The following is a 144,179-nucleotide window of genomic DNA, read 5'->3' as shown; positions in this document are numbered from 1 at the left end:
GGCATGTAAGTGAAGTAAACTGAAAGGATTGAGCCACTCTTAATGAGTAAGTGTTGTAGCTGCATGCCTCAAAAACATCCTGGTGACAGGAGCATGCAAAGCTGGAATTAGGCCAATGGAGAGGAAGCCAAAGATCTGGAAATTTTCATTTTCCACTAGAAAAATCAAGGTCTCTGCAGGCTGGCACTGCAATCTATGTGACATATCAGCTTTCAAAACTAATGAGTAGAATTGACATCAGGTAATTCATCCCAGCACTCCATTTATATCCACACCAAGTGATAAAACATAACAATATGGGTTCATGATTGCTCATCAAGAAAGAAAGAATAGTAGCAATTCTTGACAGCTCCTTGTAATAATGAAAGATGCTTCCTACAAATAAGATCTCAATATCCTGGTTTTCTTTCACAGCTTATGCAACAATCTTCCTCAACTGGCATCTTCTAGAGCTGTGGCAATTGCAGTTCACAGAATTCCCAGTTAACATAACAGAAGTAACAAAAATAATAGAGCCTCTGCTTTGCAGCTGACTGCCCCTAGCAACCCCAGATGGCAAGGATTCCTGTCCAAAACTCTGAAAAGCTACTACAGGTCACGGCAAACAATATTGAGCTACATGAAACAGCTTCCTGTGAGTCACATTTCCAATATTTTTGAAGTGCAACAGAACTACTCTAAAAATTATTCCAAATTTGGTTTTCCAGCTATATGCCTAGTTTCTAATGAAGAAAACATGTGTTCTAAATACACATGCAACAATAGAGAAAGAAATTAAATAACAGAGCTGTGACTCAGTCAATGATTCATACAATTTTAAGGGATGTAGGACTGGAAGCATCTCCAAGCATCTACTGATGGATCATAGCAACACTTTGGAATTGTTGCTGTTGGGCTGTCTACAGTTGCTGCCCTGGTTAAGCTGGTTGAGACAAACTCAGGGGTGGTTCTGGGAAACCTCAAGATCAGGATTCAACATAAACCTCAGGGTCATTACTGGATCAATTCTGGACTTTATTGAGGTATTTGGAGAATAGGGTCCCAAGGAGAAAAGAGACGTTAGCCATCACTAATGAATAATGTGTGATCAGTGTGATCAGAAGAAATGCATATAGACTTTAAAAAGGTTTGTAATAAAAATGCAGGAAGTATCAACCTTCCTGAGGCTTATTGATTTAGCTGTCTGTTAGAGGGCTTAAGCTAGGCATTCCTCTGTCCTCAACTTGTACATTATAAAAATATGAGCAAAGTCTTTTCTATAACTTCTTACTGGGGAGAGAGAACTGGGAAAATTTAATAGAATATCACTTAGCAGAACCAGCCCTCCTATTATGCTGAGTGGGGAAATGGAAATGTGCTGGGGGATAACTGAATAATGCCACTATCCATGTGCTTCAGCAGTGGAAAATGCAGTCTCAACTTCAGCATGGAACAAAGTTTCAACAGCTAGCTCAGGCAGCCAGATATACATGGAAAGGGCAAGTCTTGATTTTTGCCATAGGAAGCAATTATCTTGGGTTTTTCATATTTCGTGGATGCACAAGGTGCAGGCCAGAAACCAGATCCATCTTTGCGACATCTTTTTTTACGATCCTTTAGAACTGGCCCCAAAAAGGTGGCCTGTTTTTTTTTTTTGCATTTTTAAGGTTTTAAGGGGCAAGCTGGGTCCCTTAAATCAGCATTCCCAAGCCTTTCCAGTTTTGTGGACCAGCAGGGGGAGGGGGAGGGGATGGTTCTGTGCGAGCAGCAGGCAAGTGTGTGCAGCTCCATTTGCGCAAACAGTGGGTGCACACACCCACTGCTCACACAAATGTACACGCATGTATGCTTGCCTGCCATTTCGGTGGCCCGGTTCCAAATGGGCCAAAGCCTGCTACTGGGCTGCAGCCTGAGGCTTGGGTACCCCTGCCTTAAACCATGCAGAGCATGTGGGCTTCAACTCTTACAATTCCATAGCAAGCATAAACCTACTGAGGTTCAGAACTATTAAATAATAATAAAAAAGCTATAGGCCACATTTAAAAAAACATATTCAGATTCCAAATAAAAAGTAATAGTAAGGGTAGCAATAGCAAAAGTTAAAAAATCAGGCAGTCATTACCTTCAGAAGGAGTTGCAACACTCCCACCAAGGCCCAACATGGCGATGGTATGATTGTATGGTTCAATCATCATTGCACCCTCCTCACCCCTTTCCCAGTGGGGTATTTTTACTGGCTCCAGGTGGACATTTTCTAAGCCATCTTTCCTCAAAGCTTTCTCCATGTACTGGATAGCCAGATCTAGATTTCTAGAACCACTCAGTCGTGGTCCAAAAGTGTCCACAAACAGTGCAAGCCTTTCAAAAGATCTGTTCTGAGCTTTTCCATAAACCGCAAGTTTGATAATCTTCTCAGCAACATCCGAATAATTGGCTATTTCTCTCTCAATATCCTCAAATGTTCTTTGGTGGCCGTAACTGGTGTTGCTTAACAAACAAGTCATGCTTTCCGAAAATAGGCAGATGGAGATCATTAAAAACAGAAGCTTCATTTTTCTCTATTATTTGTGAACCTGTAGGAGGGAAAAGACAATATTACATTACAAATCAGTTCAGCAAGTTTTAAGTTATGAAGCGTGACAGCCTGAAAACTAATCCAGTTAAGTAATGTCATATGAAAGAGCAGTGACAGAAATTAAGAAGCAAGGTTTTGTGAGGAGAGGAGATCTCTGCCATCATTGTCCAAAATCTCTGCCATCATTGTCCACTACTTAAAGAAGCACAGGCAGATGCCTTCTTTTCGAAACAGAACTAGAATCCCTAGAGAAAGCAGCACATGAATGCATTGCGTTTTATGTTTCCCCTTTTCTAAGAGCTTCAGAATTAGAAATAGTCTGGCAACATCAACCCTCCCGACCTGGTGCTCTTTAGTTTTGTACTATAATTTCCCATCTTCAATATATTTACAGCAGTATTTATCAACCTTGGCCCCTTTCAGATGTGTGGAATTCAGAATTCTGATAGTTAAAAGTCCCCACATTTGAAAGTGGCCAAGGCTGGGAAACATTGTTCTAAAGGTATACTGTAGAAACAGCTTAAATTTTATTTTCAGTCTCATAGTTAGCATTTAGCTTACGCTCTAGCTTAGTATTTTGCATTTTCTAAAGGTTTTAAATTTTAATGTGTCTAAACATTTTTAAAATAAAACTAAGGAGCAGGATTTTTTTTGTAATATAAATGTGTTTTTTTTAAAAAAAGAATGTTTTTCTAACAGAAACCACTTAAAAAATTAAGATGCAGAATGAAAATCAAATATTTATTGTTAAATCTACAAGAGGTCAGAACTGTCAGCCATGCATTTTAATATTAGTCAGACTTCAAATGGAATGTCAACAATTTGACAGGTAGTCCTTGAATCATGACCAGTTGCTTAAAGACTGTTTGAAGTTATGAGGGACCTTCCACAATGCACTTATTTTCCTGTTCAGAAGTTCTCACAGCTGGGCTGCTCCTCCCATGATCACGTGACCATATTTCAGGTATTTGGCAACTGGCTTGCATTTATGGCCAATTGCAGCAACCCGCAGTTATGTGACTGCAACATATGATGTTTTTGCTGAAAATCATTTACTTTTGGTTTTTGGCAAAAATGCCCCATAGTGAACAATGGGTTCACCTAATGATTGCAGCAGTTGCTTAATGGCCATGACAGTTTAAGCAGTTGCTTAATGACCGCGGAGGTTGCTTTACAACTGAAAAAAAAACATCAATCAGGCTGTTCATGTGGTGACCTGGTTTATGACCATCACAACTTACAACCTTACTGGGCAGGCTCCAGTCCTTATAAGTCGAGGACTACCTGTTCACTTATATATTAAATGGTAAGGGGAAATAAATCTATAGATATATCTAAATCTATATTTAAGAGGTGTTTCAATAATACGATCTCACATTGAAACTCATTTTTTAGCAAAAACTAAGCAGTCCTTAATTTCTTGGAGTCTCAAAAATTCTTATTAAAAGCTAATTATAATTGTCATAAGAATAAAGTAGGCTTATCTTTAAAGAACTAATCCCAGATGCAAAATTGAATTTTGTTCTCCAAAGAATGTTGTTCGAGTTATTCCATGAAGAGGTGGACTGCTAATTAGTTCATTTTTAAAAGTGCTTTGAAATGGCTGTTTCAATTTTTTCTTTTCTTTTCTTTTTTTAAACTCTCCTTTATGTTTTGAGATACGTTTCATGGACTACAGGGTACATTCTGTTGGGAATATCTCTAACTCCAAAGCAATTTCTGTTGACACAATAGCACAAGAAATTTTGTCATCACAATTTGATAAGCCTTGAATCTAGAACTGAAGCAAGGTAATTCAAATACCTAGGTAAATTTAGACACACCGTACAGCTTCAGATTGGAGATGTGTTAAATAGCGGATTCTTTGATGCAGGAATGAAGACGCAAACAGAGTACAGGTAACTCACAGTTTATTTCGTGCTGTGACTGTACTGAGGGAAATGGCTGCAACAAGCCGCAATATATAGTCTAGCCCCTAGGAGGCAGCCAATAGGTTTGAATTAACCATTGCCTGGGGATAGTTAATTGCAGCAGAGGAGACTGGTAGTCTGGGTTGCTGGAGAGCCGTTAGCTGCTCCAGCAACCCACGTGGTATTCCCTCAAAAAGCCCAGTACATAACAAGATGGATCTCTACAAATTTCTGATCACAATTTGTACATCTAGAGCAGGGGTCTTCAAACTCGGCCCTTTTATGATTCATGGACTTCAACTCCCAGAATTCCCCAGCCAGCATGCCTGGCTGAGGAATTCTGGGAGTTGAAGTCCATGAGTCATAAAAGGGCCGAGTTTGAAGACCCCTGATCTAGAGTCTGGAATACAGGTGATCATAGAAAAGCCACTTTCCTGATGTCAGGATAGAAGCAGGGGCGATGGAAATAATGCTTTCTGTCTCAGTAAACAGTCAAATGTGTCTTGCTCTATTACCTGAGAAAGTGGGTCTCACCCAATCTCAGCTTCACAGGAGTGAGAACTTTTTAATGTTATGAACCATTTTCCATGGCTGCATTCATTTTAGCATGTCACAAGTGATGCCTTCTGCCCTTGGATGGATTTTAATTTTAAAAAGTAACCCCCAAAAAGCTATTTTGTCTGGCTTCTTTTGCTTTTCTGCAGTTGGTAGCACTTGTAAATGCTTTAGAGGGTGTCATTAAAAAGACAAATACAGTTTGATATTTTTTTTGTTAAACACTATTTTTAATACCCTGGGTCATGAAGCATCTTCAAGCAAACAGCCAAGCTTAGAGACCACCAAGGATGCTATAGGACACCAAGGACCACAAAGATGGGTTTCAGGGAGCAAGCACAGCTGTAGAGCAGCAGATTGTTCATTATAATCCATAGCACAGCAGCTCAGATCAGGTGTTTCAACACTCAGATAGAGTGTTTCAACTTCTTTTCAGATGCTGATTTTCCAAAACTGATTCTCACCAAAGCCCACTTTTCATCTCCTCCTCCATCCCCCAATACAGGCAGAGAATTTCCTCTGTCCACATGCTGTGTTACTTATCTGATTCAATGGTTCCTGGCTTTAGAATATAAAATAGAGAATTGATTACACAGTGCATATTCAATTGAATATATAATTTGACTCACCCTTAGGTATTAGAATAATAAGATTCATGTAAAATGTGTGACCTTACAAGTCCCTAAGGCATCTAAAGCTGCTATTCTTGATGTCCTACACTTTAAAGAAATGATATTAATCTGGTTATTCGTAGAAAGCTGTGTCTTAAGTCTTAAATTGCCTATGTACTGTAGGACAATAATTCAATGTGCAACGATGATTGTTTATATTTAAAAGAGTAAAAATCAGTGTGTCAATTATCAATGTTAGAAGGCATAAATGATAGTAAAAAGACAACATAAATAAATGCATTAATAATAAATATAACATTCCCTAGTGAGGCACTACCTTAACATGGTTATGGGGCTTGTGTGCTCTGAAGAAGGTGAGAGTTATGCCAGAGGTTTTGGACAGAAGGAGGAGTCAAAGAGTGTCTCTCTCATAAAAAAATATATGATGAGACATAAATTGCAGAAACCCATATCAGCTTGGTTGTCATCTGAGTAAACAAGAATTATGCTAGGTATGATCTGTGTGTATAAATTCATTCAAGAATTTTTGTTTCGATGACTGATGAAAATTTGGTAAAAAAAATTAGAGATCAAGGTCAAGCACATATAAAAAGGATATATAATGCATTGATAGAAATTGATTCAGAAACGGAACTTGTTAAAGATTGTATGATAAAGTGGGCCCAGAATTTTCAAGAAGTTATAACAATGGATACTTGGGAAAAGATCTGGGTTAGAAATGTAAAATTTACACAGGCCCAAAACTTAAGAGAGAATTTTTATAAAATGTTTTATAGGTGGCATTTAGACCCTAAAAAATTAGCAAGAATGTATCCGAACTGCCAGCCCAAATGTTGGAGGTGTGGTTGTGAGGATGCAACATATTTTCATATATGGTGGACTTGTAAAAAGGTTAAAGCCTTTTGGATTAAAATTTGGTGGAATATGCAAAAGATATTTAAGAAAAGGATAAAGTTTTCTCCGCAATTGTTTTTATTGGGTATTATTACAGATACTACTGTTATAGACACTAAGTTGATGTTGCATCTAATTACGGCGGCAAGACTTTTAGTTGCACAATATTGGAAGAAGGAGGAATTGCCGACTATAGAAGAGTGGACTTTGAAAGTTTCCAACTTGGCGGAAATGGCAAAGATTTCAGCATATTTGAAAGACCAATCGCAACAGAGATATATTGTGGAATGGAGAAGATGGATTGAATATATTCAGAATAAATATGGGACTAAAAAGTTTCATTTAGCATTTGAATAAGTAGTGGATTTTTATGATGTATGATTAGTTATTTGTTACTTTATTAATATTATGACTATGAAGAGTTAAAGTCCGATAGAACTTAATGTTTTATTTTTGTTGTTAGCATATTTTAGTTTATGTTTGTATTATTATACCCTGTATTCAGCTCTGGGAAGTCGGGGAGGGGGGAGGGGAGGGTAGGGGAGGGTTGGGGAGAGGGGAGGGGGAGGTGGGAGTTCATTGTATTTAAAAATTGTAAAACTTTTCAATAAAAAAAAGAATTTTTGTTAGGAACGATAGGTCCCAATTATGACAAGGACAGTGGGTATCTAATATTACATATACTAACAGCAGCAAGAATTATCTATGCCCAATATTGGAAAAATGAGAACTTACCGACTGAAGAAGTATTAATTAAGAAAATATTAGATTGTGCAGAAATGGATAGATTAACTTTAGAGATTAAAGAAAAAGAGCATTTAGTTTACTATAGAACTTGGAACAAATTTTATCAATGGCTAGATAAATGAATTAGAGGGAAAGGAATGTGATATGTATTTTTGACTTTATTTTAGTAAGCAAAATATTATGGATTGAAAACTTAATATTGCTTATTATAATTTACTATACTTATTATTGTTATCAACTATTACTTTTACCATTTCTATTTAGATATATTTACCCAGAGAATATGCTGTTTGCCAAATATTGAATGTTATTGGGGGAAATCCCAACTCTCATCCCAACCCTCCCTGTACGCCAACCCTAAACCCTACCCTTTTATCCCTGTCCCCAACCCTATAAAAACCAATAAAATCTATCTTAATAAAAAGAAAAGAACGCAGCTTGGTTAAAGGAGGTGAAAATAATAGGTCATTACCAGGTGAAGATGAGCTGTGTAGTTTATATCCACTCCTTGCCAAGCAGTTTAACAACATACTGCAATGAGGTGACTAATATCTGGCAAAACCTACCTGAAAATGAAAGATCCAGCAAAAGGGGCATCACTAGGTAATTATAGGCTAATTATCTACTTACCAACAATTTTCAAATTATTAACTATTGTGGCTGATGCAGTCCAACAGCATCTAGTTGAAAATAAGCTCTTTCCATCTGAGTAAAAAGGAAACCACCCAAACAAATGCAAACAAAGCCAGAATTAAGACAGTAACAGATAGCAAATGCTCCTCTGCAAAGAAACTGAAGAAACAGTGGATCACCTGGTTAGCTGCTTCAAGAAGACCACACAGACTGATTACAAACAATGGCATGACAAAGTAGCAACAATCGTGCATTGGAAGATCTGCAAGAAGTATCATTTGCCTGCAGGCAATAACTGGTAGGACCACAAAACAGACAGAGTAATGAAATAGGAAGAAACCAATGTGCTTTGGGACTTTAGAATTCAACAGGCACCTGACTTAACAGTTGTCAATAAGAAAGAAAAAAAAGTCTGGATAGTGGACATGGCAGTACCTGGAGACAGCAGAGGAGAAGAGAAAGAACTGGAGAAGATAACAAAATACAAAGACCTGCAAATAGTAATGAAATGACTGTGACAAAAGAAAACAAAAGTAGCATCAATAGTAATAGGCGCCTTGGGTGCAATTTCAAAACAACTGAAGTGCCACTTGAATAACATTGGCATTGACAAAATCAGTCACTTGCAAAAGGAAGCTTTATTTGGAACATCTTAAAGGTAAAGGTAAAGGTTCCCCCGCACATGCGAGCTAGTCGTTTCCGACTCTAGGGGCCGGTGCTCATCTCCGTTTCAAAGCCGAAGAGCCAGCACTTGTCTGAGGACATCTCCGTGGTCATGTAGCCGGCATGACTAGATGCCAAAGGCACACGGAACGCTGTTACCTTCCCACCGTAGTGGTCCCTATTTTCCTACTTGCATTTTTTACGTGCTTTCGAACTGCCAGGTTGGCAGAAGCTGGGACGAGTAACAGGCGCTCACTCTGTTACGCGGCACTCGGGATTCGACCCGCCAAACTGCCAACCTTCTGATTGACAGGCTCAGCGTCCTAACCCACTGAGCCACCGCGTCCCTTTTTGGAACATCTTACATACTGCAATAATATCTGTAACAACATCAAACATCCATCCCAGGTCCTTGGGAAGGACTCAATAAGTGGATAAAAATGCCAACTCCAGTATGAACATCTGACTGACTATGAGACAAACCAAAATAACATAGCATTCAATAAAGGGCTAAATCAAAAGTCTCCAGAAGTGCGAAAGTACAAAAACAGCCCAAATTAATAAAATTTGATACTATTATTACTATTTATTTTAAAATATTCTAACAAACATAAAGATTTTAAAAGGGGCTAAGTTTGTTTGCAATGCAGAATGACAAATGTGAAAAAGAAATAATAAGCTAAGGTTAATGACTAAACTTAATGAGTAAAATTCTCATAATTTTATGAATAATTTGTTTGCTATGTTCTCCATTTTATTTTCCTCTAATGAATACATGAAATCACATGCTTAAAATACAAGAGGAGATCTGTTTTACACTGACTTATACTTTAAAACGTCCAGGCAAAGTAAAGTACTTCAAGTACTACACTGATCAGTCTGAATTCATTAGAAGATTCAGAAGTATGTTTGTTATGACAGCTGTGAAAAAGTTGGCTCAGAATTTAGCTGAATGTGTAGTAGAAGAGGAATTATGAGTTTTAAAGTTCTGGAGCTATTTCTTTTCAGGAAAAAAAAGAGCAGAAATGGCAGAAAATGGTAACTGAAAGAAATTGAAACTTTCTCTTAGAAAACATTATCTCTGTGCTTTGGGGACTCAGTGCTGTGCTCTGGTAGATTTTGCACAGGACCTCCATCCCAAGAAAGGTCATAATGAGGCTGTCGGCAGGCCCAGAGGAAGAGAGAGAGGCTTTTGGAGGAGTTGGTGGCGGCGGCAGCAGTGTGCTCCAGGGGCGAAAAGAAGCAAGGCCTCTTTAAGGAAAGGGTGGAAGAGTCAGTATCAGAAAAAGGAAAGAAGGCGAGGTTGTCAGAATACAAGCTAACTTGAGGGCTAATCCACATGGAGCCCCATTTCCATCTGTCCTGTTTGCCATCGTTCACTCCCTAGAGACTAAAATGAACAATGTGAAATCTGAGCAGGCCCCGAACAAGGAGTATATATCGGAGGTGGTGACCCTTTGAGAGCTGTATGCAAAGAAATTTCATTTTGATGTATGCCGATTGGTGTACATTCAAAGTGACAATAAAGTTATCATCATCCCAAGAAAGGTCATAATGAAAAACCTCCTGTAATGGAGAAAATGCTAATTAATAATCTGTCTCAGTAACATCTAAATTTATTAATATTTTAAACATATAAAATATTACATTTTATATAATGTTTTAATGAGAGGTCCTTCTACTACATCAGCCATCACAACTGAAGAAATACGGTTCAGGAACTGGTGCTTTACCAACCTAACTATATTTCTGACAATCTGGACAAATTTTCTGCCCCCAGACAAAACAGGGTGCAAAATTCTGGACAACCACAAGATAGCTGCAAAAAGTATTCCCCGTACAGTGTATTTATTTATTCATCGAATTTGTATCGCCACTAAAAGTCTCACTAAGGGGAACAGCATACAACAATCAAATAAAACGAGATATAAAAACAGATATAAAAATATTTAGAAAAACAAATATACAAATATTTTTCCTAATTGAAACTTCCACTCTTTCTTGCTTTAATGTGATGTAATGAGATAACCCTCTGCATACATTGTACAGCAGATTGAAACCCAAACAGTGAAGCAACAGGGCTGCTTATATAAGGAAAAGACATTGTATTTCTCATGGGTTCTTTCCATGCATGAAGAAGTTTATTTTCTGTGCACTACTGAAAGTAAACATCAGCCTATGGAAGAAGATGAGGAGAATTTTTTTTTTAAAAAAGTAGGCTAGCTCTAAAGGATTTGACAAGGATAATGATGTTAATTAGCACTACTTATAAATAATACAAAGCTACAGGAACCTTTTAGGATATAGGGCTGTTATTTTTATTAACTTTACTAACTTTTATCCTGATTTTGTTATTTTTATAAATAACTTCAGCTGGTAAACATATTTAATACTCCGTCCTCCCCCTATTTTTTCCCACAACAATAATCCTGTGAGGTGGGTTGGCTGACAGAAAGTGACTGGCCCAAAGTCACCGAGTCCGCTTTCATGTCGGTAGGAGATATAGGAATATAGCCAGCCGTACCAACAGGCTGAAAAATAGCTTTTATCTGTGGGCTGTTAGGCTTTTAAATGGGACATAATCTTATGCAGAATTGACTTGGGAGGCCGGTGTGTGGTGTAGTTGGTTCACATGGTGTGGTGGGATGGAGGGTTTGTTGTCACTGTGTGTTGGGGGGAGAGAGCACGGGGGGAGGCTCAGCTAATCTTAATGTACACATGTTGTACTTTGAAAATAAAGGTTTATTATTATTATTATTATTATTATTATTATTATTATTATTATTATTATTATTATTATTATTATTATTATTATTATTATTATTATTAAATCAGGACTAGAACTCATGGTCTCTTGGTTTTTATGTACCAATTTCTAGTCCCTTAGGTATGCATTCTCAGCCATACATGCAGCTTGAAAAGTTTGACAAGTATCACATTTAATTATCTTTTTTGTTGTTTATACAGGTAGTCCTTGACTTTCAACAGTTCATTTACTGACTTTCCAAGGTACAACAGCACTGAAAAAAGTGACTTATGACCTTTTTTTACACTTACGACCGTTGCAGCATCCCCTTGGTCATGTGATCAAAATTTGGATGCTAGGCAAGTGGTTCATATTTATGACAGACGCAGTGTCCCTGGATCAGCTTTTGTGACCTTCTGACAAGCAAAATCAATGAGAAAGCCAGATTCATTTAACAACAATGTTACTAACTTAACACCTGCAATGATTCACTGTGGCAAGAAAGGTCCTAAAATGGGGCAAAACTCACTTAACAAATGTTTCATTTAGCAACATAAATTTTGGGCTCAGTTGTGATTGTAAGTCGAGGACTCCCTGTATATTATTTCTGCCCTGTCTTCTCTTTAGCTGGGAAATAATATCTCCTTATCCATGTCAAGTCCACTATGGGTCTTGCCATTTTCATGTGACCATAGATGTTTCTAACCTGCAGGCTGCTAAGCCTGTCTTTCTTTGTGTCTTTCTCCTTCTTTGCCTTCAATCTCCTCAAATATTGCTCTAACTTCTGCTTCTATTACAAATACTGAGAACAGCTGAAAAAAAATAGGAATTCTTGTGATCACAAGTATCATCCAGTTGGGGAACCTCAACAGGCCATCCTGAAAAATAGCATTCATAACAATAAGACATGAAAAACAAAAACAAAAGTATTCAGGCAGAAGCAAAACATATAATCTTTGGGAATTTGGGGACTTCCATTTGATTTGCTCTGCTTCTTCCAATAGAACAGCAAAGAAAGCAGTTCTGGCAAAAGATTTAATACGCTACATTGTATTTGCCAAGTCAACACTGAAATGAAACAATGAAAAGGCCTCTGTCTGTCAAAAAGTTTATCAACCCTGAGGTAAGCTGGATAATGCAAGAAACTGTTACTTGCTGTGAAAGTTGTCATGTGTGATATCCTGCCTCTTTTTCTGCCAGCCTCCTGCATTGGAATTCAAAATAATCAAATTACACAGCAGTAATAAAGGCATTTCTTGGGCACTCTTAAGCATCTCTTAGCAAAATGTTCTTCTGAAGCTGAAAATAGATAACAAATTCTGAAAGTTGCTGGAAAACTTTTCTAGAAATGGTGGAATACATTGGAGTGCAGTTAAATAGTTGTGAGGTTTCTTCATCTGTATATTAGCCTAATTTTCAATGCCTTTTATAGACTAGAGATTTCCATTATTTTCAGAGAAAAACATATGATTTTTAAGCAATTGTTACTTGGGACATATCAAAGGTTACCCTGTGGTAAAATGGGTGGCCAATAATTTTTTTAAACATAAAATAAATTATATATTACGTTATTGAAACTGGATCAACACTGCGATGAACTTATTTGCATTTATTTATTTGTTGGTCTCAAAGAGGTTCTGATTATCTTTCATAGCTGTTGCAGCAATGCCATTATCAGTTATGATCTTCCCATGCTGTCAAACTGATATCTGACTTATAGTTTATTGTGTAATCTTCTTGCAAGGCCCCCATTAATAACATTAGCATGACACCTTATCACATAACAGATTGAGGAAGCAATCTTTTTTGCAGTTGGTATCTATACAACTTAAATGAATTTCTTCAATCTTCAAGGGCCTGAAGAAATGTGGCAGTAACACCACATTGTTTACATTATTTGGACACTGTACCACCACCATCCCGCCAAAGTACTTGACATTGGCAGCTATCATAAACTGGCAATCTTCTACATGCTTTGCTGTTGCAATCTTGGGGGATCCTGAAGGATGGAAAAAGGGACTGACAGGCCCACCAATTGCCCATCCATGCACTTGACAAAGAATTGCAACCACATTCCCTGAAGCATTAGCAGAAAATGCTACCTTATCCCAGAAGATAACATGTCCAGTTCACATTTAGCCTGGACATTAGATTAGCTGCTGCTGTTGTTTTTTGCATTTCCCAATTCGAGCTATTTCAGTATAGCTTTTCCACGGCATGACATGATTTATTTATATTATTTATTATATGGTCACATATTAAGGTATACAGTAGTTGCCAAAATTGTGGAAACCTTTTGGGAAAAGTGTACATTTGAGGTTTGATGGCTAATAACACCACTTTTTGGGAGTAGTACCATAAAAGTATATATCAATGGAAAGATAATTTAATCAAGAATGTAATGCAACAAAGTTTGTTCAATATTCTGTATTCTATGAAAGGTTATAGCCAAATAACCAGAAAAAGGAAGCACAACTTGCTTAGGTTGATATCAGGTAGTTTTCCTTCATCTGATTGTAGCCAATGAGCATGAGTGTTTAGAGAGCCAATCAGGTGTCATCTTGTTTTGGCAATGAGCCAATCAGATCACAATTCAGTTATTGATGTCATGTACTGAAGCTGAGAGGAGGACATTTGTCAGTGTGTTATGTGATCGCTATCAAGTTGGTTGGTTTTTTTTGTTCTTTCATTTAGTGAGCTTGAAAAACATAATAAAATTAAAGTAATGGTACAAAGAGTTGATTGGTTACCCAGAAAGCGATGTAAAATAGTATTATTAAGTGAACAAGGCTACAGTTATAAAGAAATTAGAAGAAAAATTGGTGGAAACTTAACCAAAGGTGGCATTTCTAAGTTTTTGAAGAGGTATAAGGAGACTCAGTCACTACAAAACCACACTTGTAAAGGCAGGAAAAGGTGCACAAAGCAAGTGATGATAGAAGAATTAAGAGACTGTGCCTACATGACAGAAGAAAATCATCTGGGTGTATACAAGATGAAATGGTGCAATCCAATGTGAAGTTGAGTGCAAGAACTGTTCGGTGCAGACTGCAGGAATTTGGCCTAAAATCTAGAATTCCCCCAAAAAAGCCACTTTTATCTCTCAAACAAAGGTTGAAAAGACTAAACTGGGCTAAAACCCATGTTACCTGGACAGAGGAACAATGGGACAGTGTTATTTGGAGTGATGAGACCAAGATCTCCCTGTTCGGTAGTGTTGGCATAAAATACATAAGGAGAAGAATCAGAGAAGATTTGCATCCTGATTGCATTACATGTAGCGTGAAACACCCAGTCAATGTTATGATCTGGGGTTGTATGACATCAAAAGGTGTGGGAAGAATTTGTGTGATTAATGGGAATATAAATGGCCAAAAATACATTAATGAAATACTTGAGCCCAAACTGAAGCCTTCCGCACATGATATTTTCTAAGACAATGAAGCATTTATATTTCAACAGGATTCAGCTCCATGTCATGTTGCTGCTGTGTGCAAAAAGTGGTTTCAAAATAATAATATTCCACTGCTGGAATGGCATGGGAATAGCCCAAACCTTAACCCAATTGAAAATCTATGGAGCCAACTAAAAAAACTTGTTAGTTAGAAGCAACCCAGTAATAAAACCCAGTTAATAGCAGCAATCATTCAATCTTGATTTCACATTATAACAGCTGCAGAACTAAAGGACTTGGTTCACTCCATGGGAAGATGTTCTAAGGCCATAATTCATGCTAAAGGTTACACAACTAAGTATTAACTGACATGGTGATAATTTTTGTATATTTCATTTTTTCTATGGTGATAATTTTTGTATATCTCATTTTTTCTACGTATTTCAGTTTTCTTCTTTATAACTGCTATTCTTACAGCAAATCCTTCATTAAAATTATTGCATTACATTCTTGATTAAATTATCTTTCCATTGATATATAATTTTATGGTACTACTCCAAAAAAGTGGTGTTATTAACCATCAAACCTCAAATGTACACTTTTCCCAAAAGGTTTCCACAATTTTGGCCACTATTGTAGTGTGGTCTTATATTTTAAATTGCCACTAGATTGGAATGTAACCCATTTAGAGCTGATTTATGATTGTCATAACCTTGGGAAATAAATGAATAATGAAGAAAGAAGAATGCAATTATAAGTCCCATCTGGGAGTAATCTGTGGGAAATTTCTCTGGGTTGCAAGGATATACAATTCACGTTGAATAATGAAAACCTTCAAATTTCGAATTCTTATATTTCTTTCTTTAGTCCATGTAATGCAAAGGGATACAAACACTGTCTTTTGTACTGGAAAGAGAGAGAGTGTCTACCTTCTTTTGTTTTAGCAACAAGCTGGTCCTCTGTCTGCCTCTGTTTGTTTATATCCAAAGACTATCACACATTATTCAATCCTAAAATGACTCTTGAACCCAAATTTACATAATATCTGCACACATTAATTGATATAGATGCACGCAGACTAGAAATTAGCTGTATTTATATTTTGCTGAAGATGTCAATTACTTGCCTATCGAATTCAACAAATAAATTAGCCAATTAATGTTCACTTATCCCTGTATTATTTGATTGCCACTCTTCCCTATATTAGTATTTTCTTTATCCATTATCCACTCCCACCCAGATGATACAAATAAAAAAGCAATTTTTTCACTTAATCAGCCCAAATATTTGAAATAAATAGAACATTGTGGTGTATAGATTTTCCCTTTCCACTTTGTAAATGTAAAAATTGAATTCTTTTCTTTTCAGAAAAGTTAGTCTAGTTAATGCGTTGCTTTGAGTTGCAATTGTTTTCTGGCTTCGCTACACTCCTTCTTTCAAAGTATCACTACTGGCAGGAAATCCTTCTCTAATCGTGGTAATCATGGATGCAGTAAAGCTGAGGCTTGGGAATGATGGCATGATCCATGCTGTCCTCCATTATGGTGCCTAGCACATGTGACAATGAATCCATAACAACTCCAATGAATAGCTGAATAGTTTGGGGGTTATACAGAGTTTTGAAATAATTCTAAAATCACACACAAAGCCTTTCTTGAAAGGCCAGAACATTTAAAGACCAAAAGTCTCCTGCTTTCAGAAGACTATTTTCAAAACCTAGTACTTCCCAGCTTCTTCTGTGAGACAAAGAAAAAATAGTGGAGACTCAGTTGAGAGGTTTTCCTCTGGATGTGGAAAGCATCTGATTTATACCTCTGGCCATAAGACGTGGCACAGCAGAGATGATAACAGAGGATGTTCATGCTGTGCAAGATGCAAGAATTGAGCATTGTATTCTTATTCTATTTCCAACAGAAAACTTGATGGAAACAAATTTAGAACTACCATCATAACCTAAAACCAGGCACATAGTGTACCAAATGCACCGAAGATTACCTTATTGATAATTAAAAGTTTATTTATGATCAAGAACTCAATATTTAAATATTAAATATAAACTCTTTGATGTTGAGATTTTATTTATTTACATGCCAGTCTTGCAACTAATAACATCTCCATCCAATATAAGTATTCATCACCAAAACCATGCCAAAACCCCAATCAATTTCATCAGAGTGCAGCTTGTCTTTATTTACATAGTATTCAGTACAGTTCACAGCAAAAGCCCATAAACAATAAATACAACAAAACTAAGCATAGTCAAGAAACAGTTCAAATTGATAGTCAACTGCACAATAATCATGTCAGGCAGTATTAGAAAAGGATTTGACAGCACCATAAATGTCTGAGAGTGCATGCTTTTGCTGGTATTTCAATGAAATACAAAGTCTAATAGAAAATATCAATCATTTCTTACTCAATCTGCCAAATCAACATTTGCTTGCTTTCTGTGGCCTTAACTCAGGATATTTGGATTGTATAACACACAGGTTGCCAGCACCACTTGAAAGCCATAATCTTTGAGGGTGATTTAGTTTTTAAGCAGTAATATCTGACTGCGTGTGTCATGTTGGCAGAGAAAGAATATTTATTTCAAGATTAATATTCAACTTTTGCTGCATATCAGTTAGCAATTGTGAGACAACAATGGAATTTGGAGAGACAAAATAACAGGCCACTTCTTAAAATATTGATCAGAAGCTGGCTGTTTTTTAATAATTAAAAACAAATTATATTAATTTATTAAACTTATATGCCACCTGACTCTTGGCAACTTTTGCAGTTTGCAATAAACACGCTGCTTCTTGTTTTGTTCCATTTTCATATCTATAATTTATTGTGACATTTTTCTATAACTTTCACTATATTATTTTCTTTTTTAGCTACTGGCTTCAGATAAGATACTGATTTCAAATAAGATTGGGAAGCAAACAACTTCAATTTCCTTTGTTTCTAATATAAATTTGCAAGGTTGTGTGCACCCATCTTTTGGTACAGGTAATTTAAAACTGAGAATGACAAAAAGAGAAAAGTAATCTCATTTATACATGTATCTTCTCTAAGAATTTCTAGATGAACTATCTGAAGTTGTTGCAATCTCTTTGTCAAGAAAAATAATATTTTTAGAAGCCACGGAATAAACATATTGTTTGAAATGCACTAATCATGATAGAAAAATTAAGATTATGTGACCTACAGAAATAAAAACCAACTGTTAAAAAGTGTGATTCCTTTGGAATATTTCAATATTCATGTGAAAATTGAAATATAAGAGTCTTGTAGAATTTGAGCAAGAGTATGTCCAGTCCAGTTCTCTTTTCAGTGGTGGATAGATGCATATTGCTTGAAAGTTCACATGAACATCTTGTGATTTTTTCTATTTGTTCCCAACAATTATTATCCAAACTATGGAAGCTATAAGTCATTCTTTGTAAAATTGTCTAAGTCTATTTAGGACTGTCCATGTCATGGCCACCACATCTTCTGGCAGCAAATTGTATAAAGTAAGGTTGTATGAATAACCAGACCATAGGATATACTACTGTATAGTACCACTAAACTGGCCTTGGCTGGTTTTGGAAATGAAACAGCCTTTCTGAAAATTGTAGATCTGTTCACTAAATTTGAGAGTAAAACATAATCCACTAGTAACTAATATTAAAGTCCAGAGCCATCACAATGACAACTAAGATTCATACTGTTAGAGCCATGGTCTTTCTAGGCTTAACATAAGGCTGTGAAACGTGTACTATCAGAAAAGTTCTATAAAGAAATATCAATATCTTTAAAATGTAGTGTTGGAGATTACTGAGTATACCTTGGGCTAGAGGACCAGACTATTCATTGACAGATGAAGCACAAACAAAATGTTCACTTAAAGCACATCTTAAGAAGTATATGGATATATGAGATGGCAAAAATCAAGATCATGAGCCTTGGGGAAAAAAAATCAATATCTACAATCTTTTTGTTGTTGTTAGTTGCGAAGTCGTGTCCAACCCATCGCGACCCTATGGACAACGTTCCTCCAGGCCTTCCTGTCCTCTACCATCTTCTGGAGTCCATTTAAGCTCACGCCTACTGCTTCAGTGACTCCATCCAGCCACCTCATTCTCCGTCGTCCCCTTCTTCTATTGCCCTCAATCTTTCCCAGCATTAGGCTCTTCTCCAGTGAGTCCTTCCTTCTCATTAGGTGGCCAAAGTATTTGAGTTTTAGCTTCAGGATCTGGCCTTCTAAAGAGCAGTCAGGGTTGATCTCCTCTAGGACTGACTGGTTTGATCGCCTTGCAGTCCAAGGGACTCGCAGGAGTCTTCTCCAGCACCATAGTTCAAAGGCCTCAATTCTTTGGCACTCAGCCTTTTTTATGGTCCAACTTTCACTGCCATACATTGCAACTGGGAAGACCATAGCCTTGACTATACGCACTTTTGTTGACAGGGTGATGTCTCTGCTTTTTAGTGTGCTGTCTAGATTTGCCACGGCTTTCCTCCGGAGGAGCAAGCGTCTTTTAATTTCTTGGCTACAGTCCCCATCTGCAGTGATCTTGGAGCCCAGGAAAATAAAATCTGTCAATCTTTTGTTTATATATAAAACAAAAGCATAAAATAATCTTTTTTTTGTTATGGACAGCAATGACTTTCACAATTCAGTCAAAGTTAGGTGGGGTCAATATTGTTCTGTCTAGCTCTTTCAATCTTCTTCAAACTCAGCCTTCTTAAGAACATAGATTATAAGTAGTGGATTGGATCCATCCATCTCCTAACTAGTCCAGCAGTCTCTTCTCACAACGGCCAACTAAGTGCAGAAAGAAGCCCCCTAGTCTCTCAGAAGATGGCTCCCAGCGACAGTCACATTTCCATTAAGACTAATAGCCATTGATTCCCAAGACTTCCACGAACTAGTGTCACTAGTACCCAGCACATTACATGATAGCAAATTTCAAATTTAATTACACATTGTGTAAAAATACAATCCTTTTATCGATCCTGATTATTCCAGGATTCACTTTCACACCACAACTGCTCTTAATAGGGAAACTGCTCCAGCTTCTTGATCATCTTAAGATGCCCTCCTCAAAATCTTCCATAATTCTCTTACATCCCTTTCGAGGTGCGGTGACCATAACTGTACACAATATTTCAAATGCAATCACGTAACTGGTTTACATAAGGGTATTTTAATATTGGAATCTCTATTTTCAATACTATTTTTATTATCCCTAATAATTATCCCTATTCTACGTAGGTGAAGAAGACTGAAGCAGAACATTTTCAGGCATCTGATGAAAGGAGTTTGGGACATGAAGGTTGGTTGCACAGTTTGTCTTTAAATTGCTACTGTAGTCTTTTCCTATTTATTTATTTATTTATTTATTTAATTTATATGCTGCTCATCTCACAGTTGAAGCAACTGTGGATGGTTTGTATAATCTCATTACAAAATCATTTCTTGTACTGAACTAGAACCAAACATTCATATAGGCAAATTATTGCTTGTTGTTAGCAAGTAGTCAATGTGTAAATTAGCCATGTTAATCTAATTTGAATGTAGTCTACATTATGTTTAACGAGCTTCTTTCATTCAGATTTCTCTATATTTGTTATGCAGATAAATATGTCCATTTCTTCTTATGCCATTATGGGATCAACAGATAAAGTTGGGCTAACATGCAAATTTTCTGCATGTCAAGTAAAGGCAGAAGACCATTGCCAGAAGGGCATCAGTAGCTGCATCGGTCCAGGATACACAGAAAGACCAAATATCCTTGATGATCCAGGGTAACCTCTAAAAGACACTTATTTTCAGATCAGCAGCCTTACCAAATGCTCACTTTCCCTTCCTAGTTTCTGTGCCAACACCTGACCCAAAACTTCTGCTTTCGAGACTAAATGCTTCCATTGCACGTCAGAATGAAGAATACAGCTTACTCTCATTGTAACTTCCGCATGGTTGTTTTTTCTCTTCCATTTCAGTCATTCTCTTTTAAGTAATACGTATGTGCAGCAATGCATTAACAAGTCAAACGGGCTGCGACAAGAGCGACCACCACACAGACACATAAGAAGACAAAAGAAAGAAAGCGTAAAAACGTAAAGCTAGATTCCTCCTTTCTCCTGTTTCTCGTCATTTTGGGGGGCTGCAGGTACGGGAAGAGGGTAGCGGTGGAAGGGAAGAGGTCGTAAATCCTGGCCTGCCATTTCGGCCGCCCTGAACAGCCGCAACTGCGCTCTGCGCCCGCGCGGTACCCAATCGGCGCCCGGAGACGAGCGCGCGGGCTGGAGGCAACTTTGACTTACCCGCTCGTAGTTCTTTCGCTGCGGCGCTTGGTTTGTCTTCAGCCTCTGACTCTTCTGAGAAAGAAGCGGAAGAAAGGAGCCTCTCCAGAGCCCTCCAGAGCATAAGGGCTGATGAGGGACTGGGGCGGCTCCACCGACGCTCAGGCCTTAAAGGAGGAGCCTTCAGGTGTGGGCTTGCCTAGAAGTATGTTGTAGCCAACACGGAGTCCATCTCCCCCTCTTATTCTCCGCGGGCAGGGGCTTTTGGGGTTGCATCGCCGTGGGCCTCCTGAGCCCACCAGGTGCTTAAAACAGAGGAGAGGCGCCATTCATATTTTCAGGTATCTTTAAAATGTCGGCTCCCCCTCCCCACACACACACCCCTTCACCTCACTTTTGGCAAGCCGCTCGTTTGTCGACAGGAACAAACTTCATGTTCCTGTAGTAAGAGTCCTCTTAGCTACAGCCCGGTGAGAAGGGCTGTGGTCTGCTGCAAAGAGAGGGCTCTCGAGGGAGAGAAGAAAGAAATGCAGTATAAACAATGTTCTGAGTTAAAAAAAGTTCTGAATTCGTGTAGTGGGGAAACCTGGCGTGTTTATCTTGGGGGCTGAATTGAAGTGCACTTCATCTATCTTGGAATCGGCAGAAAAGTAGAACAAGAAGTTTGGTACCTGTTTGCTGATCCCTATCCTGCCTTGGGTGCCTCGGCTCAGCAACTTGAGTGGCTTGATTTTCCTCTATGGCAGTGTTTCTCAACCTTGGCAACTTTAAGATCTATGGACTTCAGCTTTCATTAAGTCCCCATCCAGCATGGGAGTTGACGTCCACACATTTTAAAGTTGCCAAAGTTGACAGACACTGCTGTATGATAGTAAAAGGTAAAGGTTCCCCTGCACATGCATGCTAGTCGTTTCTGACTCTAGGGGCCGGTGCTCATCTCCGTTTCAAAGCCGAAGAGCCAGCGCTTGTCCGAGGACGTCTCCGTGGTCATGTGGCCAGCATGACTAGAGGCCAAAGGGGCACGGAACGCTGTTACCTTCCCACCGTAGCGGTCCCTATTTTTCTACTTGCATTTTTACGTGCTTTCGAACTGCTAGGTTGGCAGAAGCTGGGACGAGTAACAGGCGCTCACTCTGTTACGCGGCACTCGGGATTCGACCCGTCAAACTGCCGACCTTCTGATCGACAAGCTCAGCATCCTAACCCACTGAGCCACAGCATCCCTCTTGCTGTATGGTAATGAGTGCCTAAATCAACAGATTTTTGTACACTCAGGGCTGCCTTTCAGCAAGGTCAAGTTAAGTAAAAAATGCCTTCCTACTGAGATGCTTTGGGAAATGTGTTGAAGGCTTTGCACTTATGAACTGAGAGGTGGGAGGAAGGCGATATTATGGGGACATAGCAGAAAAGAACTTTGCCAGGGTGTGCCTTTGCCATTGTTAAGTGCAAGTCTGAACCTTCATCTGGATTCCTTTATACAATAAACATTGTTCTTGGAAGATGCTCCTGTTTTCTGGCAGGGCAAAAAACCTCTCTGCTTGGCATTTAAGTAGAGAAAAATGAAAAAAATGTTTTTCTCATAGTTTATTTCCCGTGGACTGTTAACAGTGCTTTCATTCATTAGTATCATTTTCCTCAGATTTTTTTTTCTCCTTCCTGACTTCTGAATTTATCAGGATGCATGTAGTCCTCAACTTTCAAGAGTAATTAAGCCTGAAGTTATGGTCATAAGTCATGGTAGTTGTTAAATGGGCCGCTAATGATTGCGCCCTATTTAACAACCTTTTTGCAGTGGTCATTAAATGGATTCCTTGTCCGCAAATGCCGAGAGCCCCAAATGCAGTCACATGACCATGGAGGGGACCTGGCCATTGCAACTTCAAATCAGGCCCTGAGGAGGGTCCATCTTAACTTTGAATAATTGCTAAATGACTGGCCCTAAGTCAAGGACTACCTGTAGATAAATTTCCAATTACTATATTAGAATTTCAAGTTCTTTTGAGTTACAGTAGAAAATTGTCAGGACTGTCATGTTCTTCTGTTTTAGCAATACACATTACCGTATTTTCTGGCATATAAGACGACTGGGCATATAAGACGACCCCCTACATTTCCTGTTAAATTATAGGGTTTGGGCTATACTCGCCGTATAAGACTACCCCTCTTCCAACGCACACCAAATAAAAATTAAAAAACATCAGATTTGATTTTAATATGGTAATTTTAATTCAAATGCTTATGACATGCAGGTGCTTAGTAGGAAAACTGTCACTTATAAACATAAGGCTGTTTGTCATCAAACATGTAAACATAAAACAGTGCAAGTGGATTAAACTATAATAATAATACTAATAATAATAATAATAATAATAATAATAATAATAATAATAATAATAATAAGTTGGAAGGGACCTTGGAGGTCATCTAGCCCAACCCCCTGCTAAGGCAGGAAACCCTATACCATTTCAGACAAATGGCTGTCCAGTCTTTGCTTAAAAACTTCCAGTTTTGGAGCATTCACAGCTTCTGGAGGCAGGTTGTTCCACTGGTTAATTGTTCTAACTGTCAGGAAGTTTCTCCTTAGTTCTAGGTTGCTTCTCTCCTTAACTAGTTTCCATCCATTGCTTCTTGTCCTGCTTTCAGGTGCTTTGGAGAATAGCTTGGCTCCCTCTTCTTTGTGGCAGCCCCTGAGATATTGGATCACTGCTATCATGTCACCCCTCACCCTTCTCTTCGTTAAACTACACATACCCAATTCCAGCAACCGTTCCCTATTTTCCTAATTCACTTTTTCACTTTTCCTAATTCACTCTAAAGCTTTCCCTGCGCAGAGCCTTAAGTAACACCAGCTGCCTGCAATTAGTGCAGGTTCGCATCCCACCAGGCTCAAGGTTGACTCAGCTTTCCATCCTTCCAAGGTAGGTAAAATGAGGACCCAGATTGTTGGGGCAATAAGCTGACTTTGTAATAATGCTGCTTGGTGTGTGTGAAAGCCCTAATAAACAGGCATATACACAGAATGAAGGCTATTGCTAAGCACATTGATTTGTGCTTTAAATTGTAAGCCACCCTGAGTCTTCGGAGAAGGGCAGGATATAAATGGGATTTTTTAAAAAAAAAAGACCAAATGGGAGATCCGCTCCAGGTTTTCCAGCCAGCCCGCCCAGTTCCTGAGTCAAATGTGTCCTTAGAGCTAAGCCGCTGCTCTGGCTGCTGCCTTCCCCACCTGCCTTTCAAGTTGGGATAGACTACAGCTGCTCTTCAACTTTAGAAGGAAAGACGCCCAGACCCCAGCCTGTAAAAAATCACAGACTGCAGCTTCTTCTCAAATTGGTCCCGCTTTCCCTGCGCAGACTAAATGGGAGATCCGCTCCAGGTTTTCCAGCCAGCCCTGTCCCTAAATTTTCAGCACCCGGCGTATAAGACAACCCCTGACTTTTGAGAAGATTTTCATGGGTTAAAAAGTAGTCTTATACACCGGAAAATACGGTAATTGTGCAATTTCATTGTACAACTGAGTACTTCTTTCTTTCTACAACAGAATCAGTATTACAGAAATAGTATATTGGTTGCTAGGACAAATGGGAAATTTAGATTTTCTACATCCTAGGAAATTACTTTTTGCAAGATCCATGGCACCTGGGACAGTGCCCTTAAGCATTCAAGGCATGTGGGATGCTTCTCTGTGGCTGCTGCTTCTCCTTATTATCAATAGGAAAACAAAGGTTGGAGGGCAAGGATTTACAGCAAAGTTTGAGGGACAACTGTACTTGACATTTGTAATTCAAAGATGGGTAAAAAACCCAACAATCTTGAGTTCCTTATTTTTGTTCTGAAAAATAATTTATTCTGTTGTTCTGCATTCCAAATAAAGATGTCCTACATTTGCTGTCAGGCCTTCAGGCATTGCCTAAACTAAAAGTAATTTTGGGAAAATAACTTTTGCCCTCAAGCATGAACTCGGCATTCTTTTTAACAAGAGTTATTAAAATGAAAGAGTAGTTTTTCAAAACTTTCAGTGGGTGAAATAATTTTCACTCAGCATATCCCAGGGTGCATTTAGGGTAGAAAGTTTGTGAATCTTTCTCTCACAGTATCATACTACACGAGAGGGGAAGCAGCTCTCTGCACTGTTAATTGAGAAGTCTGCAGTTGGTTGTTTATATAATGACCAATTAAATCTTAAAAAGTTTGAGAACCAACTCTTGCATTTCCTCTGCACTAATTTATCTGGTTAATTTAATACTGGGAAAAGTGAAATCAGCTTTTATCTCCAGACCACTTTGTTTCCCTCATATTTTATATTGAGAAGGAGGTGAGATAGGTGGGGAAATGCCACTTTCCCCCCTCAATTAATTGGAAGTGATGGTGTGCAAAAATTCACGTTGCTTTTTTATTTTTATTTTATTTTTTTTTCCCTGCAAAAAAAGGCCTTGATTTTTCTGATTTATTATTTGGGTTGTATTTCTGAAGTATTGTTGGAATGGTAGAAGCTCATGTCTCTATACCATGATACTTCCTAATATGAATAAAATATTGAACAGTGAAATGGCTGAAACTCACTGGAGAGACACTTGTACAAAGAAATACAGTGTATTAAGATGCACATTCCTAAGCCACATCTTGTTGACGTTTGTCACATTTTGCCCATGAGAATTCTTCTGAAATTATGTTCTATGACAAAAATATTCAGAATAAATTCTTACCATGTTGAAAAAGAATTGATAGGGAAAAGGCAGAAAATTGGGTGTTGTTTGTTTTGAGGGTTTTCTTTTGGAAGGCATTAATTAGAATACTCTAAAGCACAGGTGTCAAACTCGCTGCATCACATGACGTATTGCAACTTTTTTCGCATTGCAGGACCTGGGATGGGTGCGGCCTCCGCATGATGCAACCGTCCCATAGACTGGCAGTGTGACACCCCTATTCTAAAGCAAGACAGTTCTGAGCACTTTATGATGCTGAATTATTATGAGCTGAATCTCTCTTGGAGGCAGCTGAATTGTGGGAATACTATGGTACACATACTTTGCAGTGTTGAATTAAGCTTAAGGAATTTGGCACTTAACAGTAGAAATAATTAACCAAATTTTTATATCTCTAGCATAATGAATTGCTGGTCAATCATTCACCATCTTCAAATTAGAGAAGAAAGGAGAAGGGGAGGATAAGGATGTGGGAATCCGTATAAAACTCCCAGATTTGAGGTCTGCAATTATGCTTAAGCAAGAAAACAGCATATGACTGGGGAGGATATTTTTTGCCCAGCTATCAATAATATGTTTTTCCTTTTATAGGAAAATCTCTCCCTTTATTCCTCCTTCCTAACTTTACATCTTTATAATATCCTCTATTCATTCTTACAAACAGAGGAAATAAGATCTTTTCTTTCTGGTGGTGAAAAGTTCCTAAATTTATTTTTTCCTCATGAGCTTTCCAACAAAAACTTTTTAAGACTGAAATTTTGAATGCTGCTATTCCCAGAACCATTGCAGCCTCTTAGTACAATGTATTTCAGTGACATTTAATACAAACACTGATTTTCAGTGCTATTGGCAAGAGTACTTTTATACAGTGATCTCCCATGCAGGACTAAATCCTTCTGATTTGTTGATACAATTTTAGTTTCAGTTAACTAAATGGAAAGCAATAATAAGGTATCAAGAGCTGCTGACTTTGTGTATCTGTTTCTGGAGTTCTGTTTTTCCTAATAAATAAAAAAATAATACTATAAGTAGACGAAAGAGATGGTGTTAGACCTCCGGAGAAAAAAGGAGGAACCTGCCCCACTTTACATCGGGGAGAACTGTGTAGAGAGAGTTTCCTCCTTTAAATTTCTGGGAGTCTACCTCTGTGAAGATCTGACCTGGAAAGTTAACACAACTCAGGTGGCTAGAAAGGCCCAACAGAGGCTTCACTTTCTTAGGGTCTTGCGGAAGAACAGGGTAGAACAACAGCTAATGACCCTCTTTTACCGGTCTACTATAGAGAGCGTCCTCTCGTATGGTATTGTGGTTTGGTATGCTGGTCTGACAGCCGCGGATAGGAAAGCATTACAGAGGGTAGTGAGCACAGCACAAGACATTGTGGGCTGTTCCCTGACACCACTGGATGACATTGCCAGGGCTTGTTGCCTTGGAAGAGTGAGGAAGATTCTCAGGGATGACTCACACCCTGGACGTTATCTCTTTACTCTCCTACCATCCGGTAGGAGATATAGGAATATAGCCAGCTGTACCAACAGGCTGAAAAATAGCTTTTATCCGTGGGCTGTTAGGCTTTTAAATGGGACATAATCTTATGCAGAATTGACTTGGGAGGCCGGTGTGTGGTGTAGTTGGTTCACATGGTGTGGTGGGATGGAGGGTTTGTTGTCACTGAGTTTTGGGGGGAGAGAGCACGGGGGGGGGAGGCTCAGCTAATCTCAATGTACACATGTTGTACTTTGACAATAAAGGTTTATTTATTTATTTATATCTTTGCCAGGATTTGAAACAATTCAGGCATTCCACGTATCCCCAGTCTTTTCTCTCTCTTTTCCCAACACAGGGAAAGGTTGGGGAAGCAATTACATTTTTTTCTTTCAATAACCCCTGTTACAGATTGCTGGTTAACCATGGCCAATGGTAAGGGCAAAGTCAAAGTTTGTTTTGTGTTGATCAGCTGCAAGCTAGAAAAGTGGTTTGGCCTTTTGAGTTGGTTTTGCAAGCTGCAGACAAATACACGGGACTTAGGACAGTAGGTTAATTACTCCTGCATCAAACCTGTAATAACACTTGAGAGAAGAGGTTATGGTAATAATTCAATGAATATTTAATGTGTGTGCATCTGCAGCAAAAATGGCAGGTTCCATTTTGGGGATTAATTAACAGAAATTTAAATAAGACTATCACAAAGCCTTTATACATTAAATGATAAAGTAAAATATGATAATGATGATGGTGGTAATGATTTTGTTGAGTTCAGCTATGGACACTGGTATACTTTTGATGGCAGCTATATGGAAGCGGTTTGCCATTGCCTTCTTCCAGGATATAGAGCCCTGCTATTCTAGGAAGGTCTGCTATGTAAAAACCAACCAAGTTCTTACCTATTTTCTGATTCTAAGCAAGATCAGCCCAGTCTAGGCTCCAAAACGTCATAAATCAGCCACATTCAAAAACAAGACAAGGCAAGCAAATTATTAAGCTTGGCATAGTAGCTAGAGGCAATAGGTTAAAAATGGAAGGATTGTGGATTCTAATCCTGCCTTAGGCACAAAGCCAGCTGGTCAAAGCCAGAAAATCATAATTATTCTCAACTGGCACTCAAAAAATTGTCTGTCTCTCTCGTATCTTGTTTCTTCTATAATGTTGGTAGCAACTAACCATCTGGCATCACAGCTATTGATATCCTGGTATTCCATGAATTTTTATTTCTTTTTTGTTATTCTTTGATTTGATTTGAATGGTTGTCCATTTCATTTAAATTACACTGGGTGGCTTACAACAGGTAAAATAGTCCAATAAAAACAAGTTGAAAGCCAATATACAAACATCAAAACTGTCCATAATCATTTTTTAAAAATTACAATTAGCAGCAGAATTCTGGTATGGTAGAAAGGAGAATACCGGGTGCTGGGAGAGGGCATAGCTTCTTAAGTGCCACTTTCCTTTGGATTACATTATAAGATTCTATCCAATGTGTAGGCTTCAATGCATCTGATACCAATCCTGAAATACAGAAACTGAAACATGGGAGATCCAGGGAGATTCATTGCCACAAGATACCCAGGAGGTGAATGACTTTGAAGGACAATTTATGAAGGATATGATTGTCAATGGCTATTAGTCATGATAATTATTTATTTCTATTAATAAAGAAGGTAGACTTGGAATCCTAATGTCAGGAAGCATAAATTGGAGGGAGCAATTGTCCTCTTGTTCTGGTGTTCACTGAGGAAACAGAATATTAGATTTGACAGATTTTTGGATGAATTAGCACAGACCTGCTTATATTCTTATATTCTATTTTAAATAAAATGAAAGACTAGGGGTGACATGATAGCAGTGTTCCAATATCTAAAGGGATGCCACAAAAGAAGCAGAGGTCAAGCTATTCTCCAAAGCACCTGAAGGCAGGACAAGAAGCAATGGATGGAAACTAATCAAGGAGAGAAGCAACCTAGAACTAAGGAAAAAATTTCCTGACAATTGGAACAGTTGCCTCCAGAAGTTGTGAATGGTACAACACTGGAAGTTTTACAGAAGAGATTGGACAACTATTTGTCTGAAATGGTGTAGGGTTTCCTGCCTGAGCTGGGGGTTGGACTAGAAGAACTCCAAGTTCCCTTCCAACTCTGTTATTCTATTATGTTATTCTGTTATGGTCTTAAAAACTGCAATTTAAAAAAAAATATTCTTCAGAAAAAAATTGTATTTATGTAGCTGTTATTTGCAACCTATCCTAATCTTCTGAAAGTCCACGAGTTTTCTACTTTGCAAATGGAAGAACACAGACATCACTTAATGGTCCATTCCTTCTGCCCTGCCCAATGACATCAGCTCACAGTCATTGACCATTACTTAATTTTCCCCCAAGGTAATGAATGACCAAATCTAAAGTTTGTCTGTATTTCAAGGCTGCATTTGGATGGTAGGAAGGAAATAAGAAGGAAATATTGTTTTAATATTAATACAACTATGGATCCCTTTAAATGTGCCTCAGTCATGGCTGTAGACAAAATGAAGGCAGTAATGTTTGTGCTGTGATTAGCTAATTCAGAACTAAAGGTCATTTTTTACTAAGTAGCATTTAAACAACAATTGGTCATAAATAATGTTGCACCCATAAGACGTGATTCTACATTGTACTTGTATAATCCTGCCATGAATATGAACTTTGGAGATGGGGTTATTTCTTTCATTGTATTGTTGATTCCATTTACCATCAATTTCATATTAAAATCTCTTCAGAGACAGGAAGGAAGAGGAGCTTCAGAAGCATGAGCTAGCTTAAACCTCTGGGTTTTAGGGCAAGAGAGTGATGAGAAAGAATCACCAGATGTTCTGAGATCCTGCTGTTAGGGATTGGGAATAAGTTTCACAGCTGCAAGCCAGCTGCCAAAAAATGCTCATACCCAGTGCTTTTTTTGTAATAAAAAAGTTGTTGGAACTCACATCTTGTTAATCTTTTATTTAAAAAATTATATATTCAGTTCTTGGCAGGACTGGTGATTGAGAAGTAATTAGTAATTTTTTTCATTTTTAAATTTGGGGTCACACTTTTACCCTAAAAATTAAAAAAAGATTTTCAATTCGCCAACAATTTTTTAAAAGAAATTATTTACCTTTCGCATGTACTGTAGTCAATCACTATACACACACCCACACGTGAGTTGTGTAATGAAACATAATGGTCGCCACCCACAGTAAACAGCGGGTGACCACATGACCAATCACAAGCCGAGCAGCACCATCACAACCAGCACGGACGAAGTATGCATGCATTGGACTCGACACACAAGCAGCCCACATGCATCATTTTAATGATTTTGCCACCGGCCTGCTATGCTTGACAGGGCGATTCAAGTCCAGGTGGACCAAACATCAATTTTTCAAAAGTTACTTTTAAAACTTGGAAAATCCATCAAAAAAAGGTGCCGGAACTCTGTTCTGGTGCGTTCTATGACAAAAAAGCACTGCTTATACCATTCAGTAGTTTGGCTCCGTCTTGTGCTTGGCAGTTTCATGATTCTTTGGAGTATTGATTTAGTAGCAGGCCATGAAATACTTAAAAAGATATTTTTGCATGAAGTATTCTTAGCCTAGGTTCAGAATTCCCGTTGGGAAATAGACCATTTATTGCAATTAATGAAGCTTTATGCAACTCACAGCTGAAGATAAACAAGCTTTTGGCCAGTGACTGATGTTCTTCCAAGACAAAGAGGAGGGGCACATAGTTCCTTCTCATGGCCAAATTAAAGTGCTATTAACCATACATCAAGCTGGCAGAAAACTTATACCAGCATAACATTATTTACTTATTTATTTATCAGTATTATATATTGCTTTAGTCACAGAATGAACCCCCATGGTTAACAATATAAAGCTGATTGCATGAGAGAATTGAATGATCATTGCATATTAAATAAAACATTAAAGTCAATTAAAATAGCATAAAAACTCATCAGAACAGTAATATACTAACCCAGGCTGGTGAGGAATTCTGGGAGTTGAAGTCCATTAGTCTTAAAGTTGCCAAGGACACCCCTGATCTAACCCATCAAATTAAGAACAATTTGCCCTGATTTCTTGAAAATTCCTTAGAACAGTTCCATCTATGAAAGCTTTTGTAAAACCAGACATCTCATGTCAACATCTACGGGAAGTGTAATGGTGTGTGGGAAAGACTTAATATTCATAATCAATATCATATAATAAATCCTTGCATAAGTATTGAATTGGTGGATTCCATTTTGAAGTGGCAACCCAGAATGTTATGTAGGAACCAGGCATATAGGGCTTTACAGTTTAAAACCAGGGCTATATGTTGAATCTATAGATTTAACTGAAAACCAATTCAAAATTCACATCATAAGCAGTTCATACCCACCAGAAAGTGGACTATTACATTTTTCACTTATTTTCCAATTAGTTTTAAAGACATTCCTATGGCACTGGTTCAACAGGCTGAATCATCATCACTGATAATGGCAGTTGTTGCCCTACCTGGAACAAGGTCTCTCGTTTCAGGTAGCGTAACAACTGGCATATCAGCCAAAGTTGGACAAATGAGTCCCCTGACCACATCCTCTACCTGCCCTTCCAGCAAGCACATTGATTCTAGGAGAAGCCATGTGTCATAAATATGCTTGTTGAGTGTACAACTAATTCAGATTTAAAACCTGAACTGACAGAAAACCATGCTAAATAGCTCCATCCTGCTATGATTCACTTTAGCCTGTTTTGTCTTACTCAAACCACAATAGGTTAAGACTTTCAGACCACCTAGAAGCATAGCCACAATGCTGAAGGCTGACAATACTGATGATTCCTCATTCCAAGCCAATGATCTTACCTTCTCGTGCTTCCATATAGATGTTATGCCATCATAGGCCTAGTTCTATTAATTATACTATACAGGACGTGCTAAGGACAGAGATTACGGATTGGCTTGGTTTTATTTCCCTCCTTCCCTCCCACCAAATGTCATCAGATTGCCCTGCTCTAACCCATATTCTGCTAATGCAGAAACCTCCACCCTACTTAAAGTAGGTTAGAGATGGCAGGTGTTGTGATTCAGGGTCAGCCTGTGGGTTCGGCAGTTGGGTCGGATGACTCAGAGGAGGAGGTGGGGGGTGTTGAAGACCTTGCTGAGGGGGTTGAAGATCTTGCTGATGAGAGCCCTCAGCCAGGCCCCTCCCACTTGGTCACCACGGAGACCCAGCTGTGTGAGCCTGACAGCGTGGATGAAGATGACCCACAGCTGGCCCTGTTCAAGGACGCCCGACGCAGGAGGCAGTCAATTAGGAGTAAACAGAGGAAGGCAATGGGGCTTCTCGGAAGGAGGCAGAGAGAAGCCACACCCTGAACTCTATATAAGGGGAATGTGTGGGGAGGGATGGTTTGCTGAAGGCAACCGCTTGGATAGTTCGTGTTTCTTAAAGCTCCTGTTTCTTGGTTCGTGTCTTGTTTGTTTTTGTAGCTATAAATTTGGCAGGCGTAATTCCAGCCTCTTGCCGTTTGTAAAGGGGTTGTCCCTGCCTTTTCTGCAGGGCCGGTAGCAGGCTGGTACAGAACAGCAGGGGAGGTGGAAAGGGGGATAAATTTTATCATATGGCTTCAGTGGCAATTTTCTTTTGGCCCACTTTCTTCTGGCCCAGAACGCTTGTGCAGAAGTGTCAGAGTTCAACTATCAACCAATATCATCTGATCATCTGGCTCTTCCTGGACTCATGTTCAACACCATTTGAGAAGAGCAATCTGTATGTACTGACAGACAAACTGAGAGTTGCTCTATAAACTCTGTTTCCATTGTCACTGATTTTCATCTGAGACTGGTAAGTAAAAGGGAGGAACCCAAACAAAAGAGAACCAAATGGTCCTGATGCTGAAAACAAATTAGTTGGAAAAAATGAATAAGAGGGGGCATACTGTATCCCCTTAAAAGAGTCAATAGGTTCCTGAAGGATCATGTGACTGAATGGAAGTACATCATGTTGTATCTATGGCTAAACCTGTGGTGAGATAAGGGAGGAAACGAACACCTGGATACCTAGGGACAACTTAAGTCAGCCTCCAATCCAGAATAGGGATCTGATGAAGGTAACAGTGTGAGGACACCATTGAAAAAGGTTATTTGTGCTGTAGCTACAGTATATGCAAGTAAAGAAAGGCTCACAATGTGCTAAAATTACAAAGGATGAGTTCCAAAACTCAGTAAATAAATTTTGGTCCAATGTAGTAGCTCTTTTTCCCCCTAAAAGTGTCATAACACCCTATTTGTATTATTATACATAGTTATTATGCATTTATGTATAGAAGTACTCATAGAAGTAGCCAAATGCTACTTACTCTCTTCACAAGTAAAATAGATTGCTTGATCTGGGCTGGAAAAATAGTTGAATATGAAATGGGTGGCAAATAAATTATGAATGAACGAATGAATGAATAGCTAGAAGATAAGACTTCCATGTCTCTCGGCTACCATCTGGTGATCACCCAGGTTTTTGTAACCTGTATATGATACCACTAAAGCATAACACTCCCAGTGCCATTCCTCACTTGCATCTAATCAGGCCACAAATACACCCTTTCAACATCTTTTCTCTCTCTGGTATTTATGATATTGCCTTCATCTTACTCTCAGGACATACATGAAACAGGATTTAAGTTCTCCTTAATTGTTATAAGTATATTGTATAATTTTTGTATAATTGTATAATTTTTTTGTATTCTACTGAGACATTCAAGGAAAGATACAATATAATCTTAAGATATGTTATTTTCAACCTAAGAGAGGATAGGGAGTAACAGATGGGGATAGACAGCGCTTTAACAATTCATCTTTAAAAATGTTCATTTTTCTGGAATGTTGGTTTATTTACATTGCAGACTATCTTACCCTATCGTGCTAGCCATTTCTCTATCAGATCCTATATGCTGATCCTTGTACTTTGCTTGGACTTTATTTCTGGTAAATATTATGCTAGCTTTGTAGTAGTCCATTAGTCTTGTGACCCAACTTGCAGCCAATAAAGAGTAAAAGTCATGCAATTCTGCTCAAAAGTGGAATTCTTTGGGCAACAGTAGTGAAATTGTAAGCTTGACATTAGTAATAAAAAGACTGCATCACTGATGTTATAATTTGAAAACTGAATGCAGGTGATTTCCCATTCAAGGATGAATATCTGTAATAGCCAGCTGAACAAGTATTATCTGCATGTGTAAGATGTAACTGAATTTAATCTATGCATTTAATGTAGATTAGAAACGCAAATTAGTCGCACACAACAGATATGAGAAAAGCTGGAACGAAGCTCAGATACAGTATATGAGGACTAGGTAAGAGGCAGGACTATCTATTTTCTAAATAACAATAACATTGCTTATTTTCATTAACAGTGTATAAAGGAATATCTTCTTGCAATCATTGAGAGTGCTAATAGGTGTGTAGCCTTAATATTTTCTCATGTAATGCGTTTTCCTCTGATAGGGAAACTTACTGCAGCTGGGTTCCCAAGGACATGTTTTGGTGGAAATGATGTATAGAATGGATTTGTGTATCGGTTCAGGATTTGTGTACCTGATCCTGTTCCAACAGAACAGATGCTAATGTTTTGCTGTAGATTTTTTACTCTTCATAAAGTTAATTTTCTGGAATCGGATGTCATGGGAATCCTGTCAAGTGACAGTGGGAATAATCCGCATGAGCAGAAAGGATGTGCAGTACAATAACTTTATTTATTTGCCAGTTTCAAAATACAATTTTCAGATATTCTTCTTGAGATAAAATTATGTGAAAATATGCATAAGTGCATTAAAAAGTATAAAATAACCAATTTCTCAAGAGGCTGGAGTTATCTTGAAAAAGATGCCTCTTTAAAACAGAGTTGGTTTTGAATGATAAAAAAGTAGCTCCTCTAAATTTTGCTTCTTGCTCCAAAAAATGTTGGGATAATATGAAATTGACTAATTTGAGCAACTGTATGTACTGAAAGATAGTTTGATGTTATGCAGTGAAGCCTGGAGATCTTGAGTTCTAGTCTCATTTTATGCCTGATGTCAGCTGACTGTCTTTGGACCATTCGTTCTTGCTCAACCCTAGGAACCAGGCAATGGCAAACCACTCCTGAAATCTTGCCAAGAAAACTGCAGGCACCAGTCCAGGCAGTCACCAGGAGTCAACATTGACTGGAAAGCACATACACAAACAAAAAATACTGTGAATCCAGACGTCAGTTATCTTAGTAAATCAGTTATAGTTTGAATCAATATTGATTATAGATGTAGCATTCTGTGTGCTTTTGCAATGAAGTCTGTCAAAAACCCTTCTAAAGATGAGAGATCTGAAAAGGATGGACTCATTGCCAGAATAAGTGGGTGTTTCTCTGTCTCTGCAGATTTTCAAACTTGCTTGGGGCAGCATCAACTTGAAAAATGCCTCAAAAAATAGAGAAGAGAGTTGAAGTCCATACATCTTCAAGCTGCTGAGATTGAGAAACACTGTGTTAGAAATATATAAACACGGAAGCAAATGAATATTTTGCACCCTCTTAAGCATTTCTGGAGGATGATTATTTAGATGCTTTTGATCACACCAAGAATGTATCATTTGTTTCCATGTAATATATGGCCAACTTTAAGGAATTTATTGCAGTAGCTCTCAACTGTGATCTGTGGACCCCTGGGGGCTGCGATGTTATCACAGGGGGTCTGTGAAGGCTTGAAGAAATGTTATGATTTGAATCTGGAGTTAAGTCATGGTGTTCTGTGGTCACGATCCATAGCCACCAAACGTATATTTAAAGGGAGTCTGTGGTGAAGAAAAGGTTGAGGACACTGATCTGTAGTATCTATTGTATTATAAATTATCAGAAACTATGAGAAATAAGCACCAAGCCCTGCAAAGAAAACTTTGTTTGAGCACAATACTTTTCGTCTTAAAACTTTAAATTCATGGTATACTTCACAACAGTAGTGAAGAATTTTATTTTGCTTTGTCGAGGGAAACAATTGTTAGAATATTACATTCTGCTACTTTTATCTTACCAATTTCTGAACTCAGCTTTGCCACATATTGTGTAATGAAGGAACATTTGCTGAACACCATTTTAAAATTGCTCAACTTGTGACAATCCAAAGTGTAGCATTTCATTAATTTTCATTAATTTTCAAGGAATTAGGTGAACCAAATACTGAGATTTTTTAAAAATATAAATTATATAAATAAAGATTGCATTCAGACAGTCATAATTCATCTGGATTGCTGTAATCAGTGAGATTAAACATTAATTACAGTGGATCTACATGAGCATAACCAGGTTTGTTTCTATAATAGATATCCTAAAATGTTTGGTTAATTTTACAGCTTTCTGTGCCCTGAAAACATAGTATCAATTTAAATGTCACTCCACATTGGTTTCTGAATTAAGAAAAGGTGCAGTTGCCTAGAAAATAAAACCATTTATTTAATGTGCAGTTCTAAGGAAATGTGCCATTAAATCTCTCTTGCTCAGATTAGCTGGCTTCCATCCTTCTTTTTTCTATTTTTGATGACTACATTATTTTCTATTGGCACCACCGTGATCCCCTCCCCTTTCGTTCTTTTTGTATATCCCTGTATCAATCTAATGATGAACAAGTACTAGAAAAATACAGTTAAAATATCTATGGTACCCAAATGACAACATCCATGCTAATAGCCAGCAAATTAAAACTCAGTTAAAATGAATTAGCTAAAATAATAATTAAAGTCATCGCAGAAAAAAAATCAAAACACAGATAAATCCAATGAACCATCAGAAATTTTCAAGATCCATTTTTACCTGCCACCAGAAAACAATCACTGGGAGAACAAATCTAATTTCTTAGGGATAGCTGTTCCATAAGACTGAGCCATTACAGAAAAGCAACATCTGCTGGCTTCAGCCTCTTCATGAAAATGGTAAACTAACAATAGTTTCTCCCAGGATGAGCAAATTAAATAGATATTTAAGTGGGAAATGGTCCTCTAGGTACCATATAGGGCAGGGGTAGGCAACCTTGGCTCTTTTATGACTTGTGAACTTCAACTCCCAGAATTCCTGAGCCAGCATGGCGGGCTCAGGAATTCTGGAAGTTGAAGTCCACAAGTCATAAAAGAGCCAAGGTTGCCTACCCCTGATCTAGGGCTTTATAGGTTAAAACTATTGCTTTGAATTTCACCATAATCAATGTTCCTGGTAAATAGCAGACGCTAATAAGCAGCCTTTTGCAGTTCCTAAGTGATTTTCAAAGGCAGCCCTATGTAGAACTCCTTGCTATTGTCATAATAAGTCGGGATAAATTATCACTCAAGATCCATTCATTTTAGATAGAGCTGTTACCTGCATATCAGTTGAAGCTGGACAAAAATTCTCCTGGTCAGTGACTCTATCTACCTATCGAGCAGCAGTCATAAATCCACGAGGATGTGCTTCAGATAAAATATACTGCTCAAAAAATAAAGGGAACACAAGATAAGACATCCTACTATTAAATAAAGTACATTGTGTTGTTTAAGTGTTCCCTTTATTTTTTTGAGCTGTATATATTCATCTAAGGCAAGTCTGTAGAGAGTGCTTGTTGAAAACCCTACCCTTTATGAGCCTTGGTGGAGCAGTGGGCTAATGCCTCCTTAAGTAACACCAGCTGCCTGCAATTAGTGCAGGTTCGCATCCCACCAGGCTCAAGGTTGACTCAGCCTTTCATCCTTCCGAGGTAGGTAAACTGAGGACCCAGATTGTTGGGGGCAATTAAGCTGACTTTGTAATAATGCCGCTTGGGGGGTGTATGAAAGCCCTAATAAGCAGGCATATACATAGAATGAAGGCTACTGCTAAGCTTGTAAGCCGCCCTGAGTCTTCGGAGAAGGGCGGGATATAAATGGAATTAAAATTAAAAAAAATAAATGAGGTGTAACAAGAGGGGACTTGGGAGCAAGCATTGTCTGCAGCAGCTCTTCCAACCAGGCAGAATTACAAAATAACAGAGTTATTCTGGAAGGGACCTTGGAGGTCTTCTAGTCCAACCCCTTACTCGAGGAGGAGACCTTATTCCTTTCCAGACAAATGGCTGTCCAATCTCTTCTTAATAATTTACAGTGACTTCTGGAGGCAAGCCAATCCATTGATTGTTCTCACTGACAGGCAAGATTCCATCTTCACTTAGTATTAAAAAGCAAGTTTTTTTAAAAAAATGTTCTGTATATCCATCCATCCATCCCTCCCTCCCTCCATCCATCCAACTTATATCATCACCCAACTATCCAAGGAACTCTCTGGATAGCAAACAAAACAAAATCAGAAAATTATATTAAAATAGTAAAATTGCATTAAGGTTCAATAAAAAAGACCACTAGACAAATACACCCATGCCTGTTAAGTTTTCAATGGTTTTCATATGCACAATCAGGAAAAAGATTTAATATAGATTTAAAAACCTAAGTGGATTTGAACAATATAAGACAGCATTTGAAAATGAATTACGTACAAATGATGAACTTGGAATTGCAAACATTAGATTGTTAAGACTTTTTTAATTAGATTTGTTTACCTCACTTTATTACTTTTGTAAATAACTCAAGGAGGCAAAACATGCATAAGTTTTTGAAACTGGAGATGAACAAGTTATGGTCTGCATGATGAAATGGGCTATGAGTTTTGGTAATAATATACAAATGGATAAATGAAGAATGTAGATAAATAGACTGAAATTAACATTGTGTCTTAATTTAAGAGAGAACTTATATAAAAAGTTTAAATCCGGGTTATAAGTAGTCCTGGGAGGTCTGTTGTAACTTCAAATGGTCGCTAAGCGACCAGTTATAAATCAAGGATTACCTGGATGAAACATTGTGAGGGATATTTGACCTGGCTGTGGTTGAACTTTGAATCCACAAATTTCAACCACAGGAGCTTCTGGGTTTTTTGTGTGCAGAGAACTTTGCTTGTAATTTCTTCTGTTCTGTAACCTATAAGACACTGGAATGACTATATTTCAACAACCTCTTTTCTTCTTGTAACCGCAGCCTGGGAATATGATTTAATGCAAAATAACTATTTGCTTATATGAATTGATTAATTGCATTTCATTATCATATCCTTGTTAGGTTGGCAAGAATGAACATATAATTTCTCAGTCAGGCACTGGGTCTTCTGGCCATCGATCAGAGAAAACGTGTAAGAACTGGAAATGGAAGGGGAGATTTCAAAGAAGCATCAGTGGGCCAAAATTGGGTTTCTTAGTATATACTATTACTACAAATCAGTTTTCATTACATCTTAGCAACAATGGCAGGATTGCTTAATTTGCCACCTTCTCTGTTTCAGACTTCTCCCATGTGCATCCACCATGCTTAGTGTCTATCAGAACAATTGTTTTGGTCAAGCTACGACTATTTTAAATCCTCACTGCTTATTGTTATAGAATAACTGTGCCTCTTCTTCTTAAACTACTTAACATCAAGTTACTAGTTTCAAAAGCCAATTGAGGGGGGAAAACCATATAAATATAAGCTGCACAGAAATGGCACCTATTAATTACTACTTAAAATCTGTCCAGTGTTAAAAAGAGAATTACAAACTTTAAGTGCTGACAAGGCAATATTGATTTTCTACTGCAAAATGTTGCTAATGGTCTTCTGAGGTCCTTATTTTCACACAAATCTCTTTGTCACATAAAGGTGCTATTTGTAATATGCAGGATGATGAAAATAAAAACCCCAAATAATATATTTCAGTATTAGGCCACATGATTTATTCAGTAGTGTTTATGCTTCCAAATTACAATTTATGTCTATCCATTTAAGACTACAAAAGTTACCATTAGAATTGTCTGTGCTTATAAAATATCAACATTTCTTTGTTTTAATGTTATATATTCATTAACACCAGTCTGCAACAAGTTACATAGAATCATAGGCACTTCAAAGGCTTTAAAAGACATTTACTTTAAATGCTTAAAAAAAGGAACAAAGGATTCAGATTCATTTTGAATTTTATCTCGTACCTTCAAATTGCAATTAATAAAATAAAAAAACAAGTGGCCAAAGAAATTTTGCAACAACCCCTTGCAATACTGTTAAGAGTCTTTGGGTTTATGTAGGCTTGTCAGTAGCTTACTGAAAATATCTCCTATAAAGATTTGTTTTGTAAAGGGAAGTAACTGTATAGTTTGCAGTAGTAGTCCAATTTTACACTTTAAATTTCAATCAAGCTACACAAACCACTGGGAAAAAAACAGAGGTAAAATGTATTCTCTGACAGTAAAATTTATACAAAATGGAGGTTAAGGTTTACATAGCTGAAAAAATACATTTACACTAAGAGTTACCATTATTTGAATTATATGAACACAAATTGCACTAGGACAACTACAAAAAGGCATTTTATTTTTTAATTTTGGAGAACAGATAAATTAATGAAATAAAAACTAATTTGTGAGAATCATCAGACATGCTGACAAAATTAAACAACTTCCATTGAACCATCAGATAAAACAATCATTACCACTTATGCATAAATTTTGTAAATAATTCGGTGAACATCAATGGCTATATAAAATCATATGTTGCCACTGCTATTCACAGAATACTGCAAAATGTTAAGATCTTATTTTACATTTTTTTAAAGGAATACATGAAAGTTTTAAATACAATGGGATCTCTTTTTTATCATAAAGGTGCCATAAAGGCTCTTTAATGGAAAAAAAGTTCTTCATTATTCTAGGCAAAAAAGAGCTTTATTTAAAAAGTTCAGTGATCTCTGAAATAGAGACACTACGTTTAGAGTTTTATGCATAAAACTCTTTAGTGGGTGCCTTCTGGTAGGCAGCGCTGGAGGGTTTACGCTCCCCGAGGTCGTAACTCCCCTCGTCCTTCTTTCTCATGCGGTACACCAAGAGCAGGATAAGGAAGATTGCAAATAGAAAGCCAATGATTCCACCAGCAATAACAGCTGTAAACAAGAAGAAAAAAAAAGCTCCACTGATGAAGTTACTTTTAAACATGCAAAGTCTATTCGTGAGAGAAAACAGGAATTTGACTTTTTGCAAGTGCTTTGTTGTAACAAGAACATGAAGGACTGCAACAACTTAAAATTAATATGTCCTTGAATTCAGCAGCTCAGATCATAAATTAATGGGGACAGGGGGATGGGGAGGGAGATCACAGTATTTTCTGGGGAGAAGAGTATCCAATGTTTCCTGACAGCTCAGTGCTAATCATCATTACATTTAAGTCCTGCCAAGTTCAAAATGATTTATTTTTGGGTGGGTATGTTTAGCACAAGGGACACGGTGGCTCAGTGGGTTAGGACGCTGAGCTTGTCGATCAGAAGGTCGGCAGTTTGACGGGTCGAATCCCGAGTGCCGCGTAACAGAGTGAGCGCCTGTTACTCGTCCCAGCTTCTGCCCACCTAGCAGTTCGAAAGCACGTAAAAATGCAAGTAGAAAAATAGGGACCACTACGGTGGGAAGGTAACAGCGTTCCGTGCGCCTTTGGCGTCTAGTCATGCCGGCCACATGACCACGGAGATGTCCTCGGACAAACGCTGGCTCTTCGGCTTTGAAATGGAGATGAGCACCGGCCCCTAGAGTTGGAAACGACTAGCACGCATGTGCGGGGGAACCTTTACCTTTACCTTTACCTTATGTTTAGCACTGCAGCCTAAAAAGCAACATTAAAACATGTGTTTGAATCTCGTACTTGAGATTCTCTTTCTCTTGGCTACAGTCCTGCACAGGTAAAGAATATTTAGTTTTTCCTCAGGTTGTCATTCAAGAAGTCATCTTGGTGTTTTGCTACTATCAAATGTAAGTAAAGGTAGCTTCACTCTGAAAAGAGGAAATAAAGTAGCAGCCTTATGTCTATGGAGATTCTCTATCATCCAGATCAGACATGTCAAACTCGCGATGTCACGCAACATATCGGGACAGTTTTGCCATTGCCGGCAATAGGGTAGGCGTGGCTTCCGGATGACGCAGCCGGCCCGCGGGCCACAGTTTGACACCCCTGATCCAGATCATGGTTGTCCCAAAGGTGTGTGTGTGTGTGTGTGTGTGTGTGTGTGTGTTTAAGGCAACTGGACTTTCTTGTTGTTTTTTCCCTTCGAAAACATTTTGCTTCTCATCTAAGAAACTTCTTCAGTTCTAACTAACTGGTGGGGAATGGAGCTATTTATATTGTATGACTGCATGACTACAAAGAAAGTTCAGTTGCCTTTTGAAAAAAAAAAGCAGCTTTGGGTAAGCAGCCTTATCTTCTTAGGCGCAAAAGGAAAAAGGGGAAATTTGTTCAAGTAAGGAAGACACACTGCATAACCTGTAGCAATGGGTTGCAAGAACCCATCAGGAACTGAAGGCTTTTTATGCTCTTTCTAAAACTAAAAACATATTGATAGATGGCCCTTACCTGCCAGAACCTCTGTTCTCTGAAAAAGGTTCTCTGAATGTTTCCGAGTAAATACATCAGTATCTTCAATTGGCTCATTCTGAGCATTTCTGTTTTCTGCATCAGGCTTAAGTATTTTTTTATCAATCTCCTCAGGTGACTGTGAGAAAAACAAGAATACCAAATCAATACAGACAAATAAATATTCTGGACTTACATTTCTACAGTACTGTTTCAGGGCTTGCTACTTGGCACAGGAAAATACATTCTTTTCCTGGAAGCTTCAACTACTGTCTCAAAACTGCTCTTGCAATTCGTGTTTTTTTTTATAGACTATATAAAATATATATTATCATACAGTTCAAATATATTATCATACAGTTCGATAATATTTCATCTGGTAATCTGAATATGGGGATTTGTTCGATTTCTTTTAAAATGTTCAACATCAGATAGAGTTCTAAGGATTGTATTGAGTCATTTGGTTCCTCATGATACCTGCAATTCCAATTAACCTTGGTCAGATACTGTACTTCCACAGATTCAAAGGTTAACTGTATTTCTATTTTATCCATGAAGCTACAGCTTGTTTGCTCTCCTCCTATCAATCCCAATACTGTCTCCAGGCACCATTTAGCAAATTGTTGGAGGAAAGAAAAAGCAGATCTGCAGAGAATCTGCATGTTGATCATACTATGATTGAGTTCTTGGCTTCAAGCATGAAAAATAAGGCAAGACTCAATTTAATGGGCAACAACTATGAGGCAGAACAAGAGTTCACATCATTATCTGCTGAATAGTTTCCTTCAGCAAGGAATGAAGCTGCTGTAATAGTAAATTCCTCAAACTTACTGTCATGGCTGTTTCCTAGACAATATACATGCACCTGATTGGACATTTGCTGATAACCAGAGGATTTGGGGGGGGAGAGGGAACTTTTCTTTGTGTTGTTTGCATGGGAAAACGTCTGTAACCATTTAAGCTTCAGTAAGTATACTCTTGGCAAAACAAATGACCAGGAGTTGTTGGTTGTTTTTTTTTGCTAGATGACTGAGTGGGATGGCTGCCAAATAATCTAGGACATCGTATTTGGTATATCTGAAAGCAGCTTAGAAGTAAAGGAAGACTAACTGATTTGCACTGCTTCTGCTCATTCCCTAGCTTAAGTCATCCTCTTGGGGAAGCAACCTTTTTTGTCACTGATCAAGTCCAGCAACCAGATGTGAATGCACCCAGTTTGCATAATCTCAAAAATGAAAAGCAATATTTTTTCTAGTTTCTTATTCAAAACTGCTTTGCCATAAACTCATTTTTCAGAATTGAGGGATCCAATGTGTGTGTGTGTGTGTGTGTGTGTACGCACATGCACACACACACACACACACACACACAGAGACAGACAGAAAGATTAATAATCATTATCAGTTCATATACAGAAGGAATCAAACTTCCCAAATCCTTCCAGAAGTCCATATGAGTACAATCCTATAATACAGTATATAATAAAAGTAGAAGTCGACAACCTGTGTTCTCAAAGCATGCAGCTTCTGAATTTCATTTCTGTAGCCCTCAGAAATCTCTCTAATCATGACTGTTTAAAACTGACAGCTATCTATTATTTTCTAGGTGGGAAACAAGACTATAATGCTAGCTTCAAAAAAGTCACATCATAGTTTAAAAACAAAATAACATTTCTAAAACATCTCCCTGTCCCAATTTCATCTACATACATTATATGATTTCACTCACTCTGGAGGTATAAGTCCATCCTCCCCAAATAAAAAAAAGCAGATCTTGGCTATTAAAAGATTATCCATTCCTTTAACTCATCCCTGATTTAAAATAAACAATTTCACAAAGCAAGACTTAAGTGCCTCTGCATTCTTTCTTAGTACTTAGTTTTGCAAAGTTATAAGACTGGAAACCCCACTTTCTAACTTTTTGCCTATAGGTATGTTGAATGTGCCCATGTAAATGATAACATAGCCAGACTTGGCTAATCTTGAAAAGTTAGGGATGGTCAGATCAAAACTGTGCTTTGTGGGGAAAACACCAAGGAATTTCAGAAACATAAATTAGATTGAGAAGTTGAAAAAAATATCCTGGAAAAAGACAACGATAAATCACTTCTTTAGCAAAAAACAAAAACATGATACACGTTTCTTTAAAGACATCTGAAACTGAGCTTGACAAAGGAGACTTTACATGTATATTGAAGTGGACACAAGCATTTTGAAGCTTAGGAGTTAAAGATTCTTAACTAGAACAATCTGATACTAGGAAAGAATCTGTCCAAAGTAATGAGAGCTCCCTGTTCCTAAATGGAGAAAAAATAACAATTCCATATGTTCTTCTACTGCTTTCCATTAAAGCCTTTTTCCTCTTTGCAACTGAATTTTCAGCAACACAGATATAAATAATGGGAAACAGCATTGTTTGCTTAATATGGAGTCTAATAAAGGTAAGTGGGCTATGCAAATTTTTAGAATTAAGTGTATTGGACTATCTGGGTATATTTCCAAATAACTCTTTTTATATTGTTATAGCAGTGACATCTTATCCCAGACTTGTATGCTGCTTTAGAAGCTACTCCCAGCTGTTTTTTCTTCTTTCTGTGTGCATGCATAGATATTTCTCCTCACTAGGGGAAAAAAAGGGGTTGTGTATGTATGCTTCTGAAATACAGTCATGTGAAAAAGTACACTCCATTGAAATTTTGACTTTTTGAACATATTTCAGCATGCAAATATTTGATATTCATTTCAACAATATTGACAAATAAAGGGGATATAACAAGGATCACGATTATTTACATTTTGTAATCCACTATTTAATTTAAATAAATATAGATACAATTTTCACATGTGGAAAAAGTAAGTACATCCCTATATTTATGATATCTCAAATAACTAAACTTAAGATCAGGTGCAAATGATTAGAACATGGTGACAGACTATCTGAGAGGAACTTGTATAATTTAAACATCCGACATTTCAGTGAGTTTGCTCTTGTTGAAGTGTATGATATCACCATGCTTAGATGAAAAGAGCTGTCTGAGATCTTCCAAAAGAAGATTATAGATGCCTAAGAATCTGGGAAGAGATTTAAAAGGTTGCCAAAAAAACTAGACGTAAATAATTCCACTATCCAGAAAACCATCTACAAATGGAGATTTTATACAGCAGCCAATTTGGCTGTCCCAGAAAGTTCAGCCTTAGAACATAATGTAAGATGTTGAAAGAAGTCTCTAAGAAATCCAACATTTCATCACATGACCTACAGTTTGCTTTCCCCACTATTGAGTCAAAGTGCACAATTCTATCATTAGTAAGCAGCTATACAAATTATATTTTCACAGCAGATGTGCCAGGAGGAAGCCTTTGCTATCCAAAAACAGTATCAGGGCAAGACTAAAGTTTGGTGGTAGAAATGTTATGGTTTGGGATTGCCTTGCTGCATGAGGCCTGGGCAGCTCCTCATACAATTCACTATGGATTCTTCATTGTACCAAAAGGTTCTTGAGGATAATGTGAATTGATTGGTCAGAAGATTGATACTCAGCTGAAAGTAGATCTTGCAACATGACAATGACAATTCACCAAGGAATGACTGAAAAAAGGAAATTGAGGTTTGTGGAATGGTCAAGTCAAAGCCCACATTTAAATCCCATCCAGATGTTGTGGGGTAATTTGACACAAGCTGTGCATGCAGGAAACTCCCCAAACATTACACAACTGAAAAAATTCTGCAATGGAGTAGTGGGAAAAATTATTTCTACTTTATCTCTGAGACTGGTAGACAATTGTGGTATAAGAAGTTCTACCAAAAGCACTGCCCAGTATTAAAGCTAAGGTTAAGCTTGTTTTTTTTTCACAGAAGGAAATGATGTAGCTTTTATTTATTCATATGACTGTAGCTACATGAATCTGGAAAAAGATACTGCTGCTTTAATGTTTTAAAAAACTGCTTTATAGGAACTCACATATGAGGATTTGCCCTGCTTTAATAGGCATGCAGTACTTTTAACAGAGAAGAGCAAAACCCAATAGTCCTCTTAACAGACTGCACTGCTATAATATCAATTAGAGTCATCTTTACAACTGATCCACAGTTTTGCACTGAATCTAATAAATCTTCTTAAAACATAACCAAGTAGTATCTCTAAAATTTATTACAGTATTTAAAACAACCAAATCAGCATCTTCTTCTCTTCTTCTTCTCTTGCACACACCTTTGTTTGTGTAGGTACCTTGGTCTTTATTTTTGGTGTAGTTTTCTCAATCGTAGGAGCATCACTCGTTGGCAGCAACTTTGGAAGCATTCTAGTGGTCATCACTATTGGGTTTTCTTCTTCCTCTTCTTCTTCATCTCCTAGAGAGTATGAAAAAAGAGATGCAAATTTAGTTTTATACAATTCTTTTTTATTGTTATGCGTGCTTCCCTTAGGACAGTTATAATAAAGTTGTTAAAGACACCATAGTTTTAAGCATTTAGATGTCAAATCCAAGACATTCAGAGATGCATTTTTTCCCCAGAACAATCTGTAAGGTCATTTATGAGAAAAGGTAGAAATACATTTAGATCTCTTGCAGAATGAAGATTTCAATCCACATCTTCCAGACTCAACTGAAAGTAATCAAAACAAAACAAGAGTTTCAAGATCTTAAAAAAAAGTTACAAGCAAGTGAACTTAGCTAGTTTTTATAAGCAATAAATTCCAACAACTGGGCATTGACACTAAAAGGTTCTTCTTATGCTGAGTATTTCTACTATAAATAGCTTGACAACCACTTTCACCTGATGACACAGAAAGGTAGATATGGAAAAAGGCAGATGAGGCATTGCAGTAATTTAAGCAGTCGTGTTGTTATAAATACGGCTGTTTAAACAATTTTATGTTAGATGTTAATTTTAGAGAATTCTGGATCACAGCACATTTGCTTATGTATTGCAGACAAATCTTTAAAAAGGCCCTTGTAAGAGAAATCTAAGCATTATATGGACCAGATGTGGGGAACCTGCAGGCCCCTGAATATAACCAAAGTGATAGATGATAGAAAATGTTTAGCAACATCTGGAAAAGTACTGATTTCTCATACCTCATTTAAAGCAGCAAATAAAATGACACATGAAAGCCAGAGTTAAAATCACTTAAATAAAACAAAATATTTTTCTCTTTCATCAGCTCCGGAGGTCATAAGTGGCGCCACTTTTCTTAAAGCTGCTTAATATATAGTTCTTCTTTTGCTTTTAGTGGTTCTTAAAGCATTAACTCCATTTTTTAAAAACTTATTTTATTATTTTTTTATAATTAAAAATCTTTAGGGCTTAGTATACAATGTGTTGTCTGGGTATACATATTTAACTCCAAAATGGAGCATTAACTCCATTTTGTTGCACTGGGTTATTAGACTTGTGCTTGACTTTCATACATGATTTTAGTCAGAGGAATTGTGTTATTGTAACCAACAGCTTTGCTGCATATGATGTGGTAATGGTGATAATCTGATTTGATCTTTATAAATAGAAGTGAAGTGTGCATTTTTAAATAATAAAAGCAGAAACAGCCTTCAGAACCAATCCATAATGCCTTGATTTCTTTTCTGTCATTTTCAAAAGGAAGATAGCTAATAGCTATCTTCAAAGTCTTGTTAGGCAAAGACTTTGATTTTATACAGTATAAGGCAGCTTTGAAATTCAATTTCTGAAAATACCTTTGCCCAATCAGGGACTGTCGATATCTATTTATGGTAAAGTAACCTAAGAGATGAACAAACTATTAGTGGGTTTAAAGAAACCTTATTGGTTGAACCCTTGGATTTTAAACCTCAGTATTGTTTTGCTTTCTCTTCGCCTTATTATGGCAATTTTTTGTTGTTGCACTGTTAGTTTAACTGAAATTTGAATTTTTCTCCCCAACAAGAGAACTCTCCATATACAGCAATTTATTCTTATATACTTGGATTGTTTCCATAAGCAATTCTTGTTTTGGTTTTACTATCAGATATGGGTTGCAAAACCGACATGACTACTAGATGACAGCCAATAGATAAGGAAGACAGGTAGCTGCCATCTACTGGTCATTTGGATTTTGGCAGCCCAGACCTAACGTAGTAAAACCAATTTCAAGAATGCTGTGGTATTTTAAAAACTAACAGATATAATATTAGGTTTTGTAGCTTTTGATTCATTTCAAGATACACATAGAAGTGAGGGCCAAAGAGAAGGATTTGTGGTTTTTAAAAAGACAATTATTTGAATATATGAGGGTCATCTGAGTGAACATTATATAGGTGCTAGCTGAGCAACAACTTCTAAATTTTCAGTTTCTGCAGGTTGACTCTAAAATTAGATTCTCTCTTCTGTCTCTACCAATCATCTGCCTATCTATATCCCACCATTATTATTTTTACAAATAACTCAAAACAGTGAACATATCCAACACCAGCTGCCTGCAATTAGTGCAGGTTCGCATCCCACCAGGCTCAAGGTTGACTCAGCCTTCCATCCTTCCGAGGTAGGTAAAATGAGGACCCAGATTGTTGGGGGCAATTAAGCTGACTTTGTAATAATGCCGCTTGGGGGGGCGGCGAAAGCCCTAATAAGCAGGCATATACATAGAATGAAGGCTACTGCTAAGCTTGTAAGCCGCCCTGAGTCTTCGGAGAAGGGCGGGATATAAATGGAATTAAAATAAAATAAATAAAATAAATAAATAAATACTCCTATTTTTCCCACAACAACGACCCTCGGCTGAGAGTGAGTGATGGACCCAAAGTAACTAGCTGGCTTTGGGTCAGTCATAAATCCTTCTCTTTAGCCCTCACTTCTGTGCATTCATATTATCTGAACCAATGAACAGAGCTCCTTTCCCCAAATCCATTCCATAGGATCCATGTAATTTCATCCAATGTGCCTGTAAAATCATTCTTATGAGTTTTTGTTTTTTTAAAAAATTGTGCTTCTCATATAAACAGCATCACTACATAGCACTTTTGATATCAGATTAGAAGAATGGAATCAAACTTATTCAAAGAAGTTTTTGGGGTGACCTTCAGCCAATCACCGTCTTTCAATTTAACTGAAGTCACAGGACTGTTGTTGAGGGAAAACAGATGTAGGAAGGAATATATGCTATCTATGTTTCAGGTTGTACTTCTAATTAATAAATACACATATACACACACACACACAAACACCCCTACACATGTATAAGTTGTTCCCTGAATTTTCTACAGTTTATGAATTAGGTATATTATGTACATATTGACTAAATGTTGCCTCACACATTACAACCCGTTAGGAAGACATAAATACCAGCCATGATGATACATATAGGGAAAGTTGTGCATTACTGAGTCAGATTACTGTTCTGTCTAGTCACTACCATCTGCTTTGACAGCTCATACTTCACTCTTCTCTAGAGCTAACAGCTGGAAGAGAAAGCCAGTCAAAGGTTGCTTTGCTGGCTATGTCTTGAAGTATCTATTGGGTATACAGCAAACCCACACAGAAGTCTGTATCTTTTGTCTTCAAATCTGATTTGAAGAAATAAAAACACATTGTAGGTAGTCTCAACTTACGAGAAAGTTTCTGTTGCTAAGCAAGGCAGTTGTTAAATGAGTTTTGCCCCAATTTACAACTCTTTTATGCCACAGTTGTTAAAAAAATCACTGCAGTTGCTAAGTGAATCATGCAGCCATTAAATGTGGCTTCCCCCATTGATTGGGAAGATCATAAATGGTGATTATATGATTCTGGGCCAGCGCAACTGTCATAACTACATGCCAGTTGCCAAGTGCCCAGATTTTGGTCATGTGACCACAGGATGCTGCAACAGTCATAAGTATGGAAACTGGTTATAAACCTTTTTCCAGTACCGTAATAACTTTGAATAGTCACTAAACAAATGGTTATAAATGGAGGACTAGCTGTAGTTTGCTTTGGTTTTGAGTGCAACCAAAGTTTGGAGCAGCTTTCAGGTGCAAAATTGGGATACTGACTTAATTTCAATCTGCAATTCCACACTGTAGAGTGGTGGAATACTAGGGTTAAAGAGACATTCCCAGCTAACTTTAGAATCACAAGAAACATGTGATTCTTTAGTTCTCCGAAAACTGGCTGTCCTAATGAGGACGGCAAGTGAGATGACCAAACTTTCCTACTTTCCTATTTTGGGGGGAAAAACTCAAAAACCTAGCATTGCTAAGGACTGAATAAATTCTATCATGCAACATGTTATGTGATTCATATTCCTTTTTTCTTATAGACTATTGACTTACCAGAGCCCGATCCAGAAATATAATCATCATCATCAAATGGGTAGACTCCCGATGCTTCCTCAACAGAGCTATTGTCAAGGTATAAGTCTTTATCAGAGGTCAGATCTGCTCTCTGGAAATGAATATAAAACAAATGCATCATTAATTCACTGCCACGTTACAAAAACAACCAAACTAATTTAGAGATACCTTGCTAAATCAATATTAGAATGGAGGAAGCAATTGCGACAAAAAAGATAGTGGCAAATTATTTTAAAATATCAACTTTTAAAATGGTGCCAGTAAGTGTTGAAACGGTTTACCCAACAGCTAGACAAGAAAAAATGGAGGATTCATAAACTGTCATATTTGAGCTTAATGACTTTGTTGAAGCATAAAAGTTTATATTTCTTTGGCTTTAAGAGGGCATTAAAAGTTACATTAAAAGTGAGAAAGACCCCAAACTCCTCCATCTCTTTGGATACCTATACATCATACTTCCAGGAGAATATTCCCAATGCTGCAAATTGATAGTTGCTGACGTGATCCATGTATTAGAAAAAGGAGATAAGAGATTTCTCATTTTCCTTTTATATGACAACTCACAGATAAATGAGTGAACACAGTATGGACAAGCAAAAATCTAGGGTTAGGATTTCAATTTAGGGCTCCAGAAGAAGAATCATAGTCTATCAAGCTTCAGCTGTATCAACGTGGGGGCAAGAAGGCAATGTTTGTTTCAAGATCAGGATAAACTAAGCTATTTTCCAGCTGCTCAAGAAAACAGGTGTTTGTTGATCCCAGTTACAGATAACTGGGGTGGATTATCTCTGGCTAATATTTCGCCTGCCATTCCAATCATGTGACTAATCAAATAAAAAGGTAAATATGTATATGTACAAGCACACAGATATGCAGCCCACCATTCATTACAATGAATGTAATATTAGGAGTCCTACACAAGCTTTCCAAAACAGTCAAGCTCCTAATACGAATTCTCTTCAAACCATTTTAAAGGGGCAGTACATTTCCAAGACTGCCAGATGGTAATCATTGTTCTGTCTCTTTAATAAAAGACATGGAAAGCTGCTGCTCTTGAATGCAAATAATTGATGACTTAAATGTAGTTTATTCGTATTACTTTCAAGCTCAATGTATAAAAGAGTACAAAAATATGATTTTAAAAAGCTTAAATCAAGGCAAACATGCTTACTATATAATATGATACATAACTTAAAAGGAAAAGTATGCAACAAATATGACTTTTAAAAAGCTTAAATCAAGGCAAATACGCTTAGTATATACCGTAATATGATACGTACCTCAGAAGAAAAATCCAACCAAATTTAGCAGGATTTACTTCCAAAACAGTTTGTATAGGCTTCATTCTGGAGCATTTAGTATTAGACTCACAAAAAAGCTGCAGAAACTCTGTTCAGCACACTTAATCAGGGATTGCATTCCCATCCAGCCATTATTATCCCACTTATACTGATATTCTTAGAGTATAATGCTGAAAAATCCTCTGACCTAAATTCTTCACATATTATAAGTCAGTGATCTTTGGTGCTCAGTTAAATATTGAATAAACAAGAATAAATCTAAATGGATGTGCAATACATTAGTGTCCACTAAGCACTAAATACAGGTTGCTTCATCTCAAATATCTGCTGAATGCAGAACATCTGGAAATAGCTACCCTATTACCAGACATCAACACATTTCAAAATGTATTTCTACTGAAACTATTTCCTGATAGGCCTATATTCAGTGATACTCTCTGGTGTTAAGTTTCCAGAAGAATAAAGTCTGTAGGATGGCAATTGCTTCCCTTCCCTGTTCAGGTATCATATTTAAGTGAATAGAAGTATTATAATCTTCATTTCATAATAACTAGAGAAGAAATAGGGCAAACCAACTATAAAAAATGTGTATTCTGCCATACCAGTATTCATGTATCTACATAATAGACTCATAGCTATTTCCTTGTGTGATATCTAATTCAATAAAAGATTTAGAGATATAAGAATTCTCAGAATCTTTATAGAGATTATAACTCTCAGGATGCTTTTTGATATGAAATACTTATTTCCTGAAATGGTTTTCCATTCCTGTTCACTTTCAATACTACTTCTTACTTGATATTTGTATAATATATATAATGTGTCTTCAGAATTATAGCAAAAAATCAATGCATATAAAACATCATTTTGCTAAAAATGTAAACAGTTTTGATAAGATTTCATTTCTAAATAGATCTATTTAAAAGTCTGTGTAAATGTATAAATAATGGCACTGTAAGCCATATGCACTTTTCTGTCAGCAAGCAAGATTCTTCAGTGTCAAGGGAGTAACATCTAATAAAGGATTGAGTCTTGGAAGAATCTGCCTCAGGACTCAATAAGTTTTATTAAGCATTCTTTCTACAATGAAGTTTTCAGTGACCTAGAATATCAGCCTGAAAAAGTCCATTCAGCACCAAAGGCTGAATGGTGCTCAAAAATCAAATTAAACTTCATTGTTTCCTTTCTCAAATTGTTTTTTGTGAAACTGACTGACTGACTGAAAGAGACTGTGTCTTTGGACATTGGATATATCTTTACTTGTGTTTTAAATGATGCTGAGTTCTTGTCCAGACTTAGGAACATCTGCACTTTAAGGGATTAAGACTGATGTCCTTTCCTTAACAACTCTTAACTGATATCATGGCTCTCATTTGCTGTCTTGACAAGAAAAAAAATAGATATATATAATGTATTCAACATTCTGTGTTAGCAAAAAAACAACAACAGTGGAAAGTAGCAAACTGTATAGATGCTTCAGCATGTTCTGGGCTTATTCAGCACTTCATACGTGCAGTTCCTTAAAACATTTTTCTAGCCTATTAGCCCAGAAATTGGCAATGATGTGCCAATGAGCACCAAAGCACTCACAATCATTTCCCTATGCTCACCATCTTCTTTCACCATCTTACATTTTTTTAAAGAAAAACTGGCCTTCTGCACAGTTCCAATCCACAGGATGTTTATTCACAGTAATACAATGTTCTTAGAAATGAAAACAATGTATTTTTTTTTGTTTGAAAATGTGTCCACCTACTCATAAGGGCAAAGGTAAGCTGGGGAATCATAATAAATAATAAGTAGAGAGAAAAAAAATCACCATTTGCTTTCTCTGGCTTTAAAGTTTCCATGACCACCATGGCAGTTAGCTCACAAATATATAAGCTCATGGCAACCATTCTTCAAAAACACCCTCAAAAATCCCAACTATTCCTGTTAATGCACAAAAAAGGTTGCCTATTGATAGACACTATCACTCCCCATGATGGTACCCTATGGATTTCTAGCATTTCCAGCAATTGCTAGCTAAAGGAAGATAAATAGAATTCCACAAACCTGGGGGATCATCAGTTTGAGGAAACTGAATTTATTCATTGTTTCAGTAAAGGCTAGAAGGAATGCAGTACTTATTGGGAATGCAGCTCTATGCAGTGTATGTGCATCTGTTTTCATCCAGTAAAAAAAGATAAAGACTTCATCAAGATAAGTTGATTCCTAATGGCTACATGGGAAAGATCCATGATTTTTTCTTGGCAACATCAAAGAGTGGTTTGCCATTTGCTTTTACAATAACTGTGCTCCCTGTGAAACTATCTAAAAGCTCTAAACACAATATCCATTAGGGCTGGCCTTTCTGTTATTATTTGATATAGTTACTGAAGTTTTATTGATTTACTGTCAAAACCAAGAAATGAGCAAAATGACAGATTGTGTATGAAAAAAATGCATTGAAAATACAGGTCTATTCGTTATCATAGCATTAAACAGCCTTTATGGGTATCTTGGTCATCATAAATGTTATGCTACAATAAACAGGAGTCACGATTGAAAAGAATTTAGCAAGCTTTCTTTGAATTTCAGATGACCTGGTAGCTAAAATGAGAGTATTCTCCTCCTCTCAGTGACTATGCTATAGCTTAATAAAGGCGTTAATAGAGTCATCATCAAGGCATTTACAAAGACAGTGTTTCCCTTAACAAACGGGCAAATTTGGTCTTGTACAGGAATGCTGCTAAATCTTCTTTCCAGCAACAGAGAGAGCAAAGCATTAAAATGAACAAGGGCAAGAGGTCTCTTGAGAGCTGATCAAAGATATTAGATATATATTTGGCATAGGAGAAGGGTCTTTAAAACAGGCTTATCTGGTTCAGAGAAAAGTTGAACCAATGTCATACTGAATATTATTGTCATGGGCCTATTGCTTCAGCTGTAACAAAGCTTTCTCAAGGTTAAGTAAGATCAAGTGTTGAGCTGACAACCTATAGAATTTTAGATGTAGGTCACTAACTACCTTCCATGATGACATCCTTGCAAACTGCTAGTGAAACCAAATCTGAACCCAAATTTCAGCAAGGTTTCATTTGAATCTCTACAGCATGGGTATGTGCAGGAGCGTGCTGCTTTCATCATCATGTAAGTTCTGCCCCTTTTGAACATACATGTGTCATGACTTGCTTCACAATGCTATAATGCTACTTTCATCATTGGCCCCTCCTGCTCTGTAGATGCTACTGCTTTACAGCAATTAAATCAATTTCCAATCTCAGAAACATATCAGAAATATGAATTTGGATTCTGTAGCTTCAAAACAACAGAGATAATAAAATATCAAATCTTCCCACCAGACAATAGATGTCCTTGCTCCAGATATTTTTGGCAATGACTGTTACCAAGTTTGGTGCGCTGTAGGATAGCTTTTGAGAATTTGTGACCCTTGGTAAAATGACAGCCTTTTGTTGTTCTTTCCAGATGTTTGAAAAGAAACATCTAGATATTTAAATACACTAGTCAGTATTAAAATTGCTGATTTTCCAGGTGAGATGACAGATGATAGGTCTTTTGGGGAAAGCGATTACTTTCGTTTTATCATAGTTAATAACCAGTCTCCTCTCTTCAACAGAAACAAGGCTTGAAGACTCAATCTCAGTCCAACTTTGTGAGAAGAATTACAGCTGCACCAACAGACAAAAGAACCAAAACAGGTCTATTGATCAGCTCAGGGTGATGAAACTCATGAACCATGACTTGCTTCACAGATTTAATTTACAGCTGAAAAGAGAAGAGTGTCAACATGTCCTGGCTTCACCCTCTGAATGGAGAGTAGCATGCCAGACAAATTTTATTGCATTCTTTGACAAAGTGACAAAATTAGTGGACATAGTATACAGTAAGGTATTTGACAAAGTAGACTGCAAGCTACTATTTGATTTGATAGAAAAATGTGGGTTAGACAGCATCACCATGAGATGGATTTGTAACTGGCTGACCAACCACATCCTCTACATTGAGGAAAGTATGCAGTCAGGTACCCCAAGGTTCTGTCTTAGGCCCACTACTTTTCAATATCTTCATCAATGAGAGGATAGAAGAGGGAATTTGCAGATGACACCAAGCTGGCAGGAATACCCAAAACTCAAGACAGGCTCAAGGTACAGAAGGATCTTGACAGGCTTGAACACTGTGCCCTTTCTAACAAAATGATGAGAAAAAGTTCTACATTTAAGCAAGAAAAACCACATGCACAGGTACAGGTATAGGTGGTACCGGGCTCAATAGTGGACAATCACTTAAATGTGAACCAGCAGTGTGCTGCAGCTGCCAAAAAAGCCAACACAGTCCTAGTCTGCATTAACAGAAGGATAGAATCAAGATCGTGTGAAGTGTTAATAACACTTTATAATGCCTTGGTAAGACCACACTTGGAATAGTGCATCCAGCTTTGGTCAACACAATGTAAAAAAGATGTTAAGACTCTAGAAAGAATGCAGAGAAGAGCAACAAAGATGATTATGGGGCTGGAGGCTAAAACATACGAAGAACAATTGCAGGAATTGGGTATGTCTAATTTAATGAAAAAAAAGGACTAGGGGTGACATGATAGCAGTGTTACAATATCTAAGGGGCTGTCACAAAGAAGAGGCAGTCAACCTATTCTCCAAAGCACTTGAAGGCAGGACAAGAAGCAATGGATGGAAACTAATCAGGGAGACAACCAACCTAGAACTAAGGAGAAATTTCCTGACAGTTAAAACAATTAATCAGTTGAATGACTTCCCTTTAGAAACTGTGGGTGTGCCAACGATGGAGGTTTTTAAGAAGAGGTTGGACAACCAATTTTCTGAAATGGTAAAGGGTTATCACAAAAATTGTTCTATGTTGCCTGAAAATACTGAAGGATATTTTCATTGCCTTCCTTATGTAAATGCAAACCAATATTTACAATTCATACTTGTACTTACAAAAGCATTAGTTCAGGAATCTGGCGTTTGCCTATGGCAATAAAACCTCCAGATCCCAAGATCAAAATTATTCTACTATCATATTGTTTGGCTTGTTGTCACAGTTACTATATAATGTGAGGAAGTAACAGAAATATTATTCACATATTGTGCATCTGATGATGGATATGTTCCTAGGGCTGAATAAATAGTGATATAGCAAGAGCTGTAAACTTTCATTCTACATCTTTTAAAAAGCCGCTGTATAAAAAAGTTTCAAACATCTGAAATTACATTAAAATGCTGCACAGTGGGATGAAAGGGGTTCTTGAAAGTGAGGTCATCTATCAAACTATATAAATTTGATCTGAACTGTTAAACATATCTTTGACACATTCACATCGGGGCGGGGGGGAGGGAGGAATGACAGAATAGAAAACAGAATGTTTTTGAAGATGCTAAAATTTCTTCCAGACATACAAGATTACAACATCCATTATCCCCCATAGCACAATTGTTTGCTGTTACCATACCTGTGGGCCAGCAAATATAATGGGACTCTAATCCCCATTATAAGCATGGCTGGTGGTCTTCAATGACTAGCTAAAGACAAAAAGTGTAGTCACCTACTGTGTGTGCAACACTGCCATTGTCAGCCCTGCAATTTTCTTCCTGCTCCATCTCAGTGTTCAACATATTAAGTTTGGTTTCCCAGTCTTTAAAGATATTTACATTTCTGACTTCCACAGCATAGAATTCTTCCTCTTCCAAATTGGTAATGATATTTTGACTTTTGTTGGACATACAAGGATGATGGCCAGTTAACATGAATACTTCATTCATCTCTTTAAATTTGTTACTACCCATTTCAGTAGTCTCACGGCAGCTTATAAAATCCAGTACAGATAGTTCTTGCTGATTAACTGTTTAGTGACATTCAAAGTTACAAGGAAGTTTTTTTTTTAAAAAAAAGCTTTATGACCAGTTCTCACGTTTTCAACTGTTGCAGTGTCCCATGGTCACACGATCACTTCACAACTGGCTTTCAAATTGCAAGTTGTAGTCATGTAATGTCTTGAGTTGCTGGCTCAAATTGTGGTTGGTAAGTGAGGAGTACTTGAACACAACTAAAATAGTTAAAAACATACAAGATAAGTATGCCTATTTGTTTAACTGCATACGTTTATACAGTAAAAAGTGTCTCTCGGGCTTTAGATGACTGCAATATGGAAATGTAATCCACAGAGCCTTAACATATCCAGAATTATGTAACACTTTCAAGGAAATGTTTTGTATTGTTCTTAGGTAGGTAAAGTCTATTACTCAATTATTCCTGGCTTTGCATACTCTCTAATTAACATGTGAGTGTGAATTGCATTGCTTCTCTCTCTTCCCCTGACCTCTTTAAAAGACTTTTTGACGTTTCTGTTTTTGTTTTGATGTAACTGTGTACTCTGCTGTATTTCTGTATTGGTTTTTTTTTAGGGGTTGAAAGCCTCTTTTTCCCAAAAGAATAACGTTCAGTTTTATTTTTTTAAAATGTTCTGCTTCTGGATTTATTTAAAGTCTGGTGCTTTTAGCTGCCACCATACTTAAGCTCTTAACTTTCTCTCTGAAATGGTTGGTGTATGAACATCGCTCTGAAGAAATCTGAAAAAGGCACTTCTGAGAAAATCAACCGGTAAGAGACACTACAAGTTGGAGTTACAAAGAGAATTTCTTCTTCAAACTGTAGCAGCAGCAAGGCAGAAAGCTAACTAGACTGCTGCCTCATCAATGGATTTATTTCAATTAACAATTCTACATATCTTACTCTTCCTTATTAAAAAAAAAAGTCTAAAGTCCCTGCTCAAAAGACTTGAAAACAGCAAAATGCTTGCTGAGGCTGAAAACACACATTTTCCAGATTGCACTAGAGTCTATGTTATGTTCGCACATTTGGGAATCTATTTATTAATGACCCAGATTTATTCCCTCGATTTATTAACAACCAGGAAGCTCAGGGAAAGGTATTTCCTCCCCTCCCTTTTTTTCCCCTTCCTCCAGGAAGGCCTCACTTCCAGGGCCAGCCTATTGTATGATTTAAATACTAGGGTAACCTTGCTGGCATACATGCTGTTAACTCTAACCCTTAGCCTTTTCTTTGGTCCTATTTGCTAGCTGTTTAGTGCTGAAATGGCAAGACATCCCCCTGAAAACCTGTTTAAAGGTCACAGCATTCCTTTCTTTCTTTCTTTCTTTCTTTCTTTCTTTCTTTCTTTCTTTCTTTCTTTCTTTCTTTCCTTCCTTCCTTCCTTCCTTCCTTCCTTCCTTCCTTCCTTCCTTCCTTCCTTCCTTCCATCCTCATCTGAGCAACGGTACATCCATAAGTAATGGGATGTACCAAGAAAATATCTGCAACCTATCCCTCCCTATTAAAGTCTCGTTTTGATTGTTTTTTCCTGCAAGATGGGACGAAATATTTATTTCTGTTTGCAGGAAAATAGAAATAACAACTCCCCTACCCCTGTTAAATACCACACCTGAAATAAAAGCCCCATTTCTAAAGCTTGCTTTGTAATTTGGAGCAATAACTAGTGTCAACAATGAATACATTGTATTGTTACATAATATAGTAACACTGAAGTAGGCAATTAGACAAATATAACTGGAGAGTTTTTATTAATTTTGAAAAACATTACTACGACCATTAGAAAAGCGACATGATGTTCCTAGTATTATTTTTTTATGGCTTATTTGCTCTTTTACTCTTGTACAAAATGCTGCTTTCAGAATAATTGTAATTCACTTTGGGTTCTTAGGAAAACAGATACAAATCTATAAAATGAACCAATTAAACTTATCAAAATGCTACAGGAATTTTAATATCTATGTTATGGCCAGACCTTCAGTTTTCAGGCATCCCAAATAAAATACTGTACATGTATCTTTTGCCATTACGTCAATTGCTAAAGGCAGCTTTACTTGGAGCAGCTTATATCCTGTGACAATATCTGTAACACTTATCAAACATCCACATCTGCCTATCCCAGGTCTTTGGGAAGGACTCCACAGGCAGACAAAAATGCCAAATGCAACCTGAACATCTGGCGGACTGTGTGACAAACCATAATAAAAACCAACAGTATGATAAAGTAGTAGCAATGGTGCCTTGGACTATCTGCAAGAAAAAGCTCTTGACTGTAAGCAAGAACCAATAGGACCACAAACAGACAAAATAAAACGAAGACACTTGAAAGTGCCCAGGGATTTTAGAATTCAAACAAACACCTGCCATGTAACACTCCAGACCTAACAAACAGTTAATTCATAAAACACGCCTGATTGGGAGCAACAGGCTTTGACTCAACCTTATTCAGACTAAATAGCTTTGGGTTTTAGGACCCTCTGGTTCTGGGGACCTTCTTTCTAACTGTTTCTAGATGGGGTTGCACTACCCCAGTCAGATCCTATGTGCAATTTTGGGGTCCTCGTGAACTATGGCTCCTACTCAAGGAGCAGATGGAAGCTGTGGTTGGGAGGGCCTTTGCTCAGCTTTGTGTCATGCACTGGTGGGGCCTGTTCATGGACCGGGAGGTAGTCACTCATGCCCTATTGACCTCCTGATTGATTTGATTTGATTAAATTTATATGCCGCCCTTCTCCCTGAGGACTCAGGGCAGCTCACAACCATAAAAATTAAAAAGCATAAAGTAAAAAATTTAAAAAAGAATTAAACAATAGATGCAATAAATACAAGACAATTTAACCCAGTAAAAAGCCTAATTAAAAAACGTAGTCAGTCCAGGCCTGCTTGTTGGAACAACCAGGTCTTCAGGTCACAGCGGAAGGACCGAAGGTCAGGGGCTGTCCGCAGCTCTGGGTGTAGTTCATTGGATTACTGCAATGCACTCTACATGGGGCTGCCCTTGAAAAGTATTCAAGTATTGCTGCAAAATGCAGCAATATAAGCAATTATGGGTGCTGATCGCTCAGCACATGCGATACTCTGTTCCATGAACTACATTGACTGCTTATATACTTCTAGGTGCAACTCATAGGATTGATGGTTATCTTTTAGGCTCTTCATGGCTTGAGGCCAGATGACTTATGGGACTGTTTCTCCCCATGGAGTCTACCTATCTGGCAGAAGTGTGCTCCATGTCCCATCTACCAGAGGGCTTCATCTAACAGCATCTACAGTAGGAAGTGAGACTTTTCTGCCATGGTGCTTATCCTTTGGAATTACATTCCCCCTGAGATTAAGTTTGCCCCAAACTTGTTGGTCTTCCAGCAGCCATTAAAATCATGGCAATACAGATGAGCCCATCTTACAGGTGAATTAAATGTGGAATGTTGTGAATGTTCTTGGCAGCTATTCTGTGTTATTGGTGTTTTTTTAAAAACACACACCAAAACTCTGGTTGTTTTAGCATGATTTTATTTTGCTTTTAATTGCTAGCCAAGTCACACTATAAATTGTATAAATGGCTTGTATAAATTTATTAAACAAACAAACCAATACAATCTCTCAGAGCAACAGTAGTCCTGGCCAAAGTTACAATTCAGGAATTTTCAGTGGGTAGTATACTTTAAATGCAATATTTATATAAAAGCATACTATGGCAACAAAATTCTAGTCCATTTTTCTCACTTTTTTGGTGCAAAAGGAAGGAAACCTATCTCCTTTATGAAGACAGGACAGTCTGCATTTGTTGACTGTTTTGATAACTGAATAGAGTAGAGTAGAGTAGAATAATAATTTTATTGTCACTTTTTATGTACACTAATTGGCATACATTAAAATGAAATTTTGTTGCATTCAGCTCTCAAAAGGTCACCACCTCTGATATACTGTACACTACATAAATATGACAAAAATAAATAAATACAGAATTATGCATATACCCACATATATTATATGACACAGAGAAACAACAGTCTAGTTCAGGTTATATATACATGTGCATGGTTAGAAAAATGAATCTTGCATGTTTACCAAGTGGATGGCATAGGGAACAAAGGTATTACAGAACTGGGTTGTCCTGCTAGAAATACTTTGAAACCTCCTCCCAGAGGGGAGCAACAGAAACAGACTGTAAAGTGGGTGTGTGGGGTCTCTAGCAATGCTTTGCACTCTAAGCACATAGCGCTTATAAGCAGCATCCTGAATACCAGGGAGCGAGCTTCCTATGATCTTCTCAGCTGTCCTTACCATTCTCTCTATGGACTTTCTTATCAGTAAGAGAAATTACTCTCAAGGGGGAGTTACTTGTGTATTATATAGAGAACCAATTCCTCCTGAAGATTCAAGACATATTTTTTCTTCTTCTAAGGAAGTGACTTTGGACAGCTGTTATTATGTTTCAATATACGGGTGAAAACACTCAGATCAATAAAGTTACATTAAACATGGGTAGATATCCCAAGCCAATGTCTTCCAGATATGCTTGGATGTATGTTTATCAGTCTAGTGCCTTGAACATATGTTGTAATATTTGTTTGGTAGACATTCAAGGATATTTTTTTTGTCCCATAGTATCTGAAGAGGACAAATTGGAACGACTGATGTGACATATGTGTAAAGGGAAGCGACTCAACAGTGACTGATGGTGATTTCAAAAACATCCATGTTGTATTCTTGCCAATCACTTCTTCTACTGGAGGAAGTCAGCCATCACTCTGCATAAATATATTTTGCATTCTGCATTTGAATGTGATTCTGAATTTCCTGGAAACCATTTTGTGAAATCTTTACATTGACCCTTATTTTTGTTGTTGTTGTTGTTGTTAGTTGCAAAGTCGTGTCCGACCCATCGTGACACCATGGACAACGTTCCTCCAGGCCTTCCTGTCCTCTACCATCTTCTGGAGTCCATTTAGGCTCACGCCTACTGCTTCAGTGACTCCATCCAGCCATCTCATTCTCTGTCGTCCCATTCTTCTCTTGCCCTCAACCTTTCCCAGCATTAGGCTCTTCTCCAGTGAGTCCTTCCTTCTCATTAGGTGGCCAAAGTATTTGAGTTTCAACTTCAGGATCTGGCCTTCTAAAGAGCTGTCAGGGTTGATCTCCTCTAGGACTGACTGGTTTGATCGCCTTGCAGTCCAAGGGACTCGCAGGAGTCTTCTCCAGCACCATAGTGCAAAGGCTTCAATTCTTTGGTGCTCAGCCTTTCTTATGGTCCAACTTTCACAGCCATACATTGTAACTGGGAAGACCATAGCCTTGACTATATGCACTATTGTTGGCAGGGTGATCTCTCTGCTTTTTAGTGTGCTGTCTAGATTTGCCATGGCTTTCCTCCCTAGGAGCAAGCGTCTTTTAATTTCTGGCTGCAGTCCCTGTCTGCAGTGATCTTGGAGCCCAGGAAAATAAAATCTGTTACTACCTCCATTTCTTCCCCATCTATTTGCCATGATCTTGGTTTTCTTAATGTTTAGTTTCAACCCAACTTTTGCACTCTCCTTCTTCACTTGCAACAAGAGGCTCTTTAGTTCCTCTTCACTTTCTGCCATTAGAGTGGTATCATCTGCATATCTTTGGTTGTTGATATTTCTCCCGGCAATCTTAATTCCAACTTTTGATTCATCTAGCCCTGCCTTTCTCATGATGTGCTCTGCATATAAGTTAAACAGGCAGGGTGACAATATACAGCCTTGCCAGACTCTTTTCCCAATTTTGAACCAATCAGTGGTTCCGTGTCCAGTTCTCACTGCTGCTTCTTGGCCCGCATATAGGTTTCTCAAGAGACAAATAAGATGGTCTGGTACTCCCATCTCTTTAAGAACTTGCCACAGTTTGTTGTGATCCACACAATCAAAGGCTTTAGCATAGTCAATGAAGCAGAAGTAGATGTTTTTCTGGAACTCCCTAGCTTTCTCCATGATCCAACGTATGTTGGCAATTTGATCTCTAGTTCCTCTGCCTCTTCGAAATCCTGCCTGTACTTCTGATAGTTCTTGATCCACATACTGCTGGAGTCTAGCTTGTAGCATTTTAAGCATAACTTTACTAGCATGTGAAATGAGTGCAATGGTGCAATAGTTTGAACATTCTTTGGCACTGCCTTTCTTTGGAATTGGAATGTAAACTGATCTTTTCCAATCCTGTGGCCACTCTTGAGTTTTCCAAATTTGCTGGCAAATTGAGTGTAGCACATTTACTGCATCGTCTTTTAAGATTTTGAATAGCTCAGCTGGAATACTGTCTCTTACACTACCTTTGTTGTTGCTCAGCTTTCCTAAGGCCCATTTCACTTCATATTCTAGGATGTCTGGCTCGAGGTCAGTGACCACCTCATCGTGGTTATTAGGGACGTTAAGTTCATTCTTGTATAGTTCTTCTGTGTAATTTTTCCACTTCTTCTTAATCTCTTCTGCCTCTGTTAGGTCCCTGTCATTTTGGTCCTTTATCATGCCCATTTTTGCATGAAACGTTCCCTTCATCTCTCCAATTTTCTTGAAGAGATCTCTAGTCCTCCCTATTGTTTTCTTCTATTTCTTTGCACTGTTCATTTAAGAAGGCATTCTTATCTCTTCTAGCTATTCTCTGGAATTCTGCATTCAATTGGGCGTATCTTTCTTCTTCTCCCTTGCCTTTCGTTTCCCTCCTGTCCTCAGCTATTTGCAAAGCTTCCTCAGACAGCCATTTTGCTTTCTTGCATTTCTTTTTCTTTGGGATGGTTTTAGTTGGTACCTCTTGTATAATGTTGGGAACCTCTGTCCATAGTTCTTCAGGCACTCTGTCTATCAGATCTAATTCCTTAAAGCTATTTGTCACCTCTACTGTATATTCATCAGGGATATGATTTAGTTCACGGGTCGGCAACCCGCGGCTCCGGAGCCGCATGCGGCTCTTTGAGCCGTCTTCTGCGGCTCCCAGCCGCCCGGTGCGAGCGCACCTCTTAGAACGGGCAGTGGTGCGCGCGCACCTCTCCAAATAGAGAGTGGCACCGCCCATTTGGAGAGGTGCACGCGCACCTCCCTGAATGGGCGGAGGTGCGCGCGCACCTTCCCAAACCTTTGGAGAGGTGCGCGCGTACCTCCGCGCGAACGGGCCGCGGCGTCGCTCTTTGAGGAAGCTGCCGCGGCCCGTCTGCAAAGCTGCCGAAAGCAGCAGCTTTGCACATGGGCCACGGCAGCTTCCTCAAAGAGCGACGCCGCGGCCCGTTCCGAGAGGTGCGCGCGCACCTCCCCGAATGGGTGGAGCTGCGCGCGCACCTCCCCAAACCTTTGGAGAGGTGCACGCGTACCTCCGCGCGAACGGGCCGCGGCGTCGCTCTTTGAGGAAGCTGCCGCGGCCCGTCTGCAAAGCTGCCGAAAGCGGCAGCTTTGCAGATGGGCCACGGCAGCTTCCTCAAAGAGCGATGCCGCGGCCCGTTCCGAGAGGTGCGCGCGCACCTCCCCGAATGGGCGGAGCTGTGCGCGCACCTCTCCGAACGACCGGAGGTGCGCGCGCACCTCCCCAAACCTTTGGAGAGGTGCGCGCGTACCTCCGGGCGAACGGGCAGCGGTGCCGCTCTTTGAGGAAGCTGCCGCGGCCCGTCTGCAAAGCTGCCGAAAGCGGCAGCTTTGCAGACGGGCCGTCGCCGTCGGGCAACCGGGAACCGGTTCCATCTCACTTTTTAAAAAAATGGCAACCGCATGCGCAAAACGTTTTTTGCGCATGCGCGTGCATGGACACACGCACGCGGCTCCCAGTTTTTTTAATTTGTGATGGAACCGGTTCCCGGTGGCTCTTTTCCTTTTTTAGGTTGCCGACCCCTGATTTAGTTCATACCTGAGTGGCCTAGTGTTTTTCCCTATTTTCTTCAGTTTAAGACTAAATTTGGCAATGAGAAGCTCCTGGTCTGAGCCACAGTCAGCTCCTGGTCTTGTTTTTACTGACTGTATAGAGCTTCTCCATCTTTGGCTGCAGAGCACATAGTCAATCTGATTTCTGTGTTGACCATCTGGTGATGTCCATGTGTAGAGCCGTCTCTTGGGTTGTTGGAAAAGAGTGTTTGCTACGACCATCGTATTCTCTTGACAAAATTCTATCAGCCTGTGCCCTGCTTCATTTTGTACTCCAAGGCCAAACATGTCTGTTATTCTGGTTATCTTTTGGCTTCCTACTTTAGCATTCCAATCCCCCATGATAATAAGGACATCATTTTTGGTGTTAGTTCTATAAGGTGCTGCAGGGCTTCATAGAACCGGTCAATTTCATCCTCTTCAGCACTGGTGGTTGGGGCATAGACTTGGACTACTGTGATTTGGGGATTGTATCTGTTGTGATTCAGGGCCAGCCTGTGGGTCCGGCAGCCGGCTCGGATGTCTCGGATGACTCAGACGAGGGGGAGGAGGAGGGTGTTGAAGACGAACTTGCTGATGATGGCTTGGAGGCTTCGCAGAGCCCCCAGCCAGGGCCCTCTTCTCAGCTGCGCGAGCCCGACAGTGCGGATGATGATGACCCACAGCTGGCCCTGTTCAAGGACGCCCGACGCAGGAGGCAGTCAAGCAGGAACAAGCAGAGAAAGGCTGTGGGACTCCTCGGAAGGAGGCACAGGGAGGCCACGCCCTGAACTCTAATAAAGGGAGTGTTTGGGGAAGGGCTGGTTGCTGAAAGCAACCGCTCCGTTTGAGGATCACAGTTCCAGTGTTTTGTTTCTTGTTCTGTTGTTTGTGTAATAAATCTTGGCAGACGCCTTCCAGCTTCAGACGCTCTCCAGCCTCTGCCGTTTGTACAGGGGTTGCCTTTCTGCAAGGCCGGTAGCAGGCTGGTTCAGAACAGTTTGCTTTCAGCACCCCACCCCTTACTACTAAGATGGAGCAGCTACGTGCCGAGAATGCTCAGCTCACTCAGCAACTCACTTTGCTGGCAGCTCAGGTGGCTCAACTGCAAGCTCAGGTACATGCTGCACCCCCACCCAGGAGGAAATGTCAGATAGCAATGCCGGATAAATTTGCTGGCAATCCAGAACTGTTTCCTGCCTTCCTGGGACAATGCCAGCTTTTTATCAGCGTGAGAGCAGCTGATTTCCCCACTGACCGGGATAAGGTGGGATTCGTGTTAAGCCTTCTTTCGGGGGATGCAGCTCGTTGGGGCACGCCTCTGCTGGCACAACCTAGCCCTTTGTTGGATAACTTTGTGGGGTTTTGTGACCATATGCGCCTAATGTACGAGGACCCAATTAAGACGCAGACTGCCACCCGACGCCTGAAAGCTCTGAGGCAGGGTCAACGCCCCCTACAGGCCTATATCAGCGATTTCCGGCTGCTTAGCCAGGATTCCGCCTGGAATGAGGCTGCGCTCGTGGATGCCTTCCAGGATGGATTGTCGGAGGAGATGTTGGATGAGCTGGCCCGCGTGGACATTCCCTCAGACCTGAATGGGCTGATCCATCTTTGCCTGCGGATCGATGCCCGGCTGCAGCAGCGAAAGAGTCGCCGTGCCACCCCACAGACCCCTGCCGCCCCTGTTGTGCGTGAGCCCCCAGTCCAAAGGGAGGAGCCAATGGAGCTGGGTGCCGCCAGGTCTCGTCTATCGGTGACGGAAATGGACAGACGACGATCGGGGGGGTTGTGTTTTTACTGTGGGGACCCTGGACATTTGGCTGCTTCTTGCCCAAAGAAGCGTCAGCGGGCATCAGTGACCAAGCCTGCCCCGAGAAAGTCCCCTACTTTGCTGTCGGGAAACGCCCCGAGCCCGATCTAGACGGTGTGATAGATCGGGCGACCCACAACAACCACACCGTGCGACGCCATTCCGATGGTGCCTGTGAACCTCCACGGCATTTGATTTTGGAGGCACGTCTGATCCTTCCTGGCAAGCCAGAGGGGATTCCAGTCCATGCCTTAATTGACTCTGGGGCCACCACAAACTTTATGGACTCAGCCTTTGTGGCCAAATGGGCTGTTCCCCAATGCCCGGTGGATCCGCCCATGCTAGTGGAGACTATCGATGGTCGAGTGCTCCTGTCTGGGCCTATTACGGCCGCTACGCAACCAGTATGTATGGCCATCAGTTCCCATGTGGAGGCCATTCAATTCTACATCACTTCTAATCTGCACTTCCCCGTGGTCTTGGGACTGGCGTGGCTCCGTGCGCATGACCCACAGATCTATTGGTCACAGAACTTGGTCACCTTCCCAAGCTTGCAGTGTGTGGACCATTCCCGCCATATCTGTGCCGGTCAGGTGGAGGGTTCCCCAGGGGTTTCCTTGCCTCCCGAACTGTCCGACTTTGCTGATGTGTTCAGCGAGTCAGAGGCGGATCAATTACCACCGCACAGGCCCTATGACTGCTCCATTGATTTGGTCCCTGATGCGCCTCTCCCAGTGGGGAGTTTGTACTCCATGTCGGAGCCCGAGTTGGCTGCATTGCGGGACTTCCTGGAAAAGAATTTGGCTCGCGGTTTCATCCGGCCCTCGTCCTCGCCAGTGTCTGCACCCGTGCTCTTCGTCAAAAAGAAGTCGGGCGAATTACGGCTTTGCTGCGACTACCGGAAACTCAATGCCATTACGGTGCGCAACCGTTACCCGCTGCCCCTCATCCCCGAGCTCTTGGACCGACTCCGGGAGGCTAAGATTTTCACGAAACTGGACCTGCGTGGAGCTTACAACCTCGTCAGGGTTCGCCCGGGTGATGAGTGGAAGACGGCGTTTGGTACTCGCTATGGACATTTCGAGTACACGGTGATGCCGTTTGGCCTGACCAACGCCCCCGCTGTGTTTCAGCATTTTATGAACGACATCTTTCGGGATCTGTTGGACCAGTTTGTTATGATCTACCTGGACGACATCCTGATCTACTCCCCGTCGCGTGAAGTGCATCATCAGCATCTCCGTCAGATCCTGCAGCGCCTCCGAGAACATCGGCTGTTTGCCAAGTTGGAGAAGTGCCAGTTCTACCAGGTGACCATCGATTTCCTGGGTCACCGCATTTCTCCTGAGGGCATCGCCATGGAGCCGAGTAAAGTTGAGTCGTTGCAGAGTTGGCAACCCCCGCGTCGCGTGAAGGATGTTCAGCGACTTCTTGGATTTGCCAACTACTATCGAACATTCATCCCTGGCTTTGCTGCCTTGACAGCCCCCCTCACCCGGCTCCTGCAGAAGAAGACTCGGTTCCAGTGGAACGCACCAGAACAACAGGCGTTCCAGGCTTTGAAGGACGCCTTCATGAAGGAGCCCATCTTGAAGCATCCTGACCCGCAACGGCCGTTTGTCGTGGAGGCGGACGCCTCCGACATTGCCATTGGGGCCGTGTTACTCCAGGCAACGACGCCCAGCGGTACCCTTTTCCCTTGCGCGTATCACTCTCGGAAATTGAACCCCTCGGAGCGCAACTATACCATCTGGGAGAAGGAGCTGCTGGCCATCAAGGCGGCGTTCGAGGCTTGGAGACATCATCTGGAGGGGGCGCGGCATCAAATCGAGGTCCGGACGGACCATAAGAATCTGGAAAGCCTGCAGACCGCTCGGAATTTGAACCAACGCCAGATCCGGTGGTCCCTTTTCTTTGCGAGGTTTGACTTCCGGGTTCGGTACATACCAAGCGGGCACAATCAGAGAGCGGATGCTCTGTCCAGGAAGCCCGAATATACCCGAGTGGAAGACAAGCTTCTGCCCAGGACAGTGATCCCCGTCGAGTCTTTTGCTGCGGTGCGGGAGCCGGTTGATATACGGGCTCGGATCCGGGAGGCGCAGCAGCAGGAGGCGTGGGTGGCTCAGCGGAAGGAGGAGGTGGGGCCAGACTCGCCTTGGACGGTCACGGATGGACTCTTGTATTATCGTGACCGGCTCTATGTTCCGGGAGGGCCACTCAGGGGACTCGTCCTCAGCCAGTGTCATGATAACCCGGCAGCGGGGCAATTTTGGCCTGTTCAAGACTCTGAACCTGGTCTCCCGTACCTTCTGGTGGCCCCGAGTCCGACACGACGTCCAGTCTTATGTCACCTCCTGCATCCCATGCAGGCAGGCCAAGTCAGCGACAGGGGCCCCGCCTGGTTTACTGCAGCCTTTGCCAACACCCAAGAGACCCTGGGGGGCTGTGTCCATGGACTTTCTGACGGATTTACCCCCATCCTCCGGCTTCACGACAGTGTTTGTGGTGGTGGACATGCTGACCAAGATGGCGCACTTCATCCCCTGTCGCGGCTTACCGTCAGCTCGCGCCACTAGTCGCATGTTCATCCAACAGGTGTTTGGGCTGCACGGCCTCCCCGATAGAGTCGTCTCCGATAGGGGGGCCCAGTTTACAGCCCGCTTCTGGCAGGAGTTGATGCGTGCGTTGGACATTAAGGTTTGCCTCTCGTCCGCGCATCATCCTCAAACTGACGGGGGTACCGAGAAGGTCATCGGTATCCTGGAGCAGTATCTGCGCTGCTACATCAACTTGCAGCAGGACAATTGGGTGGACTATCTGGCCATAGCCGAGTTTGCCTTTAACAACTCGCAGCACACCTCCACGCAGATGACACCGTTCTTGGCCAATGTGGGTTATCACCCCCGGTTTTTCCCCCTTTCTCCCGTGGACTCACCGGAGCCGGCAGCGAACGACTTCATGGCGGAGTTACAGGCGATCCATCGATTGGTGCGACGGCAGCTGGAGAAGGCCAAGGCCGACTACAAGAGGTTTGCCGATCGGTCGAGACGGGATACGCCTCCACTATCGGTGGGGGATCGGGTCTGGCTGTCCACCAGGAACCTACCATCCACACGGCCGGCGAGGAAGCTGGATCACCGTTACCTAGGACCGTTCCCAGTCGAGGCTGTCATCAATCCGGTCGCCTATCGTTTAACTCTGCCACGTTCCCTGCGCGTGCACCCAGTCTTCCATCGGTCCCTGTTGGTCCCCGAACAACCGTCTTGTCCACTCCGCCAAGCGGAACCTCCCCCATCAGGACCTCGTGATGGAGGCAGCACCCCCGAGTACGAGGTCGCCAGCATCAGGGATTCCCGTTGGCTGAAAGGTCGTTTCCAGTACCTGATCGAGTGGAAAGGGTACGGGCCGGAGGACTTCACCTGGGAAGACGCGACCGCCGTTCATGCCCCTGCGTTGGTGACTGCTTTTCACGAACAATTCCCATCCCGACCGCATCCGGATCGGCAGACCCGGGGGAAGGGCCCTGCGGTGCGGGATAGTGTTGTGATTCAGGGCCAGCCTGTGGGTCCGGCAGCCGGCTCGGATGTCTCGGATGACTCAGACGAGGGGGAGGAGGAGGGTGTTGAAGACGAACTTGCTGATGATGGCTTGGAGGCTTCGCAGAGCCCCCAGCCAGGGCCCTCTTCTCAGCTGCGCGAGCCCGACAGTGCGGATGATGATGACCCACAGCTGGCCCTGTTCAAGGACGCCCGACGCAGGAGGCAGTCAAGCAGGAACAAGCAGAGAAAGGCTGTGGGACTCCTCGGAAGGAGGCACAGGGAGGCCACGCCCTGAACTCTAATAAAGGGAGTGTTTGGGGAAGGGCTGGTTGCTGAAAGCAACCGCTCCGTTTGAGGATCACAGTTCCAGTGTTTTGTTTCTTGTTCTGTTGTTTGTGTAATAAATCTTGGCAGACGCCTTCCAGCTTCAGACGCTCTCCAGCCTCTGCCGTTTGTACAGGGGTTGCCTTTCTGCAAGGCCGGTAGCAGGCTGGTTCAGAACAGTATCCCAGTATTGCTTTTCCTACTCTTTTATTGACTATGAAGGCTACTCCATTTCTTCTGAGGGATTCTTGCCCACAGTAGTATACCTGATGGTCATCTGAATTAAATTCACCCATTCCTGTCCATTTTAGTTCGCTGATTCCTAAGATGTTGATGTTCATCTTGTCATCTCTTTTTTGACCATGTCCAGCTTTCCTTGATTCATGGATCTTACATTCCAGGTTCCTATGGAGAAAAAATCTTTACAGCATCGGACTTTCCTTTCACCACCAGACACATCCACAGCTCAGCGTCCTTTCGGTTTTGGCCCAGTCGCTTCATTCTTTCTGGCAATACTAGTATTAGCCCTCTGCTCTTCCCCTGTAGCATATTGGATGCCTTCCGACCTGAGGGGCTCATCTTCCAGCGTCATATCGTTTTGCCTTTTGGTACTGTCCATAGGGTTTTCCCCCTTCATGGATTACTGCCTTGTCGTGGCGAAGGGGCTTGCGTAATTCAATGAAGCTATGAGCTATGCCGTGCAGGGCCACCCAAGACGGACAGGTCATAGCAGAGAGTTCTGACAAAACGTGATCCACTGGAGAAGGAAATGGCAACCCACTCCAGTATCTTTGCCATGAAAACCCTATGGACAGTACCAAAAGGCAAAACGATATGACGCTGGAAGATGAGCCCCTCAGGTCGGAAGGCGTCCAATATGCTACTGGGGAAGAGCAGAGGGCTAGTACTAGTAGCGCCAGAAAGAATGAAGCGACTGGGCCAAAGCCGAAAGGACGCTCAGCTGTGGATATGTCTGGTGGTGAAAGGAAAGTCCGATGCTGTAAAGATTTTTTCTCCATAGGAACCTGGAATGTAAGATCCATGAATCAAGGAAAGCTGGACGTGGTCAAACAAGAGATGACAAGACTAAACATTGACATCTTAGGTATCAGCGAACTAAAATGGACAGGAATGGGTGAATTTAATTCAGATGACCATCAGGTATACTACTGCGGGCAAGAATCCCTCAGAAGAAATGGAGTAGCCTTCATAGTCAATAAAAAAATAGGAAAAGCAATACTGGGATACAATCCTCAAAATGACAGAATGATCTCAGTTCGAATCCAAGGCAAACCATTCAATATCACAGTAGTCCAAGTCTATGCCCCAACCACCGGTGCTGAAGAGGATGAAATTGACCGGTTCTATGAAGCCCTACAGCACCTTATAGAACTAACACCAAAAAATGATGTCCTTATCATCATGGGGGATTGGAATGCTAAAGTAGGAAGCCAAAAGATAACCGGAATAACAGGCAAGTTTGGCCTTGGAGTACAAAATGAAGCAGGGCACAGGCTGATAGAATTTTGTCAAGAGAATACGATGGTCATAGCAAACACTCTTTTCCAACAACCCAAGAGACGGCTTTACACATGGACATCACCAGACGGTCAACACAGAAATCAGATTGACTATATGCTCTGCAGCCAAAGATGGAGAAGCTCTATACAGTCAGCAAAAACAAGACCAGGAGCTGACTGTGGCTCAGACCATGAGCTTCTTGTTGCAAAGTTTAGGCTTAAATTAAAGAAAGTAGGGGAAAGCGCTAGGCCAGTCAGGTATGAATTAAATCATATCCCTGTTCAATATACAGTAGAGGTGACAAATAGATTTAAGGAATTAGATCTGATAGACAGAGTGCCTGAAGAACTATGGACAGAGGTTCGCAACATTGTACAACAGGTAGCAACCAAAACCATCCCAAAGAAAAAGAAATGCAAGAAAGCAAAATGGCTGTCTGAGGAAGCTTTGCAAATAGCTGAGGAAAGGAGGGAAGCAAAAGGCAAGGGAGAAAAAGAAAGATATGCCCAATTAAATGCAGAATTCCAAAGAATAGCTAGAAGAGATAAGAATGCCTTCTTAAATGAACAATGCAAAGAAATAGAAGAAAACAATAGAATAGGGAGGACCAGAGATCTTTTCAAGAAAATTGGAGAGATGAAAGGAACGTTTCATGCAAAAATGGGCATGATAAAGGACCAAAATGGCAGGGACCTAACAGAGGCAGAAGAGATTAAGAAGAGGTGGCAAAATTACACAGAAGAACTATACAAGAATGAGCTTAACGTCCCTGATAATCACAATGAGGTGGTCACTGACCTCGAGCCAGACATCCTAGAATGTGAAGTGAAGTGGGCCTTAGAAAAGCTGAGCAACAACAAAGCTAGTGGAGGTGACAGTATTCCAGCTGAGCTATTCAAAATCTTGAAAGACGATGCAGTAAAAGTGCTACACTCAATTTGCCAGCAAATTTGGAAAACTCAACAGTGGCCACAGGATTGGAAAAGATCAGTTTACATTCCAATTCCAAAGAAAGGCAGTGCCAAAGAATGTTCAAACTATCGCACCATTGCACTCATTCCTCATGCTAGTAAAGTTATGCTTAAAATTCTACAAGCTAGACTCCAGCAGTATGTGGATCGAGAACTACCAGACGTACAGGCAGGATTTCGAAGAGGCAGAGGAACTAGAGATCAAATTGCTAACATACGCTGGATCATGGAGAAAGCTAGAGAGTTCCAGAAAAACATCTACTTCTGCTTCATTGACTATGCTAAAGCCTTTGATTGTGTGGATCATAACAAACTCTGGCAAGTCCTTAAAGAGATGGGCATACCAGACCATCTTATTTGTCTCTTGAGAAATCTATATGCGGGCCAAGAAGCAACAGTGAGAACTGGACACGGAACCACTGATTGGTTCAAAATTGGGAAAGGAGTCCGGCAAGGCTGTATACTGTCGCCTTGCCTATTTAACTTATATGCAGAGCACATCATGAGAAAGGCAGGGCTAGATGAATCAAAAGTTGGAATTAAGATTGCCGGAAGAAACATCAACAACCTAAGATATGCAGATGATACCACTTTAATGGCAGAAAGTGAAGAAGAACTAAAGAGCCTCTTGTTGCAGGTGAAGAAGGAGAGTGCAAAACTTGGGTTGAAACTAAACATTAAGAAAACGAAGATCATGGCATCCGGTCCTCTCAATTCCTGGCAAATAGATGGGGAAGAAATGGAGGTAGTGACAGATTTTATTTTCCTGGGCTCCAAGATCACTGCAGATGGGGACTGTAGCCAAGAAATTAAAAGACGCTTGCTCCTGGGGAGGAAAGCCATGACAAATCTAGACAGCACACTAAAAAGCAGAGACATCACCCTGTCAACAAAAGTGCGTATAGTCAAGGCTATGGTCTTCCCAGTTGCAATGTATGGCAGTGAAAGCTGGACCATAAGAAAGGCTGAGCGCCAAAGAATTGAAGCCTTTGAACTATGGTGCTGGAGAAGACTCCTGCGAGTTCCTTGGACTGCAAGGCGATCAAACCGGTCAGTCCTAGAGGAGATCAACCCTGACTGCTCTTTAGAAGGCCAGATCCTGAAGCTAAAACTCAAATACTTTGGCCACCTAATGAGAAGGAAGGACTCACTGGAGAAGAGCCTAATGCTGGGAAAGATTGAGGGCAATAGAAGAAGGGGACGACAGAGAATGAGGTGGCTGGATGGAGTCATTGAAGCAGTAGGAGTGAGCTTAGATGGGCTCCAGAAGATGGTAGAGGACAGGAAGGCCTGGAGGAACATTGTCCATAGGGTCGCGATGGGTCGGACACGACTTCGCAACTAACAACAACAACAACAAATAGGGTTTTCATGGCAAAGATAATGGAGTGGGTTGCCATTTCCTTCTTCAGTGGATCACATTTTGTCAGAACTCTCTGCTATGACCTGTCCGTCTTGGATGGCCCTGCACGGCATAGCTCATAGCTTCATTGAATTATGCAAGCCCCTTCACCATGACAAGGCAGTAATCCATGAAGGGATGACCCTTATTTACTATTTTTCAAATTTTATTTTCATATATTATTAAATAAGGTATAGAGATGTTATCATTTTAATATTCAGAACATATAACGTTCTGATTTACTGAGTTTATTTACCAATGAAGAATAAGAACTACATCCTTGAGCATAGAAGAAAGTTGTATGTCATAGCACATTTAAGATACAACCCTTAATTCAACTCTTGTGACTGAGTTGAAATATATTTAGATATTACACTACAAAATACTGCAAAATACTAAATATATTCACTTTGCCAAATGTGTAGTGGTGGGGAACAAATGGCACATTTTGATACAAATGTAATCTTCAAGATATATATGGCAAAAATCTATTCTAGCAGCTGTATTTCAATATGAAAATCTTGAATACACAAAGCATTGCAATTCTAATATTTATACAAAAATAAAGAAGTGAGAGTCAGTTACTAATAAATGTCAATCAAATTCTATACTCATATTGCTGGCTATAATGAAAAAAATATATTAATCTTGTTGTGTTTCTGTAATTCAGATAATCTAACTGCCGGCCCATGGGCCAGACGCATCATCCAGAAGCCACACCCACCCCATTGCCAGCAATGGCAAAACTCTCCCGATACGTTGCACAATGTCACATGATGTTGTGAGTTTGACATGTCTTATCTAAACTGTCTGTGTCTTCTCCCTAGTTAGCTCATAATAATGCCAGTAATTCAATTTTTTATTAGGACCTAAAAGAAACGGCTTAAGTAGTATGTGTGTTGTATCCAACAGTGCTTTTATGTTTGCAGAAAATAGAAGGGAGGGTGCTAATTTTTGCTATTACCCCCAAATCCTTCCTCCAAACGCTGCTCTTAAATGTAGAAGAAAGTATGGAGAATGGAAGGAAGGGTTGCAGCAGGAAAGGAACAGAAATGCTTTCTCTGAGGCAAAGGCACTAAGGGATATAATCACATTTGGCTAATTTCAAGAACAAGAAATGTGCAATAAGAAGGCAATAGCAAACGAAAGCAAATAGGAGTTCTAAACTAAGTGCATAACTCTTCATTTTCCAAGAGATTAAAGGAATTTCAAAAGCTGTTTTTAGCCAACAATGTGGACAATTTACAATCACTGTCATGAGAATCCAGCTTGTACGGAAACCAACAGTATAAATATAGATAGAGGTTTGTTTTTTCTGGTTCTGAACATTAACTTTTAAACAAAAAATGAAAGTAACGCCACCAGGGATGGCTACAGAGGAAACACAGTATGTTTAGTCTTGAAAAAAAAATGCCTGAGGGGGCATAATAGCAACATATTTCAGGCATTGGAAGGGTTATCACACAAAAGAAAGTCAAACCCTGTACTTTATCACCAGAGGGCAAAATACTGGAAGACAGGAAGTTTTGTTCAGCTGACCTTAACAATAGTAGCAATCTTGAAGGGAATGGTAGGTTCCCCTTGACTGGGAATGTCAGATAAGTCTTAATTGGGATTCCTATTCTGATTAGGGCAGACATGTCAAACACAAGGCCCGGGGTCCGGATCCGGCCCGCGAAGTGGTTTCATGTGGCCCGCGAAGCCATCCTGGAAACAGTGAGGGAACGGCCCCCACTGCCTTGGCCCTGGCCCAGAGACCTTCCTTCTGCCAGAGACCCTCAGATCTGTCCCACTCCTGCCCAGGCCCCCATAGGCACCCTTGATGCAAATGATGTAGAGCTGGCCATGCCCACCCAGTAGGCCATACGCACTCTAGCCACGCCTACCCAGTAGGCCACGCCCACCCTGGCCATAACCAATCGGCCCCCTGAGGGCAACCGCAATGCTGATGCGGCCCTCAATGAAATTGAGTTTGACACCCCTGGATTAGGGCATCGGATTCAACAATATCAAAGGCTTTTCCAATGTATGGTTTGTTTCAGACTTCTTAGGAGACGCCTCTACAAAAATCTCTATTCTTCCCAAAACCAAGTGAGATATTTTAAGCAGCACTTAAAAGTTGATAACTACAAGCAGCACTTTTCTCTTGAAAATAACATACACCGTTCCAAAAGTGGTTTACAAAAAGGTTTATTAAATCATTGGTGTACTTTTTGTTCTGAGGACATGAATTCTGCACGTGCGCACACACAATCGAAACACCATAAATCATCCCCAAACAGAATTTCATTTAAGCTCTTTGTAGAACATCTATTATGTAGGAAATGATTTGAGAAAGAAATGAGTGATGTATGGCCAAAATCAAATAAAGTTTATTTTAAAGAGAAAATAGCCATCTTGAAAGCTAACATTTTTTCTCCCTTCCTGCAGTCCACAGGGAAAAATGTTGTGTCTTTTACATATTCAAGGGCAGTGGGGTAAAGGTTAGGAATATCTTCACATTCTGCTGGAACCATCTGTCTTCCTGACATATAAAATACTAAAATAGTTACTCTATGCTGTCATGTTAACTATGTATATTAAAGGAAAACTTACTAGCAACTTTGGAATTTGGATCATTGGAAAATAATTGTGATGTGAAGTGTGGTTTGCAGAAAGAACAGAGATTCAAAGGGAAACAAAACATCTGAGACATATGCTATCCACCCAAAAATATACTCAGCTCTCTCTGCTCCATCTGATTTGTTTTTTTCTCTTCTAATTGCACTTTTTCTGATTTTATTCATAAAAGGGTTTGTTATAATTGTGCTTGTCCAATTTTCTGCAATCTGATTAAAATAAACACCAATTCTTTTCATATATTCTTCCCCTCCTACCCCATGTTAATGAAGCAGTAGTTTACAGCATGGGTGTCAAATCCGCCATATCATGTGACATGTCACGACATAGCATGACTTATTTTGCATAGCTGGAGCTGGGGTGGGCATAGCCTCCGTATGATGCAACCGGCCTGCGGGCAGGCAGTTTGACACCCCTGCTTTACAGCCTTCAACCTCCTGCAACTAGCCATTTAGCCACCAGATCTAAAAGCTTTCCGGTGACTGCACACTGTACACTGTAAATCATAGTCCCTGATTTACAACCATAATGGAGCCTGTCCATCACAGTGATAAGACATGATGGTTATAAATCAGGTCATGGCAGACCCAATTTTATGACCTTTTTTGCAGTGATAATTAAGCAAACAAATGGCTTGCTATGGGATGGTTTTGCCAAAAAACAGCATTTACTTCCATTTTTTGGCAAACCCATCATAAAAATGCAGTCATGTGACTGTGGAATGCTGAAAATAACTGTAAATGCAGGCTGGTTGCCAAGTGTCTGAATTTTGGTCACATGACGATGAGGGAAGTGGCTGTTGGAACTTTGGAATTGGATCGTAAGTACCCCCTGGGAAGGCCCATTGTAATTTCAGATGTCATAAGTTGAGGACTACCTGCCTGAATGTTAAAAAAATCTAAAATTTGAATTGACATTTCAAAATGCAAAACCCAAATTTTCAGTTTTTGATGTAATGGGCTATGTTGCTAAGCATGTCCATCTTTTGTCAGATTGTATAGGGCTGGGAAAAATTATTTTCCAGTCTTAAGTGGGATCTAAATTGAATATGAGATTAAGAATTCAGATCTTATTTATGTGTTGCTGCTGCTTGGTCTTTCTCTTTGGTGACTATTTTCTCAATTGTGGCTCATCCAGCTCTCTGAGGAACCATTTTGGAAGATCTCATCAATGTTTTGGTAGTGGTGTTTGGATTAGAGAGCGGGTCTGTGCTATAGAAAACTTGGAAGCCAGGTAACAATTTCTTTGGATTGCAAACAACATTGGGTTTTTTATGTGTGAATGAAGACATATTTTTACAACATGCATCTGGTGGAACATTTTATCCTGTTAAATTTGAATAACCTCCATGCAAAAGTAATATTGCTTGAATCCTGGCATTTCCGACATGAACATTGATTCTGAATGTTTAAATATAAATGCGTACACCTTACTGGAAAAAAGGGAACCCTTTCATCTTTTCAAAGTAGCAATCACGGCGGAATCATAGGCAACTGACAAAAACTGTCCATTTCCACTGCTGACATAAGTAGAATCTAAAAATACAAGCCCATCAGATTATAGATTTGTACTTTCGTAATTGATGGTTACATGATAACTAACTTGTTTCATATATAATGCTATAGTTAAAAGCGATGTCAAAGTAGGCAGTTCACCAGTAAAATGTATAGTATAAAATGTAAAGTGAATATAGCAGTTCACTTGCTTACCAACTACTGTATCTCTGAAGTGGAGAAAACACTATTCAATGCAGCAGCTCTATACTTCTGTAACTACAGCTGCTGCAAGTTATTTGGTCAGTTTACACAAATGTCAGGACTATGAAAACTCTTCCACATAAAATCATTCGTTTAGTAACCATAACAGCACTGAACAAAGTGACCTATGACCATTTTTCACATGACCATTGCAGCATCTCCATGCCCCTCCGATCAAAATTCGGGCACTTGGCAACTGGCATGTATTTATGGCAGCTGCACTGTCCCACGGTCATGTGATCGCCATTTATAATCTTTCCAGCTGGCTTTGAACAAACAGAGTCAATGGGGAGGGCGGGAGCACCAGATTTGCTTAATGACCAGAGTTGTTATTCACTTAACCACTATGGTGATTCACTTAACTACGTAAAATGGGGCAAAACTCATTTGCTTAGCAATGGAAATCTTGGGCTCAATTGTGGTCATAGGTTGAGGACTAACTGTAATTCATTTATGGAACATAAAGATGTCCCAAAATATTGAAAAGAGAAGGAGAGAAAGAGACTGCCTTAGTTAACAATTAGTGTTGGATCAGAGCATGGGAAAAGCGGAGCTCATCAGCCACATCTGGAATCACTTCCCAACCCACCTTTTAATGTTGTTGCTGTTTTTTTCCTATGGATGGTTGCTATGAGCATCCCAGTTAGGAGCTCTGTTCCAAGCAAATATAGTACTTGCATTGTAGCAGGAGCTCCAGGCTCATTCATTCAAGTTCTTTTCACAAAGTTATTCAGCAAGGAGGCTATCCAAAACAAATAATAATACCCACAAGGAGCTATTTACAGGAAATAACATACTTATCACAGTTCCTTTTCAAAAAATGAAACGGAAATTGTACTGCCAAGCAATTAATGGTGATAATATTTTTTGCCGTTATCAATAATATCTAGACTATACTTTTCTGTTGTTTTTCTAACCATTTATTATACACAGTTACAATTAATTTTTCTTCAATTTGTTTTATCTCCATTGCTCCATGAAGAATTTACTGAGTTTCCATGATGACTTTGCTATCAAAATGTATTTATTTATTTAAAGAACATATATGAATGCCTAGCTCATATAATGACTATAGGCAACTTGCAATAATCCATAAAAACATTACTAAAAACAAAAATACCCTTCCCCACCAGGGACCAAATCAATCTACTAGCTCAACTCCCATCCTAGCCTAATGCTTGGGGGAACCAGGTCTTCAGTGTCTTTCAGAAGGCTAAAAGAATAATGATTTTTTGCATCTCAGGTGGGAGGTTATTCAAAGGGTTGAGGCAACCATCATCAAGACCCTACCAAAGAGGCATTAATGCTTCTTTTCCAGAATTACATGGATCTTAATTCTTCCACAAAAGGCCTCCAGTTTTGTTACTGTGGTTGTTTTCAACTTTGCATTAAGGATGTTCAGTTAATTTTGGAAAGAGAGAAACACTATGGCCGTGGTGGTGAACCTATGGCACGCGTGCCACAGGTGGCACACAGAGCCCTCCCTGTGGGCACGTGCGGCATCACCCAAGTCCTAGGCCTTCAGCTGGGTTTTATAAAACCTTTTCGCTTTAGGCCTCCACCACCATGTGCAAAAAAAAGGTTCAATCAATCAATTTCAACTTCTTGTGGAGAAAAAAAAAATGGCGCAAAGTTGGAATTGATTGAACCTTTTAGTCCCACCCAGTCTGCCGTTACTCCCGCAGCCATGCCCACCCAATGGGCCACACCCACCCAATGGGCTACGCCCAACCGGCACCTAAGAATACATAAGTGGGTTTTGGGTTGCAGTTTGGGCACTCAGTCTCTAAAAGGTTCGCCATCACTGCACTATGGGATGAAAATTCAAGCCAAGTGATATTCTGCCTATTTATCATAAACTAATCAAGCAAATTAGCTGCATTTTACAAAGTTAATAAAACATACAATCTTATCAGAATCAAAATTAGCTCTCTAGATTTCAACAGGTGCTCTAAGCATAGGTAAATTTACAGCCAAATAATTGTTTTTAGTAAAAATGATGAACATCCTGTTTCCATTATTTTATGTGTTTTCATACTCCTTAAATAATAATTACAATGATATGCACCATCATTTTTTGCTCCATGAACTTTTATGTTTAAAGACACTGAACTTTCAGTGAATCTGAACTCTGTATTTGGGGTTTTTTGGTGGGAGGGGGAGCAGGTGAAAATGGTATTTCTACCATTTCAACCTCTTAGTGAAGTCTATGCAAAGTTTGCAAAGGCAGAATATCAAATGTTAACCAAATGCAGGGAAGATTAAGGGCTCAGTATTGTAACTCGAAAAAATCAGATTACAAAGAAAACAAATCCCCTCCTTTTTTAAGCCCTTTATTATGAAATAGCTATTCATAGATTCCTGAAATACCAATAATTCTTTTCATTCACTATTAAAAAACTCTTATAAGCTTAATGAAAGGAAGAAATACTATCCTCAAACAAAGACAAGATGCTTCAAGAAACAGAAGGAATGTCCATTCAGTATTAAAAACCTGCACAGAAACCATTAAGGCAGAAAGTATGGTGAAAGGATATAGATAAAAGGAATCTATGCTTAGGAACTTTTAATAATAGTGAATCTGTTTGCTTAACTGATAAAAGATTTCTGAGATTTTTTTATGCCTACCCTTACAGAGCAAATGTATTTTACAAAATATTTGAAAATCAAATAAAAAGCAAGTATTTTCAGGAATCATTAATAAGATAGAAAAATGTGGGTTAGACAGCATCACCACCAGATGGATTCGTAACTAGCTGGCCAGCTGTACTCAGGGTGTGGTCCTCAATGGAACTGCATCTACTACATGGAGGGAAGTGTGTAGTGGGGTACCCCAGGGCTCTGTTCTGGGCCCAGTGCTCTTCAGCATCTTCATCAATGATTTGGATGAGGGGATAGATGGGGAACTCCTCAAATTTGTAGATAACACCAAGCTGGCAGGAACAGCCAACACTCCAGAAGATAGGCTTAAGATACAGAAGGATCTTGACAGACTTGAACACTGGGTGTTATCTAACAAAATGAAATTCAATGGTGAAAAAAGTAAGATTCTACATTTAGGCAGGAAAAAACAAATGCACAGGTATAGAATAAGTGTTACCTTGCTCAATAGTAGCAACTGTGAGAGGGATCTCAGAGTCCTACTGGACAATCACTTAAATATGAGCCAGCAGTGTGTTGCAGCTATTGAAAAAGCCAACACAGTGCTAGGCTGCACTAACAGAGGGATAGAATCAAGATCAAGTGAAGTGTTAATACCACTTTACTATGCCTTGGTAAGGCCACACTTGGAATACTGCATCCAGTTTTGGTCACTACGATGTAAAAAAGATGTTGAGACTCTAGAAAGAGAACAGAGAAGAGCAACAAAGATGATTAGGGGATGGGAGGCTAATGCATATAACGAACGGTTGCTGGAATTGGGCATGTCTAGTTTAATGAAGAGAAGGACGAGAGGTGACATGATAGCAGGATTCCAATATCTCAGGGGCTGCCCCAAAGAAGAGGGAGTCAATCTATTCTCCAAAGCACCTGAGGGCAAGACAAGAAGCAATGGATGGAAACTAACCAAAGAGAGAAGCAACCTAGAACTAAGGAGAAACTCGCTGACAGTTAGAACAATTAACCAGTGGAACAACCTGCCTCCAGAAGCTGTGAATGCTCCAACACTGGAAGTTTTTAAGAAAAGACTGGACAGCCAGCCATTTATCTGAAATGGTATAGGGCTTCCTGATTTTGGAGTAGATGACCTCCAAGATCCCTTTCAACAAGTAGTGGGAGCCCATGGATCTGAAATCATATCTCCGACACGTTTCAAGATCTTCTAGTACAATCAGTAAACCCTGAAGAGCCACTGCTAATCACTGTACAGCAAATAATAAAGAAATGCATGTGCCAACATCCAAACAAATAGAAATCTATAATCCATATCAAATTCATGAAAGCTAGAGAAAGACTGATACAATAATAATTCAAAATAGAATTATAGAAAAATACTGCAGAGCTTCTCCCATTTCTAGCAAATTCACAGTAGGATGGATAACCCACAAAGAGAAAGGACCACCATAAAATTGGAAGGGATGATATAAAGGATATTGGTGTGATATGAGGAATAGTTGTACAACACTGTTACTTATAAAACAAGAGCACAAATTAAGACTAACAATGCTGAAATATTTTGTCAGGCAACCAATATGCTCCCAGAGTGCATGAAATGCAGAAAAATATGCAAGCTTCCTATATACAAAGTTCATAAGATTTATTGGCTGGAATAACAAATGCCACCAAAGGGCAACTCTAGAGAAATCCAAAGGAATACCAGGGCTGCAGACCAAACTGGGGATTTGGGGGGAGTGGGGGGAGAGAGAGAGAGACCATTCCAGAACAAGGCAATTTCTATTAACCTTCCAAGTGCTAAAACTATAAAGAGCCAGAGATATCTTTTTAAAAAAAATCCTGTACAAATATCCTGTCACAAAGAATCTGCGCAACCACTGTCCTTGTAGAAGAGTTTTCTCATTTTGCAAAATCTTTCTAAATCAGCTTCCAGAATATTCAATGACTAATTTAGTAAAGGGTTTTTACTAAACTAATCTTTTAAAACCAAAAGGTAAGGCACATTTAAAACAAAACAAATGTGCTCCACTTTTCAGAAACTTATAGAGGAAAGGTCTTTGTTACATGTTCCATAATACTACGACCAAACAAACCATTTTTGTTACATGGAAAAGAATGAATGGAACAATTCATCATCTTCTTACCACTCTGCTATAAAAAAGATTACTCATTAAAAAGTTTTTTTATTACAATACTTATTATTATAATCATCTGAATCAGGGAACATTAGCAATAATGTGAAGACAAATATAGGCAATGTGCAAGTGCAATTTAATTCTGGATTAATTATATCAAATGAACATGAACTTTAAATGAAACACCTTTTTGCATACCTTATGATATTATGAACAGATCATCTGATGGAAATGAGACCCCATAAATGAAAATGGGGTAGGGAAACAGTTTAATAAAAAGTAACTACATTGATTTGCCCAATTTTGCAGAGCTAAGCTCAGAAATCTGTGGATGGCTATAATAGGGCTTTGCCAACCTCTCAAAACCCAGGCCTTTCCTGAGAAAATGATCAAAGGCCACAGAGTAGATGCAGATCTGTAGTGTAATAGTGCTTATTAGAATAAAAATGGTAATAGTATAAGAAGTGGCTAAAATTAATAAATATCTGTATCAAATCCTAAGTTAATACCTGTCATACTTGGTAGGCAAGTAAAAGAATAATAAAACACTTATTTTTCATCATGGCAATGGGAAACTACATACTGCAAAATAATGAATCAAATCATCACTATACTCCAGAATTAGCATGCAATTCCTCACAATGATTGTGAAAAATCATAATAAAAGGAGGAAAAGCCTCGTTATTTAAACTATTCTGATTCACTGTCTGAGGACTTACAATTACCTACCGGTTTGAAAAGGCTTATTTCACATAGACTGTGCTATGTTATACCATGCCTCATTGGATTTAGTAAAGTGCAATGTTTCAGCACAGGGACTGTGATTTTTAGAGCATGCTGTAAAGCCCAGATAATAGTGGCTCATTCAACACAACTAAATAAGCACTATGACGGTTACATAAACCATACATATTGTACAGGTCCAGCCACAAATTAAATTCCCACAGTTCTTGATGTTGAAAGTGGTTTGGATTTGGATCTTCAGCTTCATTTAAAAAGATTCAGAATGACTACCTTTTCCATATCAAGCAATGGCACTAAATATCACAATAGTCAAACCTTTCATGAACAATATTCTTTTAAAGCTATAGCAGATAATCTAATGCCTCAGTGTTGACTATGGACTACCCATTCCTTGTCTTCCATAACCTATGCTTCCCTACCCCATGCTTCTACTGTAATGATGCCAGATTAGTCACCACATGGTGGCAGAATAGGACTATTAAGATCAAGGCAAAAAGTTATGGAGTCACAAAAACTAAAAGTGTCATCTTGGTGGCAACAAATGACATACGAGTCATATTTCTACTTGCTTTTATTTGGCTCCATGATGGGTTTCATAATGATAATGATGATATGGAACTTAAAATTAAGGTAAAGTCTCCCTTGAGCTCAGCTCAATTTCGAGTGACTACTTGGCAATGGCATGTTCTTTTGTTGATTTTTCCATTGCTATTTTCAGATTTTTTTCTATTTTTTTTTTGTTAAATCTACAGATCTGGTATGTCATGTTGATGTGTCATCCAACGTGATCTTGCTTATTATTTATTAAAAATTTTTTGCTGCCCATCTTTCTATGATCCGTAAGGTCAGCTGGGTACTGTATGGTACTTGTTTAAAATTAGAATTTACTGTTTTAAATAAAATTATTTTTATTAAAAAGCTTCAATTCTGTAGATATTTTCAGTTAGCTGTATTCCAGGCAACATTGCCCAAAACAAAATTCAACACTGAGTAGACATTGGCCTCTTTCTATTCCATGATCCTACATTCAACTTTGATTTATTGTTTCAATGCAAACAGTGTCTTAAAAGTGTTTAGAAGTCCAAGTGTTTCTAAGGAAATGTGCAGTAAAGCCAGTAAAATGTCTCCCTAACAAATACTTTGAGAAGGGGTCTATGGCCATCTGCAGGATCCCCAGAAAGCTTGAGAACTGAGGTGGTTTGGGAAAAAAAAGGATAGATTTGAAACACTAAAATCACATTGCTCCAAGTTAGGAATCAAGCAACACATTTTGTGCAAGGTGAAAACATTTAAGAAATGGAAGTCAAAAGGCCGACTGCCATTCTTGAATACAAAATGAAAGGATATTCTCCTGTCTTCTAATATCATTTAAAATAATGCAAAGGACATTTTGCATGGTAAAAATTAACCATTGCAATTTTGATGTTAACACTCTAATACCGAATCATTAGTCCGTTTAGTTCAGTACTGTATGCTACTAGCCCTTCACAAACTTCACAAAGTTGATGTGTCTCACTGTTGTCCCAAAATGGATCTAAGGAAGGAGGTGTGTGGTATCAGCCTGAAATGGCCATAAAAAGATGTTGCTTGGATAGGTTTGTGGTGTGCTCAGATACAAAAAGGAAAGTTTTCGGTCTAATAGATTTTAAAGATAAGCAATTAGAATGCTGCAAAGCTCATCTGCTATACTATTCCCCCAACATTCACTCCTAGAATTATTGAAGAAGAGATAAAAGTGGATCATGATATGCTTGTTTCTCTTCTTCAGGTTAAACATTCCCATGCCACCAGTCCCATTATCCTCTTGGTTGCTCTCTGATGGACATGCTCCAATTTGTCAGCATTCTTTCTCAGGTAGGAAGTCATCATAGGTGCAATCTGACCAAAGCAGATCATAAGGAAAGCATAACTCCTCTTATTTATTTTTTATTTATTTTATTTTAATTGCATTTATATCCCGCCCTTCTCCGAAGACTCAGGGCGGCTTACAAGCTTAGCAGTAGCCTTCATTCTATGTATATGCCTGCTTATTAGGGCTTTCACACACACCCCAGCGGCATTATTACAAAGTCAGCTTAATTGCCCCCAACAATCTGGGTCCTCATTTTACCTACCTCGGAAGGATGGAAGGCTGAGTCAATCTTGAGCCTGGTGGGATGCGAACCTGCACTAATTGCAGGCAGCTGGTGTTACTTAAGGAGGCATTAGCCCACTGCTCCACCAAGGCTCTTGATCCTGACACTATACCTTCTATTGCTGTAACCTAGGATGGCACTTTTTTTTTTTTGCAGCTGCATCACACTTTGATCCATATTTGGTTTGTGATCCAATAAGATATCTATATTGATTTACCTAAGTTATTATGGGTCCATATGACAATACACATCCATAGCCTGCTGGTAGTTATGTCTGATACTGCAGTGAATGGTTATCGTGGGCTATATGGGAATGACCTCTGCAGGAAAATTGTGCAAAATTCTGAAGATGATTTTGAGGAAAAATACATTCGGTGATATGTGTGAACTAAATGAGAGAATACAGAAAAGGTGATTGGACCTTCTGGAAACCAAGAATAAATGAGATTGTTGACTGATGAGCATCTGTTAAGAGTATATTCTCTCTGTGCGTTTGTTTGTTTGTTTGTGTGTATGTGTGTAAATGGTTTCAGGGCAAGTCTATTCACACATGACAAATGAGTGAATCTAAAAGTAGAATAATCTGTTTATGATAAAAAAAGTTAAGAGAGTAAGGGAAGGGTAGAGTTATAGTAAGAGCTTGAATGTGGGATAGACAATCTGTAATGTCAAAAGTGGATATTTGATTAATAAATAAAATAAAAAATGAGGAATAGAATAGAATAGAATAGAATAGAATAGAATAGAATAGAATAGAATAGAATAGAATAGAATAGAATAGAATAGAATAGAATAGAATAGAATAGAATAGAATAGAATAGAATAGAATAGAATAGAATCAACAGCAAGAAGCCCTAGGCCCCTTAGTTGTGGAGTGCCTCAGGGATCAGTGCTCTCGCCCCTCCTGTTCAACATCTATATGAAGCCGCTGGGAGAGATCATCCGTGGCTTCGGGGTGAAGTATCATCAATATGCTGATGATACCCAGCTTTTCATTCATCTCCACCCCGAACCAACCCAGTGATGCCCTCGATGTGATGTCCCGTTGCCTGGAAGCGGTACAGATTTGGATGGGAAAGAACAGGCTTCGGCTCAACCCGGCCAAGACTGAGTGGCTATACATACCGTCATCTCGTTTAGTCCAAGAGGTTCCATCTTTGATTATAGGAGGAGAGATGTTACCTCCCATTGATAGAGCACACAATCTGGGCGTCCTCCTAGATTCACGACTCAGTTTTGAAGATCATATGGGAGTCGTAGCTAGGGGGGCATTTGCCCAGATTCGCCTAACATACCAATTGCGCCCCTTTCTGGACCGAGATGCCTACGTACAGTCACCCACGCACTCGTTACCTCCCGTATAGACTACTGCAATGCTCTCTACATGGGGCTGCCCTTGAAAACCACCCGGAGGCTTCAGCTGGTGCAGAATGCGGCTGCACGGGTAGTGATGGGAGCTCCCTGATACTCCCATATAACACCTCTGCTCCATGAGCTGCATTGGTTACCGGTTGCCCTCCGGGTGAGATTTAAGGTGCTGGTACTTACCTTTAAAGCCCTACATGGCTTAGGCCCGGGATACTTGCAGGGCCATCTGCTACCGGGAACAAATTCCCATTGCCCAGTACGCTCACACAGAGAAGGCCTCCTCAGGGTACCGTCGGCTAGACAATGTCGGCTGGCGACCCCCAGGGGGAGGGCCTTCTCTGTGGGAGCGCCAGTCCTATGGAATCAGCTCCCCCCTGAGCTTCGGATGGCCCAAAATCTCCAGTCCTTTCGCCGCGGCCTCAAAACACTCCTTTTCCACCTGGCTGACCTGGACTGACAGGCATTTTAATTATATTTACAATTTTTAATTTATTTTTAATTTTTAATTTTAATTTATTGCACAGATGATTTTAATTTTATTTTTATCTTAATTTCTGTACTTATTATATGTTATTGTTGTTAGCCGCCCTGAATCCTTCGGGAGATAGGGCGGGATATAAATCCCATTAATAAATAAATAAATAAAGAAGAAAAAGTACAAATCCTATATGCAAACACATTAGAAGGTAGATTACATTTCCCAGCAGAATGAATGAGAAATAGATGTAAGGAAAGAGGAGGCAAAAGCTGTTTCAGAGTGAATGGAACTAAATTATATTCCTCATAAAGGTGTAAAGTTATGCTAATAGAAACTATGAAAAGAGATGCTTGGAGGAATGACAAGGTAAAAAGGCTGTGAATATTAGAGGATGATTGCTCGAAAAATGATGAAAGATATTGTGTGTATTAAGAAAAAGATAGCAGCAAAGAATACAATCAAAGAGAGAAAAACTGGTGAAGCTTCAGCTTATACAGAAATGGTCCTAGTAGATGAATTTGCATACCTTGATAGAATGCTTATAAAAGATGGGGAAATGGATGGAAAACCTTTAAGACACAAAAAGCTGGTACTGCAGAACAGAAGTGGCTAGCATGTGGTCTGCTGCAAGGATTTTTGTCAAAATAAGCAAAATATAGAAAATGTTTTTTAGAAATGTGCTTCTGCTCATTTTATCATGGAGGTGAGAGTTGCATGTTTCAAGAGAAAAATGCAAGTAAACTGAATGCAGGAGGAATGGCCTACTTACGAAACACATGCTAAAGCAAGAAAAGGATACAGTCAAGAATGAATGGTTGTTAAGTGAATGTGGACTGAACACAAAAGTGTATGAAGAAGTATATTGAAATAGCTTAGCCAAGAGGAAGGGGAAGGCTGATTGGATGGAGTTGGAGACCCTCCAAAAGGGGGAGACGAGAAGGTTAAGCAATAAAGACACTGCATGAAACTGTTGAGATGGGAAAGAGGCAAGACGGGTTTGAAAGGATGGAAAGGAATGTGCCTCCCTCAGAATCATAAAACCATTTTGTGAATATTATCACAAAATAAGACAACTGCATGCTCTGTATAAATTCAACGAAAGTATAAAATGAATAAATGTATCGTGTAGAAGTTTAAACCTTAATTCCTTTTTATATTGGTTTATAATATAAATACAAAATAATGGAAAACTAAGGGAGGAAGAAGGGAAGGGAAAAATGTACAATAATCCCTTTGGTGCAGTAGAATAAGATAATAGCATCAAATCTCAAGTTTTTACTTTTACACGGTAACATAAATTAGCCATTTCTATAACAACAAATGTATCTAATCAGTTTAAACCTTAATTCCTGAACAAAGTAAAAACATGAAATGTGAAAACATTTTAACAGATAAGTTGTTGGAAAAAATAACCAGTGGGAAATTATTTGGCTTATTGGAATATTTATTTTTATTTTTTCCTTATTTTTTGCTATTTTTTCCCTACCTTACTGAAAAAAATCTTTCCCTCTAACATAGGTTTATCCTTCGAAGTTTACCTATTTGAAACAAAACAATTTCTTCCCCCACAATCTCACCTTAACTTGCCTAAATTCTCATCTTGTAAGCTTTTGAGAAGAAAAGATAGAATGCAAATTCATCTTTATGCAGGCACAGGAAAAAAGAAGAAAAATTCTCTGTTTTCTACCTCCCCAAAAAGATTCAAAATAACCAATTAAAAAACAAGAAATACATTCTAGTTCTCCACAGATACCTGTTCTCCTTTTGCTATAAAATAAATACATATAAAAATAAATTTATTTATTTATTTATTTATTTTATGGCTTCCTGAATAGAAACCATCCGTGTAGATATATTTTCTATTTTTGTCTTCTTTGATTTTGTTGTTCTTTATTCCTTTCCACTGAGAAAGAGGTTAATTTCTCCCAGAAGAACTAGATTCCCAGTGTGCAAGTACAACAAAGCTTTCGAAAGCAGTGACCTATTGTAGGTAAACAGTATTAATAAGATTTACACAGTCTTTCTTCTCCCCAGCTTCAAGAGCCTGAGATAAACCTTTGCAACCATTACAAAGCTCTTGTTCTGTATTCATTGCCTTAAGGCTGATTTACTGATAATATTGGGCATCTAAAATACACACGGTTGGGTAACTGCATTCTAAAACAGCAGAAATCTTACACAGAAAAGAAGCAGTAGTAAAGCTACAGCATGTGTGTGTGTTGCAGATTTTTCATTTTCACAGTATGCAAGGTAATAAATAAATTTAAAAATGCAAACTTTCACAACCTGGTTTTCCCTCTTGGGTTCAACTGCCTATGTGGGCCTTTAGTATTTTACTGAAGAAGAGAAGAGAATAAATTATAATCTGAAATATTTGTAAGAGTGCAGGTAGAAATGGGTACCGATTTGCTTCTGGGTCCTATTCAAGGGGTTGATTATCACCTTTAAACACCTTCATGGGGGCAGGTTACCTAGGGAACCATCATGTCCCAATTATATCCTCCCATCCAACCCTGTTAGACAGAGGGGGTATGCTTCAGATCCCATCATTTAAAGAATTTCTGCTGACAGGATCCAGGAAGAGAGCTTTCTCTGCCATTGCCCCAACACTCTGGAACACCTTAACCCTCAGAGTCCCATGGGACCCACTTCTCTGGCCTTCAGGAAGAACACTAAGACTTGGCCCTGCCAAAGAATGATATGCAACCCTGGAGTTGGTTGATGTTGTGAGGCTGTTCTCTCCAGCAAGTTAACTTTTTAACTTTTAATACTGTATAACTCTACTTTTTAAATTTTGTTTTTAAGTTTGTTTGTGCTTTTATACTATGATAACTGTATGCTTTTTACTGTAAGCCATCCACTGTCATTCAGATGATTTGGATGGTATAGAAATATGACAAATAAATAAATAAAAAATATCTGCTAAACAATTATGGATTTAATCAATGCAGAGAAAATAAAATTATCCTTAGCCCCACAAGGGAATATCTCTTGTCTTATGTTTATTAGCAATATGATTCTTCGTCTATGAGCACCCTTCAACATTCTTCTAGCAAACATTGCTTCCTGTCCATGGTCTACCAAAGTTGCATAGTTTGGAAAACAATAACAATACTTTTGAATCCAAGATACAAAAACTGCTGAGGAACTTCCAAATTACCTGGGGAAACCGACAAGGAAAGAAATCCAGATGAAATGCATTATTTATATTTGGGATTTTAAATAATGGTTTGTTAAAGTAGCTATAGTAGCCAGGTTAACAAATAAAGTAGCTATAGTAGCCAGCTTAACAACAAACAAGCATGACATAAAGGTTCTTATCAGGGAACAAAATAACAAATCATATTGAACCTTAGGGCAGTCTTCCTCAACTGATTAGCTTTAGATTATTTCAGAGTCCAGGTTCCAAAATTCCTCAGTCAAACGCATATTTACCACTGAAGTTCGGGAAGATTAGCTTAGCATTAGGTATGAAGCAAGTCAATGTGTTTCTAGTGCTACAATGAGGAACTTAATACTCTCCGGATATTTTGGACTATATGTCCAACATATATGTCGGGGTTGGTGATTGAGTTCCCCAAGCTTATGATTTTGGGGGACTTTAATTTGCCATCCCTGGGGGGATCATCAGAGTTGGCTCAGGAGTTCATGGCTTCCATGATGGCCATGGACCTGATGCAAGTTATTCAGGGCCCGACTCATGGGGGGGGTCACACGTTCGATTTTGTTTTCTTATCTGGACGGTGGTTAGATGATCTGGGTGGGGGATTTCCAACTATTATGCCCCTGTCATGGACCGATCATCATCTCCTGCGGCTGACCTTCTGTTTCGCCACCCCCCGTCGTCGGGCCACGGAACCGACCAGATGGTTCCGCCCTAGGTGCCTAATGGACCCAGAGCGGTTTCAGGTGGTGCTTGGGTCCCTGCCTGCCGCCTTCACTCACAGCCCGGCCGATGCCTTAGTGGAAGCCTGGGAAAGGGCAGCCACAGAGGCACTTGACCATGTTGTGCCCATGCGGCCCCTGACCCAGTGCAGATCCCAGTGGGCTCCGTGGTTTTCCACGGAGCTCTGGGAGATGAAGCGTCGTAGACAGGGCCTAGAGAACTGTTGGAGATCCAGCCGGTCTGAATCTGACCGATCGCGATTAAGAACCTTCACCAGGTCTTATCTCGCGGCGATGAGGACGGTGAAGTCTAACCACTTTGCTGCCCTCATCGCGTCCGCAGATAATCGTCCGGCCGCCCTGTTTAGGATGACCTGCTCCCTCCTTAATCAGGAGGTGAGGGGGGGAGCCCTTGCAGGGTCATGCTGAGGAGTTTAGCCAATATCTGGCGGACAAAATCGCTCAGATTCGGGCCGGTCTGAACTCCGACTGGGCAGAGTCTGACAGAGGAGATACGAGCGGTCTTGGTGATGTTATCTGGGATGAGTTTGACCCTGTGACTCTGGAATATGTGGACAGGATCATGGGGAGGCTGAGCTCCACCACGTGTTTATTGGACCCATGCCCCTCCTGGCTGGTGTATGCGGCTCGGGAGGGGACACGAGGCTGGCTCCAGGCAGTAATAACTGCTTCTTTGAGGGAGCGAAGCTTTCCTGCTGCCTTGAAGGAGGCGGTGGTGAGGCCCCTCCTCAAGAAGCCTGCCCTGGACCCGGCTATTTTAAACAACTACCGTCCGGTCTCCAACCTTCGCTTTCTTGCGAAGGTTGTTGAGAGCGTGGAGGAAGCTGATTACCTGGACCCGTACCAATCGAGCTTTAGGCCTGGGTACAGCACGGAGATGGCATTGGTCGCGCTGGTGAATGATCTCTGGCGGGCTCGGGACAGGGGTTGTTCCTCTGTCCTAGTCCTATTAGATCTCTCAGCAGCTTTTGATACCATCGACCATGGTATCTTACTGCAGCACCTCAGGGGGTTGGGAGTGGGTGGCACTGTCTTGCAGTGGTTCTCCTCCTACCTCCTGGGTCGTTCGCAGTCGGTGTTGGCAGGAGGGCAGAGGTCGGCCCCGAGGCCTCTCGTTTGTGGAGTTCCTCAGGGGTCAGTCCTCTCGCCTCTCCTGTTCAACATCTACATGAAGCTGCTGGGTGAGATCATTCGTGGTTTTGGAGTGGGGTATCATCAGTATGCTGATGATACCTAGCTTTTTATCTCTACCCCAAACCACCCCAGTGATGCCCTCGATGTGATGTCCCGTTGCCTGGAGGCGGTCCGGGTCTGGATGGGGAGGAACAGGTTTAAGCTTAATCCCGACAAGACTGAGTGGTTGTACGTACCGGCATCTCGGGAAATTCAGTTCATTCCATCTTTAACTATGGGGGGTGAGGTGTTACCCCCCCGTAGATAGGGATCGCAACTTGGGTGTCCTCCTTGACTCACAGCTCAGTTTGGAAGACCATGTAGGAGCTGTGGCCAGGGGGGCTTTTGCCCAGGTTCGCCTGGTGCGCCAGTTGCGGCCCTATCTGGACCGGGATGCCCTGCGTACAGTCACTCATGCGCTCGTGGCCTCTTGGATAGACTACTGCAATGCTCTCTACATGGGGCTGCCCTTGAGGACCACTCGGAGGCTTCAACTGGTGCAGAATGCAGCCGTGCGAGTTGTGATGGGGGACTCCCGATACTCCCATGTAACACCTCTCCTCCGCGAGCTGCATTGGCTTCCAGTTGCCCTCCGGGTGAGATTCAAGGTGCTGGTGATGACCTATAAAGCCCTAAATGGCATGGGTCCGGACTACCTACGGGAGCACCTGCTGCTGGCGTCAATTTCCCTTCGTCCTGTGCGCTCCCACAGAGAGGGCCTCCTCAGGGTGCCGTCGGTCAGGGATTGCCGGCTGGCGGCCCCCAAGGGGAGAGCATTCTCTGTGGGCGCGCCAGCACTCTGGAAACAACTGCCTGTTGAGCTCCGGACGGCTCCTGACCTTCGCTCTTTCCGCCGTGACCTGAAAACCTGGTTGTTTGAACAGGCCGGCCTGAACTAAGGGTTTGAGTTTATTTTAACTATTTATTGTTAGGGCTAATTAACTTAATTTTCTTTTTAACTTTTGTATGTTGCATTTTATTGCCCTGTACACCGCCCTGAGTCCTTCGGGAGAAGGGCGGTATAGAAATTTAATAAAATAAATAAATAAATGAATAAATAATCTCTTGTCCTCAACTATAATAGCTAGTCCAAATATCTTCAGGAGATCAAGTTGTAAACTTAAAGGTATATTTAACAAAAAGTCAGTACCATTTCAATATATCAATATTTACTTTTTTATAGATTTTGAGCTGAAATAGTTCACAATATTACTTTATAATCAGCTAATTCTGGGTAGAAATGCATTCATGTGGAAAAACAAAAGACGCTCTTCAGAAACAAAGCTCAGGAATGACATGGATAGACTATTATAATTCCAGACTTGTACAAATAAAGTGGCACAACCAAGCAATTTCCGAAAGTATACAAATCCAGTGTCCTGACTACACTTTGAACAAAAATATGGTTATTCCTTCATCTCCCAGAGTTCTAAACTCACAGAGACCACTGTCTTGCAGTCTACTCTGGAGGAACAACTGTATGGAGCAAAAATTACGAAGAGCTCTTCAAGTTAGACAATTCTGCTTTTATCTTAGCCATGTTCACTCCAACATTTCTTCAAATTTTACAGCACAAGTTATTGCTTTTAGGTAAGAGATGGAATATGCAAAGAGATCAGTTGCATTTTAAGAAAAGGTTATAAATCTTAAATCTTAAACGGATAACTCCCAGTACTATTGAAAAATCCAACTCTCTAGTCTAACCTCTCAGAGAGAACAAGACAGAAAAACCTACTTAGCATCTATTTATATTTGCAATGTAGGCTGCACCCTTTGGGTAACTATCTCAATTCTTTGTGTGTGGAAAAACAAATCAGAAAAAGAGAAACCTAAAATCAGACATTAATACAGATCCCAAACAGAAAAAAATAATTTCTGGAAGAGATTCCCAAAGGACTTGGGAACTTTCCTTCTTAGTTCAGAAGATAATATTCAAAATAATATTTTAAAGCTACATACATACACTTGTCCCTCTCTTCCCAGGCCATGTTTTTATCTACTTCTCTGCCTTCTGTACTTTATCCATTTACTCTTTTTTTATAAAAACCTGCATGCCAACCACTTATGGGGAGATTTGACACAGATTTCACTCAGATCAGAAACTTATCTCCTTTTGGGAAGGGATGGAATCCACCAAGAAATACACATGTAGATCATCTCTTTATGTGGTTTTTGTAATTTTTGTGCACAGTTAATGTCCAAGACCCCTTCATGGATTACTGTCTTGTCGTGGCGAAGCGGCTTGCGTAATTCAATGAAGCAATGAGCTATGCTGTGCAGGGCACCCAAGACAGACAGGTCATAGCAGAGAGTTCTGACAAAACATGATCCACTGGAGAAGGAAATGGCAACCCACTCCAGTATCTTTGCCATGAAAACACCATGGACAGTACCAAAAGGAAAAAAGACATGATGCTGGAAGATAAGCCCCTCAGGTCGGAAGGCATCCAATATGCTACTGGGGAAGAACAGAGGGCTAGTACTAGTAGCACCAGAAAGAATGAAGCGACTGAGCCAAAGCCGAAAGGACACTGAGCTGTGGATGTATCTGGTGGTGAAAGGAAAGTCCGATGCATCAACATCTTAGGAATCAGCAAACTACAAATGGACAGGAATGGGTGAATTTAATTCAGATGACCATCAGGTATACTACTGCGGGCAAGAATCCCTCAGAAGAAATGGAGTAGCCTTCATAGTCAATAAAAGAGTAGGAAAAGCAATACTGGGATACAATCCCCAAAATGACAGAATGATCTCAGTTCGAATCCAAGGCAAACCATTCAATATCACAGTAGTCCAAATCTATGCCTCAACCACCAGTGCTGAAGAGGATGAAATTGACCGGTTCTATGAAGCCCTACAGCACCTTATAGAACTAACACCAAAAATGATGTCCTTATCATCATGGGGGATTGGAATGCTAAAGTAGGAAGCCAAAAGATAACCAGAATAAGACACATGTTTGGACTTGGAGTACAAAATGAAGCAGGGCACAGGTTGATAGAATTTTGTCAAGAGAATACGATGGTCATAGCAAACACTCTTTTCCAACAACCCAAGAGACGGCTCTACACATGGACATCACCAGACGGGCAACACAGAAATCAGACTGACTATGTGCTCTGCAGCCAAAGATGGAGAAGCTCTATACAGTCAGTAAAAACAAGACCAGGAGCTGACTGTGGCTCAGACCAGGAGCTTCTCATTGCCAAATTTAGTCTTAAACTGAAGAAAGTAGGGAAAAACACTAGGCCACTCAGGTATGAACTAAATCATATCCCTGACAAATATACAGTAGAGGTGACAAATAGCTTTAAGGAATTAGATCTGATAGACAGAGTGCCTGAAGAACTATGGACGGAGGTTCGCAACATTGTACAAGAAGTAGCACCTAAAACCATCCCAAAGAAAAAGAAATGCAAGAAAGCAAAATGGCTGTCTGAGGAAGCTTTGCAAATAGCTGAGAACAGGAGGGAAGCAAAAGGCAAGGGAGAAGAAGAAAGATACGCCCAATTGAATGCAGAATTCCAGAGAATAGCTAGAAGAGATAAGAATGCCTTCTTAAATGAACAGTGCAAAGAAATAGAAGAAAACAATAGGGAGGACTAGAGATCTCTTCAAGAAAATTGGAGAGATGAAGGGAACGTTTCATGCAAAAATGGGCATGATAAAGGACCAAAATGGCAGGGACCTAACAGAGGCAGAAGAGATTAAGAAGAAGTGGCAAAATTACACAGAAGAACTATACAAGAATGAACTTAACGTCCCTGATAACCACGATGAGGTGGTCACTGACCTCGAGCCAGACATCCTAGAATATGAAGCCTTAGGAAAGCTAAGCAACAACAAAGCTAGTGGAAGAGACAGTATTCCAGCTGAGCTATTCAAAATCTTAAAGGACGATGCAGTAAAAGTGCTACACTCAATTTGCCAGCAAATTTGGAAAACTCAACAGTGGCCACAGGATTGGAAAAGATCAGTTTACATTCCAATTCCAAAGAAAGGCAGTGCCAAAGAATGTTCAAACTATCGCACCATTGCACTCATTTCACATGCTAGTAAAGTTATGCTTAAAATCCTACAAGCTAGACTCCAGCAGTATGTGGATCGAGAACTATCAGAAGTACAGGCAGGATTTCGAAGAGGCAGAGGAACTAGAGATCAAATTGCCAACATACGTTGGATCATGGAGAAAGCTAGGGAGTTCCAGAAAAACATCTACTTCTGCTTCATTGACTATGCTAAAGCCTTTGATTGTGTGGATCACAACAAACTGTGGCAAGTTCTTAAAGAGACGGGAGTACCAGACCATCTTATTTGTCTCTTGAGAAACCTATATGCGGGTCAAGAAGCAACAGTGAGAACTGGACACGGAACCACTGATTGGTTCAAAATTGGGAAAAGAGTCTGGCAAGGCTGTATATTGTCACCCTGCCTGTTTAACTTATATGCAGAGCACATCATGAGAAAGGCAGGGCTAGATGAATCAAACGTTGGAATTAAGATTGCCGGGAGAAATATCAACAACCAAAGATATGCAGATGATACCACTCTAATGGCAGAAAGTGAAGAGGAACTAAAGAGCCTCTTGTTACAAGTGAAGAAGGAGAGTGCAAAACTTGGGTTGAAACTAAACATTAAGAAAACCAAGATCATGGCAAATAGATGGGGAAGAAATGGAGGTAGTGACAGATTTTATTTTCCTGGGCTCCAAGATCACTGCAGACAGGGACTGCAGCCAGAAATTAAAAGACGCTTGCTCCTAGGGAGGAAAGCCATGGCAAATCTAGACAGCACACTAAAAAGCAGAGAGATCACCCTGCCAACAATAGTGCGTATAGACAAGGCTATGGTCTTCCCAGTTACAATGTATGGCTGTGAAAGTTGGACCATAAGAAAGGCTGAGCACCAAAGAATTGAAGCCTTTGAACTATGGTGCTGGAGAAGACTCTTGCGAGTCCCTTGGACTGCAAGGCGATCAAACCGGTCAGTCCTAGAGGAGATCAACCCTGACAGCTCTTTAGAAGGCCAGATCCTGAAGTTGAAACTCAAATACTTTGGCCACCTATTGAGAAGGAAGGACTCACTGGAGAAGAGCCTAATGCTGGGAAAGGTTGAGGGCAAGAGAAGAAGGGGACAACAGAGAATGAGATGGCTGGATGGCGTCACTGAAGCAGTACACGTGAGCCTAAATGGACTCAAGAAGATGGTAGAGGACAGGAATTCCTGGAGGAACGTTGTCCATGGGGTCGTGATGGGTCGGACACGACTTCGCAACTAACAACAACAGCAACAATGTCCAAGATCTACCAGCTTTGGGTTAATTTGACACATTCTATTTCAGAATTCCCTTTGGTATCCTTACTCTGAATTTTTTAAGAAGATTTAGGAAGTCGCTGAAGTTCTGCTAAAGATATTAACTTCTAAGTAATCTGTCTTTTGTTAGCTTTCAGCAGACAGACTGAATATATTCAAGACAAGATTGTCTCACCAATGTTTAAGCAACTCCCTATTCTCAACCTGATACCTTCCGGATTTGCTACCCTGTCTCTCGGCAGCCTGCTTTAATTGAAGTCTAATGCATTTGGCAGATACCAGGTTGGAAGAAGATGGTCCTCTGAATTAATACATTGTTCAAAGTGCAGAATGTTCATAAGCAAGTTCTCAAACAGCAGCTGCTGAACTGGAGATAATCCATCAAGAGTTGTGTTATGAAGTCTCTGTTCTCTCTTGCTGAGCAAGACAGTTTGGCAGTTGGCCTGAGATTGTTAGACCGTATGTTCCAGACACATTATATGCTTCTGACTGATGCTTCTGACTCAGCGAAAGCTATGAATTTTGAGCCTTTTCTACTACAAATATAGCATCCTTTTATGGAAGGAAAGGAAAGGAAAGGAAAGGAAAGGAAAGGAAAGGAAAGGAAAGGAAAGGAAAGGAAAGGAAAGGAAAGGAAAGGAAAGGAAAGGAAAGGAAAGGAAAGGAAAGGAAAGGAAAGGAAAAGGGGGAACTCAGTACTATTAGTATGATCTCAGCATTTGTTATATGATCTAAATGTGCCCTGACATGAGATACTTAAAAGATATATACTAGACAGGATGCTAATTATTTATTATTTTATTTTATTTTATTGGATTTGTATACCGCCCTATTCTCGTAGGACTCAGGGCGGTTTACAGGGCAGTTAAAACCATGAATACAAAAAATTAAAAACAATTAAAACAATTAAATTAAATTCAAGCCCCAAGAGTAAATCTAAAACCCAGTTAAATTAACAACCCCACAGTCTGGACCAAACAGATCGAAGAGCTAAGTTTTCAGGTCCCGGCGAAATGAGCGAAGGTCGGGGGCAGTCCTAAGTTCTGTGGGTAGTTGGTTCCATAGGGCAGGCGCACCCACAGAGAACGCCCTTCCCCTGGGAATAACCCGCCGGCATTCATTAACCGGCGGTACCCTGAGAAGGCCCTCCCTGTGGGGGCGCGCAGGACGATGGGAAGATGATGCCGGCAGCAGGTGTTCCCTTAGATAGTCCGGACCCAAGCCATTTAGGGCTTTATAGGTCATTACCAGCACCTTGAATCTCACCCGGAGGGCAACCGGAAGCCAATGTAGCTCACGGAGAAGAGGTGTTACACAGGAGTATCGGGAAGCTCCCATCAAAACTCGCGCGGCTGAATTCTGCACCAGTTGAAGCCTTCGGGTGGTCCTCAAGGGCAGCCCCATGTAGAGGGCATTGCAGTAGTCTAACCGGGAGGTCACGAGCGCATGAGTGACTGTACATAGAGCATCTCGGTCCAGATAGGGACGCAACTGGCGCACCAGGCGAATCTGGGCAAAAGCCCCCCTGGTCACGGCTCCTATATGATCTTCCAAACTGAGCTGGAAAATTAGATGGAAAATATGAAAATCATAGCTTATGCTAGGCCTCCTTGACCAGGTTCTCTCCAGTTGGGGTGGCAAATGTGAATTGAGTCATGCTGGCCACATGACCACCACAGAAATGTCTTCAAATGTCTTAGCTCCCTGGGCTAAGAAACAGAGATGACATCATGACCTAGAGTCATGACCTAGGCTAAGAAACAGAGATGACATCATGACCTAGAGTCATGGACAAGGGAAACCTTTACCTTTATATGCAGCCCCCCCAACCAAAGAAGGCTGGCTGAAGCCATCTATAGTGATACTATATTTTGCAAAAGCTTAGGTGTTCTTGAAAACTTTGTCTTGAAAACTTCAGATTTTCTTAGAACCACACTTGAAATTCTTTTGAAGTTTTAGTTGATATTTTCTGCTGCAATACTTCCTATTTGGATTTAGCATTGAAGGAGTGTATTCTGCAGCAACTGCAATGATTCTGACATAAACATTTATACATAAACATTTATACAACTTGAGTCCATTCATACAGGCCACAAACACAAACCACTGGATAACAATAATACCTCCCATTCTTGGGTATCTCTTGTGTGAAGATCTAGTAAAGACCAACACCCTTCATTACTTAGGATCCCATCTACAAAGTGCTGACAGCATTAATTGCAAAGTGTGTGCTATAGTGAACAAAGCATGGCTACGATGGAAAGAGATCATTGGAATGCTCTGGAATCAACACATGCCAATCTATTTAAAATCAAAGGTGTATAAAACAATGATACACCCAGTAGCTATATATAGTGCTGTGTGTTGGCCAACCACCAAATGTTTAAGTGCTCTTATACACCCCATGTCCTATGAATAGCACCTCCACATCACTGTTTACATTGCCTTCCAGTTTAGCACCTGCGCAGAAGGCTGAAGCAAGGATGGCAAGGCACAATAAATACAGACATTAAATTTGCCCAGTTGGACCCAGATCCTGTGTTTCATTGTGAAAGACTGGCGTTCACCAATCCAAAAAGTGAACCCTGTGGGCATAACACGAGGATGATGATGATGATGATGATGATTCTTTGATATTTTTTGCTTTACTCTCCCTATGACCACTTGATCTAATATTGCATGTGCTAGTGGCTAGGAAAAAAGATTAAATCCATCATTCTGCAAATAAGGAGCTGAAAATCTCTTTTAAATAAACACATTACTAGAGGTAAATTTACATTCTTGTTATTCAGGTAAGGAGCAAAATTCTTCAATTCAGCCTCCATTCACAAAAGCTTCAAGCAAACAAATCTCTCATAATAAAGGCTAATTGACAACTACAGAACACCAAATGAGGGACTGCCACAACTTAATTGTAGGTCAGTTCTCTTAAGCTTCATGCTATATTTAACACTAACCTAGCAAAGGCTGCTGTTTGCGCCAAAGGCTCTATAGCAAAGTTTTGTGTATAAAGAATACGTGAAAAATTTACCTCAACTTTCCCAACAAATAAGAAAAAGCCAGACTGTACACTTTCTCACAAAAATAGGTCATGACTTTTCTAAATGGCTCCATTTAAAAACATTGTTTAGAATATAGATAAAATGTTCGATAGATTCAAAATAGTTACCTAAGAAGTAAGTTTATATTACCAGGAAAATAGGTAACTAATTTCTTATGTACAGTTTAATCACCTCTGTTACACAAAATAAGTGATGAAAAAAGGATCCACTGAAATGTATACAAGCAATTTGCATTCTGATTGGGCTTTCAAAGAAAGCAAATAATAATAATAAACCTTTATTGTCAAAGTACAACATGTGTACATTGAGATTAGCTGAGCCTCCCCCCCCCCCGTGCTCTCTGCCCACAACACACAGTGACAACAAACCCTCCATCCTACCACACCATGTGAACCAACTACACCACACACCGGCCTCCCAAGTCAATTCTGTATAAGATTATGTCCCATTTAAAAGCCTAACAGCCCACAGATAAAAGCTATTTTTCAGCCTGTTGGTACGGCAGGCTATATTCCTATATCTCCTACCGGATGGTAGGAGAGTAAAGAGATACCGTCCAGGGTGTGAGTCATCCCTGAGAATCTTCCTCACTCTTCCAAGGCAACGAGCCCTGGCGATGTCATCCAGTGGTGTCAGGGAACAGCCCACAATGTCTTGTGCTGTGCTCACTACCCTCTGTAATACTTTCCTGTCCGCGGCTGTCAGACCAGCATACAAAGTTTCCAGCTCCACAAAGAGAGGTTTGAGGAACATGGTAAATTTAGCTTTCAAAAAGAAGAGGATCAGGTAATATAACATTCTTCCAAGCACCCTTTCCAAGGAGAACTCAGTCCTGTACTTCTCAAGGCTCAATCTTAGATTCCAGTTTGTAGCAAAAACTTCCTAGGGGTAAGAATTCAACAGTTAATCAACCAATGAGCGCTCATTTTCCAGAAATGCTCAAGGAGAGACAAGACAGCAATCTATCAAGATGCTTTAATTTGGATTCCTGCACCAAGCAGAGATCAGGACTCAGATGTCTAAAAGCCTTCTTAAAACTCTAAACAATCAACTTTGTTTTTTATCTCTTTCCTGACAAAGCCAAAAGGGAGGCTGCAAAACCATTATTCTCCTAGCCAACTATTACCTCAGCAACTGCTTCATAGGGTGGGGTGTGAGAGAAGATAATGAGGGAGATAGGAGCCAATATTTATTTCCAAGTTATTGGAAGCAAAATTTACTTCAAAAAAGACTGGAAAGAGTATCTTATATTGTCTTCTTTATTTATACCTTTGTCTGGGAGCCCAAGAGGTCATGCAAAGTATTCTATTTTCCCCAAAATAACACTGAGAAATAAATTGGACTAAGAGTGTGTCTGGTCCAAAGTCACCTAGTAAGTTTTCAAGACTGGGGAGAGACTCAAAACTGTGTCTCCTCCGGGCCAGTCCAACATTTCAACTAATACACCGCATTAACAGTTCTCTTTACCATTATAAATCATCCTTCCCTCAATTTATTCCATTCCAGTTTAACTGACAGCGTAATGTCTCCAGAGGATAAGTGACTAAACCTGAGTCATAACATAGTCCATGACTTACATACTTGCATCAAATACTGTGACACAAATAAGAGTAGTATTTGCATTATAAAGTTACTGCATCCATGTCATCATTCTCATGTAATCTTGATTTCCTGAAGGTGCCTCTACATTATGACCCCCTGGGAGCTGTAAAACCAGCATTTGGAAGGTCCCGGGCAAAGAAAGCTATCATATATTAATTACAAAAGTTACAATATTGCCTATTTTGAGTACTCTGTTATATTAATGACATAAAATTCAAATCTCTGCTCCTCTTGTGTTTTATTTTATTCCCATTTTGTCTTCGGAGATTGTTGATTATGCTATTTATCTATTTTTCAAGAAATACTTTAATCACCATAATATCCATCATCACCAGAGGGATACTGTGGTGATTAAAATATCCCTATATTTTAATTATCATATTTTTATAGACATGCTTTGGATGGGGATACTGCATGACATGTTGTGCAGTTTTCAGATCTAGAGTGTATCCTATACCAAATACAAAGTACTAAAAGAAAATAATAATACCAAACAGCACAAAGAACACTGATCTGGACATTTCTTAAGGCAGCTCAAAAGTACTCTAACATACTTTGCTCTGCCTTCACTTCCACCTAAGTATTATTCTGTCTCAGCACTGAGGCTAATAATGGGATCTCTCCTGCTTCACTGTGCTGATACGTATATTGAGCTCCTGTCATGAAAGAATCTCACATGAAAGAATCAAATTCTGCCATGAGCTCAACCTAGGAAAAAATGCCCAGGAACTAGAGGGGCACAAAGCAACTAAAGGAGGTATAGAGATCCTTAACTATATTTTCATCATAACAATGCATAGATTGCATTTATGACAAAGCTTGTTCTGGGAGAGGAAGAAAAAACACTTTCATATTGGATCAGGAAAACAATAAATAATTACTTGGGGATGAGACATAGACGAGGACATAGATGAGGACATTATCCACAAAAATTATTACTGGAGAATCCTTTTGTCATGGTTAGGACAATATTTTAGATCTCCAAAAATGTCAAGAGGTATCCTCAGCCATAAGATTGCCCACTCATATAATATTCTCAACATTCTACAATCTTTCCTATACATTATTGGTAATTGGTAATGCCTTCAAGTCAACCTACACGTCCCTAATTTAGCACCATACAGATTACAGAAGCCTACCTTATTATTGATATATCAAACATATTATATTATATTTATATAATATTGCCTCTATTATTTTTACATGGGGCAAACATATCAATACATCTTCCTCTTCCTATTTTCCCTAAAACAACCAGTCTGTGAGATGAGTTGGGGTAAGTGATGATCATCACTCATTATGCCATTATGATATTCAATCTGAACTTTTTCAGAGAATTTTTTTACAAAACAAACACAGCATTCTTTAGGATACTATGAAACACTATTAATATTAATATTAGTAAGCAATAGTAGTATATCATTCATACTACTGTATACAGTGGCGTAGCGTGGGTTGTCAGCACCCGGGGCAAGGCAAGTAATTTGCACCCCCTAACCCGTGGATTTTAGCACTCGAGTCTCTTCCACTAGATTAGTTAAAGAAACCCTTACCCCCTAAGCACATGTATTGTTTGTTATGAAAATACTGATGTAATTAAAGTAAAATGTATCTAATGCGCCCCCCCCAGATGTTGCGCCCGGTGCGGCCGGCCCCCCCTGCACCCCACACGCTACGCCACTGACTGTATATCACTCATGCTACTATAATCTGAAAACTATTTAAATAAGTGTTGTAACAACAATTTACTTAGTCTATGAATGCAAACAAAATGAGTGGTGTGAAAAAAACCAAGCAATCTGAACAAATATCTCTGCACATGGGAGAACAGAGGTGTGCAATAATATCTTCTGTAGGAGAAATATATAAGCTCCAGTGGGCATTTAACAAACTTGGCATTCTGACAAATATAAAGAGTAAAGCAAAAACTGCTTCTACAGTCAGCTAATAATAGCATATTTGTATTTTTCAGCCTCTTATTGCAGAAAATAATATAAGAATACTTTGATGTTTTTGCAGGAAAAAAAACCCTTGGATGAGGTTGCTGAATCTTGCAATCTTCAATACAATATTAAGGGTAGCCCAAAAGAGAATATGCAACAATTCAGGACTCAGGAAAAAATACTAATCCTAGATCTCACATCTTAGCTAACCTTCCAATCATCCTGCAAAATAGATCAGTATTAGTAGCTTGCCTAAAGCCTGCTAGAGACTTACTCAGGAAAGTCCCGTGGTGGCACAGTGGTTAGAATGAAGTATTGCAGGCTAATTCTGCTGACTGCCAGCCGATCAATTCTCACTGACTCAAGGTTGACTCAGCTTTCCATCCAAGATCAATAAAATGAGGACGCAGATTGTTGGAGGCAATCTGTAACCCGCTTAGACAGGGCTGTAAAGCACTGTGAAACGGTATATAAATCTAAGTGCTATTGCTATTACTACCATACTGTAGACAGTAAGTCTCTAGTTCAAAATTTCTTTGCAGCTAAACCTTCTCTTATATTGCCAAAAATTACAGGAAAGGCTCTGTTACATCTATACAGCTGAAAAGCTAGCTAAGCTTTCCCAATGGAACATAATGTGAAACATACTATACACAAAAAAATTAAGAAATGATGCAAATACCATGAATTGGGTGACCAAGAGAAAAGGTCCTACTGAATGTCTGCATTGATTCAGAGGTTCAGTTTTCAAATAAGCATACTCAGAGGTGGGCTGTTACTCAGCTGAAATCTACACTTGGAGGTAGATCCAACTGTAGATCAGGCTGCTAGATACGCAAGCCAGACTATAAACATAAAGCTAATGCCAAACTCAGCAAATATGTAAAAAAAAATCACAAGGCTTGACATCCCTTTAGTCTCTGGCATGATTCATGCCATTTCTTTATTTTAAACTGCACGTTACAATTGAAATGCCAAGCCTGATGGCTAAGTAATAATCAAAAAGGCTAGGCTAAAGAAATAATGTGCAAATCCACGAAAAACTGGAAGCATGTCAAATATAAAAATTTCTCAGAGTAATAAAAACAACAGTAATGTTAGTTCAAAGATCTACCCTCGGGTGGCAATTCTGTCTCCATGAAGTGAAACACCATTTAATATAACAGCTTTAAAACAAATACAATTTTTATATCCCTATTTTTACCACTTCATCCAGATTCATTTGGAATAAATCAAATTTATTTATGAGAAATTTCAAATTGGCAGAATAACCTGACAAGAATGTTCGTCAGCTATCATGGCTGTTTTTTTATCCAAGAGCAATACCTATGTACTGTAGATTGGAGTCAATATAACATAAGTAAATAAATTACATCTCAGCAATAACAGGGTCGTATCGATGGGTCTATGATGCAACTTTTGACCTACCAGACCAAATATAGCATTTCTGCTACTTAATATAATTGGATTGTTATTTGACAAACTTCAACTTTAAATGTCAAACAGGCATCAAAATAGGATGAGGTACCACATGTCCATGGCTAGTGGGCTATGATCAACTTGTATAATTGAGCTTATTAGTGTCAGCTCGACTGTCATGATTGGAAAATTGCCTGAGGCAATAATGCAAGCTACTGGCAATAGAAGTGTGAATCTTTAGTTTTGCTTAAATCACAGATATGTAGTGAGAGCTTCATCTCAAAGTGTATTTTTTCTGTTTGCTTTAAACCAGTGGAGATATTATTAGTTACAAAATAATATACATGAGTAAGTTACTGTAATGTAAAAAAATAGACTTGTATCAAGGTTTAAAAAGGACTTATTAACATAGTTCTTCAGTGAATTTCACCCAATATATATTTTGTTTACATAACTAAATCTTGGGTTTGCTCAGATACAAAGATAGCTTATTAGTACATGAAATTAAGCTGATTGTCCATATTGTTGTCATACAGAGGGTGGAACTGAAGTAGATAGAATCAAGGCAGTGATGGGATTCAAATACGTGAACAACAGGTTCTCTGTGTGGATGCTGCTTCCGGAAGTCCATTCTGGGCCTGGGCAACAAAAAAATTAGCTACTGGTTCTGCCAAAGTGATGCAAACTGGCTGAATCCCACCACTAAATCAAGGAGACTCACCACATCCAAGGCACATTTGTGAAAATCAGCCCTCTGTGCATTTTATTCTCACTGTAAATTAACATGGTATTAGTCATATCCTTTGGTCTTACACAGTTGCTTTTTCTTTATTAAATAGCTAACAAAGGAGTGAGAACAATGTAGCTTAAGCAGAGCAATAAACCTTGCTTTTCCATTGTCTTCCTTAGAATTGCATTCCTGAATAAATTTTTGGTTTAAAAAATGGAGGTATGAACAACCAAACCACCTGACAAACATAACTGAGGCTGAAATAACTACTGCAACTGTTATATTAATCAGAAGCTCATTTCCATTGAAACATCTGTGAGTCCTCACCTATTTTAATGGGAACAAATTCCCATTAATTATGTAATCTTATATCCGTTTACTCTGGCCAGGTTCATTGAGTTCAGCATGAAGTAGCTTTAATGGTAACTTAGTAAAATGGGGATAATGATCTATGGATATAGTTATTCCCAAAAAAGGGAGTATTGGTAATAGTATTTCTTGAAGAAACATTACAATATTTTGAAGAGTGCAAAGTGGGTCCAACTTATATAATTCAAACACAAGTTTAAGAAATTATAGCAAAGCTACCAAAGTACATTTACCTTTGGTCTAAAGCTACTTGCACTGGGCTAATGTTTGTGCATTAATGGTGTTTTTTTTAAAAAAAATACCAGCCTTATATATGTTTTGTTCTTTTTAGATATTTACGAGTAATATGAATGTATAAGGTTTTTATGTATTTCTTAATAGCTCACATAAAGCAAACTAAGAACTGGACAAAAATAGTTCTCATTGCTTGTTGGAAATAGGTCCCTGAAGGTTTAACTCTGTGCATATGATTTTCCCTTAAGAAAATGCTTGGCACTTAAAGATAGTTACATTCTTTTTATATTGTTCCTCAACTAATACAGAATTAAAAACAACAAGCAACTACTTTTCTTTTTCCATTCAATCATGTCCAACTCTTGGAGTCCCTACAGATTTCTTGCCAAGGTTTTTCAGAAGTGGTTTGCCATTGCCTCCATCCCAGGGCTGAGAGAAAGTGGCTAGCCCAAGATCACCCAACTGGCTTTGTATCTAAGGCAGACTAGAATTCACTGTCTCCTAATTTCTAGCCTGATGCCTTAAGTGCTACAGTTAGTCCTCAGCTTATGACCAAAAGTGGGACCAGAACTTCCCTTGCTAAGCTAGATGGTTGTTAAGTGACTTGTGACCAATTTTACAATTTTTTTTGCCATGGCCATTAAGTGAACCACACAATTGTTAAGTAAAACGTGCAATCATAAAGTGAATCCAGCTTCCTTCATAAACTCGTAAGCCAGCTGGGCAAGTCACATGACCCTGGGATGCTATAATCATCATAAATCCATGCCAGTTAACAAGAGCCTAAATTTTAATCATGTGACTGCAAGGACTGTGATGACTGTTTAAGTGTGAGAACCAGTCATAGCTCTGTCATACCTTAGAACAGTTGCTAAATGAATTGTTGTAAGCATTGGACCAGGTATACACCAAACTGGATCTCTATTACATATTAAATGATTAAGCTGTTTTTGTTTAAGAGGACTGCAAATTATGCTTTACTGTGAACAAGAATTATGTTGTCTTTGGAAAACTGTTGATACATGGGAGGTCTTAGAATAAATTATTGGGGCAGCAGATCACCAAACTCTCATTTGCTTTGTGAACAGACACTAAGGTCAACAAAACAAAATACTGTTCACAGAATAATACCCTGAAGTCACTCTACAGTCCCAGTTACAACAGGAAGTCATGTCACAGCACTTCATGTGTTGAACTGAACCCAAATTGCTCACTCAACTAAGATGAGAGACAAACATAAAAAAGGGGATTTGTATTACTTTTACAGAAGTGGTGTCTCCTGAGGGCCTAAATGCAATCTCTCCATCTTCAAAGAACAGCATAGCTTAAAAGAAATAGTGATGTTCAGTAAGATGACAAGGGTGCTTTTGAATAACAGGCCAAGTCCCCTTTTATATCCTCTATAACAGAAATAATTATTTCTCCTAAGTAGAACATTGGAAATGGTGTCTGGAAAAAGTTAAATAATTTATCATGGCAATGTTACCCTGTGGTGAGATCGGTGGCCAATAAATTTAATAAATAAAATAAAATAAAAAATAACATAAAATAGTTTAAGAATAATTGAATGAAGAACTAAAAATTCAGTATGCTATACATAATTGTCCAACAATTATCAGCATGTGACTTTTTTCTTGGGGTAAGCTCTCATAAAGAAATAGAAAATTGCAAGGAATCCTATTTATGCTATTTATTTATATGTTTATATTCAATCCTTCCTCTATTTGGAGCAAATAATTATTCAGACTCATTACCATTAATTTCCTGGTATTCTCCATGGCTTGCTGCCAATATACAAATCAACTTACAATCACAATAATAATCATAATTATTATAGGTGACAGGCTCTTATTAATCCTTCTAAAGACCACCAAAGCATTTCATCTTTAGGAAGAAGAAACAGAGTTGAAATTGCCCTGGTTCAAATCCCTACTTGAGACTTAAAGCATCCTTATATTATTCTGTTCAAAAAAGGCGGCTTGTATATCTTACCATACTCAATGGTTCTGTTCAGTTATGGTACTTCATATTCCAGGATATCCCATATCTTTACTTAACAATACAATATTTGATACTGCACTTCCCCCCTTTAAATGAGTTGCTCCAAGCAGTTAGCAAAACAAAAGAGCAAACATACAATAAAACAGTAATTCTTTTATGAAATTACACCCCCGCCCCATAAAATAGCCTGACAGGACTACTGAAAGAAGCGGAGTTATTGACAAATAGGATAAGCCTCTCTAGAATCAAACATTCATTTAATTATAAAGTTGTTTAGATGGTGGCAGAAGACAGATTCCAAAGAAAATATTTAGATAAAAGCTTCCACAGAACATTTCTTGTGATTTTCTATTTATTTTGCCTCCAAAGGCAAGGGTACATATTTTCTCCCAAACACTAGCTCTAATGACCCCATAATAGCTGGCCAGTTTTTCCTGATCAATGACATTATTAGGAGCCTCTAACCCCCCCCCAATTTTTTCCTCTAAAAAAATCTTAATATTTCTACAAATCTCAGGACTGCTTCAAGCCTTTCTAATATCTCAATGTTGGGTTTGGCCAGTGTCATTTTGGATACATATAAACGGCATTCCACTTATTAGTATAAGAAATAAATTCCATCTGGCTCTTTGAAATATTTCAGCAGAACTTAAAAGGAATTCTTTTCAAAGCTTCTACCTATTTGACAATCTAAGCAAAAATACAGTGGGTCTTTCAAATTAATTTTGAATGTACAATATTAAGTAAAATCTACAAATGAAATCTGCAAGTGACATATGCAGCAAGAGTGGAGACAGGGCCAACTCAAACCATGGTGCTCCCCCCACCAATAGACCCCAACAAGAAGTTAACCAGAGCGATAGCTGAACTTTACTTCAAAGTGACTATAGGACATATAACAAGAACGCTCATAGCTCTGCTTTCCACCACTCTAAAATCTGCTGCCTGAGGCACCTGCCTCATTTTGTCTATGGAGTCTCCAATGCTTTCGGAGCTTGGTTATTTTCTTGCAGACGTTTCATTACCCAACTGGAACTGCAACTGCAACTGCAACTGCAACTACAACCATACAACCCTCAGAGAGAATCAAGGAGTTCACAGTTTAACCCTGAGCTACCTATAGGTAGTCCTTGACTTACGATCATAGTTCAAAAATCCATTGTTTAAAAATTTGAAGTTACAATAGTGCTGAAACAAGTGACTTACCACTTGTCCTCAAAGTTACGACTGTCACACCATCCCTATGGATACATGATCACAATTCACTAGCACTGATCATAATTTGCTATCTTCCCAACCAGCTTCTGACAAGCAAAGTCAACTGGGAAGCCAGCAGGATAGCTTGTAAACTATGATCACGTGATGTCTCTCTTAATGACCATGGTGATTCACTTAATGACTGCAGCAACAAAGGTTATAAACTAGAGTGCAGTCACATGATGCTTCACTTAATGACCACATCACTTAACAATGAATTTTCCAGTCCCAATTGTGGTCATAAGCTGAGGACTATCTGAATATTCTCTTCTATTGGAATCACTTTGTCTAATATCAGGGCCACCCATAGGCGGAATCACAAATTCTCTATGGATCTTTTTCCTCCCTCTCTCTTCCTCCCAGAGAGACAATCATTTTGCCTTTTTAAAAAGCAAAACAACAATGAAAGCATTTTTTAAAAAAATCTAACTGCAGTATAAAATCCAGAGAATTTTCAGAGGAATTCAATTGGGAATGAAAGGGCATGCATTTCTAGTCACAAACTGTAATAAATTAAAATTGCACTCATAAACTTTCATTTTACTGGGTTAACAAGCATCCCAATCTTTATTAGATTAACTCCCATAATTCCTTAGTTTTTTATTTGATTATGGGTATTGATTCAACAATAAAATATTGTAGGTTTGGCACACTGCAAAGACCATAGTTTAGCACTTAGTTTCTCATATGTAGGAACTGTCAGAGGAGGGAGAATAGAACAGAATAGAAATTGTTATATTAATCTTGATTAAACATCAATTTAGCTGGAAATATTGGAATTAGATCTCCCAACATAGCTGATGGGCACCAGGTTGGCAAAGACTGAGCTCTGTCATCACAGTGTATAGCTGTGGCTGATGAAATCATATCCTCATAATTGCCTGCAAGAACAATTCTGCAGCTGGAACAAACACTCTGTGGTGGCAACGTGGATGTTTTCAAGACATCCAAATATAGTTGAAGGAGAAGATGCCAAGTATTTTACCACAGTTCTGCCACCACAATTGATGGCTTTCCGTATTTACTGTAATCCTGATACAATTTTCTTTGCAACACATGCTCCCTCATTTAACATACCACAATGTCTGTAATTCCTTATTTCTCTTGTAACTGCAGCCAAAAAAACAACTCTCCTTCTGTTTTGCTATTTAAAAAAAATAAAGAATAACAGTGGACTAGAACTTACCTTTCCAAAGAAATGGAAACAAAACAAAGCAGAAAGAAATAACTAGCTGTCAAAAAATACAACTTTTTGGTTTAGTATATCAAAGAATTTTGTTCATATATTTGAAAATAAGAATCGATATCACAGCTGTAGCATTACTGAGTCAAGACTATATGCTTCCAGCCACACAGAGGAAATCTATATGAAATTATGCAGTCAATAGCAAGTGATAAAATAGAAATTGTTCAGAATTGTGAGGATTTTTTTACGTTTAATTCAGAAAGACCCTGAGAAAGCTGAACAGAAATACAGTCAGTAAAACACTCCTCCTGATATTCCCTTGAACTATAGTCCCCAATGACTCACAGAGACTTCAAAGCAAATATACATAAATATTTGCCAAATGTGATTCAGCATTATCTGAATAGGTACCTCATGTCTCGGACAATAACCAGCTTGCTGCTTCAGGGTGATGCAACTTGTAGTTAAGATCATATGGAAGAGACCAGATGGGGGAATGTCCTTCTGTTTATCAAAAAAAAAAAAAAATCTCAAAGGGCATTTCCACTCTTTCATTCACAGTTTGAATACAACCAGATTTCACCTTAAAACTTTGAGAACAGTGCTACAGAACAGAGATGTCCAACCTTGGCAACTTCAATTTTCAGAATTCCCCAGCCATCCCTGCTATAGCAGCTGAAATTTGGAGAAAGGGGAAGAAACAAGAGCTACCATAATTTCCTAACAATGGGAGAATGGATGGCTTACATCACGGGTGTCAAACTCGCTACGTCATATGACACGTTGCGACATATCGCGACTCTTTTTGCATTGCTGGCAATGGGGTGGGCATGGCTTCGGCACTCTGGCTTACATGCTCTTTCTCAGATAAAATGACTTGAGTAAAAGGACCGTATTTGCTTCAATTTCAGATACACCACACCTGAAGCCACAAGACATAGGCTCATCATTGATACTGTGAAGCTGAACTACTTTGAAGCTAATTTGAAACAACACAAACTGCCATAAATTCTCAGGAACTTAAGAGGATTGGTCCAGAATATTCTAATTTCTCTTTAACTCATCTATTCCTTTGCATTTTCTTCAGTTCAGTTTAGCAAGGAACAGGCTCTTTGCACTCATCCTACACACTTGAATGAATTCATGTTTAATGTAACAATATGGATCAAACCCATAATTTTTAATCACCTTAACTTTTATCGGTTTTATCATGATGGAGATTCGTACTGTATTGTTCTATTCAAACAAAAAATGAATCAAGTCAGCCAACCAGAACTTAATGCAACACACACACACACAAACATATGCACACCACACCTTACCTCTCTGATGGATCCTGGGCACCACTTAGTCAAGCCCTTGAAATTTTTCAAGTAACGCAGTGTGCTATAAGTTGAATTATCTTTGAAAAATGATTCCTAATTCCAGTTGGATCATCTCAGAGCTGCTAACATTTTTAGTGGGATGGATTAAAGCAATCATATTTCAGTGTGTTAGCAGATACACAGGCAACCAGTCTGCTTCTAGGAAAAACCTGAATTTCACCACATCATATTGGAGATGTGGATCTAAAGATAGTTTTCTGCTCTGTTTACCTGTCCATATAATAGAACATCCGCAGAAGAAGGATGTTCCTCTTCTTTGCTTTACACAATTGATTTCACAAGTGAAATTAAATAGGGAATTATCAGACAAAAGGCTTTCTCAGCTGCATGGTCAATTATGGAGCATGGTCCCCTACAAAACTCACATGGAATTCTCACTACTATTGGTTCAACATCAGGTAACTTCAATCCAGTTCAATGTATCTGTTATCCACTGTTCTGTTTCTATATATGTATTATTTTTAAAGGCTTACCGGTAGTTTTAAATGCAGCATTAAATCTTAATCATGCAAAATTATGATGATCAGTTTTTCTATTACATCAATAAAGACCCAGTTCATTATATATCTCATCAATCCTGGTCTGTAAATCTAGGATAGTTGATAGTGTCTTTCCATCATAAAACTTTTTTTTTGCTATCCTTCATGCTCAATAGATCTACAACTTTTTATATAATTTATATCCCAATTTGGGATATACAATTCAAATCACTTTCACATCTATAAACTAGATCACTGTTCACAAAAATGTACAGATATTAATCCAAAACATGGCCAGAGCAGATATGTACTATTTCGTTTATCATTTTTCACTTTCAACATGATGAAATTGACAAGTATCTTTTCCAATGCTCAATTTTTCACAATTAAGACTGAAAGTCTTCTAATATATTCCACTTATTTGTTTATTTAAAAAACCCAGTAGCTGAAACACTCTAGGCAGCTTACAATAAAACACTCTAAAATATAATGTGAGTAAGAACATTCAATATATAAAATGAAATATTTTTCATATGAAATATATTTCTTATAAAATGAAATATTCATATAAAATGAAAAATGAAATACTTGATATGTTTATATGAAATAAATATTTGACAAATTAGACTAGAATGAACATCTTAAACTAGAAAAATGTGGGATAGACAGCATCACCGCCAGATGGGTTTGTAACTGGCTGACAAACCATATTCAATCGGTAGTCCTTAATAATACTATATCTACATGGAAGGAAGGAAGCAGTGGGGCTCCACAAAGTTCTTTCTTAGGCCCAGTACTCTTCAATAACTTCATGACTGTTGTGCTGGGTTTGCCACCAGCCATATTGTGAAGTTCGCAGATGATACAACAGTAATGGGCCTTATTCATGATGACAATGTGGAAGCTTACTGCAAGGAGGTTGAGGGGTTGGTGAACTGGTGTAAGGAAAAAACAGCCTAGTTTTAAATACCGGAAAAAACACAAGATATCATTGTCGATTTCAGAAAAGGCAGGCACTTCTCTGTTCATTAATGATTCACCTGTGGAGATGGTTACCAGCATAAAATTCCTGGGTGTGCAGCTAACATGTAGGCTGGCTTGGTCGCTCAACAGTGAGAAACTGGTGAAGCGGGCACAGCAGTGCCTGCACTTTCTGCGTCACATGAGAAAAGCTCATCTTCCTTCCCCTGTCCTGACCACTTTCTACAGGCGGACCGATTAAGAGCATCCTGTCATACAGCATCACAGTCTGGTTTGGAACCATCATTGCTTCAGACAGGAAGGTGGTGCAGAGAGTGGTGAGGATGGCCGAAAAGTTCATTGGCAGTTCCCTCCCTCCCATCCAGGACATAGCATAGCACAGAAACTTGTTTGAACAGTGTTCGTAAGATTATCTGGGACACATCCTTTTCACAACCTGTTTTCCTTGTTACCCTCTGGGAGGAGGCTTCGTGGTATCCGTAGCAGAACATCCAGATTCAGCCATAGCTTCATTCCATACAGCATTAACCTTGTGAACTCTCAGGCTTCCTCCTTCCATTATATAATCAAGATGGACAGTATTTAATATTTTACTGTTATGTATATGTAGGGGTGTGGGTCTATATACATATGTTGTATATAGTATGTTTTACGTGTGTGTCATGTATGTGTTTCATTTTGAGAGTGGGCAACTAAATTTCATTTTTGATGTGTGCTTTTGTCCCCACAGTAAAAAATGACAAAAAAGATTATCTTATCTTATCTTATCTTATCTTATCTTATCTTATCTTATCATCTTATCTTATCTTAAATGTCTTAGATGAGGCAATACAGTAGAAGGGGAACTCATCAAATTTGCAGATGACATTAAGCTGACAAAAAGGCAAGCTCAGGATCCAAAAAGATCTTGACAGATTTGAACAAAGTGCCTTATCCAACAACCATGAAATTTAATGTGAAGAAAAGCAAGGTTTTACACATAGGCAGGAAAAACCAAAAGTACAAGATTATGTGAAACCTGGCTCAAAAACAGTAACTGTGACATAGACCTTGGAGTCCTAGCTGATGATCACTTAAACATGAGTCAGCAGTGTGTGGCAGCAGCCACAGCTAATACAATCCATGGTTGTATAAACAGGGGCATAGAATCAAAATCACATGAAGTATTAGTACCGTTTTATAAAGCCTTAGTAAGACCACATCTGGAATACTGCATCCTGTTTGGTTACCACATTACAAAAAAAGATGTTGATACTTTGAAGGAAAAAAAAAGTGCAAAGAAGAGCAACTAAAATGATTAAGGGCCTGGAGACAAAAATATATAAAGAATGGTTGCAGGAATTGGGTATGGCCAGTCTAGACTAAAGAAGAACTAGGGGGGACATGATAGCAGTATTTCAGTATTTGAGGGGCTGCCACAAACAAGAGAGGGTCAACCTATTCTCCAAAGCACCAGAAGGCAAGACAAGAAACAATGGATGGATACTAATCAAGGAGAGAAGCAACTTTGATCGGGTGCCGCCGATCAAAGAATGCCGATTGGTGACCCCCAGGGGGAGAGCGTTCTCTGTGGGCGCGCCAGACCTTTGGAACAGCTTACCGGTGGAGCTCCGGACGGCCCCCGACCTTCGCTCCTTCCGGCGCGATCTCAAAACTTTCTTTTTCGAACAAGCTGGCCTGGTCTGACGGGATGGGGTTGGGTTTTTATAAATAGTTTTAATTGTAATATGTATTAATTTTAAGGGCATAATGTTTAATGGCTTTTTAATTTTTGTATAATATTTTTATTGTGTATTGCCCTGTTCACCGCCCTGAGTCCTTCGGGAGAAGGGCGGTATAGAAATCAAATTATTAAATTAAATTAAATTAAATTAAAATTAAGGAGAAACTTCCTAACAGTGAGGACAATTAACCAATGGAATAGGTTGCCTTCAGAAATTGTAGGTGCTTCATCACTGGAGGTTTAAAAAAAAAGACTGGACATCTACCTATCTGAAATGATATAGGGTCTCCTGCTTGAGGAGGGGGTTGGACTGGAAGACGTCCAAGGTCCTTCCAGCTCTATACTGATTGACTGATAAAAACACCATATGAATTAAACAGCAGCATGGCAGTCCTTCAAAAATCCATTAATTTAACTTAATCAAGTTAAAATCAATTTAAAAACCAGGAATAATCTAATAATCTTCATCTGGTAATAAAATAATGCCAGTGTAGGTGCCAGTTGACCCTCTCTAGGGAGAAAAGTCCAAAAATGAGATAATACCAAAGTAAAAGCTCCCTCTTTGGAAAGGCCCACCTCACCTCCTTTGATGAAGAGACCTGGAGGAGCTAATTAGATGATCTTATAGTCCAGGTAGGTACATATGGGAGAAGGTGCACCTTCAGGTAACCTGGTCCTAAGTCAAAAAAAATATATGCAGCTCATTAAGTTTACTCAGAGATACATATCTGAGGTAAGTAGAGGACCATATAACTTCTGTGTAAGCACAATTAATTCTCTCCACATTCAATCCAACTCCCAGTCACCACAAGACTTGTGTTATATAAAATATTTAAAGATCTGGCTACCAGTTATAGTAACTCATTACAGCAAACTGAATATCTAAAACCAGCTTGAAAAAAATATTTGACAATAAGTAAAAATTACTAAAGTAATTTTAACGTGTAAAAAAAGAGGTTGTCTGCAATGATGATATTTTAAGCTATGCAAAGGAATTCTCATTATTTCTTTGTGTGTGGGGGGGCATATCAACAATCAAACTAGGAAAGAACAGAGAAGGTAAAATTAAGGCCACTTCAAAACACAGAGAAGGAAAAGGGAAATCTGAAGCATTCTCAGATTTCAGCTGGGCTTTCACTCTTGCTATTCAGCAATGATGCCTGCATTACAAATGGAGAATCACAAATGCATTCTTCTCCAGAGAGTGAAATTCAGTATCTATTGCAAATTTCTCAGATTCAGCATAAGATGAACTACATCTAACCTTGAACAAGGGGAAAGGAAGAGCTAGAAGAATAATGCTACAGTATTTTGATTATTCCACAAATATACTGGGATAAAGGCATGTTCAAGAGCTGCAGCTAAACTCATATTCTCAAGCACTTTAACAGCAGATATCATCAGGAATTTTATCCATCAAAGAGACTTTCTCTCCAACAACTTCTCCACAAAAGAATTTGGGCAATGGAGGACAGAGTTTCCTCTACAATAGGTTCAGGGGTTTTTTTTGAGCCACAACTTTACCCATCCCTGCCAGAAAATAAACCTTTTCACAAAGTCCATAGAATATTTGAAAAGACATGCAAAACATTCTTTCTTCTCTGATGTCCTTTTCCCCACTACAATAATATACACTGGGTATGCCCAAGATGAAACCTACTGGTTTTGAAAATGAGCCAACTGCAAATGTAACCCTAATTATTTTAAAAATATTATTTCCCAGAAATCATGACATATGGTTGAGCATTCTCATAAGCCCTGATTTATAAGATGCTTATTCATCTTTCTTTTTCCCTGGGGGAGGGGGGAGGAGGAGGGAAACAACTGCACCCACCTCTTCCCATCATAATCCAAAATTCCGTTTGGATCAATCAAACACAACTCAGTGATGCCAGACTGGATTTGCAAACAGATCCAAAACTGTCACATTCAGAATCACCATGGTATCATGTTCTCCTAGAGTCCTCCACTGAATTCAACAGACTGAAGTAATGAAGGAGAGGTTTGAATGAAAAATACGCTAGACAGTTTAACTGGAGTGTTAAATCACCACTCTAACACTCACGCGCCCCCCCCCCTTTCAAAGGATTGTTTTTATGGTCCTGTCTTCTTATCCCATCTCTTTCCATCTGCAATTTTCGGACAGATTTTGTTTAAATAAAAAACGTATCCCAAGAGTTATCGATAAGTCTTCGCAAAGAACTAAGGCCCCTCGAGTTCAGAAGTCTGCTCCCCCCCACCAAAAAAAAAATCCCAGGAGGAAAAAAACATTTTCTACCCGTCAAATAAAAATATAATGGCTCTCTCCTCTTCCCTTCCCCCCCGTTTCACATACCATTAAGCAGAGCCGAAAACCCCGTGCCCCTCCTGTTTAAAAAGTTTTGATCTTTGCAAATGACCTTAGCAAAACTTCTGCGCAGCAGATGTGGGAACAGCGGGGGCGTCTCATCCTTCCTCCCGCTCCGGATTGATTCCCCGTCCCGCCGCCCCTCTTTCTCCAATTTGAGGCCGAAGCCAGTTTCTGAACCAAGAAAGGGGAGTATATATAGTTTATATACTCCAAGAAAGGGGAGTATATAAAGTATATATATATATATATACTCCCTCTCCCTCCCCCCAATTCTTCCAAGGCGCCCCAGGATCGAGCTAAATTGCCGGTTAATGCAGAACGGAGAAGACAGGAAAAGTTCCCCAAGAGTTAGAGCAGGAAAGGCGAGGCAACCACTGACCGAGGGGATGGAAATCGTCCGAATCCACACAAGCTCTCCTCGCAACTGCTTCTTGCCCTGCTTCACCCTCCCCACATGAAATTAAAACAACCTCTTACCGCCTCGCCCGAGACGCAGGCCGTTAAGGCGACGGCGAGCACCATCCACACGTTCCACATTATTCCTGCGTTTGCAGCTCTCGCTGCGGCCCGCGACGAAAGCAGAGGCGAGAGAGGGCGCCCCGCAGATCCCCAACGGAGCGATCTGCCACCCGGGCAGCGCTGCTGACTACGATCCGGCCGGAGCGACGGCCCTCCCTCGCTGGCTCCCCCCTCGCTCTCCTGCCTCCTCTCGGCTCCTTTCACCCGCCGCTCCTCACTTGTCGGCGCGCTTCAGGGCGGAGTTGGCCGGCTGGCGGGGAGCGGAGGAGGTGGGTGGATGGATGGGGAGGTGGGTGGGCTGCTATCCGCCGGTCCGCGGGCCCCCGAGCTCGCCTGCCAGGCTCGCCTGCCGCGCCTGCCCCTCCGCCGCTCTCGAAGCTGCGGGCGCAAAGAACAAAGTTTGCAGTCGGGGCAGCAGCGGAGCAGGCGACGCGCGAGCGCCCGAGTGTTTTCCTCTCTCCCCCTGCAGGATGGGGAGGAAAAGCCGAGCCGAACCAGGCGAGCCGGTCCTCAACCGCTTCCACTTCGCCTGGCCTCGCTTTTCTTTCGCCGTCTGCGAGGAAGCGACTCCTAGTTAAAGCCTGGCGAAATTCCTGCAGGATTACAACACAGATTGGCAGGTCCTTCAGCCACTGGGAGGGCGTTCGCCGCGGCAGCCCGGGCTCGGTTTGGCCTCTTGCGAAGCCCGGCTAATCCCTCCCCGGGACCGCTACCCACCTCTCCTCCTCTGCTTCTTCGCCTCCTGCTTGCGCGCCTCGGCCGCCCGGCCTCCCCCGCTCCCTCGCGCCTGCTCCGCCTGCTCCACGTTGGGTGCCCCGGGAAAGCGCTCCGCCGGCGGTCCTGGCAGCGAGCGGGTCGCGCTGCCCGTTTGGATCGAGCGACGCTCTCCCGACATCGGCCCCGGCGCTTCGCCTTCTGCCTGCGAGAAAGGCAGAGTTTGAGACGGAGAGGCAGAAGTGCCGCCAGATACTTGCAGAGGTGCAACTTAAAGTGGCCCTTTGCTGGTATTTGCTAATGAAAGAACGTCCAACTGAACCAACGTGTTGGCTTGCTTGGACTATTTAAATGTCCTATGCAGAGGCATCTGCATGATTCAAACTGCCCTCCTAGGGGCATACATGCTCTGAAAAAGCACTTTTCCGTTTTCCAGAATCCATGTAGTCTCTCTCTCTCTCTCTCTCTCTCTCTCTCTCTCTCTCTCTCTCTCTCTCTCTCTCTCTCTCTCTCTCTCTCTCTGTGTGTGTGTGTGTGTGTGTGTGTGTGTGTCTTCAAGTCAAGTCTCTGCAGTGTCCTTGGTAATATTTTTGAGAAGTGCCTTGCCATTGCTTCTTTCCTAGGACTGAGAGACAATGACTGGCCCAAGCTCAGCCAGCTGACTTTGCCTAAGGCAAGACTAGAACTCACAGTCTCCCAGTTTCTATCCTGATGCCTTAATCATTGCACCAAACAGGTAATGACTCCGTTCCCTGACCACAGACCATCTCCGCTAGGTAGCTAAGGAACTGCTTGACTACTGCAAACATTTTTCTGAGCATATGGCCTTTTTTCTTGTGGTATTTCCACCTTTGACTATCAGCCATGATGGGGTAGAAGTAATAATCAGTATCAGTTTGCTGGAGCAAAAACAAGCTAGCTGTGCTATTGTCATCATTTCCTACTGAATGCATTGGGTACACAATGCCTATTGTGTACCCGATGTACTCAATATTGTGCCCTTTGAGTACATTAAACTGGGGCATCTTTTTTGCTTCTTCCAACAGGCATTTACATCCTTAATAATTTCCCTAGAAAGTTGGTCAGATTCCAGAGGAAGCTATTATTGTGCTATCGTCCTATTTATTGATCTAATTTCACAGAAGGGATGTGGAATCCAGGACAAAGCCTTTCACTGAAAATCTCTCATCTGGTCTTTTTTCCTACAAGACAAAGATATTAACATACTCTACTGCTCTATCATTACATGAATAGCATTTCTTTCTGGGGTGAGCTTTTTCTTTCTTCAGTTTTCATTCTTCAAGTAAAACTTGAGACATCAGCTATATTAAATTTATTTATTTATTTATTTATTTATTTATTTATTTATTTATTTATTTATTTATTTATTTATTTTATTATATTTGTATACCACCCTTCTCCCGAAGGACTCAGGGCGGTGAACAGGGCACATATAAAAATACAGAGTACAAAAATTAAAAAAGAATTAAATAAGAGCCCGAGCTAAAACAATAGATAGTAATATAAAAATCCACAATAAAAACCCCAACACATCCCCCATCAGGCCAGGCCGGCTTGTTCAAATAGATAGGTCTTCAGACCGCGTCGGAAGGAGCGAAGGTCAGGTGCCATCCGGAGCTCAACCGGCAGCTGATTCCATAAAGCCGGGGCGCCCACAGAGAAGGCCCTCCCCCTGGGGGCCACCAGCTGACATTCTCTGACCGGTGGCACCCTGAGGAGGCCCTCTCTGTGGGAACGCACAGGGCGGAGGGAAGTTGACGCCGGCAGCAGGTGATCCCCAAGGTACTCCGGACCCATGCCATGTAGGGCCTTGAAAACCATTACCAAAACCTTGAATCTCACCCGGAAGACAACTGGTAGCCAATGCAGCTCGCGGAGCAAAGGTGTAACATGGGAGTACCAGGAAACTCCCAAGACAACTCTCGCGGCTGCATTCTGTACCAGCTGGAGCCTCCGAGTGGTCTTCAAGGGAAGCCCCATGTAGAGAGCGTTGCAGTAGTCCAGACGAGAGGTCACGAGCGCATGAGTGACCGTACACAGGGCATCCCGGTCTAGATAGGGCCGCAACTGGCACACCAGGCGAACCTGGGCGAAAGCCCCCCTAGTCACAGCCACTATATGATCTTCCAAAGTAAGCCGCGAATCTAGGAGGACTCCCAAGTTGCGAGCCCTATCTACGGGGGGTAAAAGCTCACCCCCCATGGAAAGAGGTAGAATATTCTGAATATCCCGAGATGCCGGTATGCACAGCCACTCAGTCTTGTCGGGGTTGAGTTGAAGTCTGTTCCTCCCCATCCAGACCCGAACCGCCTCCAGGCAACGGGACATCACGTCGAGGGCATCACTGGGGTGGTTTGGGGTCGAAATGAAAAGCTGGGTATCATCAGCATACTGATGATACCCAACTCCAAAACCACGAATGATCTCACCCAGCGGTTTCATGTAGATGTTGAACAGGAGAGGCGAGAGGACCGACCCCTGAGGAACTCCACAAACGAGAGACCTCGGGGTTGACCTCTGCCCCCCTGCCAACACTGACTGCGAACGTCCCAGGAGATAGGAGGAGAACCACTGAAGAACTGTGCCTCCCACTCCCAATCCCCTGAGACGCCGCAGCAGGATACCATGGTCGATGGTATCGAAAGCCGCTGAGAGGTCTAATAGGACTAGGACAGAGGAATATCCCCTGTCCCGGGCCCTCCAGAGATCATTCACCAGAGCGACCAATGCCGTCTCCGTGCTGTACCCGGGCCTGAAACCCGATTGGCACGGGTCTAGATAATCCGCTTCATCCAGGACCAGAGGGAGCTGATGCGCCACCACACTCTCAACAACCTTCGCAAGAAAGCGAAGGTTGGAGACCAGACGAAAGTTATTTAACACAGCTGGGTCCAAGGCAGGCTTCTTGAGGAGAGGTCTCACCACCGCCTCCTTCAAGACGGTGGGGAAATTACCCTCACTCAAAGAGGCAGATATAACCGCCTGGAACCAGCCTCGTGTCCCCTCCCGAGCTGCATAAACCAGCCAGGAAGGGCACGGGTCCAATAAACGTGGTGGAGCTCAACCTCCCCATAATCCTGTCCACTTCCTCAGGGGTCACAGAATCAAACTCCTCCCAGCTAACATCGACAAGACCGCCCGTGTCCTGATCGTCAGACTCTGCCCAGTTGGAGTCCAGACCGGTTCGAATCCGAGCGATTTTATCTGACAGATGTTGACTAAACTCGGCACGACCCTGCAAGGGTTCCTCACTCACCTCCTGATTAAGGAGGGAGCGGGTCACCCTAAACAGGGCGGCCGGGCGGTTATCTGCAGACACAATAAGGGCAGAGAAGTAATTAGACCTCGCCACACTTATCGCTGCGAGATAAGACCTAATGTGGGTTCTTAGTCGCAATCGGTCGGATTCGGATCGGCTGGACCTCCAACAGCTCTCTAGGCCCCATCTCTGACGCTTCATCTCCCGAAGCTCCGCGGAGAACCATGGAGCTCGCTGGGATCTGCACCGGGTCAAGGGCTGCAAGGGTACAACTCGGTCAAGTGCCTCCGTGGCTGCCCTTTCCCAGGCTTCCACTAAGGCATCTGCCGAGTTGTGAGCAACGGAGGCAGGTGGGGACCCCAGCGCTGCCTTGAACCTATCAGGATCCATTAAGCGCCTGGGGCGGTACCATCTAGTTGGCTCCATACACCCACGGCGGGGGGTGGCAAAACGGAAGACCAGCCGCAGGAGATGATGATCGGTCCATGACAGGGGTATAACAGTTGGGGAACCCCCACCAAGATCATCAAACCACCGTCCAGATAAGAAAACCAAGTCAAGGGTGTGGCCTCCCACATGAGTCGGTCCAAGAATTACTTGCGTCAGGTCCATGGCCGTCATGGAAGCCATGAACTCCCGAGCTAACTCAGATGATCCTCCTAGGGATGGTAGATTGAAGTCACCCAAAACTATAAGTTAAATATTTACAGTGAGAGCAGACATAAACATTGAATCTAAGGACAACAAATTGATCAGAAATATTTATCTAGAGCAATAAATCATTTTCTGCCTACTTGGTTCCCATGGTATTGTACTGTAAAAAAATCAAAAGATATGACTTCAAATAATTGTTGCTATTATGCAATCCAAGGAGGAAGCTCTATACCAGCATGTCCAACCCACAGCTTGTGGGGTGCACGAGGTCCTGAACAGCTAGTAATGTGGCCCCCACAAGATCATCAAAAAAATAAAAAAATAAAGGAAGTTTGCTCTTTATATACATTAACTATATATTTAAAATGCAGCCCAAGACAATTCCTCTTCATTCTATGCTGCCCAGGTAAGCCAAAAGGTTGGACAGCCATGCTGTATAAAGTTACAAACTGATATCATTACAGGAGGAACAGATCAACTAAACTACTAAATGTCGGGCTAGGAAGAACCCATCTTGCAAGAGTATGAGTTCCATAATTGGGAAATATATTTAAGGTTATTGTCACAAGATCCATAATAGCAAAAAAAAAGGAAATTGTTAATGAAATTGGAACAAAGAAAGAGCTAAAATTAGAATGTTATAACTAAAATTTCAGTACGGTTAAAGCTGTATTTCAAACAGTTACTCTAATGTTCCTTCTTAATAGCATAGTTTGTTTAGCCATTATCATTTTTCACTTCCCAAATTTTGATCACTGCCACCTCTTGTGCCCTGTTAGTCAGAATTTTCTGTTACATGCTGTTTTTTAAATTATCTGTAGCCTTTTCCACTTCATCATTAATCCAAGCACTCTTTTTATATGCTTCCCATTAGTGTAATTTCACAACACTTCTATCACATTCTTTATTAAAATACTTTTCAATCTATACCACACAGCTTCCACATCCTGTTTTCTTAAATATACTTTCCACTTATTCTCTTGAGAGATTGTGGGAGTGAGACCACACTTGGACTACATGGTCCAGTTCCAGTCACCACAATACAAAAAAGATGTTGAGACCCTGGGAAGTCTCCAAAGAAGAGCAAGAAAGATAATAAAGAGTATGGATGCTAAATGGTGTGATAAATGGTTGAGGGAATTGGCTATGCCCAGCTTATTGAAGAGAAGGATTAGGTGGGATGTGATAACTGCCTTCTAGTACTTGAGCCTCTATCACAAAGAAGAGGGGGTTGACTTATTCAATAAAGCACAGGCTAAGAAGTAATTGATGGAAAGTTATAAAAGAGAGGTCCAACCTAGAAGTAAAGATAAATTTTCTGACAGTGAGAACAATTAATCAATGGAATACCTTGCCTCCTGGGGTTATAGATGCTCCATCATTGGAGATTTTCAAAAATAAACTGGCCAACCATTTGACTGGGATGTTATAAGGCTTTTGCCTTGACCAGGGAGTTGAACTAGAAGATCTCTGACGTCCCTTCCAGCCCTATGATTCTATGATTCATTTCCTACTAGGATCTTGTGACAAGAATGGGTAGCCTGTGGGCTTCCAAGTGTTGTTCATCACAGGTACCACCAGCATGGTCATCTCTGATTATTACTTCTACTGGTCATCTTGAAAAATGGAAGTTATATGTATCTCCTTACCTATGTCCCCCTGAATTATTTATGGTTTATTTCCAGCAATAATGACAAAAAATTTATCTTCTCCTGGAATGGCAGTTTAAGTATATTTTTAAATAGTAGAATTATTAATAATACAGATTTACAGATTTTAAAATAGCTGAAATTCAGATTTCTGATTTCAACAATCGCTGTACTTGCCTTGGATCCACTCTTGCTTGCTTGAGAGAAACCCTAACTCACTGGATTCAGCAGGACTTATGTTCACGAAAATGTATTTGTAACAGATGAGAAAGAGAACCAAGGCAGTTTATTTTTCAACCCATGAACAAGCTTTGAGATTCCTTGGTCAGCAGCATTTGGAGAACCATGAAGTATAGGACTCAAAGCTTTGCAACTGCAGTAAAACCAACATTACAAAAGTATTTGGCACTAGTGTACATTTGTTGTAGAAAGAATCAATGGTTTTATTTTCTCTGGAAAAGGAAGAGAGCTAGAACTGGAATTACATGAAAAGCATTAAGAAGTCAATAGTTCTCCTTTGTACCTTCTTCAAAGAATCTCAAGAAAGAACAAAGTGGGGATTAATTGATTGATTTTTATCAATTAGGGAAATCATTATCTGAAAGCCATAAATTCAGTTTCCTATTGTGTATTATATATGTGCATGCACACATGCATGTACTAGTAAAATAGAATTACAAATATGCATTTCAGAAATGATTAAACAGCTCAAATTTATTATAAAGGTTGCTTATAACTAATCGATAAATTACATGTCATCAAGTCATTTTCAACTCCTAGCAACAGCATACAAATTGCAATAGTTATTTCTTTAAAAAAAATCTTTAAAAACCATTTATTTAGCTTATATAAGTGCCCACACAAGATGCTTCATAACATACCTCCTCTCCATGAACATTTAAAATTGAATTAGTAATCACAAAAAGGAAATATTAACTTAACAAGACAAATCTATCATGGACGTTTTCTGAATAGTAGCTCTCTAGATTTACTTTGCTCCAGGCAAGTTGGAGTCAGAATACAATTAACTAATTGTTGGTCCTGGAAAATGAAAGAAGTGTGCTTTTAAGTGACTATCTATATTGCAGATTGGCTCAGAAAGATATTTGTGATAGTTTGGGAGCTTTGATTCTTTTTCTGTATTGAGTAGATATATATGTGGCACCGCATGATGGATCTTGTTGCCAAGGCATTGACTCTTTAGGAATGGTACATCTAGAGATGAGATGCAGCTGGAATGGTGGGAAAAGATGTAACAGATCCAGCAATTCAGGCAACCCACATGCTCTTTGTATTGAACAGGACATTTTCATGTGTTGTACAATCTGCCCTGCTAGAGTTTATTTATATCTAATGATTGACTCAGAAAAATATGTTTATGTCCTACCGCAACTAAAATGCTGTCAGAACAGCTTATAATATAGATCACAGGTCCCCAACCTTTTGGGCACCAGGGACGGGTTATATGGACAGAGGTTTTTCTGCGGATCAGAGGGTGCATGGTTTTGTGTGCTGCCTGCATCCCGCAGATGGGGTTTTGCTTATTTGTGCGGCCCAGTTGCTGGCATGCCATGGCCCGGTACCAGTCCATGGACTGGGGGTTGGGTACCCCTGATATAAATAATATAAGTGCAATAAAACAACAAAATACCAATAAAGTAACAGATAGGACTCTTCAGCAAGGCTAAAATAAGTGATGGCCCGATAGCTAAAAAAATATATCTGTATGTTGTATAGTAACTTTTGATTAAATTCTGATCAGTCTCAGCTCTGCACTTTCCATACTTAAATAATACATTCACTGTAGAATTTTTGTAGCTGTATATTTCAGACGTCTTGGGTCCACAACTATGGAACAATGTGGTACATCTGCTCAAGCGAGAGTTGTGCTAAGCACTCTAGTGCCCTCTAATGATATACTTTCAAATACCCATTGCTGTAATCCTTATCTGAATCCCACAGCTGTTGTAAAACCACAAGAACTTTCTTCAATGCAGCTATAATAGGCCCAGCTTCCCTTGTCCTCCATTTCTAAGGGGACTACGGCAACTGTCAGGAAGATATTGGCAGCTATACAACCTCAACAGACCACAAAGTAGATAATGTTTTTTGTCATACCAGCTAGCAGGATTCTAGACAGTTTAGCTAATCTCAAAAAAATTAAGGAGGGTCAAAACTGATTAGTATTTATTTATTTATTTATTGATTGATGGGATTTATATCCCGCCCTATCTCCCGAAGGACTCAGGGCGGCTAACAACAAAACATATAATAAGTACAGAAATCAAGATAAAAATAAAATTGAAATCATCTGAGCAATAAATTAAAATTAAAGATTAAAAAATAAATTAAAAATTTAGATAGAAAACTGCCAGGAAAGACTATAGATTTAATGGGGGAGGGGGCAATTGTTTGTGTGTGTATGTTTTAACATCCTAGAATGGAAGACGTACCATTTGCATGGTGTTGCCAAGGAAATTAAAGGGATGTATCCATATAATCAGCAGGAGTCAAGCATAACTCAATCCAGGCTTTCCCTTTCTTGGGCAATATTTTTGGTGCCAAAGCTTGAGTTGCTTAATAGAAATGGGCACGTTCTTACATATGTAAACCCATTATTTCATCCTCTTTCTTCCAACAGATCATTAGGAGGGAGAGGGAAGCAATAAGATTTCATTCTTTCTTCCGGCAGCCTTGCTTGAAGGTTGCTTATTCTGCACTGTGGATCATCAGTAATTTTGAATAGGTTCGCTGAGAGACAGGGAGAAGCCTAGGTTTGCTCTCAGTACCATAATATTGCAAGATTCATTGAGAAAGAATTCTTTCATACAAGCTAATTGATCTGTAGGATAAACTATACACTTGACAATAGAAAAATAGGAGATGTTCCCTAAGGAATGAATGTTTGCAACCAAAATGCAACCTTGAAACCATAGCTCACCCATGTGTACAACCTATGTGTACTCATAGGTTGAAACCCATGTTTTGCCCTTTATGAATTGGAGGCACTCAAATATTTTCTCTAAGGGAACAGATTGATCTTTCATTGGGGCGTACAATTGCTGTCATTATCAACAGCCATTCAGTCATGCCCAACCTCTGGCCATTCTATGGATCAGTACTCTCCATGCCCCTCTGTCTCACACCACCTCCTTCAGATCCTCCATGGTCATCTGGTGTCATCCTTTATAGTGCCAGCCAATGGGTACTAGGGCAGCCCCTTCTCCTTTTTCCACTGATCACTCCTAGCATGACTGATTTTTTAAATGAGTCAGCTGGCATAACATGGCCAAACTATGATAGCCTTTGTTTGGTGATCTTGGCTTCAATTGCCTTGGCTTACAAGTGTCATTAGACCAGAAAGGAAAGATGAAGTCCATTACTGCTTAACTGCATAATATGTTATGTATCTTTACCGGTTAGCTTCCATTGTAGCTGGAGCACCCATCAAAGCCCCCACAGCTTCTCTCCAAATGCTACCAAGTTGTAATTTTTAATTGACTGACAAGGAATAAACATAATAATTTAAAAGTAACGTAATTGTACAATTTAGTTTTCTGTTGTCAATCTACATTATTTTGGTGTGCAGCCCTTGGCATCACATGGCCTTTGACTCTAAATGTCTGCTTAGAAAAATCTCACCCAATATCTGCTGAGGGCATACTTTTCACACTTTGCTTTTTTTTCTTTTTTCTTTTCCTTTTTCACACCCCAGTCTATGTAAACTCTATTTGCATCTCAACAGAATTGTTAGATATATAGAATGAGGGGCATCCGTATTTTAGCCCAATACTGTTTTTTAGCCCAATCTACCCACTCTGAAAATGATATCTCTCAACTAGAGACCATAGTCTCTTTCAAGCTTTTTGGTTTTTTATTTTTGTATCTATTTGCATTGTATCTGTCTCCTCAGTATGCATATCTATATAAATAAACATGTCAGCTATGGTGCTTTATGCATTTTTATGATTCTCAGATTGTGTTTTCTAAAGTAATCACAAAGTTTGAGGCATGGCTCAGAGCTCACACTGCCTGTGCTGTTTTGAAATGTGTTGTCTTTTTACTATTCAGCTCATTTCCTTTCTCTTTTTTTACATGTACATACGCAATAAATTTGCCTAGTGTTACAGGATAAAACTCATATGCTGAAAAAAAGGGTCTCAGATGACATCTTTTTGAGATAAGAGGCAGCTGCTGCTCCTAACTAGTAGCTAAAAAGAATGGAACTCAACAAGATGTTAGATGAAGGTGGTGGTGATGATAATGATAGATAAATTAGACTGATAGATATTACAAATAGTGTGATCTGCAGAAGAAGCTATTTTATACTTAGGAAGTCAGAGGAAATAGACATGAAGGACACAGTGATCGGAAGCCCTGCCCTTTATTAATATTTGTTGCATATATCACATGGATGTAAAATATTAGTGTTGGCTGGGTTTTCAGGTTGTATCTTCCATTTTAACACTGTTTAACCCTGCTGACACCCGCACTCATTTTCATGCAGTATTTGTTTTGGAAATCAGATAAAATAATATTTTATTCTTTGTGCTGTAATTTTTATGCTCATTTGACTGTTCCCTCATTTGATGAGCAAAACTGGAGTTATTAGAATGACTTTGTGGAGAAAAATAAATTATGAAGATACATTCAACTTTTAAAAATATTGTGTAAATGATGGAGGTTTGCCATTTTATAGTGGTTTTATGGTGGTGGCTGCATTCAGTGAAGCAATGATTGGTATGTCAGCAATGATAGAGATAGACATGCAAATATATGCATGCAGATCTCTTGTGTCAGCTTCCTATCTTAAATTAAGAATGAAACTTTTTGCTAGGATTGTTGCATTATTTGTAACAATCCATCTTGTTTTCCTGGTAATAACAATACAATACAATAACAATGCCCTTCATGGATTACTGCCTTGTCGTGGCGAAGGGGCTTGCGTAATTCAATGAAGCTATGAGCTATGCCATGCAGGGCCACCCAAGACAGACAGGTCATATCAGAGAGTTCTGACAAAACGTGATCCACTGGAGAAGGAAATGGCAACCCACTCCAGTATCCTTGCCATGAAAACCCTATGGACAGTACCAAAAGGCAAAATGATATGACGCTGGAAGATGAGCCCCTCAGGTCGGAAGGTGTCCAATATGCTACTGGGGAAGAGCAGAGGGCTAGTACTAGTAGCGCCAGAAAGAATGAAGCGACTGGGCCAAAGCCGAAAGGACGCTCAGCTGTGGATATGTCTGGTGGTGAAAGGAAAGTCCGATGCTGTAAAGATTCTTTCTCCATAGGAACCTGGAATGTAAGATCCATGAATCAAGGAAAGCTGGACGTGGTCAAACAAGAGATGACAAGACTGAACATCGACATCTTAGGAATGAGCGAACTAAAATGGACAGGAATGGGTCCAGCAGTATGTGGATCGAGAACTACCAGAAGTACAGGCAGGCTTTTGAAGAGGCAGAGGAACTAGAGATCAAATTGCTAACATATGCTGGATCATGGAGAAAGTAACCAGTCAGTCCTAGAGGACATCAACCCTGACTGCTCTTTAGAAGGTCAGATCCTGAAGTTGAAACTCAAATACTTTGGCCACCTAATGAGAAGAAAGGACTCACTGGAGAAGAACCTAATGCTGGGAAAAGTTGAGGGCAAGAGAAGAAGGGGATGACAGAGAATGAGGTGGCTGGATGGAGTCACTGAAGCAGTAGGCGTGAGCTTAAATGGACTCCAGAAGATGGTAGAGGACAGGAAGGCCTGGAGGAACATTGTCCATGAGGTCGTGATGGGTCGGACACGACTTCGCAGCTAACAACAATAACAATAGCAAAAATGGTTGCTATTGCCTTCCTTCAGGACAGTTTTTCAGCCTCCTAGATTGGATATATACTAATTTGCTTAGCAATTCGAAGATAAGCCAAGGTTATCTAGTTGCTATTTTCTGTATGAAGGTAAGACAGGATTGCCTAAATGCATGAAGATTTCTGCTATTGTGAGGATAAGCAACCAGGTTTGTTTATTTGTTTTCTTTTAGGGGCCTTCCAATTAGTCTTAATTCCTGGCAATTGCCTGGACTGGTCCCTGCAGTTTTCTTGGCAAAAAATTTCAGAAGTGGCCCTGACATTCTTCCTCCAAATCGAAACTTTACTATTTCAACCAGTCCCTAGAGATGGACCTGGAACAATTTAGCTCATCTACTTCTGATGTAAAGAAACAGTAACATGAATACCTCCCTCAAAATAACTTATAAATCAATGTTTGAAAAATAAATTATCATGTGGCTTTATTTAGGTTACTTCACAACTTAGTTACTTAGCCTGTATGTGATTCTAATAGGCGCAAACCACATCAACAAAGACCCACTGATGTGGTGACATAAAAGACAAACATCTGTACACCAGATCTGCTGCCTGAGTTGGAAGCTGTCTGATTTTGGATGTGTCCAATACTGTGTGCCTACTAATACAAAGATGAAAGCTTTTAAAAATTACATTACTGATACAATTTATGATTTGGGGGATTGTTGCAGATAGTTCCTGGTTGGTGGAATGTTGGTTATAGTATGCTGGCTTGCAAGATAAAGAGCCTAAATTGCATACAATAGTTTGAGCATGCCTGAGATAAAATGTGGCTGTGATTGTGTTTGTGGCATGCTGGTCCAAATGCCAAAACTGACCAGTACCAATTTTACCTCATAAATATTAAATTCAATGCAATGAAAAATAGTAAAAAAAATTCAGTTAAAAACCTTGTAGATAGCTACAAACACGTATGAGGTTTGTCATTAACCATAATTAACAGGGAAGGGAGTCCACAACCAAGGCATCTATACTGAGACTGTTCACTTTCAGCTTACTACAAGACACTTTCTTCATAAATGTGACACCATCAAGAGTACATTCCTTCCACCCTTGACTGGTACCTAAAGGAAAAGCAATCCTTTGTATATCTACATAGGGTTGGAAACATGAATATAAACACCAAGAATACAAATGACCAGCTGTCTGAAAGGAATATAAATCCTTCAATTCCCCATCATCTAGTCAGAGCTGAAGAAGCTTCTTAGATGAGAAGTGAAACATCTTCAAAGAAAGACAAGAAAGTCCAGTTGCCTCCTGAAAGAGCACCTTTGGGACAACCATGACTTGGATGACTGAGACTCCATAGTCACCTTGTATTAGTTTAGAATGAAATGGCAGTTTATGTGATTCAGCAAGTGGTGGGACAAACTGCTCTCTTCCCCAAGCTAGCCAAGATGTGACATTTGGTTGTTGTTGTTGTTAGTTGCAAAGTCATATCCGACCCATCATGACCCTATGGACAATGTTCCTCCAGGCCTTCCTGTCCTCTACCATCTTCTGGAGTCCATTTAAGCTCACGCCTACTGCTTCAGTGACTCCATCCAGCCACCTCATTCTCTGTCGTCCCCTTCTTCTATTGCCCTCAATCTTTCCCAGCATTAGGCTCTTCTCCAGTGAATCCTTCCTTCTCATTAGGTGGCCAAAGTATTTGAGTTTTAGCTTCAGGATCTGGCCTTCTAAAGAGCAGTCAGGGTTGATCTCTTCTAGGACTGACCGGTTTGATCGCCTTGCAGTCCAAGGGACTCGCAGGAGTCTTCTCCAGCAACATAGTTCAAAGGCTTCAATTCTTTGGCGCTCAGCCTTTATTTTATTTATTTATTTATTTATTTTTATTACATTTATATCCCGCCCTTCTCCAAAGACTCAGGGCGGCTTACAAGCTTAGCAGTAGCCTTCATTCTATGTATATGCCTGCTTGTTAGGGCTTTCACACACACCCCAAGCGGCATTATTACAAAGTCAGCTTATTGCCCCCAACAATCTGGGTCCTCATTTTACCTACCTCAGAAGGATGGAAGGCTGAGTCAACCTTTCTTATGGTCCAGCTTTCACTGCTATACATTGCAACTGGGAAGACCATAGCCTTGACTATACGCACTTTTGTTGACAGGGTGATGTCTCTGCTTTTTAGTGTGCTGTCTAGATTTGCCATGGCTTTCCTCCCAAGGAGCAAGCGTCTTTTAATTTCTTGGCTACAGTCCCCATCTGCAGTGATCTTGGAGCCCAGGAAAATAAAATCTGTCACTACCTCCATTTCTTCCCCATCTATTTGCCAGGAATTGAGAGGGCCAGATGCCATGATCTTGGTTTTCTTAATGTTTAGTTTCAACCCAAGTTTTGCACTCTCCTTCTTCACTCGCAACAAGAGGCTCTTTAGTTCCTCTTCACTTTCTGCCATTAGAGTGGTATCATCTGCATATCTTAGGTTGTTGATGTTTCTTCCGGCAATCTTAATTCCAACTTTTGATTCATCTAGCCCTGCCTTTCTCATGATGTGCTCTGCATATAAGTTAAATAGGCAAGGCGACAGTATACAGCCTTGCCAGACTCCTTTCCCAATTTTGAACCAATCAGTGGTTCTGTGTCCAGTTCTCACTGTTGCTTCTTGGCCCACATATAGGTTTCTCAAGAGACAAATAAGATGGTCTGGTATGCCCATCTCTTTAAGGACTTGCCACAGTTTGTTATGATCCACACAATCAAAGGCTTTAGCATAGTCAATGAAGCAGAAGTAGATGTTTTTCTGGAACTCTCTAGCTTTCTCCATGATCCAGCGTATGTTAGCAATTTGATCTCTTGTTCCTCTGCCTCTTCAAAATCCTGCCTGTACTTCTGGTAGTTCTCGATCCACATACTGCTGGAGTCTAGCTTGTAGAATTTTAAGCATAACTTTACTAGCATGAGAAATGAGTGCAATGGTGCAATAGTTTGAACATTCTTTGGCACTGCCTTTCTTTGGAATTGGAATGTAAACTGATCTTTTCCAATCCTGTGGCCACTGTTGAGTTTTCCAAATTTGCTGGCAAATTGAGTGTAGCACTTTTACTGCATCGTCTTTTAAGATTTTGAATAGCTCAGCTGGAATACTGTCACCTCCACTAGCTTTGTTGTTGCTCAGCTTTTCTAAGGCGCACTTCACTTCACATTCTAGGATGTCTGGCTCGACGTCAGTGACCACCTCATTGTGATTATCAGGGACGTTAAGCTCATTCTTGTATAGTTCTTCTGTGTAATTTTGCCACCTCTTCTTAATCTCTTCTGCCTCTGTTAGGTCCCTGTCATTTTGGTCCTTTATCATGCCCATTTTTGCATGAAACGTTCCTTTCATCTCTCCAATTTTCTTGAAAAGATCTCTGGTCCTCCCTATTCTATTGTTTTCTTCTATTTCTTTGCATTGTTCATTTAAGAAGGCATTCTTATCTCTTCTAGCTATTTTTTGGAATTCTGCATTTAATTGGGCATATCTTTCTTTTTCTCCCTTGCCTTTCGCTTCCCTCCTTTCCTCAGCTATTTGCAAAGCTTCCTCAAACAGCCATTTTGCTTTCTTGCATTTCTTTTTCTTTGGGATGATTTTGGTTGCTACCTGTTGTACAATGTTGCAAACCTCTGTCCATAGTTCTTCAGGCACTCTGTCTATCAGATCTAATTCCTTAAATCTATTTGTCACCTCTACTGTATATTGAACAGGGATATGATTTAATTCATACCTGACTGGCCTAGGAAAAGAGTGTTTGCTATCACCATCGTATTCTCTTGACAAAATTCTATCAGCCTGTGCCCTGCTTCATTTTGTACTCCAAGGCCAAACTTGCCTGTTATTCCAGTTATCTTTTGGCTTCCTACTTTAGCATTCCAATCTCCCATGATGATAAGGACATCATTTTTGGGTGTTAGTTCTATAAGGTGCTGTAGAGCTTCATAGAACCGGTCAATTTCATCCTCTTCAGCACCGGTGGTTGGGGCATAGATATTGTGATATTGAATGGTTTGCCTTGGATTCGAACTGAGATCATTCTGTCATTTTGAGGATTGTATCCCAGTATTGCTTTTCCTACTTTTTTATTGACTATGAAGGCTACTCCATTTCTTCTGAGGGATTCTTGCCCGCAGTAGTATACCTGATGGTCATCTGAATTAAATTCACCCATTCCTGTCCATTTTAGTTCGCTGATACCTAAGATGTCAATGTTTAGTCTTGTCATCTCTTGTTTGACCACGTCCAGCTTTCCTTGATTCATGGATCTTACATTCCAGGTTCCTAGGGAGAAAAAAATCTCCATTTGGTAATCAAGTGCTAATAAACTGAAAGGGACCTCAAAGTTCTCCAGCTCTGGATTGATGATATTCTGAACCTTGAAAAAAAAGGTAAGTGAAGAAAGAAAAGTAAACAATTGACATGGAAAGAATGAATCTGCCTGAGCAAAGTTCCATCATTGGGTATCAGCCAATCAATACCAGGTTTATTCTGGTATCCTATTAACATTCTGAATTGCAACAGTAATGAAATGTGCTCCCATTACATTTTTATTAATATGTTCCAGCTGGTCATCATCCAGTGTCAAAACAAAAAGGCTGTGCAAGCTCACAAGGTCACAAGAACTTTGATCTTAGCAGGATTTTGTAGTTGTAGAAAGAAATGGGAGAATATCAATAAAGGAGGGGGGGCAGCAGGATGGAGAGTGGGAAAGGAAAATAACCTTTCTGGGAGCAGAAAAGAAGTATTTTATTAAACATAAGAGAAGAGATAGGTATACTTCTCCCTGTTTTCTTTTTATGATGGTAAGGATCATCGTATTTTATTAAAATAGGAGTTTCCAAGCTGCTAATTAGGAAAGCCAGTATATCTCAAAGAAGAAGAAGAAAAACTTGTCTTGATGAACAAGAAAACTCAACCATTTCATTTATGCATGCTAGTAAGGAAAATCAGAATGGGAGGGAAAAGCTGATGCCATAAAATAAAGACAACGATTTCAACATGCTATCGTGCCATAAGGTCATGTTAAAGTAGCAAGACCAACCCAAGAAAAGATGCAATAGAAAAAGGCAAAATAAAACTCCATTCTATTCAGAGCACTGAAATGGCCAGTTTAGGGCCCCAAATGAATGGATAACTAAAAAAACAGATATAGCAGCTCCAAAGAGGAAGAATAACTGATAGACCAGTTATGTCCTCTAGATCACTGACAACGTAGCTACAAATCCAAATCTAGAACATCTGCCCTGTGCAGATATTTACCTAGTGATGTTTACACTTATTCAGAGAAATATTTAATAACTGTATCTGTAATGTGTGCTTCACAGACTCTTGTGAGCTCTATTTAGCTTCAACTCTGATCTAATTATCAGTTATTTTTAATGAGCAGGCATGTATGAAAAACCTATTTGTAAGAAGTGACTCACCATATTAAAATCTGGGAAAGTGATGCCTTTTGGAAAGAGGGTAATAAACAGAAAAAAATCAGTTTAGAAAGACACTCATTTTAGACAGGTGCTGAACCAGATATAGCATCCATGCTGTTAATTCCTCTTTTTAAGATATCAATAATTACAAAAACATACCAGAAATATAATTAAAAGGGTGAGGTTTTTATCTTCTACTTTTGTTTTGTTTCAATGAAAGGCTAGACTATATTTTTTTAAAAATCAGTGGCCGACAATTTCAGAAGTCACAGAATGATGTAATCAGAGCAGGAAGTTGTAAAATATGGATTCATTTTCTATCAAGTCAGGTACAGTTTCAACATTTAGGGAAAAGTTTGACAGGTGGTACAGACTTACTTGATTTTCTCTCCTTAAAAACAACAGAAAATTTCTGTTTGCTTCTAAATTTTGCCAATGCATACTTGGTGAGCACAGTGAGTTGCAAAAATAGATATCAGCGCTATATGTCTAATTTCAATAGTTCCATATATGTAACTAATTTGGACCTTCAGAACAACCTCAGTTTACCATTAGGCAGAAAGGGGCAAATGAGAGCAAGAGCACAATTTCAGCCATCCACCCATTAATACTAGCTTTGGCTTCATAGACAGGTAAATGTAGGAGGAAAGTATGTTGCTTATGCTTATTGCCTTGAGTTATTTCTAAAAAAATAAACAAGGTGGGATACAAATAACTAAATTTTATTGGTGATCAGTTATACCAACCTTCCCAACCTTCGTCTTCCAGATGTATTGAATTGTATTCCACTTCATCACAAGCCAATATGACCAGATATCTTGTAATGCATGGATGGGAGAAAATGAGTTACTTAGGTTGTTACCTATTTGAGTCTTCAAGATCCAAATACCATTTCAGGCATACTTTAGCTATGGAACAGCCAATTCTCTCAAAGCGCCATTTAATGTTATAACCAGAATGTCAATTTACCCTTTGCTGCTCAAAGGCCAGATTTTAGATCAGCCATGTACAATTGCCACAGCTAACTGTGGCAAGAACTAAGATGCAAGGACCTTTCTGTCCTGAAACATTGACATTTCCAAGCTTGTGTGATGAAATACAAATGTTAAACCTATTGATTTTGGCTCAAGGGATGGAAAACATAGCAGGACAGAAGCTACGGGATGACTCAGATAGCATTGGCAGCTGTGATTTCTGATTTAAGAGTGTTACCCTCTGAAAACAGCATACGGGAATGTAATGGAAATATTGCTTTTTTTTTATTGAAAAGTTTTAGCATACAGTTTATCTTTAATAGTCCCCCCTCCCCCTCCCCTCTCCCTCCCTCCCTCCCCCTCCCCTCTCCCTCCCTCCCTCCCCCTCCCCCCCCTCCCCCCCCCGACTTCCCAGAGCTAAATACAAGGTATAGAAAAAAAAAAGAACAATCATAAACAACCATATACTAACAACCATAAATTCTAAAATCCATCACTCTCTAGCTTATATAGGATAATACAAACCTTAATGATATTAAATATATATAGAAAAGAAAAAAGAAAAAAAAGGAGATAAAGAAAGAAAAAGAGAAGGAAGACTTATTCAAATGCTACATAAAACTTCTTAACCCTATATTTGTTCTGGATGTACTCAACCCATTTTCTCCATTCCATAATATAACGTTCTTGCGAGTGATCTTTCAAGTAAGCCGAAATCTTTGCCATCTCTGCCAGGTCGGAAACCTTTAAAGTCCATTCTTCTATAGTCGGCAGTTCCTTTTTCTTCCAATACTGACCTATTAAAAGTCTTGCTGCCGTGATTAAATTCAACATCTGCTTAGTGTCCACAACCGTAACATCTGTGATTATTCCCAACAAGAAGAGTTGCGGACAAAACTTTATCCTTTGCTTGAAAATCTTCTGCATATTCCACCAAATTTTTATCCAGAAGGCCTTAACCTTTTTACAAGTCCACCATACATGAAAATATGTTGCATCTTCATCACCACACCTCCAACATTTTGGTTGATAATTCGGATACATACTTGCAAGCTTTTTGGGATCTAAATGCCATCTATAAAACATTTTATAAAAGTTCTCTCTTAGATTTTGAGCTTGTGTAAATTTTACATTCCTCACCCAAATCTTTTCCCACGTGTCCATTGTAATAACTTCTTGAATATTTTGGGCCCATTTTATCATACAATCCTTAACAAGTTCTGTTTCTGAGTCAATCTCTATCAATGCAAGATATATCCGTTTAATATGTGCTGGACCCTGATTTCTGATTTGCTTTATCAGATTTTCATCAGTCATTGTAAAACCATTTTTCTGATCTTCTTTCCACCTGGCCCGTAGCTGAGTATATTGAAACCAATTCTGAACAATCTTCTCATCTCGCAAGAGACTATATGGTTTCAAACACCAGACATTTCTTTCCAAGCTTAGAATCTCCTTGTACGTAGTCACATCATGTTTGAAACCAGCATGTATATTTTCTATTGCGTGTTTTGGAATTGCCCACAATGGTATCTTACAGTCTAGCTTATGTCTGTACTTCTTCCAAACTCTCAGCAATGCCTGTCTTAAAATATGCACTCTAAACACATTATCTACCTTCTTATCATACAACAAATATGCATGCCAACCAAACAACAAGTCGTGGCCCTCAAGATTTAATAATCTCTCTTGTGTCAAATTAATCCAATCACTTATACCTACTAACGCAGCAGCTTCATAATATAATTTAAGATTAGGCATTTTAAGACCACCTCTTTCACGAGTATCCTGCATGATCTTAAGTTTAACTCGTGGCCTTTTCCCTGCCCAAACAAATTTATTGATACCTCTCTGCCATTCCTCCAAGTTAGAATCTTTCTTAAGAATCGGTATCATTTGAAATAAAAATAAGAATTTAGGCAGGACGTTCATTTTTACTGCTGTGATTCGCCCCAACAAAGACAATTGCAATTTTTCCCAACTCTCCATTTCTTTTTGGATTTTTCCCCATAATTTTTCGTAATTATTTTTATATAATTTTGTATTAGAGGGCGACAAAAGCACCCCCAAATATTTGACCCTTTTAACAATCTCAAATCCAGTTAACCCTTCTAAAAGGGCCTTTTGCGATGCTGTCATGTTTTTGGCCAAGATTTTAGTTTTTTGTACATTAACTTTAAATCCAGAAACCTTCCCATATTGCATTATTATCTCCATCAGGTCCACAACAGAGCTCTCCGGCTGGGTCACTGTAACAACCAGATCATCTGCAAACGCTCTCAATCTATAATCCTGATCTCCAATCCGTATACCCTTAATTCTTTCCGAATTTCGTATTTTTACCAATAATATCTCCAATGTTAACACAAATAACAAAGGCGATAGCGGGCACCCTTGCCTTGTGCCCTTCTCAATACTACATACTTCTGACAAACTATTGTTAAGTATTATTCGAGCTGTTTGTTTCTGATATAATGCCCTAATTGGTTGCAAAAATTTATCCCCAAAATTCATTTTATCTAAAACTTTCATCAAAAATTGCCAATTCAATTGATCAAAAGCTTTTTCAGCATCTAAAAAAATTAGCGCCGCAGGGATCTGGTTGTTTCTTTCCAAAAATTCCAACACATCAACTATATGCCTCACGTTATTTTTCATTTGCCTACCACTAATAAACCCAGTTTGATCCCCATGAATCACCCGTTGCAGAACCCTCATCAATCTATTAGCCAGCACCTTGGCAAATATCTTGTAGTCTGTATTTAATAATGATATCGGTCTATAGTTTTTTACTTGAGTAGCATCTTGGTCTTCCTTCGGAATCAGAGAGATAAAAGCAGTTCTCCAAGATGGAGGCACCTTTCCCCCTCTCTGGATTGTCTGGAACAATTCCTTTAACGGTTTAACCATCTCTAATTGTAAATTTTTGTAGTAGGCCGCAGTCAAACCATCTGTACCTGGCGCTTTGTCGACCTTCAACTCCTTAATTGCTGTAAATATTTCTTCTTCTGTAATCAGTTGATTAATCTCCTCTTTTTGTACTTGCGTAAGAACCGGGATGCTAGCATTCTCCAGATATTCATCAATGTCTTTTTCATTAATCTTCTCCTTAGCATATAATTTAGAATAAAAATCCACAAAGGCTTCCTTAATAAAGTCCTGTTGGAACACTACCTTCCCCTTATGTTCAATTTTGTCTATGTTAGCAGCCCTCTGCTTTTTCCTTAGTCTATAAGCTAGCCATCTACCTGGCTTATTAGCATTGCAAAAAGTATTATGCCTGGCAAACCTCAAGTTGCTTGCCACTTGATCAGCCATTAATTTATCAAATTGTCCTCTTAATAGCTTGATAGCCTCCTTAATCTTCACATCCAATGGATTCAAAATCAAAGCATTCTCTTTTTCCTTAATTTCATTCTCCAGTTCTTTCCTTCTAGCTTCCAAAGTACGTCTATATTTGTTATTCATATATATCAACACTCCTCTCATATAGGCCTTGCTAGCATCCCAAACCATATCCATAGAAGTATCCTTATTCATATTAATTTCAAAAAAGTCCTTCATTCGCTGTTTACACTCTTCCACATTTTTCTGGTTTCTAAACAAATTCTCATTTACGCGCCACGAGCGCCTATCTCTGTTGTCCTTATTAATCTCTAACCATACTGGGCTATTGTCAGAAATAGCTCTTGCACAAATCTTTACCTTATTAATCCTAGAAAAAAAATCATTAGTCAGCAAAATAAAGTCAATCCTAGAAAAAGATTGATGTCTATCAGAAAAAAAAGTATAATCCTTTTCATGCGGGTGTGTGTCACGCCAAATGTCTCGCAATTCCAGATCATCCTTCATTTCAAAAAAAGACTTAGGCAGTCTGGCATGACACGGAATACGCTTAAAAAAACCAGCCTTATCCATCTGTACGTCCAAAACGCCATTCCAATCCCCCATAAAAATAAACGATTTGTAATCCAACTGAGTAAGCTTTGTATGAAGTAAGCTAAAAAAGTCAGCCTGTTGTTGTTGATGATTAGGATCATACAGTCCAACTAAAAGCGTTTTTTTGCCTTCTAGCAACAAATCTATCATTACGTATCTTCCATGCTTATCTACTTCAATTAAGTCCGCTGTTATAGCACTTTTAACATAAACAACCACTCCATTTTTCTTATTCATTGCAGAGGCAACAAATTGCGTACCCAATCTTGAATTCAGTAAAAACTTTTGGTCCATAGCCCTAATATGCGTTTCTTGCAAGCATATAACATCAGTCTTAAATTGTTTTAAATATTGAAAAACTTTCTTTCTCTTCTGAGGCGAATTTAATCCATTAACATTCCAAGTTAAAAATTTAGTCGCCATCCTTATCGCCCCGAAGCTTCTGGAGCACCTCATCAATGGCCCTGTCTCCTTTGGGCCGCGCTCCTCCCACTGCCTCGCTGTAAGTGCGCTTTGAAAGTTCCATAAACTTCTGCTGGTCTTGTTCTTTTATTTGTTTTGCTCTTTTTAAAGCAGCACACGTCACCCTTAGCTCTCCAACATCAGCCAACAAAGTTGTAATTTGATCCCCTCCAGCACCATCCTCCTCTGTCTGACCATCTTCAGCCTCATGAGGTTTTTCTTCACCAAATCCCTTTGCCGCTTCCAGAAGTGATAGTGGGGTTGCTTTTAAAACATTA

The 144,179-nt window shown here is 39.8% G+C and overlaps 2 protein-coding genes across 3 annotated transcripts in view; both read right to left on the bottom strand.

The window, feature by feature from the left end:
• CPQ (carboxypeptidase Q) overlaps window positions 1–21,131 on the bottom strand; it is a 154,258-nt gene extending 133,127 nt beyond the window's left edge. Inside the window, exons 1-2 of the mRNA XM_081325399.1 lie at window positions 21,026–21,131; window positions 2,102–2,552 (exon numbers count right to left, since the gene is read on the bottom strand). Coding sequence (XP_081181525.1) covers window positions 2,102–2,531 — 430 coding nt within the window. The 5' untranslated portion in view covers window positions 2,532–2,552; window positions 21,026–21,131. The remainder of the gene's footprint in view (window positions 1–2,101; window positions 2,553–21,025) is intronic.
• An 18,838-nt stretch (window positions 21,132–39,969) lies between these two features.
• On the bottom strand, window positions 39,970–121,499 carry SDC2 (syndecan 2). Of its 2 annotated transcripts, none has more exons than XM_081322163.1 (5): window positions 120,921–121,499; window positions 50,896–51,007; window positions 46,845–46,984; window positions 42,635–42,773; window positions 39,970–41,180 (listed from the first exon to the last, which is right to left on the bottom strand). In XM_081322163.1, exons 1-5 carry the CDS (start codon window positions 120,978–120,980, stop codon window positions 41,017–41,019), a joined length of 615 nt encoding a protein of 204 aa, XP_081178289.1. In that variant the 5' UTR covers window positions 120,981–121,499; the 3' UTR covers window positions 39,970–41,016. The 2 variants fall into 2 exon arrangements, with proteins under 2 accessions (XP_081178289.1, XP_081178290.1); XM_081322164.1 differs by having other exon boundaries at window positions 46,863–46,984.
• Window positions 121,500–144,179: the final 22,680 nt, after the last annotated feature.

Source organism: Vipera berus, assembly GCF_964194415.1.
Source record: "Vipera berus genome assembly, chromosome: 3".
In the NCBI taxonomy this organism is placed as follows: Eukaryota; Metazoa; Chordata; class Lepidosauria; order Squamata; family Viperidae; genus Vipera; species Vipera berus.
The sequence above is the reverse complement of the archived record's forward strand: the minus strand, read 5'-3'. Positions and strand labels throughout refer to the sequence as shown.

What these genes read in the sequence shown, in the direction of transcription:
- SDC2 (XM_081322163.1), bottom strand. Translation starts at nt 120,980, where the DNA reads ATGTGGAACGTGTGGATGGTGCTCGCCGTCGCCTTAACGGCCTGCGTC. An exon ending in CCTGCGTCTCGGGCGAGGCG is followed by an intron (nt 51,008 to 120,920) that starts GTAAGAGGTTGT and finishes ATTCATTTCCAG; the next exon opens with AGAGCAGATCTGACCTCTGA. An exon ending in AGGTACCTACACAAACAAAG is followed by an intron (nt 42,774 to 46,844) that starts GTGTGTGCAAGA and finishes TTTTTCTCACAG; the next exon opens with TCACCTGAGGAGATTGATAA.